This window comes from Muntiacus reevesi, chromosome 17 (genome assembly GCF_963930625.1).
Source record: "Muntiacus reevesi chromosome 17, mMunRee1.1, whole genome shotgun sequence".
Taxonomy (NCBI): domain Eukaryota; kingdom Metazoa; phylum Chordata; class Mammalia; order Artiodactyla; family Cervidae; genus Muntiacus; species Muntiacus reevesi.
Window position 1 is genome coordinate 47,800,462 of NC_089265.1, and position 144,179 is coordinate 47,944,640.

The following is a 144,179-nucleotide window of genomic DNA, read 5'->3' on the forward strand; positions in this document are numbered from 1 at the left end:
CGTTTTAAACCACCTTCTTTATCAAACTCTCACACACTAAGTCCATATTCCCCTGTCCTAATCAACCCAGTTCCACGTACCAGATGACTGAGGACAGTCCCTACACAGCAGAGCCTGCCAAAATTATTCAAACTAGCTAGTCCTAAGGCTGCTTACGCTGCCTTGCCTTTCCTGTGAAAACCACAATAAAGCCTTGTGCCCCTGCTGCCCCCACCCCTCCATCTCATGATTGGTCCTGGTGCTTCCCATTGTGGTCCTATGTGGTGAAATGTGCCCTTTCTCTTGAAGACTGTAAGGAAAAAGCCATCCTGTCAATGGTGGCTGTCTCCTGAAGTCTTGGTCTCACCGTACCTGAAAAATAATAAAGCCTACATTTTATTTTTATTTTTTTTCCATTTATTTTTACTAGTTGGAGGCTAATTATTTTACAATATTGTATGGTAAAGCCTACATTTTAAAACAGGGAACTGTCATCAGGCCCTTCCAGAGACCCCAAAATATATCTTCAGGAGGTGGTGCAAAATGTGACTCCATAACACAGTCACTGATATCATTTCCCCTTCTTTCTTACCATATTTGTTTTAAAATCAGTAAGGTGAGAACAGAATTATCAAAAGAGCTAGGCCCTGATTAGCAACAATTTGCCCAGTTTTCATTTATTCTTGAGATTCTAACCATTGGCATCCTAAAGAAAAATAGCATATCCGAACATTGATCAGTTTTGCATCTTAAGCATAAAAAATTCTTAAGTGTTGTGAACACAAGAGAAATGTAATTTATGCTCCAAGCGCTCAAGGTTATGGTCCAGTGAGGAAGTAAAACTAGAAAATATTAAACAGTTGAGATGATTGAGTGTTAAACAAATAGATGTGTTGCTGTTCATTAAGTTGCTAAGTCATGTCTGACTCTTTGCAACCCCACGGACTGCAACCCTCTAGGCTTCTCTGTCCATGGGGTTTCCTAGGCAAGAATACTGGAGTGGGTTGCCATTTCCTAGATTAAGTAAGGTACAGTGGGAGTTAAGGAAAGGGAAGAACAGCTTGCAAGTGACAGGAGAGCTAGATCTTAAAGTGTAAGTGTAACTTGAAGAGGCAAAGAGGTGGGAGTATTCTTTACATGCCAATTCAAACTGGTTTCAGTCAGGACAGAAAAAAAGGATTTATTGTTTCTTGTTACCAAGGAGATCAGGCATAGGTAGATCTAGAAGCTCAGTTATGTCATCAGTAGCAATATGTTAGTTGCTACTTCCTGGCTTTGTTAAGCACTATTTTTTTCTAAAATTTCCTAGTGAAAGTTCAGGTAAGGCTCAAGTTGGACCAGCTTGGGTCATGTGTTCTTTATTGAATTGATTGCTGTGACCAAAGGATCATGGTCTTCTGACTGGCCACGCTTGGGTCACATGTCCACCCACATGCAAACCTATGGACCAAAGGTAAGAGCTTGATGATTCCCAAAGGAAATTCTGAGTGATGTTCGAAAAGGTAAAAACACTTCTGGACATGAAAGTATAACAATCTTTGGCATAGTTGGGGAATAACAACATGAGCAAGGCGGAAAGAATAGCAAAGACCAGTCTGATATATATATAATCCATATTAAGAAACAGAGGAAAACAAATTTCGTTAATTCAGGTGCTATAAAATTATTAGAAACTTTCAAAGTCAGAGAGAAGAGATTGAATGAATCACTAGGCAGTGGTGATTCATTTTAGATTCTGAGGCAGCAGAGTGATATGGTAAAAGTGGTATTATAGAACAATTAATCAGATAAGGGCTGGCAGCTAAACTGTTGTGAGAAAGACCAGAAATTGTTCAAATAATCCTAAAATGGCACGATAAAGATTTATGCTACACGGTAATCGTGAAGGGAAGAGACTAAGGTAAATCTAAATATTATTTTCAAAGGAAGAAAAGACGAAATCAAATATCAGTTCAGTTCAGTTCAATTCAGTTCAGTCGCTCAGTCATGTCCAACTCTTTGCGACCCCATGAATCGCAGCACGCCAGGCCTCCCTATCCATCACCAACTCCTGGAGTTTACTCAAACCCATGCCCATCGAGTCAGTGATGCCATCCAGCCATCTCATCCTCTGTCATCCCCTTCTCCTCCTGCCCCCAATCCCTCCCAATATCAGGGTCTTTTCCAATGAGTCAGCTCTTCGCATCAGGTGGCCAAAGTATTGGAGTTTCAGCTTCAGCATTAGTCCTTTCAATGAACACCCAGGGCTGATCTCCTTTAGGATGGACTGGTTGGATCTCCTTGCAGTCCAAGGGACTCTCAAGAGTCTTCTCCAACACTATAGTTCAAAAGTATCATTTTTTTGGCACTCAGCTTTCCTCACAGTCCAACTCTCCCATCCATACATGACCACTGGAAAAACCATAGCCTTGACCAGACGGACCTTTGTTGGCAAAGTAATGTCTCTGCTTTTTAATATGATGTCTAGTAAAGTAATACTCAAAATTCTCCAAGCCAGGCTTCAGCAATACGTGAACCGTGAACATCCAGATGTTCAAGCCGGTTTTAGAAAAGGCAGAGGAACCAGAGATCAAAATGCCAACATTCGCTGGATCATCAAAAAAGCAAAAGAGTTCCAGAAAAACATCTATTTCTGCTTTATTGACTACGCCAAAGCCTTCAACTGTGTGGATCACAATAAACTGTGGAAAATTCTGAAAGAGATGGGAATACCAGACCACCTGACCTGCCTCCTGAGAAACCTGTATGCTGGTCAGGAAGCAAGAGTTAGAACTGGACATGGAACAACAGACTGGTTCCAAATAGGAAAAGGAGTACGTCAAGGCTGTATATTGTCACCCTGCTTATTTAACTTATATGCAGAGTACATCATGAGGAATGCTGGGCTGGAAGAAGCACAAGCTGGAATCAGGATTGCCGGGAGAAATATCAATAACCTCAGATATGCAGGTGACACCACCCTTATGGCAGAAAGTGAAGAGGAACTAAAAAGCCCCTTGATGAAGGTAAAAGAGGAGAGTGAAAAAGTTGGCTTAAAGCTCAACATTCAGAAAACTAAGATCATGGCATCTGGTCCCATCACTTCATGGGAAATAGATGGGGAGACAGTGGAAACAGTGTCAGACTTTATTTCTTGGGCTCCAAAATCACTGCAGATGGTGATCACAGCCAATAGGGGATGAATAAAAGAAGAATCAAAGTGGAAAGCAAAGGTTGTAGCTAGGGTTACAATGATATTACTAATAGAAATTTATATTTTTAAAAAATGGATTTCTCTTTCTCCCAATACTGCTGTCTCACAGCCTGCTTTCTTAGCCTACAGTTTCTTTCAGTAGCCTGGATAAAGACTGCTAGAGACTCTAAGATTATGGTACCCACATCCACCATTACATGTGTTTCCATATGAAAATATTAAATGATAAAATAAGCATAAGAAGTTTAATGGTCATGATTTGTTAAATGATATTTTTTTACAATCACAAAATCTTCTCATTAGAAATTTATTTATTGATATCCTAATTCACATAATATGGTTGAAATGCTTCCCCACACCCCACCAAAGGTACTGAAAACAGTATTGAAGAGATACCTGCACTTCCATGTTCATAGCAGCATTATTCACAATAGCCAAGATATAGAAGTCACCTAGGTATTCTTCAGTGGATGAATGGATAAAGGAGATGTGATATATATATATATATATATATATATATATATATATACAGATAAATAAAAATTCTGAAGTTCTTATTTATAACTTTCAGCTGTTTAAAAATAAAAGCTTATTTATACAATCTTAGTAATTGGGAGTATTCAATTGGGAGTATTAATTATATGTAGATGAAAAGAAGGAAAAGGAAAGATGAAAAAAAGTACATGAGGTGAAGCGATCTTTTGATGGCGGATGATACTCACATTAGCATTCAGGCGAAGAGATTCACCTTCCCTTCCAGCTCCACTTCTCTGGTCACTAGAGCAGAGGATGGATTCCTTGTTTTAGGAACCTGGAGAGATCCAGTGATTTGGTGGGTAGAATATAGACATTGTCCTGAAGGAGTACAGTCTCGGAAACACTACTGGACTAATGGTGCATGCAACTAGAGATATACATGAATGTCTTTTTACTAACTTTTCACCACAATAAATTTTAGATATTTTCTCTAAATAACTGAGATATAAACAATCAAAAATTTAAATAATAACTAATAATATTTAATGAATACACATCTTGTGCCAGATTACTATACTAAATCTAAAGCATTTGCATGGCCTAAAAATTTAATCTTCACAGCAAATTTATAAAGTAGGATTATCATTATATTTATTTTATAGACAAGGTGACTAAGCCTCAACATAGACAAGAACTTGCTTGAGGTCATACAGCTATATTTGATTTTGCTCCTTGTGATGGACACCAAGCCCTGGTTTTCACTGCCACATTATATTCTTTTTCCAACTAAATAATCTCCTAAATTTCTTTTAGCTGGGTGACAATGCTCCAGCCTGAAAGCCAGGATTTTTCTTTCTAAAGAAGGAGGGGCAGATGGAAACTGGGAGAGTCTCTGCCACATTCAAGAACACAGTCAGTTTTTCCTCTACTGTTCAAACAGATCACTGTTTTCTTCAGCTGAGGACCAGATGAAGCAACTGGCTTGCATATAGGGGTTGTATTTTCTAAAGAGTGAGCCACATCCAGCATTGTGGGGGTGTTCATACTCTATGTGTACGTGAGGAACTAGTAGGAGATCTTATTAACTCACATCTCATTCCAGGGACCTCCTTGCCAAACACAACATTCATTTTCTGTGTCTCTCTCTTTTTCCCTTTCTTCTTTCCATCTATCCCTCTCACCTTCTCTAGTAAGCTTATATAGTGGACTGGAATTTGTTGTAATAGCATATAATTTTTCTTTCTGGTCTCTTTTCCATCTACTTTCTGAAATAAGTTTTTATTTTGTAAAAGTTACTGGAGTGGTACAGAGAGTTATCACATTCTCTCTATCCAACTTCCTCTCATGTGAACATCTTGCTTAACTATATTACAATGATCAAAACTAAGAAATTGGTATAGCATCATTCACTACAGAATTTAGATGCCTATCACCAGTTTTTCCACTCGTGTCCTTCCACTGGTCCAGAATCCAACCCAGGATGTGGCATTACGTTTACTCATCACGTCACCTTTGTCTTCTCCAGTCTGTCACAGCGCCTCAATCTTTCTTTTCTTCTCATGATCTTGACACTTTGGAAAAGTACTGATTATTTGTTTTATGAAATGCCCCTCAATTGGGCTTATCCCATGGTTACACTGAGGCTTTGCCTTTTCGGCAGGAATACCACAGAAGTGACGAGCCCTCCCCAGTGTAGTGTATTGGGGAGTACATGATGTCAATGGCATGTTTTTAATCAAGGGAATGGCATGATACAATCTACAGTTTTGAAAGATAACTCTGGCAGTGAGGTGCAGAGTAAACAAAAGAGAAGGAAGGTTGTTGTCAAGGTCCCCCTTAAAGGGCTGTTGTAACAGCCTAGGCAGGCTGTGAAGGTTGTCTGAACAAAGGTTGCAACTGTCAGGATGGGGGTGAAGGTCTGAATATGAGATTTCCAAAATAAAATGAATAGGAGCTGGGGAGTTGTTTCCACGAGTGAAGTGAGGTGAGGGAGGAAGTGAGGATAATTAGTAGGATATTAGGATATCAGGTAGATGGGTGACTCCATTATCAATTGGGCCAAGATCTTTGTAATTCAGATTCCCTGATGAGCTTTTTTTTTTAAAAGTAATTTGCTGGTGTGTATGGCTGCTATTAAGAGGTTGTTTGCAAGTTTGTGATGCAAAGATACGGAGAGAGAGGGCGAAAGAGACCTCCAACTACTTTTTTACTCCTGTTTTTAAGTTTCAGGTTTGGAAACGGTAGCATCTTTGGTCTGCATCTATGAGAGAGAAGTCAACATCTCATCACAGCCCTCATGTTCTCTGGTTTAAATGGAATTTTCATACATCCTTGACAAATGTTTATGAAATATTACAGGAAAGAGTTAATATGTCTGAGTCCCGGGCAAAGGTGACCCCAGGATGTCATGGAAGCCACTGTCCTATGGCCAGGAGGAGTATTTCAAAGAAGCTCCCTCTGGTCTTAGCCTGGAATGGTGACGCCAAAATGAAAATTCAAGTAGAAAGCAGTGAAGGTGAATCTTTTTTGCTCATTTCTTTCTTTTTTTTTTTTTTTTCTGCTCATTTCTACATTAGATATAGAGGAGAGGAAAAAAGCCTCAGATTTTCTTAATGTTGGAGAAATTTACCTGAGCTTCCACTGACCTAAAAACTGGTCCTAACCCTCACAATGCATCACGGAGGGAAGAAAGGAGTTTAGCTAATTTGAATCCAGTGGGGTATGATTACATGTTAAATATGTCTACATCCCAATGAAACAGACATTTTAAACTGGACTGCACATAAGGTTATCTGTAGAGGTTTAAAAAACTATAGATATTTGTGACCTGTCCCAAGTGATTCTGGTACAGAAGGTGTTTTACACAGAATTTCTTTGATCAGAAGCAGCAGAAATGTAACTCGATCAGTCTCAGCCAAGAGTTGGAGTGAGTTGTGAATTATTATCTAATGCTGCACATCAAATTAACCAACTCAAATCTTAGCAGTTTAAAAGACACCTTGTACAGTTTCCTGTGGATCGGGGTTTGGTGGAGGTGGCCAGTTAGGGTTAGTAACTGGTGGTTCTGCCTCAGCATCTCTCGTGAAATTGAAATCAAGGTATCAGCTGGGCTTCAGTCATCTAGAGGCCTGACTGGGATTGGAGGACCCACTTCCGAGGTGGCTCAGTTACATGGCTGGCAATCTGTCTCTGGTTACTGGTGGGTGGTCCTGTTATTTTGCCACACAGGTTTTTTGCACAGGACTACTTGAGCCTTCTCACAATGTGTTTGCTGGTCTTCCCCAGATCAAGCAACCCAAGAGAACAAAGCTGATGCAGTATTATACAATTTTACAGCTGGGATGAAGCTGTCTTTGAGTGGGAAGAGGGGGACCATTATAGGTGGGATATCTATTGTTCCAAAGGCTGAGGACCATCCTTACACAGGGCTTTGGGTCCTAGAGCAAATATACCATATGTTCCAACATACCTGTTCATTTTTGTATAGGGTAAAAATGATTAAAATGAGTATCAAGGGAAGGCTTGAAGATGAAAAATAAGAATTTTAAAAGCCTCAAAGGGTATATGTGACTTACCTCTAACTGTGATAATAGACTTAGATCTGTCTTACTAAGTCCTTAGTATCTTTAACATTTGCAGCTTCCTTTAGAGTTTCTTGGATGATTTCATAACATCTAATTTGATCTTAAGAACAACCTTAGGTTTGTAGGATGGAATCTGAAAGACAGAGCTAATAATAGTGAACACCCACCAGGTGCCAGGCATTTGACTAAGTACTTTATATTCATAACCTTTTTAACCAAATACCATGAGGTCAGTATTAGTCATTTCAGTTTTGAGGGAGGTTTAGCTTCCTTGGGCTCAGAGGTGTTAAATGATGTGCCCACAGTCAAGCATTAGAGCCAGAAGGAGAACCCAGGTTTTCCTCTGCCAGTCCCATGTGCTTTCCACCTGGCTGCTTCCTTTTCCAGTATCACCAACCACTGATGTTTTCTCCACAGGCTATGCCCTTGACTTAAGCTTCATCATGGACAGAGGAGCCTGGTGGACTGCAGTCCATGGGTTCGCTAGGAGTCGGACACAATTGAGTGACTTCACTTTCACTTTTCACTTTCATGCACTGGAGAAGGAAATGGCAACTCACTCCAGTGTTCTTGCCTTGAGAGTCCCAGGGACAGGGAGCCTGGTGGGCTGCCGTCTATGGGGTCGCACAGAGTCGGACACAACTGAAGTGACTTAGCAGCAGCAGCAGCAGCATGGTAGATTGGGACTCCCAAAATACAGAGGACCCAATAATTGCAGACCCAGACTTATAGTACCCTAAGTATTGTTTATTTGTTTTCTTTCTTTTTTTTTTTTTTTTGCAACCACTTTATTACAAGCATATTGGAAAGAAAAAAGAAAGGCAAAGGAAAATATATTGAAATAGAAAAGATAACTAATTCACAGTTTGTACTGAAATAAATTCCATTTTCTAGGAAGGTGTACCTTTGTTTTATTTTTATTAAAAATCTGTCTCCAAACTAGACAACTTGAGTGGCCACAAATAGCATCTTGGCATCTCATTTTCCCTTGTTGTCTAGTTGGGTAATATTTCTTAAGTTTGGCCTAACTTTCATGGGTGTGGAAGGACAGGTGGCATGAAAGATAAGATGTACTTTGTGTGTGTGCCTACATGTGTTTGAGTTAAATAAATAATTTTCAAGAGGTAAACATCATCTCTATTACTAATGGCCTCAAACCTCTAACTCCTCTTATACAAGCACGCAATGACATTTCCATGTTGTTTATGGCTTATTAAAAGCAATACATAATAAAAATACCTGAGATTAACAAAACTAGATATCGTCTCTCATCAAATAAATCTGTTATTTTTAGCAGCTGTATAGCTAAGCGAAATGTCCTCCATTCAGTATTGTCAAGGTGATTGTAGCTCCTTTTCTAAGCTCTGTACAACCTTTGCTTCAGTAAGGACCACAGTAAAACTGAAATCTGGAGGTTCTCTCCTCTTACATACCCTACATATCCTGGCTTACAGGACACTCAGCCAGTCATTGTTGTTGTTCAGTCACTAAGTCATGTCTGACTCTTTGTGACCCCATGGACTGCAGCACGCCAGGTTCCTCTGTCCTTCACTATCTTCTGGAGTTTGGTTGAATTCATGTCCATTGAGTCAGTGATGCTATCTAACCATCTCATCCTCTGTCATCCCCCTTTTCTCCTGCCTTCAATCATTCCCAGCATCAGGGTCTTTTCCAAAGAGTCAGTTCTTCGAATCAGATGGCCAAAGTATTGGAGCTTCAGCATCAGACCCTCCAACGAATATTCAGGATTGATTTCCTTTAGGATTGACTGGTTTGATCTTGCAGTTCAAGGGACTCTCAAGAGTCTTCTCCAGCACCACAGTTTGAAAGCATCAATTCGTAGGTGCTCACTCTTCTTTATGGTCTAACTCTCACATCCATACATGGTTACTGGAAAAACCATAGCTTTGATTATATGGTCCTTCGTTGGCAAAGTGATGCCTCTGCTTTTTTATATGCTGTCTAGGTTTGTCATAGCTCTCTTTCCAAGGAACAAGCATCTTTTAATTTCAAGGCTGCAGTCACTATCTGCAGTGATTTTGGAGCCCAAGAAAATAAAATCCGTGACTGTTTCCACTTTCCCCCCTTCTATTTGCCATGAAGTGATGGGACAACATGCCATGATCTTAGTTTTCTGCATGTCGAGTTTTAAGCCAGCTTTTTCACTCTCCTCTCTCACCGTCATCAAGAGGCTCTTTAGTTTCTCTTTACTCTTTGCCATTAGAGTGATATCTTCAGTGAAGTCTTATTCTTTAACCCCCTTATTCCAGTCCCACCAATTGCATAGTCAAGCATTCCTGTTATTATGGTAGAGTGTAGAGGTTAAGAGCATGAAATTGCAAATGAAATTGGATTTAGCTCTGCCACAACTTGTATGGCCTTCAGCAAGTTATTTTACCTCCTTGTGCCTCAGTTTCTTCATCTGGAAAACAACAGAATCTTCCATTGGGTTTAAATGAGATGATACATGCAGGAAGTTTAGAATGATGCTTGGTACATGGTAAGCACTCTACAAGTGATAGCTACTTTTATTATCACATGTGTTTTTCATACATGATTACTGTCTGTCATCATATGGAGCCCTTTCATAGTGTATAGATTAGGTGGCCAAGAGCTGTGGAGGTCTAGCTGCAAGCTAAGGGCAGTGGTAACAGCAAGCTGGGTCACAGAGTTTCAGGACTAGCCTTGTAATACACAGCAGCACAGTGGTTCACCATTTAGGGTCATGAAGTCTTGGGTTCCAAATCTGGTTCCAAAAAATGTTAGCACGGCGACTGGGGAGTTATGCTATCTTTCAAAGCCTCAGCTTTACATAGTTGCTGTGAGGATCAAATAAAGTAATATATGTAAGGTAAACTGTCAAGATATACTTTCCAAAAGTTAAAAACATGACTCTCATACAAATATAAAGTGAGCATGTGTAGAAGATTAACTTCACAGATGACTGAGAGAGAATAGGCAAAATGGTTTAAAGAACAGTGGAGACAGCGAAGTATTTATGGTGGCTAAAGGAAAAAGGTTGAATAAGGTGGCTCATTTAGATACCAAACTGGTTAATGTACATAGCAATAAAACTATAACATGTGGGGCTGTCTTCTTTATCAGATAAATGATTCACATCACTAGTGAACAAATTTGATTTTCATCACAATCAGCAGTTGTTCTCAATTGGGGGTAATTTCTCCTTCTAGGGGATGTTTGGCAATGTCTGAAAGAAGCCTGGTGGGCTATAGTCCATGGGGTCGCAAAGAGTTGGACAAGACCAAGCAACTGAGCATGCACGCATGTGAAGACATTTTTGGTTGTTATAGCTGGGTGTGTGTGTGTGTGTGTGTGTGTGTGTGTGTGTGTGTGTGTGTGTGTGTGTGTGTGTGTGTGTGTGCGCGCGCGCGCGCGCGTTACTGGCATCCAGTGGGGAGCGAGCAGGGATAGTCTTAAACATCCTTCAATGCACAGACAGCCCCCGACAAAAAAGAAATATCCGGTCCCCAGTGCCAAAGGTGCTGAGGCTGAGAAACATGGTCTATCAGTTTCTACAAGTTAACATCTACTCTTGTCAAGTTTATCAATAAAATACCCTAATCAAGAGAAAATAGCGAGTCAAACAAAGATACACACTCCGGGAAACGAGCTAACCCTTGGTGGCTGGGTGGGTTGGCTAGAAAATGCTGAGATAACTCTGCAAGGATATGCAGGAGCCCTTTGGCCTATTTCTCAGTTTTGGAAAATTTTAACAATAATTGACATCATACCTAAAACATGGTAGGTACTTAGTGAAGGTTAATTATTTCTATAAATTTATAGGCCACTAGCTAGAAGTCCAAATACCCATACAGTAAAATAAATACCATACTTTTACATAAGAATCGTCACTGTTAAATATTTTTTCCTGTTTAGATTGTTTCATCATGGTCACTTTGAAGAAAGTCCTCCAATACAACCTTTGGACTTACAGATGATAAATCTGTTAAAAAAGACAAGTTATATTTAAAAATTTTTCCTGAAAGCCTGATTCAAAAAACTGAGCCTCTCCTTCTGCATGAAAAACTTTACTGTCACATTGAGAATATCCAAGATTTCCTTAGGGAATCCATTTAAAGTCTGTTACAGAAAGGATGGTAAGGTACAGATCATAGGATTGCAGGCTGTGGCCCTTTTTACTGGTCAAAGTGTGGGGGCTTTTGACATCTAAAATTGAAGTATAGTTGACATACAATTTGGTATTAGGTTTAGGTGTACAACATAGTGATTCAATATTTATATACATTGCAAAAATGATAACCATAATAAACCTAGTTACTGTCACCATACGAATTTATTATTATATTACTGACTATATTCCCTATGCTTTACATTACAAAGGCAAAAAAAGGAAAAAAAGCAGCCCCACAGTTGCCCAAATTCATCTTGTATAAATCAGTTCAATAGTATTAATATATTGACTGGTTGTATCTATCCACTAGGTCCAATAAGGAAAGAAAAACCAGACTAATATGAACAAGAAAAGTTTGATATAAAGAATTTTATAAATTCTTTACATAAAGATCAATATAATTATTTTTAAAATAATGATATTTATACAAATTTAATAAAGAATAAATAGAAAATGTGCCAAAGTGGCTGTAAATAAGTATATAACATATATTTAAATATATATTTATATAAAGCATATGCTTTAAGTATGCAAAATAAAAATGTATAAGATAAATATATAACATAAACAAATAATTAATTACACAATTAATGATAATATTTTATAAATAAAACACCAGCAAGGGATAACATTTTATAAATAAAACACAAGGAAGGCTGCTAAGGAGTAAAGAGAACTTTAAAGAAGATAGAGGTAAGGAATAGCCACAACCTCTAGGGCTGAGAAGAAACACCAAAGGAAGAGACTTTACCATATGCACCCCCACCCCCGCCGCACCCCCACCCCACCCCCGCCCCCGCCCCGCCCCGCCCCGCCCCACCCCCGCCTCCGCCCCGCCTCCGCCCCGCCCCACCCCCGCCTCCGCCCCGCCTCCACCCCGCCCCGCCCCCGCCTCGCCCCGCCTCCACCCCGCCCCGCCCCCGCCTCGCCCCGCCCCCACCGCACCCCGCCCCGCCCCCACCGCATCCCACCTCCATTACTAATGAGACCAGACCTCGCTGGAGAAGGTACTGCCAAGGCTCAGAGTGTCAGGGAAGTAGCCGTGGTGCAATGTTGGCTATATGCTGGCAATCCATTCAGTGGAATTTGGGGGAAATCTGCCTCTAGGATGCCATGGAAAGACTGTTCCCCAGGAGATGTCTCAGCAGAGGCACTCTGCTACAACTACCAACACACGAGAGTCACTCCTTAGTGGCTCAGTCGGGTCCAACTCTTCGCGAGTCCATGGACTGTAGCCCAGCAGGCTCCTCTGTCCATGGGAATTCTCCAGGCAAGAATACTGGAGTGGGTTGCCACGCCCGCCTCTAGGGGAATCTTCCCTACCCAGGGATCGAACCAACGTCCCCGCTTTGCGGGCGGATTCTAAACCGTCTAAGCCACCAGGGAAGCCCAATTCAGTGTCACCTAAAAGCAAAATCTTTCTCCTGCAACGGCTCTCCAGCGCCCCCTATTGACAAAGCTTAACATTGCTCCACTTGACAAGAGAAAATTATTTAGAGGGCCCAGATTCATTTTCACAGAAGAAGCAAAAAGGGATAATCTGGAGCTAAGAGTGAGTAAAATCAGTAACTGACACAAGAGTCATTCTGTAATACTTTTAGGGGCTGACAGTAGTGATAGTTTCAGGTTGATGGTCTCTGAATAACAAGCCAGTGTGGGTCCTCCTGGGCCTGCATGCTGCTATTTGTCAGCTATAGAGCAGTAACTCCGCATGATCCCTGGGTCAGCAATATCAACATCATCTGGGAACTTGTTAGAAATGCAGATTCTAGTACCCTACCCCCAACCAATGGAACCAGAAACTCTGGGGTTGGGGACCAGCAATCTGTTTTCATAAGCCCTCCAAAGAATTCTGGTACACACTAAGGTTTAAGAACCATTGTTACAACAGTAAGTTCTAGAAACTTGCTGTTCAGGCACAAAGAGTCAATAAGGATTTATTTGTATGAGTTTAAATATCAATCTTTATTTATTTACTTATCTGGCTGTACTGCCCCTCATATGAGATCTTAGTTCCCCGACCAGGGATCAAACTCATCAACCCTTGCAGTAGAAGTATGCAGTCTTAATCATTGGACCACCAAGGAAGCCCTAGCCTCATTTTTTAATTTTGAAGAAGACAACCTAACTTCTCTAGGATCTGGAAGCTACCAGGGAGCATAAGATTTTTACCTCTGCTTTAACATTGATGATGTGTTTCTGGACATGTGGGCATGAATGCATCGACTATGCTCACTTTGGTAAGAAATTCTGTTTTTGATGTGCTCTTTATGTACAGGTTTGATGAAGTCCCCAAAGCTGCTATTGCAATTTTCATCTGCTCCTATGGGTGCACAGATGTGGAGTGTGATGCCTATTCTGCCTTTTCCATATCTGTGCTTTTTCCTAGGTCTCCACCATGGCTTCAGTTGTTGAAAGAACAGTTCGAGCCACAAACCTAAGGTCAGCACAGCAGACAGCACCATGGCGTTCACATAAGCTCTCCACTGCACCTTGCCCCTCAGATAACCTCAAGAGTTGGCTTGCCTCCTTGACAAGGCTTCAGCTGCCCAGAACAGAAAGTTTCCCTTTCCCCTGACACAGCCTTTGCCTTTCCAAGCTCCTTAATTTGTTCCTTTCAAAGGAAAGGTGGAGAGATGATGTACTCTCACGAGATTTTTCTGCCATTTTGCTTTAAAATGGAAAATGTGTGTGTGGGTGTGCACATATTTGTATGCTGGAGGAATTATGGCCTGGCTCTGGTCCTGCTAGTAACTAGCTGCATGGGGTTGGGCAGGGTCACCAGCTCTGGTTCTAATTTCTACACTCAGATACAGAGCATCAGATCAGCTGACACTACTCCAACATTTTAAGATTCTATGTACCACCACAAGTGTATCCTTAAAAGATAACTTGTTGGGCTTCAATGTCACCCTGTAGTGAACAGTCTATGCACGAGGCCCTCTTCTAAACACCTTCCTCTGGCCTTAACATTTAGCACAACAAAACCGTCTTACAGCAAATTCAACCTAAAGGGATTGAGGTTATTTATGCACAGAAAAGTGAAGTCTTCAGCAGATTTGCTCCTTTTAGTCTTTCTAAATAGATATTGGCTTGGCCAAAAAGTTTATTCAGATTTTTTTCCCATAAGATCTAATGGAAAAACCTGGGGGAGCTTTTTGGCCAATCCAATACCTCATTAAGTGCTTTGATAAGAGTAACTAAATGTGAAAGCACATAGTGGAAATGAAATGCTAGTATTCTTCATTTCAAATTCATGACTTGTTTCTGTAAATAAAAACATTTCATTCTTCCCAAAATGATTTGAATGTTTCCATTTTTAATGTGTGTTAGTGTCACACATTTCCCCCCCCCTCACCCGCATACACCAAGATAAACAGCCTCTCTCTGATCTATTTTCACATACTGAAATGGGGAAAGTCAAGTGTGATTCTTCTCAATCAACAGTGACACGTATTCTCTATGGGGAAGAGTATTTCAGAAATTTGGGGAAATAAAGTTTGAAAAGTCATATCTAGATGTCTATACAAAAAAAAAAAAAAAATCTTGGCACTTCCCTGGTGGTCCAGCGGGTAAGACTCTGCACTCGTAACACAGGGGCCCAGGTTCGAGCCCTGGTTCTGGGAACTAGATCCCACATGCTGCAACTAGAGACCCTGTGTGCTGCAGTGACAACTAAGACCCCACATGCTGCAGCTAAGACGTGGCACAGTCAAATACATACATATTAAAAAAATTTTTAACTGTTTGGATAAAACAAAATTACATCCATCTAAGCTGGAGAAAATTATAGCCAGGGAGGATAAGCAGAACAGGTGGTAATACTTGCAGAATACTTGCAGCTGCTTACCTGTTTCCTCCTCCTTCTTAAGTAAAAGTGTCCCCCCCGCCCCCGCCTTTCCTCAGCTTGGCAGCATCCCCAGGCAGTGATTCGTAACTGGTTCGAATCTATCCTGACAACTTCTTCCCAGCTTCTTTTGCAGGGAGAGTGGCCAAGGGAGCCACGGCCGCTGGGGTCACCGCTGGGTGATTTGGGGAGCCCTGTGGCTGTCTGCCTCCTGTACCCAGTTCCTTCCTTGAGAGTTGACACTGTGCTGGGCGCTTCTGTGACCTCCTGATGACAGCTCCACAGGCCAAGGACGAAAGACTGTGGCTTTTCTATGACACTTTCAAGTTGTTGAATTTCCGAAAAACAAGTCTTAAGTATGTAATAGTTAGGACTTGAAAGTTGTTTAGAGTCTTATCTGAAATTCAAATTTAACCGTGTGCCCTCTAATTGTGTTCTATTTTCCCCCCTTAAATCTGACAACTCTATGTAAAAACCCTAGACTACATGTCTTGAACTTTTGTTATGTAAAAAGGATTACCTCAGTAAGTTATATTAGTCAAGTTAACATACTGCTTGCATGTGAACTCATTCCTAATATCGTAATAATTTATAAAAAGTACCCAGCATTTATGATGTCCACTCTGTGCTAGACACTGTGCTAGTTAACAGCGGGTATTTGTAATTGAGTCACAGAGGTGGGTCCTGCCTTCAAGGAGCTTGCAGTCTAGCTGGAGAGACAGCTATGGAATGAGTGATTCTCTAAGTGGCAGAGTAATTACAACTGTTCTCAGCGCTTTGAAGGAAAAGTAGAGGAACCGTGAGAGCACCTCTGAGGGTGGGGTATGGAGAAGGGAAATCCTTGAGAAGTGGCATTGCAAGAGTGAACTGAAGGAGGAGGAGTTAGCAGACTAGTTGGAGGGAGGGTTGCAGAAGTTTGCGCTAAGCCTCAGGAGCAGTACGTGAGGCTGCTGTGACATGGGAAGAGTCCTGGTGAGTTTGAGGAGAGGAGGTTCCAGCGGCTGAGCAGCAGAGAGTTGAGTGATGGGAAATGCAGGCAGAGAGGCACTTAGAAGGTGGATCATGGGTGCCTTGGGGGCCATATTAGGGATTTCAAAACTTATCTATACTCTCTACTATACCTACACTAAGTACTGTTGGTACCCTCACCTTACAAAGAGGAAATAAAGACTTTAATGTGTTTGATCAAAAGCATAAAGAGTTATTAAGTGAATGAACTGTAATTTTAGCCCAGATTTCTTTTTTTTTTAAATAGTGTAAAAAAACCCCCCTAATCATTACTGAGTGCAAGCTAGTTACAAACTTCTAAGTAATGAGAGCTGATCAGATGAGTCTGTAGAGATTGTTTAAAGTTAATTTAAGAATTTATTTTATATATTTATAAATATATTTATACAAAATATATTTATATTTTGTGAATGTGAGAAATCTATTATTAATAAATAACAAGTTGATCAGTAATTTAAATTCCAGCATTGAATGGGGCATCAATAAATTATACAATTATACAGATCACCTGTTTGTGCTTTCCAATGCAAGTTCCCCTGTACTGCATACCACTCAAGTCACTGTGGCTTACTTATGGAATTTTAGACCATTGGTTTGGCAAAAACAAAATAAAACATGCACACAAAAATCCTTATTTGTAATGAAGTCTCAATATAAGTGACACAAATGATTCAGCAGTTTCAGATACATATGAGAAACAATTACAGCAGTAACAAGGACAAAACACATACAAAAAGATACTGTTGCAAATTGTTGGTTTATTCAATATGATTGCTACTCCTGGTAAACCCATTATTTGCAGGAGGTGGGCATGGTATGGGATGGTCACAAATATTTTTTAAAAATTAAAAATAGAAAAATATAAAGAACATACTGTATGTGAGGTAAATGTTATATGATACTTGATATGATACATGCAACAAATATAGACACATTTGCATACATATATAGACTCATCCACACAAACACACACATCAATAGATTACATATATACTGGATTGTGATCTACATCTTATTTTTTACTTTGGGTCCCATTCATAAAAGTTTGAAAATCATTGGTCTAGTGAAAATGACTCAGTCTTTGTGAGCTATGCTGTATCTGTGCACTTCTTGGTGTGAGAAAAGCATTAGGGTAAATTTTGGTCCATTATCATGGATAGCCACTTACTATTCCATGTGTTAAGGAAATCATGTGTGACAGAACAAACAAACAAAACAACAGACTGTCATTGTACCAAAGTGCACAACGTATCTTGGTTATGGTACTTGAATAGATTCCTTTGAATTTTCCAATTCACTCCAGGAAAGTTTCAGCCCATTCCTACTTTATGCTGTCACTCGCACACCTTGGGAATAATTATAAAAAGAAAAGAAATTAATGAAGAATTCCAATTGTCATTTTATTAAATCTTCACACTAACATCAAGGTGTGTTAAGATTACAGATTCTGGGACCAGAAATGCTGGTTTTCTGTAAAGAACTAAATTGAGTCCAAATCTCATTCTTTTAATCCTTGTGCTAAATTTAAGCCTATTTTCAGATATCCAGTATTATTTGCAAATTGGTATAATGCTCCTTGACTTCAAAGAATGAAATAATTTGAGAACTAGAAGAATATCACAAAAGGTGGCTGATACAGTAATATTCTTGTTTTGGAATGGTATCCTTGGTTTGAGGAAAGAAGTATTCTTATCTTTTTTAAAAAGTAAGGATGCCCCGCTGAATATTTAGTAACTTTGGCTTAGAAAGTCAATGATCAGCCTGCCACATTCTTATCACACATCTCATGCTAGGAAAGCACACATTTTTTTGTAATCTTTGAAGTGTGCAAAATATAAAAATGATTATACTCTTTGACCCAGCAAGTGCTACTTCCAAAAATTTTAAATATCATTCAAGAAGAAGAAAACCAGCAACACACACACATACTTTACAGTATGTTATTTGCCAATGTAAAAATCTTTTTAACAACACTAAATATCTAACAGTAGGAAATGGTTCAATAATTTTATGGCAATTATACTACTGTTACTTTATAATTGGAAATTATATTTTAAATTCAACATAGAAAAATATCCCCCTAAATTCATTTTATTAAATTTTTATTTTGCAATTTTTAACCCTCTGATTTGACATCTTTCTTCTGCAGGAAGATGTCAATGTCAGGTCTTATAATTTACTTTTAATAAACAAAACAGAACTCAACCTCGAATCCTTTAACTGGGAGAGCTATTTAGTTTTATTGTTTCATCATATAATGGACTCTACAAAGCTTATTCAACATTAAATACTAATTTAAAAACAAAAGTAAACATGCCAATTAACCATGTAAGCCATGTAACCATGTAAGACAGAGATTTAAATTCAATCTTTGTTTCTGTTTCATTATTATTGCTTTATTACAATTATGATTCTATATGTTTAGAATAGAAAATTAGTTTATGAGATACAATAAGAAGCCTGAGGAAACATTTGAAGCCCTCCAGAACAGCCTGGTTTAACCTCACTGAGGGTTAAACCAGGCTATGCTAAGGATCCCTCCAGGCTAGCTTTGCCAGGGAACTGTGATTGGAAGAACTGGGAAAGGTGATGGTTACTATAAATAACACAGTAACTTATTTATACAACTGGGAAAAAAAAAAAAAAACAAATATAAATCTTGGAGGCAGGAAAAGCTGATATTCCTTGGATTTTATGTCTCTTACAACATTTTTATTCTTTTTTTCTTTTTAAACTTTATCCAATATCTCAAATGCAGGCAAGATAGTCTTAGGAAGGAATACTTCCTTACAAACCTCTAGGATGTAGGTAAGGAAAGAGGAGAGTGTCATAGACATAGAAATGTACTTTCCTGTGGGTTTTCAGCCCCCGTCAAAACACGCCAGCTTTTCTTGGGTCTTGGACCAGATGGCAAAAGCTGGCATTCAGTATGCTCTCTGCCTGAGCTACGTGATCAAGGCTCGTTCATTTTTCTCAGCAGATACAGCACAAGGCCAAACGTCAGCACGAGACTTGGTCATTAAAGGACAACTGGACCCGAGCCTAGCCATTATTGAGAGAATGGAAAGGCATAGGTGTTCAACCCCTGTAAGTATCAACATCCTGTAAGTACCCTATCAAGATCAGCAAGGGAGCCAACAGCTCTCAGGGAGTGGCCCTGGCTCAGGTGCTATCATTTACAAAGGCTGAGCCGCTCCCTTCACTCTGCATTCTCTGTATCCACCGATGCTGGGGCCTGAGCTTCGTGATGGGGGGGCATGCCTTTCATCAGAGTAACAGATGGCAGGGGTGAGCAGGCATACCTGGCAAGGATTTTAAGTTCCACTTACAGGAGGAAATTTTAGTATGGTCCTGACATTTCTTTAAATAGGATCATGCCTACAGGAAGGGCTGATTCTGAAACTGGGAGTGTGTTAGGATCAATGAGCTGCCTGGCTGGGCTCAAGCGCCTAGTCAGTTAGGAATTTACTGAGGACACAGGAAATCTAATTCTTTCTGAGAGATGATGACATTTGCACCAGGGGAATTGCTTCTCACCAAAAGAGCATGTAATATTCTTCACTGCCAAAGTGACTCATACTGTCTTCTCCTGAGCCAGCAGATGACTGCATTTTTATGTTAGCCATGAAAAGTGTTAGCTCAAACACTGCCAGTGAAAGATTTAGATCTATAGTTTTGTTTTCCCAGCACACTTTGTCATCCTTCTTCTGGTTTCTACCCCCTACTCTGCCTTCCCTTTGGGGGATTTCTCCCCTTAAATCAGGATGCCTTTCCTGAGCTACTCAATTACAATATCAGTACATGATCCACTTCTAGCCCACCAAAGTAAGCCATATCCCAGGCATAGTGATTGGTTTAGCAAAAGTCATGTGACCCAAGCAGGACCAATCAAAATGTTTCCTGGGACTTTTCAGCTGGGATAATATAGAAAATTGATTTTAAAATGTTTAAAATAAAGAATTTTAAACATATGCAAAACTAGTGAGAATAACATACAGATCCTTCTGTACCCAATACACGGCTTTGTTTATCAACTCATAGACAATACTGAAAAAGCATAAAACTGTCTTTTTACTGGGGCTATTGGATTTAGGAGGATGGTGTTGCCAAAATACTTCATGTCTGTTAGTGGAGAGAGACGGACCTCAAAATACGCTCAAACAGAAAATGAGAAATTGAGGCAGAACCATGAGGACTCCATTGGCACTCCTTAACTCAGTTGAGCCTGAAGCCACGGCCACTCCTGTACTTTCTTTCTGCTTAAGCCAGATTTAGGAGGATTTCTGTCACTTGCAAAATGTATTGTCTTATTGTCTGATATGAAAACCTTAAAGAAATACTCAGTAAGTTTTTTTAAAATCTTGTTTTTGTTTTGGGAAATAAGTATTTACGAAAAATCTTTGAGGAATAAAGGAGAAAGAGAACTCTTTGCCTATTAAAACAAGATCATCAGCATTTAATTTCACTCAATTCAAAGAGTAATTTCAGTTCTATTGAAATAATAGCCAGCCATTAAAAATTTTGAACTAAATAACAGAAATATCATTAAAAGAGATAACAAAGGGTGAATATTTTCACCCTCAAAAGAACTCAAAAAGTAATCAAGTCCCTAGACCCATTCAGAGCCTCTGATTCCGAACTGTCTTCAAAGCAAAGAGTGAATGGATACGATCACTCTTACATTAGCATTCTGCTATACCATTCTTGGGGCTTCCTTGGTGGCTCAGTGGTGAAGAACCCGCCTGCCTATGCAGGAGACCTAGGTTCAGTCCCTGGGTCAGGAAGATCCCCAGGAGAAGGAAATGGCAACCCACTCCAATATTCTTGCTTGGGAAATCCCATGGACAAAGGAGTCTGGTGGGCTGCAGTCCATGGGGTCACGAAAGAGTCAGACATGACTTGGTGACTAAAACAACAACAACACCACCATTCATGGGTGTGTAATGAAATATTTTACCTGGCTGCTCCTTCACAATCCACTTTGATTAGACAATACTAACCCTTTTGCTTTGCTAGTTCTTGTGTTAGATCTTCATATACTTGTGAAAACAGGTCTTCCTCAGATTTTGTTCCATCTAGATAAACTGAGAAGGGGAAAAAAGAATAGTTCAAATGCTAACAGGCTTATTAATATGGGATGCTTATTCTGGCATTTGGCATCTCTTGAGGGCACCATAAGTTTAAAGAACCCAAGAACGTAATTTTAAAAGAAATTAATAGCCATTAAAAAGAAAAATATAAAGCTGGATACAATAGGCAAGAGATTTGGGTTATTACAGGGAAATTCAAACTAGCTGATGTGAAAATTATAAAGACAAAAAAGACACAGACTTAAGTGGCATTGTGCATACATCACTTTAGGAGCACCAAATAGGTGCTTTCTCAAAACAATCATTTAAGGGACTAGTTCTCGAACTTCTTTATCAGGATAACCTGTGAAGCTTCTTAAACCATGCCGTGTGTGTGTGTGTGTGTGTGTGTGTGTCTGTCTGTCTGTCTGTCTGTTTTTTGTGTGTGTGATTTCCATCACGTGTGTGCTGAATCTGCATTCTCCAGGCCATGAGATATATATATATATATTTTTAAATTGCCATAGTCAGTTTAGTATAAGAAATACGTTATAAGAAAATTCTGTAGGTTAAAGGAAGGAAAGGGTCTTTTAGTCAGAATATTGCAGAGGAAGGGGGAGGTAGGAGAGAACTTTGACTGTTAAGAAAAGATGCTCTGGAAAGTGTGGAAAGGCTAGAATGTGGGGAGGCACGAACAGTACAGGAATGAGACTTTAGATAAAGCAAGGCTCTGCCTTAGCCTTTGGAGACCTTGAGATCCTTCCTGGCTGTTTAGATTTTATCCCAAAGGGCTGAAGACTCTTTGGAAGCATTTAAGCAAGGTAGGAGCATGAAATGGTAGAGGTGGGGGGACAGGCAGTAGTAAGAAGACATCCCTGCAACCAATGGTCCAGGTCGGAAAGAGTGTGACCAAAAATGTCATGAGAGGCCCTGGGGATGCGGAAGAGGGGTTGGACTGGACTGAAGACGGGATCATAAGAGCCTCCAGACCATGGGGCGGTCCCGTGTGCTGTCTGTATTTACCAAAGAGGCCATGAAGTCTCTCACAGTAGGGGCAACTCTCTTTATTCTGAAAAGATGTGTCTGCTCTGGTTGCTCTGCCCCATCCAAAAGCCTTCTGTCTCCAGCCTCCTGCATCTTCTCCATGTTGTACTCTGTATCCCAGGGATCTGTTCTCAGTCCAGCCCCATAGATCCAGGTATTTATATCTAAATCACTGCTTTAAGTCCCGTAGGGATCTCAACTTCATTACTGGCATGCAGAACAGATGTGCATTCCTCCTTGCAAATCTGTTGAGTCCTTCATTTTTTCCTGTTCTCTGAAGTAGTTCAGTTGCTCAGTCGTGTCCGACTCTTTGGGACCACATGAACCGCAGCACGCCAGGCCTCCCTGTCCATCACCAACTCCCGGAGTTTACTCAAACTCATGCCCATAGACTTGGTGATGCCATCCAACCATCTCACCCTCTGTCGTCCTCTTTTCCTGCCCCCAATCCCTCCCAGCATCAGGGTCTTTTCCAATGAGTCAACTCTTTGCATCAGGTGGCCAAAGTATTGGAGTTTCAGCTTCAGCATCAGTCCTTCCAATGAACAGCCAAGACTGATCTCCTCTAGGATGGACTGGTTGGATCTCCTTGCTGTCCAAGGGACTCTCAAGAGTCTTCTCCAACACCACAGTTCAAATACATCAATTTTTCGGTGCTCAGCTTTCTTCACAGTCCAACTCTCACATCCATACATGACCACTGGAAAAACCATAGCCTTGACCAGACGGACTTTTGTTGGCAAAGTAACGTCTCTGCTTTTTAACATGCTATCTAGGTTGGTCATCACTTTCCTTCCAAGGAGTAAGCGTCTTTTAATTTCATGGCTGCAGTCACCATCTGCAGTGATTTTGGAGCCCCAGAAAAATAAAGTGTGACACTGTTTCCACTGTCTCCCCATCTATTTCCCATGAGGTGATGGGACCAGGTGCCATGATCTTAGTTTTCTGAATGTTAAGCTTTAAGCCAACTTTTTCACTCTCCTCTTTCACTTTCTCCGAAATAACACCTGGCAATTCCTGAGTTGTTGTCTTTGACACCTCAACGACCTGCACCCTCCGTATCTGTTCTATCATTCAGCTCCTCTGAATACATATGTCCCATATCACACCCTACACATCTACCCTTCACAAAGCCACAAGGATCTGACCAAACAAAAATTTTATATCTATCATATCCTTGGAATAAACCTCTCTGCAGAGGGCTTCCCACTTTCCTTAGGACAGTGACCTTTGGCCTTGTGAGGCCTGTACCCTTCCCGTACCACCAACGATCCGCTGCTTTGTCTTTTTCTACCACAGCCTTCTTGCCAGTGCCCCCGGCCTTTCCACGCACCAGACCCACTGTCTGGGTGGTGTCCCACCCCCACCTTTGTCCAGCTAAATCTCTCACAGAGTGGTTCAAACGTGGCTTCCTCGAGGACGCCTTCCCTGGCTGCGGAGGCCAGACAGCGGCCCTGAAGCTCCGTGTCACAGTGCGCGGCAGTTAGACAGGAGAGCTGGTGTGCTTCACGTCTGCTTCCCTGGGAGAATGCTGGTCCAGAAGACTGGAGACCAAGCCTGTCTTATTTCCCTTGAAAACGCCAGGGCAGTGCCTTGTTCGGGGAATGCATTCAATCGGTATTTGTTGAATGAATTGACGATTGAGAGGTTGCTACACTTTGACAAGAGTCATAGAGAGAGAAACAGAAGCCAGGAGAGCCAATGTGGAAAAGGAGGGTTCTGGCTTACAATGCCCTTTTACAATCTAATGCATGAGAAAAATGCCTTCTGAAATCTTGTGTACTCTTGTGTACTTTGAGGCAATGACAGTTAAAAGTCTTCCTTGAAGGGAAAAAGGCACTCACCAATTTCCCACGAGACATTCTCCATTTCCTTTTTGTGCTTTAGGTACATGGGCCACACGTGGCTATCAAAGTACCCTGGGGCGTCTGGAGGCGTGTAGACCCTTGTACTGTCAAAACATGTAGGAGACTTTATGCTGACAGAAACACAAAACTGATAAAGTAAAATAGCGGTCAGGACAATGGGGAAATCACTCAGAGATTGAGAAGGATTAAGACCAGACTTTTTAGGCTCAATAGATAGACTTAGTCCTCTGATCTAAAAATGAACTTTGCAACTCACTGACTACCCTTCCTAATTATCTTTCCCCCCTCAAGTGATTTATAAAAGAATTGACAATATAAATAATGATAGCAATACTGTTATGTTGTAGTAAGCTTTAAACTAATCAGTGTCCTCAATGGCTGTAGCAGAATACAGGCCAATTAATTTAAAATCATAATCAAAATGAAATTGCTCCATATGAAGATTTAGGAAAGATGAGCCAAACAGCTTGTATTAATACAAGAACCTTTTCTTAGAAAAGTAATTTGCATTACTCCATGTGGGAGGCCATTTATGGAAAAAGGTCTTGTTCTTTGTGAAGAGTTGAGGCTTCCCTTGCTTGAAAAATAACTTATACACATTGTTCAATAATGCTGTTTCCTTGTTTTTCTTTAAGTTTGTCTTTTGAATGACAATCCACAAAGGCATTTTCAAAACTTACCTCCTCCTCCGCTTACATTCTTCATATGGAATTGTCAGAAAATAGCTTCTATTCCATATAGTGTCAAGGGGCCTAAAATAACAGCATATTTAGTGCATATTTAGTTTTTTCCCGATTCATGCAGAGTCATTAATAGAGCGGGGAATGCTTACTTATAATGGAAGAGAAGGAAACCTTCAATAATTAAGATGGGAATTTCCTCAATGCTTTCCTCATGTGTTGATACCAGAGAGTGTGCTGGGTTTTCCATCCAGCAGGAAATGGTGGACATCATTTCCTCCATGTTAAGCGCTTCGAGCACTTCAAACAAGAAGACACAAATATGAAATAAATACAACAAAGGTTTTACGCTGTGGCTTTTTATGATGAGGATATCCAGTGACCTATAAACATATAAATAACACTATTCTATTTTTCCTTCAAAACACCTAATTAACAAACATTTTAGACAAAAAAATATAAACTCTAACATTGATAAGATGGCATGTTTGATATATTTTCATTCTAGAAAAATTTAAACACATACAAAAGTAGAGCATAGAGTGCAATGAACTCCCATGTCCCCACTTACCAACTTTGAAAATTATAAACTCATTGCTTTATTAACTTCTATTCCCCCTTGACTATATAATGTGTAACATTTTTGGATGACAAAATATTTGTAAAATAGTTAGAAAGACAGTGACACACTGGGGAAATTACCCGCAGTATACTTGGCAAAGAATGGGTATCTTTAATATATAAAGAGCTCTTACAGATAAATAAGAGGAGGTAAATCATTAAAATAATTTACAAAGGATACAAATACATAATACTCAAAACTTTAACATGTGCATACTTTCAGAGCTTACAGTTGTTAATTCTAGAAAAGCACCCTGTAACAGAGATTCTCAAAGTGTGGTACTTCCAGCGGCAGCAGCATCTGAGAACTTATCAGAAATGCAAATTCTCACTCCTACTTCAGAACAACTGAATTGAGCCATCTGTGTGTAGAGATATTTTAGTGGAAGGTTTTAAAATTATGAATTAATCCCTTTAATAGATATAGAGCTATTAAGGCTTTCTCTTTGTTCTGATATTTGTTTTGATTAAATTGCATTTGGTAAGATGGCTAATTTAAGTTTTCAATTTGCATAAATTGTTCATAATATCCTCATCTTTTTTATATTTGTGGAATTTGTAGTGATATTGACTTTTTTTGTTTTTCTCTATTTTTTTCTTGATTAGTTTTGATTAACTTTGAGGATCACTCAGATTCATCAATCTGTAAGTTTACATCTTAGGCCAAATTTGAGATGTCTTAGACCATTCCCTTCTCCAGTGGACCACATTCTGTCAGACCTCTCCACCATGACCCGGCCATCTTGGGTGGCCCCACACGGCATGGCTTAGTTTCATTGAGTTAGACAAGGCTGTGGTCGGTGTGATCAGATTGGCTAGCTGTCTCTGATTGTAGTTTCAGTCTGTCTGCCCTCTGATCCCCTCTCTCAGTGCCTACCATCTTACTACTGGATATCAGTGGAGAAATAACTCCAGAAAGAATGAAGGGATGGAGCCAAAGCAAAAACAACTCCCATTTGTGAATGGGACTGGTGATGGAAGCAGGGTTCGATGCTGTAAAGAGCAATACTGCATAGGAGCCTGCAATGTTAGGTCCATGAATCAAGGCAAATTGGAAGTGGTCAAACAAAAGATGACAAGAGTGAACATCGACATTCTAGGAATCAGTGAACTAAGATGGACTGGAATGGGTGAATTTAACTCAGATGACCATTATATCCACTACTGTGGGTAGGAATCCTGTTGGGGAACGTTTAACAGGAGGATTCCTGCATGCTGTTTCTCATAAATCCTCTGTTCCTTATCAGTTCCTGGCAACAGGAACGAGTGGAACGGCATGCTGCTCCCAGGACTGAGGTCACAGGATGAGACACATGCATGAATCTCCTTCAGTAAACATTCTCCTTATGACAAAACTGCTTAGGCTTGATCCTCTTTCTTGAGATATGGATTGTCTCCTGACCTTATGACCATTGTTAATCCATTGTTCCCTTGACAATGGTTGCTGTACATTTGGTTTTCTGATCTTTATCATTGTCAAAAGAAATTCCTTGTACAACAGCCTATATATACTCACAGAAAGATCATTAAAGCACCCTTGCTCCACCAGAGGCTTGGGTCCCCATGTCTTTCTTTCTTTCTGTCTCTCTCTCTCCCTCTCTCTCTCCCTCCCTCCCTCCGGCTGATTCTCTGGAGTGTGGAAACCCACCGAGCTCACTCTCCTGCCTGGGCTTTCAAGACCTCCTCGAGAGGGCGCCCGGTGCCTTCGTGAGCGGCACAATCCCTGTTCAAGGGTTTTATTGGTTCTCTGCATAAATCAGGGAATATTAGCTTCTTTCTCTCACTTTCTTATCGTCAACTTTGGACCACCAGGTCCATTTAAAGGTCCATTGGTCCATCAAAGGACTGCAACAAGTGGCGCCCGAAACAGGGACCAGGTATACATGGCATCTTGGTCGGAGTGACTCAGGACCAATTGAGGTCGGGACCTTTTTTTTTTTTTTGAGGTCGGGATCTTTTGAGGTTGCTAAGTACTAAGACATGGGTCAAACAGCTGGAAAGCCCCATCATTTCTCTACTTTACTTCACCATTTGTTTAAAGTTCAGGGACTTTTGGTTTTGCACCAATGAATAGAGGCTTGCCTTCAAACAGTCGTTGAATGTAATCCTTGGTTCCCTGATAAAGGCAGTTTTGATTTAGAAATTTGGCACCAGGTCAAAGAAAATGTTGAATGAGCCACCAGACAGAGAAAAAATATTCCAATTGATTTCTGGCCCCTGTGGTCTCTCATTAAAGCTGTAATTCTGCCATTTCAAGGTAATTCTAGCCCTCCCGATATTCGACAACAGACAAAACACTTATTACATGAATATAAATTAGATGATGAAACTTTACAAAAGGCCCAATTAAAACAACATAAAATATTTCAAAATTTTCCTACTAATCCTACCCCAGCTACTCCAAATGCTCCTCCTCTGCCAACAGGCATGACTCTAAAAGTCTCTCCTTTGCTAGAACCTAATGATTCTGACAACGACTCTTCTGAGACATTTTCTGACACCAAAACTGGCAATACTTTTCTAAATAATAATGAGGAGTCCTTAACACAGACTCATACTTGCAAAAAATCAACATTTACTCGCTCTCCTCCGCAACAGAGGCTCTCTGGATTACTGGCTTTGCAATCATAAGTCTCTGAAGCTGATGGTTTCCTCGCCTTTCCAGTTTTAGGAAATCCTGATGCTCAAGGGCACATAATACCTCAATATGAAGCTATTAGTTTTTTTTACATGCAACAAATGCAAAAGGCTATAACTATGTATGGCCCACATTTGCCTTTTACTAAAGAGCTTCTAAATGCTGTGGCATCTTCTATTGGAAACTTTATTCCCTATGATTGGCGAATTTTAGTAAAAGCTCTCCTTAAACCAGGAAAATATCTTCAATGGACAATGCGGTTTCATGATATAGCCAAAGATCACACTAACAAAAATGCTCGAGCTGGCGCTCCCCAAAACCAAATTACTTTTAAAATGTTAACTGACACCAGACAATTTGATGCCATAAAAGCTCAAATACTGCCCTCCCTTGTTGCATAAACAATTGAAAACAGTGGCTCTTGAAGCTTGAGATCAAATTACTCCTCAAAGAGAGCCTACAGGTAGCTACATTAAAATATTACAAAGATCTAGTGAAAATTATGCTGATTTTTTAGCTAGATTAAGAACTGCTATTTCCTGTACTGTAATCAGAGAAGAAGCCAAAAAACAGCTTAAAAAATTACTTCCTTATGAAAATACAAATCAAGAATGTCAAAAAGCTATAGCTTCAATTCATGAAACTTAGACTATTATTGATTATTTAAAGGCTTGTTACAATCTAAGATCAAAAACTCGAAAGATACAAATGCTAGCTAAAACAATGGCTGCTTGCTTTAAAAGGAAAAATAAAAGATGCTTTACATGTGGAGATAAAAACCACTTAAAAAGAGAGTGCCCTAAAAAGGCTAATAAGAAACCTCCAAAAATCTGCCCTCACTGCCATAAAAAACAAACACACAAAAAATACACTGGGCCAAAGATTGTAAATCTAAATTTGATATTAAGAACAAAACAAAACAAAACAAAAACTATTCCAGAAAACTCCAAAGAGGGGACCCCCCCCAGGTCCCCTTCAACAAAAACTAGGGACAAATTCCATCTTTTCCCTCAAACCCTCAACATCCGACAGTGCTGCCATTGATATACCAGCCTTAAATGATTTTTTCCTTTACCTTCAAGCAGTCCTTTCTAGAATACCTACCAGATTTATTGGGCCCCTGCCCCTACAAATCTTCGGTCTTTTACTTGGCCAATCTAGTTTGACTTCTAAAGGAATTACTGTTCACCCTGGAGTAATTGATTCAGATTATAAAGGATAAATTCAAATTATGATGTCAACTCAGATTCTATGACAATTCAAAAAGGGGGACAAAAATTGCTCAATTACTTCTTCTGCCTTACATTTCTATTAAACTCCTCTAATGATGTACGGACAGGCAGATTTGGCAATACAGATAAAAAACAATCCTTATGGACATCATTGGTATCTGAATATGCCTGACCAAATATAAATATCAAAATTAATGGTAAAAGATTTTCTAGTCTCCTTGACACTGGATCTGATATTACTATTATTTCCAAACACTTATGGCCCAAATCCTGGCCTATACAAAAAATATCTTGCCAAATTACAGGAATTTCTCAAACCAAAGTACAAGAGGTTTATCAAAGTGTTCAAATCTACCCATGTGAGGGACCAGAAGGCCAACCTGCAACATTAAGACCTTATGCGATAGATGCACCCCTTAATCTAACAGGAAGGGAGTTACTTATGCAATGGCAAACTCAGATATTAATTCCACATTTTTCTTAGGGGCCACTGCTCATTTAACAAATAATGCAATTATTAAAATAACTTGGAAGAATAACAAGCCTATTTGGACAGAGCAGTGGCCCCTTACGAAAGAAAAATTACAGGCTGCTAAAGAACTTATAGACACACAATTAGAATTGAAACATATTAAGGAATCTTGCTCTTCTTGGAACTCTCCTATTTTTGTTATAAAAAATAAATCTTTATCAAGGGTGAAACAGATCACCAGCCCAGGTTGGATGCATGAGACATGTGCTCGGGGCTGGTGCACTGGGAAGACCCAGAGGGATCGGGTGGAGAGGGAGGTGGGAGGGGGGATCGGGATGGGGAATACGTGTAACTCTATGGCTGATTCATGTCAATGTATGGCAAAAACTACAATACTGTAAAGTAATTAGCCTCCAACTAATAAAAATAAATGGGGAAAAAAAAGAAATCTAACAAATGGCATCTCTTAACAGACCTTAGAAAAGTTAATGTATCTATGAAACCTATGGGTGCATTGCAACCAGGGATCCCATCGCCTACTACTATTCCTCAAAATTGGCACATTATTATTATTGATTTACAAGATTGCTTTTTAAATATACTTTTACACCCTTTAGACTGAGAGAGATTCACTTTCTCTCTCCCTTTTTCTAATCACATCGGGCCTCATAAACGATATCAATGGACTGTGCTGCCTCAAGGAATGATGAATTCTCCCACCATGTGTCAATACTACATAGCTAAAGCTCTTGAGCCTGTGAGGAAACAATTTCCTGACTTTCTTGTTATTCATTATACGGATGATATATTGTTTTCGGCTCCATCTGTTTTAGAAACTCAACACATGTTTGATATAGCTCAACAATGCTTAAAAAACTCTGGGTTAATCATTGCTCCTGAAAAAATTCAAACCTCTACACCTTACCATTATTTAGGATTTCTTGTTAATAGACAACGTATTACTCCCCAACTAACACAGATTTGTATTGACATATTATCAACTTTAAATGATTTTCAATAGCTCTTAGGCGATATAAATTGGACTAGACCCTCATTAGTGAAAGTTAAGTCAGTCAGTCGTGTCCGACTCTTTGCGACCCCATGGACTGTAGCCTACCAGGCTCCTCCATCCATGGGATTCTCCAGGCAAGAATACTGGAGTGGCTTGCCATTTCCTTCTTCAGGGGATCTTCCTGACCCAGGGATTGAACCCAGGTCTCCTGCATTAGGGGCAGATGCTTTAACCTCTGAGCCACCAGGGAAGCCCCCTAGACCCTCATTCAGTTCAGTTCAGTTCAGTTGTTCAGTCGTGTCCGACTCTTTGCGACCCCATGAATCGCAGCACGCCAGGCCTCCCTGTCCATCATTAACTCCCGAAGTTTACCCAAACTCATGCCCATTGAGTCGATGATGCCATCCAGCCATCTCATCCTCTGTTGTCCCCTTCTCCTCCTGCCCCCAATCCGTCCAAGCATCAGGGGCTTTTCCAATGAGTCAACTCTTTGCATGAGGTGGCCAAAGTACTGGAGTTTCAGCTTCAGCATCAGTCCTTCCAATGAACACCCAGGACTTATCTCCTTCAGGATGGACTGGTTGGATCTCCTTGCAGTCCAAGGGCATTGCTAATTACCAACTGACTAATCTATTTAATACTTTGAAAGGAGATCCTAATTTAAATAGCCCTCATTCACTTTCTCAAGAGGCATGAGAGGAACTCTATTTAGAGCAAAATAAATTACAAAAACAGTTTCTTACCTGGATCAGACTAGATTTACCTCTAGAATTATTTATACTCCCTTCTCTTCATTCTCCCACAGGACTTCCTGCCCAACAAGAACACCCAATAGAATGGATCTATACCCACTTTGGAGGAATGAAGTCACTTACACCCTACCTTGATTCAATTGCTCTAATCATTATCAATAGAAGAAATAGAACTAAAACTCTAATTGGCTCTGATCCTCATAAAATTGTAATACCTATCAATAAATCTCAATTCAAAAAAATATTACAAACTTCCACCAATTTCCAAATAGCTTTTCTGAAATATTTCAGAAAAGTTTCATTTCATTATCCCTCTAACAAGCTATGAAATTTCTTCAAAAATACTGAATTTATTATTTCCCACATCATCAGCTCATAGCCTATACCTCAAGCTGAAGTTTTCTATATAGATGAGACTAAAAATGCCAAAGCCTCACTCTGGTCTCTCAAAAAATGAAAAGTCTTTTATACTAAATTCCATTCTGCTCGACAAAACAAATTATGTGCTCTTATTCAAGTTATTTGCCTACATCCTTACCCCTTTAATATAGTCTCTGATTCCTTATATTCAGTTTTTGTATTAAAAAAGATAAAAACCTCCACCATAAACTCCAATCAACCTATTATTCAACAACTTTTTTTCAAACTGCAATCCATTATTAAAAACCACACTTCTCCCATTTATATTATACATATTCAAACACATTCCTGTCTTCCTGATCCTATGACTCATGATAATGAACAGGCTGATAAACTTGTTTCCTTTGCTACTCCAGAAAAAGAGCATGCTCTGTTACACAACAATGCTGGCTCTCTACACCAGCTATAAAAAATCCCATACCACCAGGCTAAATAAATATATATATATATATATATATATATATATATATATATATATATAAAATTGCTCTACTTGTAGACCCCTACATCTCCGACCCATTACACAAGATACTAATCCTCAGATATTACAACCTAATAAACTATGACAAATAGATGTAGAGTTGCCCTAAACTTTCTCCTTCTTCTTTCCTATATGTCTGTATTGACATGAATTCTTTTAGTTGGGCCATACCTCTTCACAGTAAAGCTACACAACATGTTATAACTCACCTATTAGCTTGTTTTGCTACAATAAAAACTCCTAGTTCTATAAAAACAGACAGTGGCCCTGCCTATACTTCAAGTTATTTCAAACAATTTTTATGACCATTTTCTATTAAACATATTACAAGTATTCCTTTTAATCCACAAACACAAGATATAATCAAACACATCACACACTGAAACTACAAATAAAAACAATTTTTTAAAAAGGGGAATACACAGGAACATTACTATCTTCCTTATCTAAAACAAACTTTACTAGATTCCAAAATAAGCTATTCTCTAAACCTATAACTATTGTTAATACAGCTTTATTTGTTGTAAATTTTTTAAACTTATTGCAGAGAGATATCTTGACAAGAGCAGAAAAACATTTCGAGAAACTGAAGGACACTTTTCTTCCTCTGCCCATTTGGTACCAAGATGGGTTAACTAATCAATGGAAATCTGGGAAACTAATCTTACAGGGAAAGGGGTATGCTTGTATTTCTCCAAATGGATCCAACGAACTCACATGGCTTCCTCTTCGGAAGATTCGACCTAATGGGCCCCCTGGCATTCAAAATAGAGAAGAAACAACAAAAACCCCAGGAGGAAGAAATTGCAATACGGGCCATGGCGGCTCTAAAGATCTCCAGAAAGCACCGTCCTCGGAGACATCAACCTTATAATCTCCCCTCTTGGGGACAAATAAAAACCCTTAATAATCAAGCTGAAAATCTGGTTTCTCAACAGGAAATACCTCGGAATCCTGAAAATATTTTTGTCGCTATGCTTGCTTTGCTTGCTTTTGCTTCCCCCGCTCAGGCTGACTTGATTGATTACACTTATTGGGCTTATAAACCTAACCCCCCTTTTATTGTAGGTTGTAGAATGGACAGATACAGGACCAATCGCATACACTAATGACTCAACACATAGGCCCCCTCCTTGGAGCTTGGAGGGGCCCTCTCATCCTGAGGAAGAAGGAAGACGAATTAACATTTCTCTAGGCTATGAGAGGAGCAACCCCACCTCCAAGGAGCGGCTGCTGCCGGGCGCAGGAGGGCTGAGAGGAGCTACTCCACGTTCAAGGTCAGGAGGGGCGGCTGTGAGAGGATACCCCTCCTCCAAGGTCAGGAGCAGCGGCTGGGCTTTGCTGGAGCAGCCGTGAAGAGATACCCCACGTCCGAGGTAAGAGAAACCCAAGAAAGACGGTAGGTGTTGCGAGAGGGCATCAGAGGGCAGACACACTAAAACCATCATCACAGAAAACTAGCCAATCTGATCACACGGACCACAGAAGTATCTTATTCAATGAAACTAAGCCATGCCACGTGAGGCCACCCAAGACGGTCGGGTCATGGTGGAGAGGTCTGACAGAATGTGGTCCACTGGAGAAGGGAATGGCAAACCACTTCAGTGTTCTTGCCTTGAGAACCCCATGAACAGTATGAGAAGGCAAAATGATAGGACACTGAAAGAGGAACTCCCCAGGTCGGTAGGTGTCCAATATGCTACTGGAGATCAGTGCAGAAATAACTTCAGAAAGAATGAAGGGATGGGGCCAAAGCAAAAACAATACCCAGTTGTGGATGGGACTGGTGATAGAAGCAAGGTCTGATGCTGTAAAGAGCAATATTGCATAGGAACCTGGAATATTAGGTCCATGAATCAAGGCAAATTGGAAGTGGTCAAACAGGAAATGGCAAGAGTGAATGTCAACATTCTAGGAATCAGCGAACTAAAATGGACTGGAATGGGTGAATTTAACTCAGATCACCATTATATCTACTACTGTGGGCAGGAATCCCTTAGAGGAAATGGAGTAGCCATCATAGTCAACAAAAGAGTCCAAAATGCAGTACTTGGATGCAATCTCAAAAACGACAGAATGATCTCAGTTTGATTCAAAGGCAAGCCATTCAATATCACAGTAATCCAAGCCTATGCCCCAACCAGTAACACTGAAGAAGCTGAAGTTGAATGGTTCTATGAAGACCTACAAGACTTTTTAGAGCTAAAACCAAAAAAAGATGTCCTTTTCATATAGGGGACTGGAATCCAAAAGTAGGAAGTCAAGAAACACCTGGAGTAACAGGAAAATTTGGCCTCGGAGTACGGAATGAAGCAGGGCAAAGGCTAATAGAGTTCTGCCAAGAGAATGCACTGGTCATAGCAAACACCCTCTTCCAACAACACCAGAGAAGACTCTATACATGGACATCACCAGATGGTCAACACCGAAATCAGACTGATTATATTCTTTGCAGCCAAAGTTGGAGAAGCTCTATACAGTCAGCAAAAACAAGACCGGGAGCTGACTGTGGCTCAGATCATGAACTCCTTACTGCCAAATTCAGACTTAAACTGAAGAAAGCAGGGAAAACCACTAGACCATTCAGGTATGACCTAAATCAAATCCATTATGACTATACAGTGGAAGTGAGAAACGGATTTAAGGGACTAGATCTGATAGACAGAGAGCCTGATGAACTATGGATGGAGGTTCGTGACACTGTACAGGAGACAGGAATCAAGACCATCCCCATGGAAAAGAAATGCAAAAAGGCAAAATGGTTGTCTGAGGAGGCCTTACAAATAGCTGTGAAAAGAAGAGAAGTGAAAAGCAAAGGAGAGAAGGAAAGATATTCCCATTTGAATGCAGAGTTCCAAAAAATAGCCAGGAGAGATAAGAAAGCCTTCCTTAGTGATCAAAGCAAAGAAATAGAGGAAAACAATAGAATGTGAAAGACTAGAGATCTCTTCAAGAAAATCAGAGATATCAAGGGAACATTTCAGGCAAAGATGGGCACAACAAAGGACAGAAATGGTATGGACCTAATAGAAGCAGAAGATATTAAGAAGAGGTGGCAAGAATACACAGAAGAACTGTACAAAAAAGATCGTCATGACCCAGATAATCACAATGGTGGGATCACTCACCTAGAGCCAGACATCCTGGAATGTGAAGTCAAGTGGGCCTTAGAAAGCATCACTATGAACAAAGCTAGTGGAGGTGATGAAATTCCAGTTGAGCTATTTCAAATCCTGAAAGATGATGCTATGAAAGGGCTGCACTCAATATGCCAGCAAATTTGGAAAACTCAGCAGTGGCCACAGGACTGGAAAAGGTCAGTTTTCATTCCAATCCCTAAGAAAGGCAATCCCAAAGAATGCTCAAACTACTGCACAATTGCACTCATCTCACGCTCTAGTGAAGTGATGCTCAAAATTCTCCAAGGCAGGCTTCAGCAATACGTGAACCGAGAACTTCCAGATGTTCAAGCTGGTTTTAGAAAAGGCAGAGGAACCTGAGATCAAATTGCCAACATCCGCTTGATCATTGGAAAAGCAAGAGAGTTCCAGAAAAACATCTATTTCTGCTTTATTGACTACGCCAAAGCCTTTGACTGTGTGGATTACAATAAACTGTGGAAAATTCTGAAAGAGATGGGAATACCAGACCACCTGACCTGCCTCTTGAGAAACCTGTATGTAAGTCAGGAAGCAACAGTTAGAACTGAACATGGAACAACAGACTGGTTCCAAATCGGAAAAGGAGTACGTCAAGGCTGTATATTGTCACCCTGCTTATTTAACTTACATGCAGAATACATCATGAGAAACACTGGGCTGGAAGAAGCACAAACTGGAATCAAGATTGCTGGGAGAAATATCAATAACTTCAAATATGCAGATGACACCACCTTTATGGTAGAGAGTCAAAGAGGAACTGAAAAGCCTCTTCATGAAAGTGAAAGAGGAGAGTGAAAAAGTTGGCTTAAAGCTTAACATTCAGAAAACTAAGATCATGGCATCTTGTCCCATCACCTCATGGGAAATAGATGGGGAGACAGTGTAAACAGTGTCAGACATTATTTTTTGGGGCTCCAATATCACTGCAGATGGTGACTGCAGCCATGAAATTAAAAGACGCTTACTCCTTGGAAGGAAAGTGATGACCAACCTAGATAGCATATTAAAAAGCAGAGACATTACTTTTCCAACAAAGGTCCGTCTGGTCAAGGCTATGGTTTTTCCAGTGGTCATGTATGAATGTGAGAGTTGGACTGTGAAGAAAGCTGAGTGCCAAAAAATTGATGCTTTTGAACTGTGGTGTTGGAGAAGACTCTTCAGAGTCCCTTGGACTGCAAGGAGATCCAACCAGTCCATCCTCTTTAGGTGTTCATTCCTGGGTGTTCACTGGACGGACTGATGCTGAAGCTGAAACTCCAATACTTTGGCCACCTGATGCGAAGAGTTGACTCATTGGAAAAGACCCTGATGCTGGGTGGGATTGGGGGCAGGAGGAGAAGGGGACGACAGAGGATGAGATGGTTGAATGGCATCACTGACTCGATGGGCATGAGTTTGAGTAAACTCCGGGAGTTGGTGATGGACAGGGAGGCCTGGCGTGGTGCGATTCATGTGGTCGCAAAGAGTCAGACACGACTGAGCGACTGAACTGAACTGAGGCTGTGAAACCCTTCCTTTCTGCATGGGCCCAACAAAATTATGTATTAATGTTAGTCGACAAACGTGGGCTTTCTCCCTGCCTCCAAAAGAGGACTTTCGGACCTTGCTTGGATTATTTACTGCCCTTTCTTTGTCTATGAACCATGTTTATACTACTGAAGCTTTAGGGAAAGAGTCAGGGAAAGAACAAAGAGCACTATGCAAAGGGTTTACTAGTAAGAACGTTAAATATACTCCTGTTCATTGGGAGAAATGTCAGGCCAAATCAAGAAAAATTAGTGTTTGTGGCTAATCATACAACTGTCGATTAGGGACCCCATGGTATGTGGTTATCTAACTGCCCAGATGATATTAACAGCACTGTGTGTGACTATGCTACTCAAGTTTCACGGAAGGTTCCTAACACTACAATGGATCATTACTATGGTAAAGGACTTCGTGGGTGGCTTGACAGTGGAATGGCTCCCTGTCCTCGAATCACCCTCAATAAACAGATTGGGCCTGAACAACGGGACATCTGGAAACTTGCTGCGAACACTGAAGAACTTGGGACTTGGTCTGGACATTTCACAGGGACCAGTCGTAATCATAGTAACTATTTCTTTCATTGTAACCAATCATATTTCATACAATCTTGTGTTCCCCTTCCTTTTGTTATAGCTATAGGGAGTTTACAATTCAATAAGACTTTACGTTCTGTAACTTGTATAAACTGCAAATTATATACTTGTCTTAACTCTTCTGTTTCCTTAAGAAATGAATCCCTTTGGATTCTTCGATCTTGACGTAGTCTGTGGTTACCAATCAATCTCCTGCGACCCTGGGAAGAGGTCCCATGGCGGGACTTGCATCCCGGTTACTTACTAAACTGCTCTGGCAATCTAAACAATTAATTGGATGGGTGATTCTTGGCATTTTGGGATTAATAGCTATTTGCACCACAGCTGCCGTCGCTGGCACTGCTTTACAAACCTCAATTCAAACACATAATTTTATCCAAATTGGACTAAAGATGCTTATACTATGTGGGTCACTCAGGCTCAGATAGATGAGGATATTCAAGATGAAATACAGGAACTAAAAACAGCCATCAAATGGGATGGAGATCAATTAATAGATGTACAAAAAAAAGTGACACTAAAATGTGATTGGAATTCTACTCAATTTTGCATTCAGTTCAGTTCAGTTCGGTCACTCAGTCGTGTCCAACGCTTTGCGACCCCATGAATCTCAGCACACCAGGCCTCCCTGACCATCACTAACTCCCGGAGTTTACTCAAACTTATGTCCATTGAGTCTGTGATGCCATCCAGCCATCTCATTCTCTGTCATCCCCTTCTCCTCCTGCCCCCAACTCCAGCAATTCTGTGTTACTCCTGTTCAATTCAATCATAGCGCCTACAAGTGGGAACAAATCAAACTTCATTTACAAAACATACATGATAATGTCTCTCTTAATGTACAATTATTACAAAAAGAAATCTTTGAAACCTTTTTAAAAAATCTGCCCTCTTCCACTAATTTGGAAACTTTAGCTGAACAACTAGCTGATCCATTATCTGGGCTAGACCCACGTGGATGGTTTCAGAGCATTACTCACAGCATTGGGTCTGAAACTGTAACTCTGTTGATTGACTTGACAGGTATATTTGTTGTTTACCATTGCTTTTATGAAAAAATTGTTAAAAATTATGCTTTAAACAAATATAATAAATAAGTAAGGGGGAATTGTCAGGGAACGTTTAACAGGAAGATTCCTGCATGCTGTTTCTCATAAATCCTCTGTTCCTTATCAGTTCCTGGCAATAGGAATGAGTGGAAGGGCACGCTGCTCCCAGGACTGAGGTCATAGGATGAGATACATGCATGAATCTCCTTCAGTAAACATTCTCCTTACAACAAAACTTAATCTTGATCCTCTTTCTTGAGATATGGATTGTCTCCTGACCTTATGACCATTGTTAATCCCTTGTTCCCTTGATAATGGTTGCTGTAAGTTTGTTTTTCTGATCATTATCATTGTCGAAACAAATTCCTTGTACAACAGCCTTGTACAACACAGAAAGATCATTAAAGCACCCTTGCTCCACCAGAGGCTTGGGTCCCTGTGTCTTTCTTTCTTTCTGTCTCCCTCCCTCCGGCTGATTCTCTGGAGCGTGGAAACCTGCCAAGCTCACTCTCCTCTCCGGGCTTTCAAGATCTCCTCGAGAGGGCGTCCAGTGCCTTCGTGAGCAGTGCAAGCCCTGTTCTAGGGTTTTATTGGTTCTCTGCATACACCAGGGAATATTAGCTTCTTTCTCTCCTTCACTTTATTATTATCGACTCCGGACCACCAGGTTCCGGTCCATTAAAGGACCGCAACAGAATCCCTTAGAAGAAATGGAGTAGCCATCATAGTCAACAAAAGGGTCCGAAATGCAGTACTTGGATGCAATCTCATAAGTGACAGAATGATCTCTGTTCGATTCCAAGGCAAGCCATTCAATATCACAGTAATCCAAGCCTATGCCCTGACCAGTAACACTGAAGAAGCTGAAGTTGAATGGTTCTATGAAGACCTACAAGACCTTCTAGAACACCCAAAAAAGATGTCCTTTTCATTATAGGGGACTGGAATGCAAAAGTAGGAAGTCAAGAAGCACCGGGAGTAACAGGAAAATTTGGCCTCGGAGTACAGAATGAAGCGGGGCAAAGGCTAATAGAGTTCTGCCAAGAGAACGCACTGGTCGTAGCAAACACCCTCTTCCAACAACACAGAGAAGACTCTATACATGGACATCACCAGATGGTCAACACCGAAATCAGACTGATTATATTCTTTGCAGCCAAAGATGGAGAAGCTCTATACAGTCAGCAAAAACAAGACCAGAAGCTGACTATGGCTTAGATCATGAAATCCTTATTGTCAAATTCAGACTGAAATTGAAGAAAGTGGAGAAATCCACTAGACCATTCAGGTATGACCTAAATCAAATCCCTTATGACTATACAGTGTAAGTGAGAAACGGATTTAAGGGACTAGATCTGATAGACAGAGAGCCTGATGAACTATGGATTGAGGTTCGTGACATTGTACAGGAGACAGGAATCAAGACCATCCCCATGGAAAAGAAATGCAAAAAGGCAAAATGGTTGTCTGAGGAGGCCTTACAAATAGCTGTGAAAAGAAGAGAAGTGAAAAGCAAAGGAGAGAAGGAAAGATATTCCCATTTGAATGCAGAGTTCCAAAGAATAGCCAGGAGAGATAAGAAAGCCTTCCTCAGCGATCAATGCAAAGAAATAGAGGAAAACAATAGAATGTGAAAGACTAGAGATCTCTTCAAGAAAATTAGAGGTAACAAGGGAACATTTCATACAAAGATGGGCACAATAAAGGACAGAAATGGTATGGACCTAACAGAAGCAGAAGATATTAAGAAGAGGTGACAATACACAGAAGAACTGTACAAAGACGATCTTCAAGACCCAGATGATCATGATGGTGGGATCACTCACCTAGAGCCAGACATCCTGGAATGTGAAGTCAAGTAGGCCTTAGAAAACATCACTACGAACAAAGCTGGTGGAGGTGATGGAATACCAGTTGAGCTATTTCAAATCCTGAAAGATGATGCTCTGAAAGTGCTGCACTCAATATGCCAGCAAATTTGGAAAACTCAGCAGTGGCCACAGGACTGGTCAGGGTTTTTAATTATAAGAGGGAGGAATAGCAAGTAATGGGGTCAAGCCATCTTGGGTAGAACAAGAAGTACCATTAATTTTAATATATTTTCTTTACATTCAGTTAAAAATATTTACTAATTTTCATTGTGATTTGTTCTTTGACCCATGGGATATAATGAAGCGTCTTGCTTCAGATAAAATATGATGATGTCTGGGATCTGCTTCAAAATAATACAGAAGGAGAAAGTGGGTGAGGGTATAGACAAAAGATAATTGGCCAAGAGTTCATCATTTTAGAAGCAGAATGGTGAGTTCATGAGAGTTCATTATACTTTTTTGGCCTCCTTTTGTATCTGCTTAAAATTTTCCATAACAAAAAGTTTTTAAAAATCAGAAAAAAAAACACTGATTAATTTTCAAACACTTTGGAGTTTTCTACTTACTCTTCTGCTATTGACTTCTAATTCAATTCTCTGTAATTAGAATATATCTCTGTATTACTTCAATACATTGAAATGTATTAAGACTTAAAAAATCCAAAGTCTGACAACCTGTTAACATGTTTAGTTGATTTAACTTAATATAGCTACTGATATATTTTATTGAAAGCTATCATTTTATGCCATCTTCTATTTTTGCACCATCCTTTGATATTTTAGTTGTCTATTTTTTTACTTCTTTTATATTTATCAGCTATATTTTAATGATTCCATCTATTTATAAATGTGATAGCTATATACTTTAAAATTATTCTTTTGGTAGTTATAAAGATTTCAACATTACCTTGACTTACCTTAAACTTGTACATTTACCTAAAGAGCTCAGAATTCTGCTTAAGATAGATTCCTGGAGGTGGGACACTTGAACACACGGCATGAATATTTTTTAAGGTCTTTGGGACATATGCTCAACCTCCTTTTCAAAAAATATTGTATCAATTAACATCCACCTATAAGTTATTTTAATGGGCCCATGCCATTATTAATTATTATTGCTTCAAAAATCTATTCATTAGGTAAGTGGGAAAAAATAAGTTTAATTCTTTAACTACTTTTGAGGTTGACTTTTTATTGTACATTCATTAATCAAGTAACCTTATGCTTCTGTGAATAACTTATTCACATTACTGGACATTTTTCATTTGAGATATTAGTGTTTTTCTTTTCAGTTTGTAAGACTGCATTTAAATTAGGAATAAATCTTTGTCAACTATTGAAGATATTTTTTTCCTTGCTTAACTCTTACTTTGTAATAATCTTGCTCACTAACCAATAGAAGAGTGGAACAGAAGAAAATAAATATACTGTCTCAAGACACAAGAGCAGATAGTCAGTCAAGGACTTTGCCTCTCTTAAAGCTATCATGTTTCTCTAAGAACTGACTACACAACATTTTCCCTCCCAGGTTCTCGAAGTTAAAAATAAGGAACATATCTCATGGCTCTTTAAGAGAGCTAGTTTGCATAAGTACTCAATCATCTTATTAAAAGTTGACAAGACCATTAAATATGGTTTACTAGCATGATATTCCTTTAAAGGTGTAAGTAGATGCTTTTCTGATGGACTTTACCCTATTGGCTTCACAGAAGTGTTAGAGTGGGTGAGGGGTTGAAGTGAATCCATCTAAAAAATATTTACTAATCTTTTTTGAGCAGTGACAAGACCCAGTACTTAGGTCACTGAGAAAGTAAGGTCAGGAGACACATAGTCCTGAGTTTGACCTAGGCAAGATGGGACACAGATGATTGTCTAGGTGGCTGTTCGTGTCCTATGGAGGGATCAGAACAACAGAGACCTACCTTGCCCCACCTTCAAAAGAAAAATCTGTTGTTCCAATGTTTTAGGTTTTAACCATGAAACAGGGGAAAGGGTCTCATTTATTTAAACAGCTGAACATGTATCAGAAACCCTTACAAAAGCATGCTTAAAGTAAAGCAACATATTTAAACTTATTCTGAGACTCTTTTCAGAGATAGCAAAGTTATTTGGGTTTGAAAAAGGAATGAACATTAGCACAGGATGTTCTGTAAGCTCATCTACTTACCATCATACTGCAGAAATCCATTTTCATCTGTCTCTATCTCAGACTCTGGCTGGAAAAACAATAAGGCACCCATAAAAACTTCACTGCAGAAATAATACAGTCAAGAAGGAGGAGGTGACAAACCTTTATTTTAACAAATGCTTTGGTGATGAGGAGAAATAAAATCAAAGATTAGCTCCCACAAGTGTGCCCTCTGCTGGATCAGTAACACCACTGCGTTGAGCCTGTCTTCACTACAAAAGCTCAATCACTTAGCAAAGGATTTTGGATAACTGTTTCGATTTAAATAAATTACTTGAGAAGTTTCATAGATACCTTAAAAAAATCATCCTGAGATAGGACACTGCAGTTTGGAAGGTGTTTCTGCAAATTCTTAGCCAGTGTTGTCTTCCCACCATTTGTCACACTGAACCAAAAAAAGAAAAAAAGAAACAGAATACTGAGAAGGAAGGTGCATTAAAAGAACATAAAACATTTTAAATTGACCTTACAAAAAGGATATTTCACACAATATGTAATATCTAAGAAGAATGATTTCCTTTATAGATAATACTTCTTTGTTTGGCAAAACCATAGGCCCAAGTAGGTCTCAGGAAACAAACGACAGGATGGAGCAGAAAGGTAACTAACTGCTGGGCAAGTGAACTGGGTGATATTAAATACTAAGACTTAAATTACAGCTATTGTATTGGAAGTGAATTTTTTGTCTATGCTGAAACATTCACAGGGTTCATGTGGTACTAGAGAAGGTGAGCAGCACGTGTTAGCCCAAGTGTATGAAACTCTACATGCTCACTGTGATTCTGTCTCAATGTACAGTGAGGAAAAGTGGGGGAGCGGCTTATTAGAAGCCCATCTAACAAGGCTTATCATCTCCTGTGGGGTGCCTCCTTTTTCTCTAATCTGTCTCCACTGGTTGGGCTGGCCGGGAGGTCCATTTAGCTCACTGCATCCGGCGGTTACTTGCCTCTTCTGGCTGGACTGTGACATCAAGGAGAATGGGGACCCTGACCACCTCCTCCGCATATGCATCTAGTTTTCTGGTACTCAGAAATGTGCAGAGTGGGTGGAAGGCACTCCTCCACTCAGTAACTCAAACAGATTTTTATTTTAACCTGGGGCTGACGTAACTCTAGTCTACGGACAGATTCGAGGTCTTTGTGAACTTGAAAGAAATTTACATCTTTACTTTCACTCAATTCTAACAGATTTTTGGCATTTCCTTTCATTATAAATATAAATCATACACAACACTATTGTTAATAGTATCTGTGACTTTTTCACCAATAGAAATCACAAATAGATAGTTTCATAACATGTTGCACTTGGAGTAGACATCTTGTATTAATACCACTGATACTCATTATTACTTCAAATTTACTGTAGTTTTTAGACTGACCATTGGACAGTGCTATTTAGTGAGTTAACAAAGAAGCATGTATATCACAATGCTACAAATTTGCTTTTAAAAATATTTTTATAACTGTATTATTATCACAGTTGGTTTCCTTTGCATTCTTGTCTTTTATTTTGTGCACTTAAAACCACTACTGTAAGAAATCAAGACTTCACCATACCATCAAATGTCTATAGTACAAAAAACTCCTGACTGCACATGTATTTGCAAGAACCTGTGCTTATTCCCCAGTAAGATGAACTGTAATATGTTTATAATCTAGAAAGGGGAAAAGGATCTAATATTTTTTCATCAAAATTGTTTACTAGTTATAATTCAATTATTACCCAAATACCTTATACCTACAAAGTAAAAGGAACTTGATTCACAAGTTTTTGTTGTTGTTGTTTAACCTTAGTCCACACAATTGGGTTGGAAATAGGCAACCTCCTTAAAAATGGAAAAGTGGGGACTTCCTGTTAGACCAGTTTCCAAAGCAGGGGGCCTCAGTTTGATCCCTGGTTGGGGAACTAAAGATCCCACATGCCATGTGGCATGGCCAAAAACAAAGTAAAATGTGAAAAAAAGGAAGAGTGGGAGGGTGGGCTTACCCTATGTATTGAGTAAATGCTGTTGTGAGAAGTTTTTCCCCCTCTAACAAAAATGTCTGTAATCCATATTGAATGCCCATAGCTCAGTTTCTGAATTTTGGTTTAAAATACATAGTAAACAGGGGTAACTTTATTACAGTATGAGCAACCTGGCTTGAAAAGTATTATTTTCTAGACCTACCTCTTTAGTTAAGATCATGTAACTGAACTAACAGATTCCTTTTCACCGACTTAGCTGGAGCCAATGAAAAATAAGCACCCCATTTTTTTTTAGACTCAGAGGAGATGGACCAGCTAGAAGGCAGTCCAGGTCAGAGAGATGGTGGGGGGTGGGGAGAATTTAACCAGTCTGAGCCTCGAACCTATAATTAGTTTGCAACCATCTTGGTGAGCTGATACCTTAAGACTCAACTCTTCTCCTTCAGCATGCTCATAACCACCATGCACCAGCAGGCTCACAGCCTCCTGTATGTGCTCTCCAACCCCAGGACCAGACTGTCCAGATGGAGCAAATTCCATCCTGGGATATGGGGAAGGAAATGGGTGATTACTTTGGCCCACTTCCTCCTTTGTTCACAAAACCCAAATAAATGCACAATTTCTAGTCCAGTTTTCTAGTGTGACAAAAACTTCTAGTCTGTTTTTCGTGTGACAGGTAACAAGAGAGGTCACTGGATTTGGAACATGGTATCTGGCTAGGGAAATGGCAACCCTCTCCAGTATTCTTGCCTCAAAAATCCCATGGACAGAGGAGCCGCGTGGGCTACAGTCAATGGGGTCATAAGAGTTGGAAATGACTTAGCGACCACCATCACCACCATCTGGCTAGAGAGGAGTTAAAAAATGCTGTCTGTAATTACTCCAACAAGTGGAGAATCCCTCCTGCAAAAGGTAGATATTAAAATTCCCATTGTCCAGTTGAGGAACTAAGGGTTGAAAAGTTGTTCATAAAAACTTGCCCAAGGTAACAACTGGAGATGAGATACAAAGTCCAACTCTAATACCCAGGGGGTTTACATTTTTTAACATCAAGGAACTTCGTGAGAATCTGATGAAGGTTATAAAACCTTTCCCTAGAAAAATGAGTATCTTCACACAAGCATTAAGTTTCAGAAGGTTCATGGATGCCCCTTGAATCCTTCAGAAACTTTATTATTCCTTGCAGTCTCAAGTAAATAATTAGTTCAGTTGAGTTCAGTTCAGTTGCTCAGTCATGTCCGACTCTTTGCGACCCCATGATCTGCAGCACGCCAGGCCTCCCTGTCCATCACCAACTCCTGGAGTTTACCCAAACTCATGTCCATTGAGTTGGTGATGTCATCCAACCATCTCATCCTCTGTCATCCCCTTCTCCTCCTGCCTTTAATATTTCCCAACATCAGGGTCTTTTCAAATGAGTCAGTTCTTCACATCAGGTGGCCAAAGGATTGGAGCTACAGCTTCAGCATCAGTCCTTCCAAAGAATATTTAGGACTGATTTCCTTTAGGATGGACTGGTTGGATCTCCTTGCTGTCCAAGGGACTCTCAAGAGTCTTCTCCAACACCACAGTTCAAAATTCTTCTGCACTCAGCTTTCTTTATAGTCCAACTCTCACATCCATACACGACTATTGGAAAAACCATAGCCTTGACTAGACGGACCTTTGTTGGCAAAGTGATGTCTCTGCTTTTTAATATGCTGTGTAGGTTGGTCATAAGGAGTAAGTATCTTTTAATTTCATGGCTGCAATCACCATCTGCAGTGATTTTGGAGCCCACCCCCCCAAAAAAAATCAAGTCAGCCACTGTTTCCACTGTTCCCCCACCTATTTGCCATGAAGTGATGGGACCAGATGCCATGATCTTAGTTTTCTGAATGTTGGGCTTTAAGCCAACTTTTTCACTCTCCTCTCTCACTTTCATCAAGAGGCTCTTTAGTTCTTCACTTTCTGCCATAAGCGTGGTGTCATCTGCATATCTGAGGTTATTGATATTTCTCCCAGCAATCTTGATTCCAGCTTGTGCTTCATCCAGCCCAGCATTTCTCATTACGCACTCTGCATATAAGTTAAATAAGCAGGGTGACAATAATATAACCTTGACGTACTCCTTTTCCTATTTGGAACCAGTCTGTTGTTCCATGCCCAGTTCTAACTGTTGCTTCCTGACTGGCATACAAGTTTCTCAAGAGGCAGGTCAGGTGGTCCGGTAATTAGTTCACAGGGCAGCAAATTTTAAGTACAAGAGAAATATAGCACAGTGTGTTTGGAGGAAGGCAGGCAGGAGCTGCAGCTGAGTCTGGCAAGGGCTTTGCAGAAGCAGCAGCAGCAGTAAAACAAAATCCTGGCCCCTGCTGAGGAAGACATGGTGAAGAGAGGCTTTCTTAGGGAGTAATGCACATGACAAGAAAGCGTGACCCAGATGTCCATACGGAGGGCTGCAATCCTGAGATGACGGGAATTTATTCACACGTATGCAGAATGAAAGCTGGATTGGATCCTGTAGTGGGCCTGGTGGTGGCCTCCCCAGGTACCCCCTCCAGCCACCCCGTTTCCAAGGTCTGGTCTGGAGTGACCCACTCTCACCTTCAGAGCAGGGCCGCACTGGCCTAAACCAGTCAAGGCAGCCCCCTTGCTTTTGCCTGTGACTGTGGGTATGTGACACAGCTGGTCGGGTCTAAGAGACCCTTGACCCAGGGGAAGCAAAGTCCCTGCCCTAGTGCTAGGCTCAGAAGCAGCATGCGGTCCCAGGAACTGCTGGTGGTCTCTAGTGACCAAATAATGGAGCCAACTTTAGATGAACTCGAAAGGAGGAAGATACAGCGAAATGGAGTCTTTGGTGATACTCCTAAGCTCCTCCATCAGATCCTTCCTGTATCCTGCCTGCCCCTGATGCTAATACATTTTACTATTTTGGATGGTCCTCATACATCCGGAAATTCAGACTGCATTTTAAATAATTGGGAACCACTGGATATTGTTCATCAGGTGAGAAAAGAATTTAAAAATTTTGTATAAAGATTAAACTGGTAGAGGTATGTAGGAAAGATTAAGAGGAGGAGACAGGAATCAGGGACGATAAGGGCTTGCATTAGGATGGTGGCAGTGAGCATGGAAAGCAAGGGCTGGACAAGAGAAGCCAATGCAGAGAAAAACTGAACCTCGTTCTAATAGACTGGAGCAAGTCAAGGCAAAGTTCTGGCATTTAATTCCCTCAATTTTACTTCTAATTGATGACTCACTATAGGAATGTAATACAATAATATGATGATCTCGCCCACATTACAAACTTTTAATTTCAATAGTCTTAACTAGTTTATTAACTAGGCTACACACAATGTGAAAGTACTCAGAAGAAAGATGAATATAATGCACTAGCAAAACAAATAATATCCTCTTAAGTTGCTGTAGTCTTATTTGAATGTCCACTTCTAGTTACATGGGTAGGGTGACCATATAATTTAGGACACTTCTAAGAAGGAGAGGGGTAAATGATTAATAATCACACCACAGCAATAAGGACTACTTCAAGATAAAAAAGTTCGGAGAAAAAGGAGTAGAGGTGAGGTGGTTCCTCATTCCCCATGTTCAAAACTGAGCATAACTGGAAAGAAACAATAGATTTTCTAGGTCACACTGGAGGAGCAGCCATGTGGAGAATATTTCACCCCAAACCAAAGTAGCATCTGATGAGGCCTTGCCGCTGGTGTCAGCTTCAGAAAATAAAGTCAAGCAGGTAAACTTTGTGTACTGACTCTCCTGTTTCTGTTTACAGGAAACTCTCCCATTTCTTGGCATCTACATAGCCAATACTTAACTGTTTTAAATTCAACAGTGGCTTGCTTTCTTTTCTCTTTCTTTCTCACTGCTTCTCCTTCTCCCACCATATCCACATGGAAACACCCTTTGGACATCCTGAGTATCTTGACCAGCTATTGGTAGCAAAATTACTCACCCACTGATTCCAATGACAAATGTTTTCATAATTAGCTTTGAAAATCACGTCTTCCTAAAATAAAAATAAAAAAACAAAAACAAAAAAACGAAGGCATATCATTTAGGTGTCCAAAGAGATAAAAAGAGACAGTCCTAACTTAGGAGGGCCGGCTGAAGGAGAAGATGCTACTGAACTCTGGGTTACCCACATTCCATGGGAGAGCTTCAAACAGTACTAGCTTCTCTCTGCCATACCCTCGTGCTAAGTGCCAACAGCGGGTAGTACTCAAGGCCCGAGAGCCAAGTCAAGTGAACTAAAAGGGCCCCCATCCCTGAGGGTCTGTTTTCAAGGGAAGGGAAGAGCTGCAGAGCCAGGGGGCATATTACAGAGTTTCATGCTCCCCTCAGGCAGATGACTTGTCACCTGCATGACTCAGTCACCCAAGAATGACCCATTAACCCCCAGGCAAGAAGTTGGCTGAGATGGCCTCCTCTTCCTTCTGAAATGGGGAAAAAGTCACTGCTGGCCAGAGGCTGGAGGGTGCTCCAGGCATTTAAAGGGTGCTCCCTTTAAGGGTGCTATTTCCTCATTCTAGGGCCAGGGTAGAAAGACTTTCAGTAATGGGCCAGCAAGTAAATATTTGAGGCTTTGTGGGCCAGGAGGCAAAGTCAGGGTTATTATGTAAGAACTTATAAGAGAGAAACCATTTCCACAAACTCTTTGACAGAAGCCAAAACATCATAATAATTGAGTACTTTTTTTTTTTTTTTTGTAATGCATGTCTACAAATGAGAAGAATGGGATTCCTTTTCTATTGGGATAACATTTCCCTTACTGGATTTCAGAATGAGTGTTTCCTATTACAAAATGATACAAGTGTTCAGGCAGTGGGCTGGGTTTTAGCTGCAGGCTACTGCTGGCTGACCCCTGGTCTGGGGGGGGGAGGGTGGTTTCACGCATGGCCCCCTAAGATTTATCAAAGCACTCTTGTGGATATTCCAAGGACCACTGTCATCTCTTTAAGTGAGAAGATGAAACCCAGCAGCAGGGAACCTTAGCACAATGGTTCTAGAAGGCTGTCTCTGCCTGAGGCTGCTCTTTACCCCTGACTGTTCTAGTGGAATGATTAGGAACCTAAGCTGTACCACCCCGTACATGGTGGCTAGTCTTGGCTGCCCCCACTTCCTACCCCGACCTGTGTCCCGACTCCCTCTGTGGGGGTGGTAGGGAGAGAAATCTGGTAGAGAGAGGGCTGGTGTTCCTTGGCTTTTCTTCAGCTTTTCCAGAACATAGTTGGCCCTTGGTGTCTGAGGGCTCCACATTCGCAGATTCAACCAACACTGGTTTGAAAGTATTTAGGGGAAAAAAAATTAGGAAGTTCCAAAGAGCAAAACTTGAATTTGCTGCAGCAGCAACTATTTACATATCATTTGCATTGAATTTACAATTATTTCCATAGCAAGTCCATTGTATTAGGGATTACGGGTCTAGAAACAATTCAAAGCATGTGAGAGGATGTGCACAAGTTAAATGCAAATACTTTGCCATTTTATATAAGGGACTTGGGCATTTGCAGATTTTGGCATTCCTGGGTTAGTGGGAATTGTTCTGGAACCAATCCCTGCCACCCTTGATATTGAGGAACAACGGTATTCCAAATTGAGTGCAATTGGGTAAGGTGAGGTTCCAATTTCATTTACTAGCCTATGTGAGACAAGAATGTGACTGTGACAGAAATAAAATAATACATCAGGTTGGACATCTGAGTTTTACCGGGAGTTGCATAATATTGAATATATTTATCCCCATCCAAATTGCCAAAGTGTATCAAGGGAACAATTACATATAATGAGTATTGTAAAATAAATTTTTGCATTGTAATTTTTCTGCTTTTGAATTATATTTTACCCTATTCTTAATTTCAATATGTCATTGCAAGCCTGCCAATGATCCTTTTTTAGGATGGGAAAGGCTGCCCTTTATCCTGAGATGGTAGCTTTCTTAAATCTTAACATCTTACATTTTTAAAACATGTCCTTTTTTCTATGAAATTATGTTGGCAGTAGGTAATGGTAGATTCATGTCCTTAATTAGCAAAATAAGAACAAAAAAATTCATAGATTTTGTTGTTCCTTGCTTCCAGCTCACCTATTTTTGGATCAAAATATTTATTTATTATTATCAAAATCAAAAATATTTATCAAAGTCTAAATTCTCAAGCCTGGAGAGATGCAATCTTAAGAGATCACATGGTCCACACTCCTTCATTCTGCAGAAGTTGAAACTGGCCCAGGCAATGGAGTGACTTGCTCAAGGTCACACATACAGTCCATGGAAAATGAGAGGGAATTCCCTGGTGCTCCATGGTTTAGAACTAAGCACTTTCACTGCTGGGGCCAGGGGTTGGATCCTGGTCAGAGAACTAAGATCCTGCAAGCCACACGGTGCAGTCAAAGAAAAAAAACAAAACTAGAAACAAAACTAAACCAAATGAGTTAACTTATAATCATCTTTCAAAGCTGCTAAAAAGCACTTTACTACTAGGAGCAGAGAAAGGATGTTGTACATGTGCTGCCTTAATTGTGAGGCTCTCCTGTATAACAGATGTTATTTTGATTGATTTATTATTGGTGGTGTATTTTTGTGCCCCATCTGGAAAAATCATAGCTTTGATTAGACAGACCTTTATTGGCAAAGTAATGTCTCTGTTTTTTAATATGCTGTCTAGATTTGTCATAGCTTTTCTTCCAAGCAGCAAGTGTCTTTTAATTTCATGGCTGCAGTAATTGTCTGTAGTGATTTTAGAGACCAAGAAAATAAAAAAAATAAAGTCTGTCACTGTTTCCATTTTTTCCATTTTTTTGCCATGAAGTGATAGGACCGGATGCCTGGATCTTAGCTTTTTAAATACTGAGTTTTAACTCAACTTTTTCAGTCTCCTCTTCCACCTCCATCAAGAGGCTCTTTAGTTCCTGTTCATTTTCTGTCATTAAAGGCTGTAGATATTTCTTCTGGCAATCTTGATTCCAGCTTGTGAGTCATCTAGCCCAGCATTTCTTATGATGTACTCTGCATATAAGTTACATAAGCAGGGTGACAATCAATATTCAGCCTTGATGGACTCCTTTCCCAATTTTGAACCAGTCTGTTGTTCCATGTCTGGTTCTAACTGTTGCTTCTTGACCTGCATACAGGTTTCTCAGAAGGCATGTAATGTGGTCTGGTATTTCCATCTCTATATTTAAATTATTTCACTACTAAGCAGTGTACATTTTGGATACTAAACTGCAAAATGGTCACCGGTGGCATGTGCAGAATCAGCAGATTATAAAAAAGCTAGCAGCTCCCTAGTAGGAATGGAGGACGACAGAACTAAAAAGGATTTTCAATCAGTTTCAACAGCAGCCTGGTTTCTCTAGAAGAGTGAAATGTTTCAGGACTTCTCACTCAATTCATTTTCTTCAACATTTTGATTATTTTCTATGTGATAGGGAAGTCTTTTTCTACTATTTTTTTTTTCTTAAACTTTGCTCCCTTCGGTAAACACCAAGGCTTGCCTGTCCGAATACACAACCCTTGCCCCTCTGTCTTGGAATCACTGTTTCACTTAATTCCTAGTAGACTTCGAAGCTTCATTTTACATAGACTCTCGTGTAAACTTTTTTCTTCTCAATTTTTATCACCCCCCAAATAGAAGTGATTTATCATATTGCCTATGCTATCCTAAATTTTCGCCCACTGCGTTTCTTGTCTCTTCCAGCCCCTGCCTCCCAGTGGAGATTCAACCTGCTAGGTCTGGGGTGGGCAAACTTGCTCTGCTAAGTTCTAGATCGTAAATGTTTTGGGTTTCGTGGGCAGCGGCTCAACTCCGCTGTTAGGAAGTGAAAGCGGCCGCAGACAATACAGAGGCAAATGAGTGTGGCTGTGTTCTAATTAACTTTATGGACATTGAAATTTGAATTTCATATAATTTCCATGTACCACAAACTCTACTTCGATTTCTTTTAATCCATCTTAAAAAAAAAAAAAAAAAAGTGAAAACCATTCTTAGGCTGTACAGTAACACGCAACAACGAGGGCCTCCGTTAGTCACTCTCAACGCTAGAGGAGGAAGACTGCCTCCTCCGGTAGGGATCAAGACCTCACCCCTACCCCAGTGATTTTTCCCCAAAACCTGTATGGTCTCCAGAAGACGGAATCCCATTTTAAGGGTTATTAGGGGGCGTGAGAATAGCCCAGGACACTTTCTCCTGGGCAGGCCACTTATCAGTCCATTTAGGGTGGTAGATAAACAGAGCTTGCAAGACACGGGCAGGCTCAGGCTGCAGCGCAGGAACACTCTGGAAACACCTCCAGGCCCCAGCAAGTCTGCGAGGCGGGGAGCGGCGGAGTCTGGCAGGTACTCACCGGACTGCTCCCGAGCAACGCGGCACAGGCGATCGCCAAGCGCGCGCCTGTCACTAACCCGCCGCAACCCCCGAAGCTCGTTAACCAAGAGGCGCACAGCCTCTTTCCCCGCGCCCCTTCCGGGTCAGAGGCTGCCCAGAGTAGAGATGGCCAACCTGGGTTCCGTGCCACCTGGAGCGGACGCGGCAGCAGGCTCTGGCCGGCGTTGGGCGGGGCGGGCCTCCGGCGTGCGCGGCCTCGCGCCTGCGCGCGCGCGCTCGTGCCCGGTCCGGCCCTCTCCCGTCCAGGGCGCGCGCGGCCAGGCCGGCCCCGGCGCGAGCCTGCGGCTTCCCCGTCCGGCTCCGCCTGGTTCTGCCTCCGGGCGCGCCGCCGTGCGCGCCGCCCGCGCTCCTGCCGCGGCGGAGCGGGCAGCCGGGGAGCCAATTAGCGCTCGGCTAGGCGGCGGCCACTTCCTCGTCTGCGGGGCCGCGCGCTCCGGACAGCTGGGTCGGCCGCGGGGCGGGGCACTTCGCTGAGCCGCTTTGCCTGCCTCGGCTTGTCGGGCTGCCGAGAGTAGACACAGGTTCCTGGAGGCGCACCGCTGCAAAGCAGACAAAAAGAAACTGAGGCGCTCAGAGTGTCGGCTGGAGGCGCGTGGGGTTGACTTTTCGTGCGTGGTCTTCAGAATCAGCCGCTCCAGGAAGAGAGATGTCGAAGCCGCCACCCAAACCAGTCAAACCAGGTAAGGGAGGTGCTCGGGGGATCCCGGGCCGGCCGCGGTGCCCCGCGCCCCGTCTGCTCCTTGGCAGGGCAGGGCAGGCACGTACCCGGCCCCGAGCCTCGCTTTCGCGATCCACCCGCCAGGGTGGGAGTTGCTGCGTTCGCTCCAGGAGTCAGATCGCAAGAAGATTTGCGAGGAATTTAACAATTCTCATTTTTAAAGAGGAGTCACCCTCGGTTTTTCAGCGTTGTCATTCGCTGCAGCTTTCCCATCGATGTGGTGGCTACGTCCCATTGACGCTTTCCTGGAAGACAAGGCCATTGATCTCCCTTAGAGGGGAGAAAAAAAAGTCTTGAAATGGTTTTTTCTTCAGCCACTTCCTCATTTTTTTTTTTTTTTTTTTGTCCTTCACTGGGTGTCACTGTCAAGTTTGAGTTCTTGACCGGCCAAAGCGAACGGGAAGTGCGCTGGTTATAGGGTGGGGTGGGTGAGCGAGGCTCTTTTGGGACTTTAGAGGGGAGCAGCAAATTGAACTTAAGATCTTGGGAAAAGCGTTTAGGAAACTTGTAGTTGAGCTCCTGACTAGAATAGTCTAGGCTGCGGCAGGGTAATCTGTTATTACTATTCGGAAGTGTCACTTTATAGGGCTCTACAAGCCCTTTGCTTTCCTCCCTCTGTGTTTGTCGCGTTAAACTGGAAAGGGTGAGATTTCCTCAAAGCAGCTCTTGGCGGATGTTCCTTGTTCATTTCTTCTTCGATCCCTAGAATATTTTCTGGGACAGGCAGAAAGAAGAATTTAAAATGGAATGACGCATTTCAGTTCGGTACTGTAACAAACTCATGCCTTCATTGGGTAGGTGATTACAGAAACGTAGGGAATGGATGAGAAATGACTCTGACATACTCTCAGCTTTTTTCTTCCTGATCTCAGGTAACTTCAGTATATTACAGGCTGAAATGTATCTATTTACATCCAGTTTCAAAGTAACCTTGATTAAGAGAGAGTCGTTTCAGTGATTTATTTTTTTCTTGATTTTTCTAAACTTTAGTCAAGCTATTCAACTTTCATCTCATCCAGTTTTCTTTCTTCACCATCATGCAGTGGTAGTTTCAAGGCATTTTATTTGAAAATTCTGTACACACACATATATGACATAGTCAGTCACCCGAGACTTGAATTTTGGTGGACCGGGTGTGACTTTGCTGGGACTTTGGCTCTGGTTTGAGCAAAGGTGGGGCGTGACTAGGATTGGGGTCTGTGTTTCTTTAGAAATGGAGTCTGATGAGGAATTTGCCTTCTATGTGCATTTGTGGAAAATGGCAGCTTTCTAAACTCATGCATAAATCAGGACCTCAAGTCATCAACACAGCAGAGTTATTCTTTGATAACTGAGCAGAGTACTTTATTTCAAAGAAGGTCCTGAGATGCCATTCATGAGCTTTTTATCTCTGGACATTCAGTGACGTCTGGGCCACAGCTGGCCGGGCACGGACGTGGTGTGTTTTTGTGTATTTGTGTGTTTTTGTGTATTTGCCTGGGTGTGGTTTAGGGATCACACTGTGACCAGTTGGAAATACACTCAGGAACGTTTTTGTTGTCTGACCCTACTGCTTTCTCCTTCTGTTCAGTAAATCAGAAAGCAAATGGTTAAAAATGACTACTATTCAGGCTCCACATTGATTTGTAAATGAGATCCAAGCTAAAATAAGGTCACCCTAGAAATAATCTGTCAGTGCACTAATTTACAGTGAGAAATATTACTTTTTATCTAACTTGAGACTGTGTGTGGCCTGGCTTAGTTGAAAACAGAAGGGGCCTATTATAGCCCTGGCTCTCGTTTACAGCGCTCCAGACCCTGATCTAAGCACTTCCTGTGTATTATCTCATTTACCTCTCACAATAACCCTATGAGGTCAGTACCTGTATTGTTCCCATTTCACAGATGTGGAAATGAATCTGAGTCAAGAAAGATCAAGTTAACGTGCCCAAGATTAGCCACTGAGTGGAGAGGAGTGGGCAGAATTAGAACCCAGGTAGTTCAGCCCCAGAGTCTGAGCTCTTAACCATGATGTTACTATGCTTTACATCAAAGCATACCGTGAACTCGTGTGTACTGTAACTTTTTTTTAACCTTCCTGATAGGCAGGAAGTGGAAAGGAAAGTGTCTCTGGCCCTCAGTCAGGCTTTCTTGTCACAAACGCACCCCTCGGCTGTAGCAACAAAAAGGATGGTGCTGACATTTACTTTCTTGTCCTGCAGGCAAGATAGATGGGTGAAAATATTAGAAAGCAAACTTGGAATTGGAGGGCGGGGTGTATTTAATTCTTAGCTTCTTGGTTTGTTTACACCCCTGCCTCATCCTGACTTAGACTTGGGAAAAAAAAAAAAGATGCAGGAAGTGCGGTCCTATAGAGGGAGGGAAGAATAATAAGAGGAAACTAGAGAGAAAGTTATCTTACAGACAGGCATGTTGTAAGGTCCTGCGAAGTTTCTAAAGAAGGCCTGTAGATTTGGCTGTCTGCTTCAAGCAGAGAGAGAGAACAGATCAATTACTAAGATTCACCGTGTTCATAAAATTAAAATGTATTACTTGCTCTGAGAAGAGTTATTACAGTGGTAGTGAGATCTGAAATGAACTTCTCATGGGTGGGTTCTCTTTAAGGATTGCAGTGGACTGGACATCTCTACAAGAAACACAAGTGGGACATCATTTTGCTGGTCTTTAGAGCTTCCTGCAGTGCAAGATACAGGCGAAGCAGCATGGTTCAATTTCAGAGGCAGTGTGGAAATGAGGGGAGCTAGGTGAAGGAGGACAGAGGACTTACGGGAAGATTTTAGTAGCAGTGGACGTTTAGCTATAATGTGGGCTGATGTATCTGTCAGGGTGATTGGCGTATACTCTGTAGGGGTACCATTTTCCAAAGGAATGTTCTTTCAGCATCCTGGTCAGTGGCTGTCAGGAGAGTCCTGCTACTTCATTTCCTTTTTTACCTTCCTGAGGTTATCCCAGAGTTTGGGTTAGTGGCCATATCCAAATTTCGTTTGCTAAACACTTCTTTAATACATGCAGCTTATATTTTAGGCCCTGTGCTAGACCCTGGGGCTCCAAGGAACAATAAAATAAGATCTTGTCCCTGAAGCTCTTGAAACTAACGGGGAAGATTTAGGTATCTTCAGATAATGTCTTAGATTGTTGCCTATCTGCAATTGGATGGCTGACCTTATCCATTTTGCTTAAAAAAATCTTACAGCTAAAAAAGGAAGTAATATGTTTTTGTTATAGAAAATTTAGAAACTGTAGTACAGAGAACAATAAATCTGTAAATGAAAGTATAAAAGTCATCCCTAGCTGTCATCTAGTGATAGCTTTAACTGATTCATTTATTCAGAGAGGAAAAAATTATACAAAACTTCAGATCATTTTAGATGAAAACCTTTTCCCTCTCGAAGGTGTTATATAAGCAGCATATGTGTGACATCTTTGAAGTTTTATGATGTTTCTACTGTAAATATGAAAGAACCCAAAACATTGACATTTGCTTCTTCAGAGCCCCTTGAATTTATTTTCCCAGTGGAATATTTAGGTTGCTTTACTTCCATCACTGAAATCAATAAGCCATTTAAATGAATTGGTCAAGGTTAGACAGACATCAGGCTTCCGGCCACACGGGAAGGTTATCAGACCTGCTTAGAATGAGAGGATTCTAGTCCAAATCTCATTCAACATCCTTTGGCCCATCTTTACATCTTGGGGTGACATTTTCTGATCCCCTTCATCTCATACCTCAAGTCCAGTGAAAACCGTTGCCAAATTTGTCTTCACTTGCATAATGGCTGTGGGAAACAAAATACATGGGCTTGGGAAGAGGGAGAGCGAGGGGGGACAGACACACTCTTTTGGTGGGCTGATTTGAACTATTAAGTCAAAATTCTTTATTTGTTTGTCATTTCATTCGTACTTCAATAAAGCTGGGGAAAAACATTATCAAACAAATTAAATGAGCTTGGGAAAATAGTTTCAGATACCAGTATAGAGAGAGATTTTTGATTCTTTTGAACAGCTTTCTAGTACTCTATTGTATTTATTTAACCAAACGCATGAACCACGCTTCAGTCATTTCTTCTGTTAGAGCAAATAGTGTTACAACAGCCTTGTTGCTTAATGTGTGAGTATATCCACAGGACCGAGTCCCGGCAGTGGGATTATTGTGCCAGAGGGTATGTATTAATACATTGCCACATTCACAGACACGTCCAAAATGCTCTCCCAAAGAGAGAGTTCTAATTTACTTTCCTCCCCAAAATGTTTGAGCATGCCTTACACAGAAAAATTGCTACACATGTGATAGGAGATATTATCAAAGTGTGGTTAGAGGGCTAGAAGTACAAGGCGAGGAGCTTGAAGACGCTGAGATGGTGTTGCTAAAGAGGGAAAATTTAAGCAGGGTTTCCAATGCTGCTGAGTAAGAATTTAGTAGGCAGAAAAGAGGGAAGTCGTCTGACATGTGGAGAAATGAAATGTCTTGACACGATGGCCTGTCCACGCTTGCTTGACTGCACAGGGCCTGAACCTCTCTCAGAGAAGCCAGGGACATTTGGTGCGGAACTGTGAACTGGAGAAATCTGTCCCAAATTAAAGAGAAAGCCTTTTGCCTAGTGTCGCAGTTTGTGAAAAACATTATTGCTCCACAGAGAAAATGAGCATTTGAATGTCCACATGTGAACCATCTACTTCTGTGCGTATCAGTTTGTCAGTGTTAACAAGAGCTGTGGGTGGTTAGTTTGCAGATGAGAGTTACAGAGGGTCACAACTTCAGCTCACTCACACAAGTCATTGGTGGGGCTGCTGGGGCCACCTCCTTTTTCATTCATTCTTGCCAGTTGTTTCCCACTCAGCGTTTGAGTGTCTGTAGAATTTTTAGAAAGTTACAAGGCAAATCCCTCAACTTACTCTTAGGGTAACAGTTAGGGGAGAGTTCTGTATTTGTGCATTTTGATGAGCATTTTTAAACTTGTTAGCTTCCTTAGAATTGATAAATTGCTTTGGTTTTATATTCTTGGAACCAAAGAATGTACTCATTCTCACCCCCATCTCTGCCTCCTGCCGCCCCCATGTGAAGTTGAATTTATTAGGGGAGCCAGGTCAGCGGGGGTACGAGTCGCAGATTGGGAGGAAGGGGTAGTGGGCCTGGGCAGCCGGGTCAGCCAGAGCCAAGAAGACGGGAGGCCCGCGGGGCCGCGCCGGTAGAGCACTCCATCAACAGGCGAGCAGACAGTCTGTTCTTCGCGCGGGTGTTGGGCCGAGGGCGTGCCAGTAGCTTCGAGAGGAAGTGGAAGAGGTGGGTGCCTGGCTTCGTTGGGTGGACAGAACAGGGAAAGCCCCCACTCAGGCGCTTGTGTAAGACACCCCGGGGCGGGAAGTGATGGCAAGCCACAGAGGGGTCCATGGAGTGAGAGAGGTTGGGGTCCCCGGCGGGGAGGGATCTGGTGGTTCTTTCCTAGTCTAATGCTCCTGTTTCCCAGGGAGCCTGAAAGCAGTTTAGATTCAAATTAAGGGAGACCCTGGAAACTGATTCTAGGGTGTCTAGACCAGGTTTTTTCTCTTGCTGGCCTCCAGCCTCTTACAGTGATCTGACAACAGCCCTGAGAGCCTTTCTGACATCCCCGACTCAGGGATTTTGCTGGGTTCTGGGAAATTCAGGGCTTCTATGTCAGGATTCTCTCGTCTGTGAGGACAGACTTGATTCCACCCACTGGTATGATACTTGTGTTGACTTCCACCTGGAGAGTGTTCTGGGGTGGCTGTATCTTCTAGAAATGTCTTGACCCAATCCATGCTTATGGAGAGGATCCCTCCAAATTCCAATTCTCTGAGCACCGATGAAAAATGCTAGGCTGAGAGAAGACCCTCCAGGTTTTTTGGCATAGTTGGCAGATATCTCCAGACTCCAGATTTGGAAGATTCCACAGAGTCTCACATTTCCTTTCTTGGAAATCAGACTCTTAGGACTCTCTCTAGATTGTTGTCTCTACAGGTTTACAGGGTTTGGGGGCTGCTTTTGGCACCTACTGTTTTGATGAGTCTGTGCAAGTTTGTTGACAGTAGTCCTGTTGTTCATTCGTTCAGTTGTGTCCGACTCTTTGTGACCCGACGGACTGCATCACACCAGGCTCTTCTGTCCTCCACTATCTCCCGGAATTTGTTCAGATTCATGTCCATTGAGTCGGTGATGCCATCCAACCATCCCATCTTCAGTGGCACCCTCCTCCTGCTGCCCTCAATCTTTCCCAGCATCAGGGTCTTTTCCAAAGAGTCGGTTCTTCATATCAGGTGTCCAGAGTATTGGAGCTTCAGCTTCAGCATCAGTCCTTCCAATGAACATTCAGGGTTGATTTCCTTTAGAATTGACTGGTTGTATCTTCTTGCAGTCCAAAGGACTCTCAAGAGTCTTCCCCAGCTCCACAATTCAAAAGCATCAGTTCCTCTGCCGTCAGTCTTCTTTATGGTCCAGCTCTCACATCCATACATGACTACTAGAAAAACCATAGCTTTGACTATATGGGCCTTTGTCAGCAAAGTGATGTCTCTGTTTTTTAATACACTGTTTAGGTTTATCATAGCTTTTCTTCCAAGGAGTAAGTGTCTTTTAATTTCATGGCTGCAGTGATTTTGGAGCCCAAGAATATAAAATCTGTCCCTGTTTCCACTTTTCCCCCATCTATTTGCCATGAAGTGATGGGACTGGATGCCATGATCTTAGTTTTTTGAACGTTGAGTTTTAAGCCAGCTTTTTCACTCCTTTCACCCTCATCAAGAGGCTGTTTTGTTTCTCTTCATTTTCTGCCATTAGAGTGGTATCATCTGCGTATCTGAAGTTGTTAATATTTCCTCTGGCAGTCTTGATTCTAGCTTGTGCTTCATCCAGCCCGGCATTTTCCATGATGCACTCTGCATATAAGTTAAATAAGTAGGGTGACCGTATACAGCCTTGACATCCTCCTTTCCCAATTTTTAATCAATCCGTTGTTCCATATCTGGTTCTAATGGTTGCTTCTTGACCTGAATACAGGTCAGGTAGCCCTGAGAGGACCTAAACTGAAGGTATTCTTACTGGTGTTTGAGACAAGAAAACGGTTTGAGAAACATAACAACAAACACCATTCTCTCCAAAGTTAGTTTCTGAATCGTATATCACACTCGAGATTGTTCTCAGCCTAGTTTTTCTGTTGAGGAATAAATCATTCTCCTTTATTCCTCAGAGTTCAGTTTCTAAATTGAAGTCACCCAAGGAACTGCTAATCACAACTTGGGTGTGCATTAAGAAGGGCTGTTGGGTGGGAGTCCGTGCTGATGGTGACCGCCCACTTCCTCTTTCAGGGAGCCTGTCCCATCAATAGAGCTGCTTCTAATTCTTGCCTAATGTCTTCCTACTCAGGAGGGTCCAAGGTTATACCTAAATATTGAGTCCCTAAATGGTCCCTAGGACTTGACACTGACTTGGTAGGAGCTCTGTTCTCCACAATGGGTTCCTGCTCATTTCCTGATTCTCGGTTGGCACTGGATCTCTTTGGTGTTTTGACATCTAACCAGGCACTCTCTTGTTGACTGGCACTGGGATGTATGCTGCCTGGTCTGCCTTGAACCCTTGTCTTTAGCTTGCTTGGACACATGTTCCCTGTTATATGGCCACACACTGAGCCTTTCCAACATGCTGTGACCTTAAGATTGGCATGGGTCTATGTCTGAACTTAGGCAGATTTCCCATTGGGTGTCCATCCTTCTTCAGACCTAACCTTTGGTAGACCTGAGTACCATAGTCAGTTGTTGTTGGAACTCTGATCTGGGGACCAGCGCCACGTGCCTGGAGAGCCTTACAGCAGTATCCTGCCCTGGAGCATCCAGGTTTTCGTCACTGACATCACCTGGCACTTGGCTTCCTCTTTTCTGAGTTCCATGGGCCTCTGAGAATAAACTCACTGCTTCACATCTGATGAGCAGATTTACCTGCGGTGTTAAACAAATCGTTGATTTATCAGAATCATCTTCCCCGATGTGCTTACATTAAAAAATAAGCTAAAAACAAGATTCCTGAGAAAGAAATCCCTTTTTCAGATGAACTAGTTGTTACTGATAGAAACTTAGGCATAAAGATGGGCTAATTAGGGTATTCTAAGCCCAAACTCTGATTTGGAGGGGAGAGAGGCAGAAAATAGTAATGGGAAATGAACATTAGCTTTGGAGTGAATTTCTGATCTCAGTTTTTCTTTTAATTAACTTATTAGGTCACTTTGAAAGTCAGTCCATAGACTACTCTGGACCTCAGTTTTTTCTTTTGATTCTAAATCTGATTCTGGATCAATATTGCCTTAGACTGACTTTTCAAATAATTCCTCAAATTTCTACATAATTTCATCCTCTTCTTTTTATAGAGCCCTGGGACATTTTTGATAGTCCCTTACCTATCTCCCTGCTACTCCCAGTGATCAGTACTATGGTAATGAAAACATGGAGGAATTAAATACTTTTTAAAGGCAGTTCATAAATTCAGATTTCTATGAGAGAGAAAGGATGGCAAGTGGGCTAGAATGGGGACATAATATATTCTTAATTAGGTCTGGTGAGATTTCACTTAGGTCTCTGGCTACACAGGACGGTGGAGGTTTTTTTTCCTTGCGCCTACCTAGAAGGCAATATTGGGGTGGCTCTGCAGAAATGTGTCTGGGGTCTGCATGCATGGGTGCCAATAAGACCCTCGCAAATGTGGCCATTATTGTTGCAGGAAGGGAGACTACTTCCAGGAACCAAGAGTGGGCTCTTGTCTACACTCAGAAATTAATTGTCCAAGGAGATGCATGTGCTGACAAAGCAAGAAACTTTGTGGGGAAGCGGTGCCAGGGCAGAGAGCAGCAGGATGAGGGAACCCAGGAGAACTGCTCTGCCACGCGGCTTGCAGTCTCTGGTTTTATGGTAATGAGGTTAGTTTTCTGTTTGTCTCTGGCCGGTCATTCTAACTCAGGGTCCTTCCTAGTGGCACGTGCATCTCTCAGCCGAGATGGCTTCCAGCGAGAAGGATTCTAGGAGTTTGGTAGGACGTATGGACTGGTGTCTTCTCTCTCCTTTTAACCTTTCCTAAATTATTCTAGTCGGTGGTATCTTGTTACTTCTGCATTCCTTAACTAGGACCTCCTGTTGTAAGATAACTCATGCAAGTGGTTACTAGGTGCCTGGTTGGAGGGTGGTTTCAGTTGGTGGTTCCCCTAACAATTCACTCCTGAGAGACTTTATATTCAATATATTTCCTGGGAGTTGAGGTAGAGATCTCTTCTGTAAATACTTCCTGTTGAGAGTGGGACTAGTCCTGCCTAGTAGAGTAGAAGTCTCTCACCACCTGGCTTAAATCGAGGTAGTCTTCACCCAAAATCGGCATTCTCCTTCATAGTAACATGAGTTTAGCCTGAAACTGTTGGACCCTGTCAGAGATAAACCTTGTAAGCAGTTGACAAAAACAAGAGCCAAACAGGAGGCCTAACAGGATGGTCATCGTTGGGCCCTGAAAAGGAAGGCAAAATTTGGGGTGGGGGCTGCAGGATGTGTGGCTTTTTTAAGACTGGTTGGTAGTGAGGTAACAGGGCGGTGCTCCAGGAATCTAGCACTCAGCCTGAAGTTACCATTCCCCACCTGCATGGGGGTCTTAGTTCCTGCAGAAGAGCTCAAAAAGTATTGTTATGCATTGTCCTTGAGGAGGAACTAGGACCCTGCTCCGAGGCTTCACCACTACATAACTGCTCCTCCCCTGTTTCTGTATCCCTTCCCTTCCCTGGTTAGCAACTGTTTGAATCTTCCCTTTAAAACTCAGGGAAGATCATAGAATGAAGCCTGTATCCTGCAAACAAGAATCAGGGGACACAAAAAGGATTTGTACTCTGGAGCCCCACAGAGCCCCCTGCTCAATTTCAATTCAAGGAACTGGATGACATTGGCTATGGCCACTCCCTGCTAAAATTGGGCATAGTCCCTCAATTTGGAGAACAGGCACTGAACTGGATGTATTTCTGAGTTCCAGGTCTTGGATCTGAACCTTGTATGAGTAAAATCTCAATCCCTTGGCACTCCATTTTGATGTAAAAGACCCAGCTAGAAGTAGTTGTAGGAGTGACAACTCGAATTTTAATAGAGAAAATACATCTAATTCCGTGAGGAATTTGGGAGTGTGAGCCTGAAAGCCCGTCTGTGTACCTTGGGGAGATTTATATGTAGTCAGGTAGCCAGTTGTTTGCTGTTATCTAAGTAGATTTTAACTTCAGATGTGTTATTAGCATCTATATAATAGGAGCTATTGGTCACTACCTGTCTCATTTTTCTGCTAATATCTGATCTAATGGAATTTCATTTTCTAAAAATTTAATAGTTACAAGAGAATACCTTGAAACCATAATGCTGCACGTACCAGCTATTAGCAGACATAACAGTGTCTGGGAGACATTGTCATTTGAGAATGGCTGGTAGCATCTCAAATTTGGCACAGCTCAGAAGACTCAAATTCTTAGCAATACAAGGACTTGTCTGAAGTCATATCCACAATGTCACCTAGTATTACCTTCAATATTTGAACCACTGCTATTCCGTTTTGACCTTCAGTTACATGTCTCTCAATGGCCAAAGCAGATGTCACTGTTAATGATTTTAGTGCTTTTCTAGATATGAGAAGATGCAAGAATTGGGGCACATAAAGTCTTCTCCTGAAAGTATCTCTCTGCAGACCTGTTCTGCCGGTTTTTCCCAGTGCACGGTGTGTCTCAATTCTGATCTCAACCCTGAACTCCTTTCAGGGTGTGTCGAAGGTCAGTGGCTGCAGTGGCCGTTGACCTAGTCCTCGCCAAGGCATATGGCAAGTGCCAATTTAGCCCATTCAAAGTCATAAATTTAACTATGGTTTGGGGGCATTTCTTGACCATTTTGTCCCTTGGTGCTGGGAATGCTCATTCCTGGGTCTGGCAGAGATGTCACTGACAGGCCACTCTATCTGCTGTTACTAGTCTAGACCTTGCTCAACAGTAGCCAAAAGTGTCTGGACCACCTGTCTTTATAGTCTTTTCTGGTCCCGGAAAATATTCCCTGTTGTTGCTTCTTCCCACATTTAGAGTTACACTATTACCATTGTTGATCTTGGTATGGTATGGAACTTCATTTTGTCAGAGCCAGAGTCACACATTTGGTAATGCAGAGAACAACAATTTAGCCAGCAGTATTAGTAAATTCCTAAGTAAGAATTTAAGTCAAGAATTTCCATTAGGTGTGACCCATTATCTCACAGATTGTCTTAATCTGTTCCGTACCAGTCCTTTTCTTTAAGGGAAATTATATATTGGCACTGTCCATGAGGCACCTGGCCCAGTTTCTTAGGGTTACTCTGCTGGTTATCTCTAGTATGGTTTAATTTTCCCCAGCATGAGGGGAGTCTTCATGTTTAAATGACCATACCCTGGTGTTAACCTCCTGGTTGCAGGTCATGGAGCACCTGATCTTCATCCAAAGATAGGTTACTCAGTTAAGCTTCAGAAACAAACTTAAGAGTTCCATTCTCATAATTCAATGAAACTTTACAACAGTATAACATAGGAGCAAGGAACTAAGAAGTGATTCTCAGGGAATACAGACCTCAGTAAACAGAGTTAGATTTTGATATCCACTGAAACATCTCTTTTTCTCTAAAATTACCCTCATTTTTCCAAATGTAGTCTACTGCTTAGTCGCTCAGTCACATCTGACTCTGCAATCCCATGGACTGTAGCCCACCCAACCTCTTCTGTTCATGGGATTTTTCAGGCAAGCATACTGGAGTGGGCTGCCATTTCCTTCTCCAATATGGTCAAATCAAGGTTAATTTTTTTCACACATTAAGTCTGATCAATTGATAAAAGGCACCTCTGAGCCAGGAAAGCCAAGCCAATGACTTGTCACAGATTTCGGCTTAGGTAAATTCTTGGTTTTTGAGGTCTACAAAGTACCTTCAGACTCCTGCACCTGTTAGGAGGTGGCTTTTCTATTTTATCTGATAAAGCTGCTGGCAGCCTAAGAGTTTCCAGTCCATGGAGGGGTCAGGTAGAGATAAAAGAAAAATATTTCAGTTCTGCTTACAGAGGTGTAATTATCAAATTGCTGGTAAGTCATAAATTAGTTTGAGGGAAAGGGTTTCTTTATATCTGGAAAACACAGATTAAAAGTTAGTAATGTTTTGGATAGAAAAATAAGCATTATAACTGTATTCACCAGTTCACTCAGTAGCTAATCCTCTTGTTAAACTTTTGATGAAGTCATCAAGTTTCCTTAAGATTCTTTCTTACCCAGTTCATCGGTATGATTTGAGATTTAGCAGAGTATAACTGTCTATAAATAACAGAAAGACTTAAAGAGTCATGATTAAATATCCGATCATAATGTAGTTCATAAGAAATTTGCTGTGACATGCAACACTTTAAAATAACTAGAATAGCGCATACTAAATTTTTAGAAATTCCTTGTAATTTCTAGAATAACCCCAGTTTTAGTCACTCAGTCATGTCCAACTCTTTGTGACCCCTTGGACTATAGTCTGCCAGGCTCTTCTGTCCATGGGATTTTCCAGTCAAGAATACTGGAGTGGGTTGCCATATCCTTCTCCAGGAGATCTTCCTGACCCAGAGGTTGAACCTGGATTTGATTGCAGGCGTATTCTTTACCATCTGAGCCACCAGGAAAGCCTAGAATAGACTGTACTGTATTAATAATGCACTAATAGTGTACATTATTAATAATAATAATGTACCAATCCATACTGCATTAATAATATCCATCCATTATGGATATATATATTTTAAAAGGTTATCACTCATGTAATAATAATGCTCTCCAAATAATTTAATGTACTAATTAAATATTTCTCTCTGGGATGCATTATGGCCTTCTAAAACATCTCAAAGTTAACTGGAGGTCCAAAGAACCACAATTAAAAATTGATATTTGGGAAGTTTGTCAGAAAAGTATCAAAAGCTTTTGAAGTTTGTCAGAAAAATATCCTATCTACTCAGCCAGACAGGATCATGGGTCGCTGTGAAACTGTAGCTATTCACTTAGCCGAAGTAAGGATACAGTCCCTGGGATCGCCAAGAGTCAGCCATGACTGAGCAGCTTCATCCACACACACAAATAACCCCAAAAAAGTAGCAATAAAATATTTCAAAGACAAACACAGATCACTTAAAAGGTAAAGAAACTTAAAATCTGTTATCAAAGGCAATCCAGTATTTTAAGAAAACTTGTCCTCTTATCAGAGAGAGAAGCCTAAGCTTTAGACCAGCTTAGTTTTAAAATATACTTACTCAATTACATTTATTCTAAACTTAGCCAGTCCTGACTCTGTACAAAACTCTTTTCTCAGGGTCCACTTCCCACAAACCTCCCCTCACTTTCTGTATCCATTACTTTTTCTTTTTCATCCAGAAAGAACATCTCAGGGTGGCTCCAAGCATATTCATTAATAGTCCTAAAAATCTTTAGTTTCTCTGTTTAGGAATTGATGTCTCAGTATCTTATTTTATTTGGGAATGACCAAGCTGTTCAACAGATTTCCATCATTTAAAGCTTAATTTAACACAGCTGTAAAATTTCACATTACCAAATATCTGAAGAGATCATGCTCAAGTAGACATTCCTAAAACATAATTATTCTTTAAAAGTTCATCCAAAAGCATTTAATACACTTATAAAAATTTCATCATACCAAATTATTTTTCTTGCTGACAAATTTGCAACAGATCTAATAAGGCCTTATTTGACTTCTATTAAACTGAGGCACAATAAAGATATGTTTAATGTTGTCTTTAGACATGTCTGTGTTAATTAGATCAACAAGCTTAAACCAAGTAGTAATGTAATATTGAATATTTCCCAGTTCATGTGAACTGAAATTAATTCTGGCCAGTTACCTTGTGGTTTTTTGTTTTTTTTTGAGAATTTATGTAAGCACTTAATTTCCTTTAATGTAATAAAGTAGTGCTCACTTATAAATTAATTTTGATAATACCATCCAAAGGTAAAAACAAGGATAATGCATGTATAAACGTATAGACAGGCACAACCAGAGACCTCATAGCCTCGTTTTCTAAACTTAGTTACGAATCAGGTATTACAATATAAAACTCATTAGCTAATAAATAACAGTTGGAATAAGTAAAGTTTGAAAGGCTTCTTACCCATTCCCCCCCTGCCCCACCCCAGTCTCGGTAATTAGATATGGTCTAGATACGTGAGCCTGAGAGCTCTGAGCAGGCACACGGAGAAAATCAAGTTCTCCTGTGCTTAGTCATGTTCAACTCTTTGTGACCCCATGGACTGTAACCGCCAGGCTCCTCTGCCCATGGCATTTTTCAGGCAGGAAATCCTACTCTAGGGGATCTTCTTGCCCCAGGGGTCAAACCCTTGTCTCTTGTGTCTTCTGCCTTGGCAAGTGGATTCTTTATCAGAAAGGAGGGTTTTCAATGCTTTTCTCTAAAAGTTGATTGGTAGTCCTCCTCTAAGAGAGTGATTCTCAGCCCACCCTTTACTCTGTCAGTTATGTGGATCTGACACAAGGAACCAATTTTTTCAAGAAAATAACATTTACATACTGTAAACAGGGCTTCTGATACAATGGCACTGTTAAGAACGTAGACTTGTACTAATGGGGATAAGTTTTATTGCTGTAACTTTAGGCTCAAATACAAAAAATTTGGTTCACAGTTGAAAATTATTATAGTGCTCTTGAGTGTTAATTTTTCACTAAATGTCTTTATAGATAAGGGACTGCAATTTGTTAGGACAGATGACAAGAAGGCAGGGCACTTCTGCGTCTAGATGGTGGGTACTGAAGGAGGACACATTCCTAGTAATTATTATGGAAGCCTGCAGTTTGGGTGACCACTGAATGTTGGTGGAAAGCCAAGCCCTAGAGAGTGCAGAGTTTCCCCTCTTCCGTCCCTGTGGGCAGAGCAGTTATTTTCACTGTCTACCCTTCCACATTATAAACAGCAGATAGTTCTGCAAGCTCAAGGGAGGGGACCAGAGGTTTTCCTAGAATTTTTAAGAACAAATTCCAAATTCCCTTTGACCCCAGGTTTCTGAAAAAGAGAACTGATCTTCTGGACATCCATTAATGAAAAAGAGTTAAGAAAAAAAATCCATAAGCAGCTTGCCTTGGGTCTTAGAGTGCTGAGGTTAGTCCCTGAAAGTAAGTATGTAACCCTCAGGAATTTTATCATAGCTCCACCCAAGGCCTCAAGTAGAAGGAAGAGTTTCCTAAGAATGGTCCTGTAATTATCCTGTTTTAATTATAACTCCAGAAAACTACAGCTCTTTGTGTTTGTCTCTGTCTAGCCTTTGGGGAAATCCTCAGGACTTAATTCTCACTCCCTTGTCCTCCCAACAGCTAATCTGGTTTGGAAAAATACCTGAACATTTGTTTGGGTTAAGATTCTCCCCTGACCTTTTCCAGGAGTCATTTGGACTCTTTGGGTCTTTCCAGACCTTCCAGTTGTAGCCCCTCCTTTCCATAAACAGTGTTGACTTTCAGAACCGGGTTGAGTTGGGTGGAGGAACTCATAACCGAGCACATCCCCTTTCTGGGGCTGAGTCTTCAGCAATGCCAGGTCTGACCCTGGGATGGCCAGTGGGTGTGGCTTCCAACGGAGGTGTCATGTCCAGCTTTTCTGGGGCCACCAGGCAAGGTTCACCACTTTCACGCCAGGAATGTGACCCTTGGGAGCACTTCACAAACCTTTTGAAGGAGCACTGGTGTGTGACTTGAGAAGGAATGCAATTAGGGAAACAGTTTCCAGTTTAAAGGCTGTTGTCTTAGTGACTCCATGATCTTGGACTAGCTTAGACATCTTGTTGGTTTCATGTAGGTGACCTCTCTGAACTCACTTTCCTGTTTTTGGTTCTGTTACAATTTTGGATAGAAACTTGTTTAGAGTCTCTCTTATGTGCTCTAAAAGAAAATTTGAATTATTTTTTTCTGAACTGAGCGAGACTCAGTTTCAAAGTTTTTGCTTACTCTTTGCTGCCACTTATTACGTTTTCCTGTTGTGTTTGATAATGTTTTTCACTCATCCAGAGTGTATTATACAAGAGTTTTAGGATTAACTAGAATTAGTAAAATGCTTTCACTACAGTTTTGACCCCTGTGTGTCTGTTGGGTAAGTAGGAAGTGAGTCCTTTAACTCTGTTCTATGTCTCTAGAGATTCTCTAATCATTTTCTTAAATACAGTATATATCTTTGTCCCTATATCAGGTTTTAAAGGGTTTCTGCTTTAAATAAAGGAAACATTTTTATCATCATGTTATCTTGCTAGCTTCTGTCTTTATAGAGGACTAAGATTGTTTGTTTTGTTATTGTTGCAGAGTTTTATTTACTATGTACAATTGTAATTTCCAAAGGAATTAGTCATTCATGAAGTCTGTAAGCTTGTCCATATATTATTTGCTCAAATTTTTAACAAATTTCTTGAAAAATAGGATACTTTCCAGGCCATTTTTCATATATTCTGAGAGTATTTAATTTTTGCAAGGAGTACCAGATATCTGAATCTGAGAAGTTCCCATTTGATGTCTAAATGCAGGTTATATACATTCATATATAAATGTAATGATAAGTATTTCTGAAATATTTTTTGTTTTTTGAGTGTGTGTTTCCCGGGTCCTGATATGCAAAATGTTTCTTGTTATGTGTCTCAGAAACTTTTGAGAACGCTCTAGCCCGTCTGCACTCATGTCCCCAGCCTAATCTCTCACCATTTCTCCTGCAGGCTTCAGGCCTGTTGATCTTCAGGGCATTCCTAGGCCACCCTTCACCCTTTCTGGACTCCAGCCCCTCTCTCTACGTTCTGCTCTGTATTCTCCTCTGCCCTACCCTGCCACCTGCCCTTCTTTGCAACGCCTATTATTTTTCCACAAACAGAGTAGGTGCCATCTCTCATGTGACCAGCACTGACCTAAGAATCTACTCACTGTCTGTGTTACTTACATGATCCCTGTATTCTCACTTTTGTGAGCATACTTGGCGTTAGAGTTGCTTGTCTTGCCACCCATAATTTTTTTTTTTTTTTGGTAGTGAGATCAGAGAGTCCAAGAGGACAAAAGAGAACTCATATTAATAAATACTCTGCTGATAAATAAAATGCACATAAATTTTTGGTTGTCCTTCAATAGGACATTAAGCTAGACCACCTTTTCCTGGTTATATATGGGATTTGTTTTCTTTTAGACAAGAAAATAGAGAAGAAAATAAACATGACTTAGAATTCCATCACCCAGATATGAGTGTTGACATTGTGGTGTTATTTCCTTCCAGTTTTTCTCCTATGCATATCTTTATTTTACATAGCTGATTGTGTGTATAATATTACCACCCATGACATTATGTATCTGTAAAGTGTAAGCATATCTTCCAAAAGCTTATTTATAAAGGTCATAGTAGATCCTTTTTTTATTAATTACTGTGATAACCTGTATTCCAATGTATGTATACATTTATATGTTCATGTGTTTCTGTTTTTCTATAATTCTGTATTCATTGCCATCACAGACTGTGTTTATGTTCCCCCAAAATTCATGTCCTGAAGTCCTAAACCCAATGTGATAGGGATGGGGCCTAGGGGGAAGTAATTAGGGTTAGATTAGGTCATGAGGTTGGGACCCACTTGGTGGGATTTGTGGTTTTTTAAAAGGAGTGAGAGAGAGATCTATGTGTGTGCGTACCAAGGTAGGGCCATGTGAGCAGGCGGTGAGAAAGTAGCTATCTGTAAGTCAGGAAGAGCCCTCTCACCAGAAACCAAATTTGCCAGCACCTTGATCCTGGACTTCCCAGCCTCTGTCTAGAACTGTGAGAAGTAAATATCTGTTGTTCAGGTGCCCAGTTCATGGTATTTCGTTGAGGCAGCCTGAGCTGACTAAGGACACTGGCTATGGGTTTCAAAATGACAGTGAGGTTTAAAACTCTCACTGAATTCTTTAATAGCCACCAAAGAATATAATATTCTTCCCTGGTGGCTCAGATGGTAAAGAATCCGCCTGCAGTGCAGAGACCTGGGTTTGATCCCTGGGTCGGGAAGATCCTCTGGAGGAGGGCATGGCAACCCACTCCATTATTCGTGCCTGGAGAATCCCATAGACAGAGGAGCCTGGCGGTCTACAGTCCATGGGGTTGCAGAGTCAGACACGACTGAGCAACTAAACATAGCACACACAAGGTATGTAATGTTAGATGTTATGCTTTGTTTGCTTAACAAAAGCATTTCGGCTTCTCTGGGGGGGTATTATAAATGATAAACTAATATACAGGATATATAGGGTATATATGTAATATAAAGAATGTATATATAATATATAGGGTTTTGATAAGGCTGTCTTGCCAGTGAAGATAAAAACACAAGGGATAAAGTAAAAATTTACAGTAATTAATAAAAGCTAACATGAGTACATACAATGTCTCAGGAACTGCATTTAGTACTTTACATTTATAAATTTGTTTAAATCCATTTAATCCCAGTGTGCCAGCAATAAAAGCTCAGATCTTTCTGAGTCACGTCCATAGTGTTCAGAGCATGAACCCTGAGCCAGACAGCCTGGGTGTAAACCTCATTTCTGGCGCTTCCTAGCTGTGTGGACCTGGACTCCTTACCCACTCTAACCTGTTTCCTTAGCTGTAAAATAGTGTGAATAAGGTATTTATGTTTCAGGATTGTTTTGATGATTAAAAGTTGCTATAAGTCAGTCAGCCCTTTGCATGGTATCTGGTCTGTGTTAAGTGTCCCATAAATGTGAGCTTTGATGGGTCATCATTCCCTTTTGGATTAGAGATATCAGTGTTGGGAAATTTTGTGTCAGTCTTGGATGTATGAATTCATTTGCCCAACCAGTCATTACCCACAGGACAAGGCTGAGCCCCAGGCTGCTTGCAGGGCAGTGAGGCAGACCTACTGCCTCCGCAGGCTGAGACCCGTGCTCCTTTGGTCTGACTTGTCCTTCACTGGATAAGTGGGCAGCAGACTTTTTCTGTAAAGGTACAGATTGTAAATATTTTAGGTGTTGTGAGCCGCAGGTGGTCTCTGTTATAACCACTTGACTCTGCCATTTAGTGGGAAAGCAGCCATGGATGACATATATATGCTGACTTCGTGCCAAAGGAGCTTTATTAATGAACACTGTAGTGTGAATTTCAGGTAACTTTCATATGCCATGAAATGACATTCCTCCCAGCCAATTTAAAATATAAAGCCATTCTTGGGACTTCCCCGGTGGCTCAAATTGTAAAATGTAAAGCCATTCTTAATTCTTAGCTCACAGGTTGTACAAAAACAGGCACTGCTATCACGAGTTGGTCCCCAGACTCACCTTGTCCCTCCTTAGAAGATGCTGTGGTCAGTGGAACCTTTTTACTTTAAATTCCAAGAACTGAAATCAAGAATTTTTCTCCATTCTTTCCCGAGATCTCCCCACGCTGACTTTGGAAGCAAGGTGTCTTGAGATGAAGAGTTTTATGGACCATTGCTTTTTTTCCTCTTATTTTTAACCCATCAAAACATATTGGCAGTGAACTTGTCATTTGAAAAGTCCTGCTCTTAGAAACTTTTATATTATACTGAGGAGAAGGAATAAAAATAACCAGCAGATGTGAAAATAGCGAAATTTGCTGAAAGGCATTGAAAAGTATAGGCAAAGGAAAAAATGGGTAAGAAACGCACACTGTTAATAAACAGAACCCTCTTGTCAGAAAACACACTGGCTACTGTTTTTAATGAGTCTGCCATTCCTGCAGCTGAAATCAGGACATTTCAAATTCTTTAGTTTTTTTTTTTTTTTTTTGATTACGTAAGAGGGCGGCAGGAAAGAGATGGTGCTGGAGTGAGGAGAGATGAAAGCATTACATTCACAGTCTTTTCTGCTAGTCATAACCTTTAAAGGTGCACGTAAATAGAGTTCGTTGGATTTGATTTAACTCATCCAAGAATATAAGTATGAAGGGAGCAGCTTATTGCTGTACTCACATAGTGATTTTCTTTGCAAGAAAAACATTTTATTTTCAAGAGCAGTGGACTTTTATGGGCTGACAAGAATAGAGATCTTCACCCAGAAGCCTGTTCTGAGCTGACCATCCTATTGATGGGCGTTGGAGCCCACAAAACCCATGGGAGCTCCGTGTTGACCTAACAGAACACAGCTGTTTCCTTTCACCCCAGCAATGGAAGTGATGGCCTTGACTCTTGGATACTATCACATAGGCTCCTTCTGTTTTGTTTTCGAACAGAAAACATCCTGTTTCATCATGCTTGTTGAATAGAATAATTTAAACATGCCTCATGGAAATAACAGTAATATTTTTACTTACCCTGAGACATTTTTTTTTCATACCCACATGAGATAAGGTAAGAAGAGTAATACTCCCTGCTTGTGCTTAGCTACTTGTTTATGCCCGACTCTTTGCAGCCCTTTGGACTATAGCCCACCAGGCTCCTCTGTCCATAGGACTTTTCAGGGAAGAATACTTGAGTGGGTTGCCATTTCCTTCTCCAGGAGATCTTCCCGATCTAGGGACAGACCCAGATCTCCTGTGTCTCCCCCATTGCAAGCAGATTCTTTACCTGCCAAGCTGTTGGGGAAGCCTAGTACTCCCTGTATTCACTTAAATAAATATGAGGAATATATTTATAAAATAAGTTCTTTTTTTCTGTAATTTTTACTTTTTAAAGTAATTTTCTTCCTACTTCTTTTCAATTGGTTATAATTATTTTAAATGGTTAGAATATCTGGTTTGGGGGTGATGAGAGAATACTATATTTTATATGTTAGCTGAATTTTGAGATTCATAAAATAAAAGAATATTACCCATTCCTTAGAGTCCTGTAGCAAATCTTTAACTTGATCAGATAGTCTGGAGTAGTGGCTCTCATACTTTTTTTTTGACCTTGACATCCAGTAAAAGATATATCTTTTACTTAGTGACCTGGTACATTAAAAAATGCACGTGTATAGGCACACATAGCTACACATGAGCATAGGGGTACACAGAAATTTACCTTCACCTCACATTTCTTCCAAAACCTGCCTTTCAGCTTTGGGTGACGGACCAAATGGTGAAATGCATACTTCAGTGTCATTTTTGGCACACCTTGTATTTTATCAAGGATTGTAGATTGCTTAGGTATTCCTCATGCCATGCTAGTGATGCAAATAAGGCACGTCATTTGGATTTATTGTTTTCTTAATGTTTACTTTGAAAGACAAGTATATACTCTCACTTTAATTTAGTTCTGATATCCTCTTTGTGCTTTATATTTGAAAATTCTCTCAGTCAACTAAAAGTATAAGTGTACGTTTTTATTGGAGAATAAAATATTGTGGTAATTAACGATGATTGTGAGGCTATGGATTTTAAATGTCCAAATGTTGACATTGTTGAGAGAATATGATCCCTAATAATTTGGGGGAAACCATTGTCTCTTTATGGAATTTTCAGTGAAATTGCATCACCAGCTTTAAGCAAATCTTTAAGCCCGGGATATGCAGAGGAGGTAAGTCTTGACCCCAGTCAGTTTCTGTTAGGGAGGAAGGACCTTACAAACTTTGTAGCTGAATCATCACAGACAAAAACTGTGCTGGCAGAACTAGCACCATAATATCTTGATTTTAACACAGACCTCATTTTATAGAGAATGGTTATTTAGTTTTGCAGAAGCTTCATTCAGGCTACAGTTAGCAATGCTGAGGAATTATAGTTCCTGCCCTTTTATATCAAGCTTTAAAAATGGGTCTACTAGAATTTTTAATAATAAAACTGTAATCATAATTAATTTTTGAATAAAATTTCAGATTTATCTTTGTTTCCCAGCAGTTCATTCTATAAAGGCAAGGTTTAGCTTTGGTAAATGTTGATTTTAATACTTGACCATTTGGCATTATGTCAAAATGTGTTATTTGGTAAATTTCTAAAATAAACACTCATGTCTCTACTCATCTGTCCCATCCCAGTGAAACAGAAGTTTCACAAAATCATAATTGGTTCCATTATGTGCAGTGTTCTCTGGTCTTTTCTGTTTTATTTAGTATTTTTAAAAATCACTAAGTTAGTTTTACCATCTACTAATATGTCATGATCTACAGTTTAAAAATGTTGACAGAGGAGTCGGGTGGAGAGGGAGGTGGGAGGGGGGATCGGGATGGGGAATAGGTGTAACTCTATGGCTGATTCATGTCAATGTATGACAAAACCCACTGAAATGTTGTGAAGTAATTAGCCTTCAACTAATAAAATAAAATTAAAAAAAAAAAATGTTGAGACTCAATGTACCCTGGGGATAGCAATACCATCTGGGAGGGATCATTTTTGTATGCAATATTAGGATGGTTTTCTTCCTCAGAATGCTTTTAGGATCTCAAAGACATGTTAAGACTTATAAAAAAAAAAAGAGTTAATGCTACCGCCAAGTAATTTTCTGTAGTGGTTGTACCAGTTTACACGCCCACTAGTAGTGTCTAAGAATTCCAGTTGTCCCATATCCTTCTTAACACTTGGCGTTGTCAGTGTTTTTAGATTTAACTATCATAGTCAGTGTGTGGTAATTATCATAGCCATTTTAAATGAAGTCCATCTAAAATGTCTCATGCCTCCCAACATTTTTCAGCTGAATATAACTGAAATAGTTGATCTGTTAGTTCTGATATTTTGAATAGTCATTCTCTTGCTGTTTATGGTATGTTTATCCATTGTAGTGAGCTGTCACCTTTTATTGCTCTCAAAGTGGCTCAGACTAGCAGCTTCTCGGCTCTTTCATCAACAGAGAATAAAGTAGATTAGAAATTTTGTGTTTGGGTTTGTAAGCTCCAAGTCCTTCTAGTGCAACAATACGTATTCTTTTTGCAGACCTCAGAAACAGTGCATTCTCTTATCTGTTGCCCGTTCAGGCCCCTGCCCCAGATCCCCTTCTACTCCATCAGCCTCAATTACTCTGGACAAGGATTAGTTTAGTGAAGTCAGAGAGTGTGGATGAGGGGAGCAGGGACAGTCAGCCTAACTCTAGAAGAAAACAGTGTTTGGCTTATGACTAGAAGACTCAGCTCTTCACTACGTGTCTGGGTGGGGTTTCAGAGAAAAGAGAAGGGAGTGCCTGGCAAGGCAAGGCGCCGGCCACTGTTGGTGTCATGGGAATTTGCTTATCTTGCTTATGTTACTGCTGAAATCCTTAGTACCATTCACACGCTAGTTCATGTTTATGAGAGTCACATAAAGCCTCAGGCAAAAGATCGGGCCGTTTCCAGTCTTGATTCAGGGTGAATTCAATTCATGCCATCTTCTTGGCTCCACTTTCTCCCTTGTGGCGTGTAACCAGACTAACGTGAGAAAATGATCAAGAGGGAGGGCACCTGAAGAAAGCATCTAATTTAGCCTCTCGGCAATATACAAGAACACAACTATTTTGCATTGTGAATCCGCCTTCATTAAATATGTTTGGAAGTGATCAGTGCTATGATTTATTAAGGTTTTTTTTTCTTCAATGTCTGCAAAGACCATACCGAGCTTCCCAGGTGGCACTAGTAAAGAATCCACCTGCCAATCCAGGAGATGCAGGAGACGCGGTTTTGATCCCTGGGTCAGGAAGATAACCATGGAGGAGGAAATGGCAACCCACTCCAGTATTCTTGCCTGGAAAGTTCCATGGACAGGGGAGCCTGGCAGACTACAGTCCATGGTACTGCAAAGAATCGGACGTGGCTAAGCAACTGAACACACACACGCACAAGGACAATACTATAGAAGTACAGAGTACCATGATTTTTTTCCTTTCACTGCTCTGTGTAAACCTGTACACCTATAGAACATTGCACACAGTTGAGTTAACTCATGATGTGAGAATGATCAGTGAGTTAAGTCTTATTAATTGGTATTTTCTTGAAAGGCTCTACCCATGGTTGGTAAACTGTAATCCTGAAAGTCACCTGCTTTTCCTCTGTATGGTTTTCTTTCATAACCTCTGCCTGTTCTTTGTATTCTTTTGTTTCAACTTGACTCAGCTCTGAGGATGGAATAAATTAAGGTCTTGGACTTTTATGATATATGGGTTCAAAGGTATCTTCAAGGGGCTAATTCTCAACATTAATTGATTAAAAGATTTGTATGCGAAAGTGTTTTCTGCAGCATTACATGAAGAGAACATTCCCTCATGTGATGGCCTGAAGAGTTGCCTGATACTCTCTGCTTAGTATAGAGATGAATAAATCTCCAACTTTCTTTTTAGTTGTGTACATTTTATAGTAAGATAGTCACAAAAGATACAAAGAATCGGCAGCTTAGTCACACTCCATTTTATTTTTCTCCAGGTTTTAAAATTTAAGCTCGTTAAGTTGACATTGGATATTGTTCCCAAAGTCAGCCATCACTTGTCTCATCACTGCCTTGCCCTCAAAGGAGCAAAAAAGTTCTGTCATTATTGATTTTGGTCATCAGCGTATGCTTCTTTGTAAACTTCTTTTTGGAAAGTTTGATGTAATCAAGATAGTTAATCTCTCCTTAGACAGTTAGGTCAGCAGAAAATATTTCTCCTTCCTTTTAATGTTTCCTTTCTTAGACGTAAGGATAGGGGGTGAAAAACAAACTCCAAATGAAAAAGAGTTTTCACTTTTGCTTCTGGAAGTGGCACTAGAATTCAGATTGCAAAAATAATGCCTTTTTGCAGCCACAGTAAGTAACAGGGGATTTGAGCAGCTCTTCTATATTAGGGTGTTTAAAAGAAAGAGTGATTTCCGTACCTCTGTGCCTCCAGTGAAAGTATCTTTTTTGTTTTCATTGATAAGAAAAGTAGTACATGCTACTTTTATTAGTAGTAATGAATTTAAACCATGTATGTAAAGTAGAATGTGAAGATTCCCATAATCGGTGTTTCCAATCAAGATGTGTGTGTGTTGTCAACATAAATGGATGGTGCTTGGCATACTGTTCTATAACTTGTTTTTTCCCACTGAATATTTTACAGGCATTTTGCCACATCAGTGTCTGTGAGTCTGTCTGCAACATTCTTTGTAAATGACTCTATCATGTGGATGAATCGGAGTTGATTTATGTCATCCCCTCTTGATGGACATTACATCACTTCTCATTTTCTCATGTTCTAAACTTGTGTTATTCAGGGTGCTAGCCACCAGCCACTTGTGGCAGTTTAACTCAATTCAAATTAAATGATGTGTAAAAACGAGTTCCTCAGCCACATTAGCCATATTCATGTGCTCAGTAGCTTGGTGTGAGTAGCACAGATAGAGAGCTTTCCCATCATTATGTGAAGATGTATTAGACAGTGCTACTCTAATCTGCTGGTTTTCAGACTTCTTTCTGAGTGCATGTTCCTTTCTTTTATTCATCCATTCTTTATCCCTTCAATAAATAATTATTAAGTGCCTCCTATGTGCTCGGCATTGTGCTAGGTACTTCGATATATCATTCATAAAACACTTGCCCTCATAATGCTTAATATTCTATCAGTGAAAGGTTTTAACTGCTTCTAATAATGTATTTTTGCCTTAGTTGCAAAGTCATGTCCAACTCTTGCGACCCCATGGACTGTAGCCTGCCAGGTTCCTCTGCCCATGGGATTCTCCAGGCAAGAATACTGCAGTGGGTTGCCATTCCTTTCTCCAGGGGATCTTTCTGACCCAGGGGTTGAACCGGGTCTCCTGCATTGCAGGTAGATTCTTTACTGTCTGAGCCAGCAGGGAAGCCCTATATGTATTCTATATCATGCCGTTATATTTTAAAGCATGTCAAAATAGGAATGGAAACAAATAAGATAAAAATGTACAAAATTCCATTGTAAAATTTTTTTATTAGGATATAGTTGATTTATGGGCTTCCCAGGTGGCTTAGTAGTAAAGAATCTGCCTATCAAGCAGGAGGCAAAGGTTTGATCCCTGGGTGGAGAAGATCCCTGGAGAAGGAAACAGTAACCCACTCCAGTGTTCTTGCCGGGGAAATCCCATGGACAGAGGAGCCTGGCAGGGTACAGTCCATGAGGTCGCAAAGAACTGGATATGACTGAACGGCTAAACAGCAGCGGCGGTTGACTTAAACGTTGTGTTGCTTTGAACTGTACAGAAAGTGAATCTGTTCTAAATATACGTATATCCACTTGTTTTTAGATTCTTTTCCCACATAGGCCTATACAGAGTACTGAGCAGAGTCCCCTCTGCCACACCGTGGTCCTTACCAGTTATCTCTTTTTGAAATGTACGTAATTTCTGAAGTAGTCTGTGTCCCATGGTGCCACTGTCCCTAATGGTGCTCTTGGACCTGGCGGTTATCTCTAAAGCTTCTTCCAGTACTGAAACTGAACTCTTGTCACATTTTAAGTAGGTCTTTGATTTTGATATTCGTAGGCTTTTTCCTATACTATTTGCATTTGTTCTTATTTATTTATTTAGCAAGAATTTATTAAGTTAATACTGTATGCCAGGTAGGTGCCAGGAGATTGAACAGGTCAGGGTTCCTGCCCTCACATGAGACAGGCTTGCACATCAGTTATTTCTGATACCAGGTATTATGGAAATGCAGCGAAGGGACATATAAAAAGGGAGATGGCTTGGCAGAACAGAGGATGTTTGCTGTTCTGTCACATACTCAGTCGCTCCGTTGTGTCCAACTCTTTGCGGCCCCCTGGACTGTGGCCCGCCAGGCTCCTCTGCCCATGGAATACCGGCGTGGGTTGCCATGCCCTCCTCCAGGGGATCTTTCCCATCCAGGGACCAAACATGTGTCTCTTGCATCTCCTGCATTGGCAGGTGAGTTCATGGTTTGGCAGAACAGAGGATCGTTCTCATGAACATGACTCATTTGTGGATTGCACTCGTTGTGGGACTTCATGGAATCATAGATTTGTCCAACAAGTAGTTTTTTTCTTCCTGGTATTTTCCTTTCTCTTGGAAAATATAAAATCATAAGCCATTGACTTAAGAATATGTAATTACTGTTAATTTTCCCATTAAGTATCTTTATGTTTAACTGTTATCTTTCAGTTTTTAAACTGAGACCTTCGGGTTGGAGAGGCTTTACATAGGACAGAAGCTAAGTAGAAATAATTAGGTAGCTCCTGTTGTTTGAGAGAGGGAAGCAAAATCACCCCCCAGAGGTGTGTGTTTATTCATACTTTCATTTAACAGATATTTAAGAAAATACTCTTCTATGTAGAAAAAACATTTAATTCCAAAATAATTTCTCAAGAGGGTTTTAGTTAGGGAATTCTGAAGATTATAAAGGATAATAAATACTATTCACTGAAAATTTAGAAATGAAAAAACTGATCATGTGTTTTTTGTTTCCTTTCTTTCAGGGCAAGTTAAAGTGTTTAGAGCTCTTTATACGTTTGAACCCAGAACTGTAAGTATATCGGTCCCAATACTGACATAAAGGGATTTCCCTGGCGGTCCAGTGGTTAAGACTCTGTACTTTCACTGTAGGGAACACAAGTTTGATCCCTGGTCAGAGAATCCTGCATGCCACAGGTGTGACTGGAAAAAAAAAAGGTACAAAAACTGAAGGTGATTTCATTTAGATACTTCCTTTTGTCCTAAATGGCCATGACCTGCTTCAACCCTTCAGTTGACTATGGACGGAGTCTCATGTGGTTCAGCCCCCTTCCCAGCCCTCCTGTCCTCTGCTCCTTCCTCTTGGTGGATTATTCCAGTCGAAATTTGGTGCACAGTAGAACTCACCTCTGACCTCTTTATGAACCTATGGCTCTGCATCCCTCTAAACTCTGATTACACCCTTCCTCTTCCATAAAGACTTTCTGATCATCCCCAGTGGAGTGGGATGTCTCTCCCTGCTCTGAATTCTATGCTTGGCCTGAAATCCTGCTCACCAGGACAGTGTCTAGGGTGGAGAACACAGGGGTTTCAAGCTGCCAGTAGCTTTAGGACCCAGTATGCCTCTTTTAACAGCTGTGTGACTTGTTAAATTCAGAAATTACCTAACCTCTGTGCCTCCGTATACTCTTCTGTAAAGTGAAAGTAAGAATAATAATTTCATAGGATTTTAGTGAGAATTAAGTAAGATTATTGTGTAAAGCTGCTATTACTATTAAGCATTGTTACTATTAGAAGAAGTAGTGATTTCTGTATTCATAGACTCTGGTTGTTCAGTCACTAAGTCGTGTCCAACTCTTTGTGACCCTATGGACTGCAGCACGCCAGGCTTCTCTGTCCTTCAGTATTCCTCGAGTTTACTCAACCTCATATCCATTGAATTGGTGATGCCATCCAACCATCTCATTCTCTGTCTCCCCCTTCTTCTCTTGCCCTCAATCTTTCCCAGCATCAGGGTCTTTTCCAGTGAGTCAGCTCTTCACATCAGGTGGCCAAAGTATTGGAGCTTCAGCTTCAGCATCAGTCCTTCTAATGAATATTCAGAGTTGATTTCCTTTAGGATAGACTGGTTTGATTTCCTTTCTGTCCAAGGGACACTCAAGAGTCTTCTTCAGCACCGCAGTTTGAAAAAAGCATCAATTCTTTGGCACTCAGCCTTCTTAATGGTCCAGCTCTCCAACTCTCTTAACACATATTTTTGGTTGGTTGATACATTGATTACTTTAATTCAACTCTAGTTCTACTCCAAGATGGAATCTCTACTGCTTTTTAAAAGTCTTAGTTATTATCAAACGCACAGGAGAAAATAGACATTTAATTCATTGCATGCTAAGTCGTGTCCAACTCTGTGCGACCTTATGGACCCGTAACCTGCCAGGTTCCTCTGTCCATGGGGATTTTCCAGGCAAGAATACTAGAATGGGTTGCCATGCCCTCCTCCAGGGAATCCTCCCAACCCAGGGATCGAACTTGGATCTCTTACATCTTTTGCATTGGCAAGTGGGCCCTTTACCACTAGTGCCACATGGGAAGCCCATTATAATTCATTACGGTCTTTGTTTTTGGCCACACCACACACCCTGCTGAACTTCCCCAACCAGGGATTGAACATGTGCCCCCTACATTGAAAGTGTGGAGTCTTAGCCACTGGACCACCAAGGAAGTCCCTAACTCATTAGGTTCTTTGAATATTCCCCATTTAACATGCTGTTTTTAATATCTATGGTTTCGAGGATCCTGGGCTATAGAGCAGTGCTGCTAATTCATTCTGTATGTACTAGATGGTCATTAATGACTACCCCATGCCCTGCTGGCCCCACACTCTGCTCCTCTCCATCTCCCCGCAATCCAGATGTTAGTGGGGAGGCATCTGGCTGAGCAGATAGCCCCTAGGTCTTAGGGGGTCTTCCTGACTGGTTAAGTGCCTGTGCTTTACCAGTTGTTCAGTATTTTGAACATCATTCCAGAACTAGGTTAGTCTTACATTCATTTTCTGAATGAGAATTTCTGTTGGACAAACTCAGTTTGGTCTCTCTCCCCTGAGGCCAAGTAGCTGTTTTCTCTAGTGGGATCAGTATACCCCCAGTGCATCCTAAACTCACCAAGCAAGTTGGAAGGGCTGAGCTGCGAGACCATTGCTGCCGTGTGCAGCACCCCAGGAAGACCTGGGTCCAGTTTTTTGCTATTGTACTACTCTCAGGAGTAGGCACAGAAATGTCCAACTTTTTTGGTGAGCTACTGAACAAGTAGGACACTGGAAGCTTGTCGCTCCTGGTTCTTCTGGCCAAGCTGTTTCTTCTCTGTCTTGCTCGAAGGTAAGGTAGTCCTGGCACTACCAGCCTTGTTTGGCTCTCATTTCTTGCCCAACCCTCAGTCTAATAAACCGCCATATAGAGGTCCTGCAAGACTGGATAGACCAGTGTAAAGTTGCACTGATGCAGAGAGAGCAGAATTTCCTGTGTGCTGGATTTACGTTGATTTCTGCAACCCACCTCTATCATACAGTGCTTGCTGGGCCCCTCTAGGTTTACAGCACCATCTGTAGCGGAAGGAGCCCTAGAATGGGATTCCGAAAGCTAAAGTAGGAGTCCAGCCCTACCGCTCACACACTGTGTGATTTGTGGCAAGTTCTTGAACCTCTCCGAGCCTGGTTGTGAGATGGAGATTATACCCATGACCCAGCCCTGCCTTAATGGATTGTTGTAAGGATCAGATGAGATTAAGTATGCTTTGCAAGTATATGGTACTGCTGTTGGCTTTGCTGTATTGCATTATGTTGGGGTAGGGTAGGGAGAAACAAGAGATAATTTCCACAGCCATTGGCTTTTATCCTGGTCATGACACCATGGCAACCAGTAATGGCTATGCAAGACGCTCCGGTATGACGGAAAGCAGAGGTGGCAATGAAGGACAGGGACTCCAGGGTCTGCCTGTCATGGTTCAAGTTCAGTGTCTGCTATGTGTCTGCTGTATGGCCTTGGACAAGCTTCTCAGTTCTGATGTGATGATAAGAATAGCACCCACTTCACAGTGTTACTGGTGAGATTATAAGTGTCCAGATGCGTGCCTGGCACATGGTAGTACTATTAAAGTGCTAATTGAAAGCATCTGTAGTGAATTTGATTTTTTTTTCTTTTATTAATTCCCTTGGCTCCAGATTGACAAAAGTGAAAAATTTCAAAAGGATGTCGCAGTCTTTCCAAAAATTTTCATAAAATATATATTTGCATAAACCAAGAAAATTAATGCCTTGAGAATTATATGTTACCAAGAATATATGGAAGAGGAACAAGGATATACATTACCAAGTTTGTACTCATCCCCATAACATCCCAGTGGCCAAGGAGTAACTTGTTCTAATACCTTGTGGTTTTTCAAGGAGAGAGGAAAAAAAGAATATGGTTAAAAAGCAAAGAACAAACTAGAAATAGAGAAGTGCCTACTTGATTGTGTCACTCTTTTCCCATCATGTTCCGTGAATATGATGCCAGGAATTTAAAAGTAGATCCTCATTGAACAGTTTACATTAAGTGTCCCACAAGTGGTTTCTTAATGGAAAATATGAATATTGGAGATAAAAATCTAACTTTTAAAACCATGAAATTGCCTTGTTGTCTATACTGCCAGCAGTCTGAAGAATTTGATGGAACACCTCCTCAGCTCAGTTAGGAAAAACCGCTCCTAGTTTCTATGCAAGAAGATATTTTACTCTTACTAAAGAGTAGCATTTGTGTGTCTGGAAGCTATTGATTAAAAAGAAAATAAACCATCCATTCTCTCTTATCTGGATGAAAAATAGCAAGACTTTTTTTTACCTGACTGAAATCAACTGCCTGTTGTTGCTGCCTTAGTTGGAAAACAAGTCTGATCTAATACATGGCTGAGGCAGACACCGCTCCCGAACGGCATTCACTAATTTACAATCTGAAATGGCGCTGAGAAGTTTTGAAATGAGTGTACTTGGTGACATTTTTCAAATCATGCATTTTACCAAACCATGAATGACAATAATTATTTGAGACCATACAATTTAAAATATTGAGGTAAAATTCACATACAATTAACCACTTTCAAATAAACAATCCAGTGACATATAGGCACAGCGTTGGGGAGCTGTCACCTCTGTCTAGTTCCGAAATATTTTCGTTACCCCCAAGGAAAACCCTGTACCCATTAAATGCCTACCTCCCACTCTTCACGCTTTATTCCTTTCTATGATGAAGACTAGTTACAGGGACGTGTGTGTGTGTGTGTGTCTGTGTGTGTGACTGTGTATTCTTTGTTTCTTTTTAAATCATTTGGTTCTTTCTTAAAACTTGTCTTTTGTTTCAAGGGTGAATGATCTTATTAAGTGTGAAAATTTAGGCAAACTTGACCTTTGTGATTTTAGAAGGTCAGAACTGTCGGTAGAGATGACTCTGTCACTTAAACGTAAACACTGATTGAGGAGGATTCATTATTGGACATAAGTGGGCAAGGTTAACTTCTATTCAAGACATTGAAGTCTTTCAAAACTTTTAGAAACTCAGAGTTACTCCAAAAAAAATTCAGTTTTCACATATACCCTGTTTCTTTACTTCCTTATAATCTGCTTTTTTCTCTCCTCCCAGAAAGATAAAGACCATTACAGTATACTAACACATATATATGGAATGTAGAAAGATGGTAATGATAACTCTATATGCAAAACAGAAAAAGAGACACAGAAGTACAGAACAGACTTTTGAACTCTGTGGGAGAAGGTGAGGGTGGGATGTTTCGAAAGAACAGCATGTATATTATCTATGGTGAAACAGACCACCAGCCCAGGTGGGATGCATGAGTCAAGTGCTCGGGCCTGGTGCACTGGGAGGACCCTGAGGAGTCGGGTGGAGAGGGAGGTGGGAGGGGGGATCGTGTAACTCCATGGCTGATTCATGTCAATGTATGACAAAACCCACTGAAATGTTGTGAAGTGATTGGCCTCCAACTAATAAAAATAAATGAAAAAAAAAAAAGAATCATCTAAAGGAGAGAGAGTCTATGCAGATTGCCAGCGAAGGCCAACCTTACTGTCGTAGCGGTGGCTGCTGTGTCCTGCATGGGATGCTGCGGTGGAAAGTGAGTTCCCTTTCTGGCCTCTGACAAGTAAGTCAGTTTGCAGCAGGGAACTCCTAAAGTAATAGTTTGTTTCTCTGATTACTTATTATTTCCATCCCACGTTGGTTGTAATATTGATCATAGATCATCAGAGCATTTTAGAGAAAAGATTAGAGAAAGTCTTAGAAGGCTTTACTCTTTTTCTTCTAAATGCCTATTTGCAGTAATATTAAACTGTATGTCATTGATCTACATAGATTCAACCGATTTTGCATAGATATACTGTGTGTAAGTCTAGTCTCTGCAGATCGAAGTGTAAATTGAACAGATGTTTCAGGAAGTGCTTTCTAGAGGAATTCAGACATTTTTTGGTTACCTCAATTGTTTGCTGTGTTTTATATATGAATGCATATTGCATCTAAATATTTATGAATTGTGGTTGCTTAAAGCATGATACACTATCCATTTATATTCAGGGAAAATAATAATAAAGATTATCTCTGAAACTAAATAAACTACTGGTGCAGAGTCACATTTACTGCCCAGATCTGCAACTAACAGAGGAGATAAACAAAAGGAAAATGAAAGAGTGAAATAAAATTCATTTCACTAGCATAATTGTTATTTGTATGGAATAGTAACCATAATCAGAAATATCAAAGCCTTTTAAAAATATTTTTCACACCAAAATTATGAAAGTAGTGCTTGCTCATGATAGAATTTTATGCATAATTTTGATCTTATCCTGTGTGAAATTTTGTGCCCTACATTTTTCACTCAATATGGTAATGTAAACATTTCTCAATATTTGAAACTTGCTCCCAATAGGTATTATATTGTGTGTGTGTATAATTTTTTTGGGAGGATTGTGTGGCTTGTAGGATCTTAGTTCCCTGACCAGGGATTGAACCTGGGCCATGGCAATGAAAGCTCTGAGTCCTAACCACTGGACGAGCAGGGAGCTCCCTCAGTTCAGTTCAGTTCAGTCGCTCAGTCGTGTCCGACTCTTCGCGACCCCATGAATCGCAGCACGCCAGGCCTCCCTGTCCATCACCAGCTCCTGGAGTCTACCCAAACCCATGCCCATTGAGTTGGTGATGCCATCCAGCCATCTCATCCTCTGTCGTCCCCTTCTCCTCCTGCCCCCAATCCCTCCCAGCATCAGGGTCTTTTCCAATGAGTCAACTCTTCGCATGAGGTGGCCAAAGTACTGGAGTTTCAGCTTCAGCATCAGTCCTTCCAGTGAACACCCAGGACTGATCTCCTTTACGATGGACTGGTTGGATCTCCCTGCAGTCCAAGGGACTCTCAAGAGGCTTCTCCAACACCATAGTTCAAAAGCATTAAGTTTTCGGTGCTCAGCTTTCTTCACAGTCCAACTCTCCCTAGGCATCATTTAATTTAATAAAGTTATGCTGATAAATTGGATCTACTGATGGGAAGAACACAATGTTTAGTCAAAGTGCCTGGCTTCATTCAAAGAGTTTGGTTGGTCCAAAAGCACATTTTGTCCATGTAATCAGTTAACCCCTTAGAACTGCTTATGGTTCAGACTAGGTTACTGCTTCATATCTTTCAGCTTTTTAGCCTTTAATTTAATTATGTATTAATTGTTCTCATATATGAGATGTTCATTCTTTCTGAGCATGAAGAGATAAGGTAATGGTTTTCTCAAAATAAATAGATAGTGATGTTGATATGAAATGTTTAGATTTGAAGCCTAATCATTTAGGAGAGAGCCAAACTTCTGGCTGTTTTTCATGGTTTTGATTCTAGACATTGATCCTTTTATAAAAATATATATATCACCTTTGAAATTTTTACAATGAGGAACTTTTATTAATAATCCTGTTTTGGCATAAAAGCAACTTTCTTTTATTGTGGAGGAAAATAAGATGGTGTATGTGGAGCTTGGAATTCTTGTTATATTAATTCTTTGAAGTTTCTCATGGGAGGATTCACCTTCTTATACCTAGGCTAGTTTGTCAATAATGTTTTGTTATATGGTTTATGTGCAGATTTAAGTATGTAAAATCTATGCTGTCTATAAGGATATTTTAGGATTTGGGATTTGTGTAATTATTTTCATGATTGTGTTCTAATTCATGAAAAAAATCGCATGGAGTAAAACTTAAAATTTTTTTTTCTTTAGCCAGATGAATTGTATTTTGAAGAAGGTGATATTATCTACATTACTGACATGGTAAGCCCAGTTAATATTTTTTCATACTATGCATGAACTAAAGATATATGACTATTTTTCAGTACTTTATTTACATGTATAGCTATATAGAAATACATACACCCAAGTCAATTCACTTAACACAATTTGTAATAGCATAAGATTGGAAGTAACCCTTATGTCCATCAGTAGGAAAATAGTTGAATGAACTTTGCTGTATATACAAAGAAAGTATTATTCAGCTATAAAAAGGAGTGAGGAACATCTCTATATAATATTATGGGGTAATTTAAGTGAAAAACAGCAAGGTGAAAAAATTGTGGATAGTGTGCCTTTTCTTACCTAAGAAAGGATGAGAGGATATACGTATACTTATTTCCCTCAATTTAAAATAAAAAGTCAAAGGAAGAGTTATACATTTTTAAAAAGTAGTTTCCTCTCTGAAAGGAAAAGGAAATAGAATAGAGGAAATATATAGACGGAACAGAGACTTTTTAAAAAATTATACCTTGTTTTGGAGAGCACACTTTGGAATCATGTAAAACTTTTGTGTAGTTATAAAATTAAATGATAAAAAGCAGTACCTGGAAATGAAAAGCAGAATGAATCAAATGAACTTAGTTGTATCCCAGAGAGGTACAACACACGGAAAGGAACTATTCCAAGTAACTTTAAAACTCGGCATTTTGACTGAATATCTCTAGTCAAATAATATAAGGAACAGAAAGAACTGCCACCCCCACATTATAAACTGTTTTTAATCATGATGTTGTTGGAGAAGCGTTGGTATTGTTATTCTGAGATTGCTGCATGTGTGTTGCAGTTTAGAGCAAATGGAGTCAGTAGGTCAATGATGTAGAAAACTGGGAATTTCAGCCTGCAAGAAAGAGTAAACAGATAGATATAAGATCAATGATGTTAAGTAGCTCTACATTTGAATTGAAAGTGTGTTGTTTTTTACCTAAAATAAACAAAAATATTTCTTAATCTGTTCTTTGAGTAGGCAAAAAAAAAAAAAAAAAAAGACCATCCCAGTAATAATATATTTCCCATCAAAAGGATAAACGTTCTTTTGAAAAATGTCTGGTACTAGGTTGAGAGCAGCAGAGGTACAAGATAAGCCCAGGACATCTTCCTCTTAGAAAGCAAGGAAGCCACCAAAGACTATGAGGTCACACCGCAAAAGCACTGGGGCTAAATAGAAGAGGCTGCCACTAGTCAAAGATAGGACAATTTAAGCAGTCAATTAGGGCAACAATCCCAAGGATTGAAATACATCTACTCTGTTTAAATTCATGAGCTCCTCATGGTACTTAAAAACAAAACTAAACATCATTGGTCAACCTGAGAGAATGCTAGGGAACCAACTTTTTATTCTGGCAACTGTTAAGGAAAAGAATCAGTATTTCTTCTGCCTTTTCTTTATGAACTTTATCTCTGGGTCACGTGAGAGTTGATGAGGAAAAGTTTGTCTTTAAAGTAATATTCTAGTTATTTAAGGACTTCCCTGGTGGCCCAGCAGTAAAGAATCCACCTGCAAGGCAGGAGACACGGGTTCAATCCCTGGGTCGGGAAGATCCCCTGGAGGAGGAAATAGCAACCCACTCCAGTGTTCATGCCTGGAGAATCTCATGAACAGGAAAGCCTCCTGGGCTATAGTCCACGGGTTTGTGAAGAGTCAGACACAACTTAGCCACTGAGCATGCAAGCGCCTACTAGTTATTTAAATGAAGAAGGAACGATAGAATTAGAATGTCACCATTTGCAACCCTTATGAAATAGTGGATCCAGATGCTCATCAGTGGTTACTAATGCTACAGATAGAGACCACCAGACATGGTCTCCTGATGGAAGAATCAGTGCTACAGATGAAATAATCTAGCTGAAGTTGCTGCTGCTAAGTCGCTTCAATTGTGTCCGACTCTGTGCGACCCCATAGACAGCAGCCCACCAGGCTCCCCCGTCTCTGGGATTCTCCAGGCAAGAACACTGGAGTGGGGTGCCGTTTCCTTCTCCAATGCATGAAGGTGAAAAGTGAAAGTGAAGTCACTCAGTTGTGTCTGACTCTTCGCGACCCCATGGACTGCAGCCCACCAGGCTCCTCCGTCCATGGGCTTTTCCAGGCTAGAGTACTGAAGTGGGGTACCATTGCTTTCTCTATGCTGAAGTTGAATCTGACTCTAATTAAGCCTTTAGAACTAATGAGCAATTTATAAACAATACATGGAACAAAGGAACACATTTTTTTTAATAACAAGGGACACAACATGCAAAATCCAGACTATTTGAAACTCTTTAGAACAAACTATTCAACAAGTCTATTGTGAAGGAGTGAAAAAAAAAATAAGTGAAGGGGGAAAATATAGACTAAAAGAGACTTAAGAGGCAAATCATCCAGTCATATTGTGTGGCCTTTATTATGAGACATATCAGAAATTTTGAATATTGTACATATATGGTGATATTAAAGAATTGTTGAAAAAAACTCTAAGGTGTGATAATGGTATTATCATTATGTCTTCGAGAAAGTCCTTATCTTTCAGAGATTCATATTGAAATATTTACAGATAAAGAATATGATGTCTAGAATTTATTTCAGAATAATCTGAAGGGGAGGGAAGTTGTAAGTGAGGTAATACATGAAACAGTATTGGCTATGAGTAGATAATTCATGCAGTTAAGAAATGGGCATGTGTAGGTTCCTTATATGATTCGTTCTATTTTGGTACAGATTTGTGGGTTTTTTTTTAATGATTAAAAAGTCACCAAAAAAAAAAAAAGTGAAATAAAAAGATCTTTAGAAAATCAAATATATGTATATCTTGAGACTAAGAAATTAGACTTTGGGCAAAAAAAATCCTATAGCTAGTCTAAACTAAGCATAATTGTTTCACTTCTCTTTCATGTTATCTCTTTGTGATTTGTTGGAACATTGGAACTCTTTGATGAAGTGTATTTGATTTGTTGCAGGCGGATGTGTGTATATTAGTAATTTAATGATAAGGGGAATGGATAACCATAAATAGGGAAACAGGAAGCTTGATCAATGTGGCCAGGGCTGATGGACATTTGGTAAAGCAATAACTCCACATTTGAATTGGAAGCATGCATTTTATCTAAAATAAGGCAAAAACATCTCTTGCTCTAGCCTTTGAAAAGGCTAGAATGACGCCAGCACGAGCCGCATGGTTTTAATTGACTGTGAACTGGATTTGGTGCCACTTAATCTAACTCTTCTTTCACCAGAGTGACAGCAACTGGTGGAAGGGCACGTGCAAAGGCAGGACTGGGCTGATCCCAAGCAACTACGGTAAGGCGGCTGCGGCGGCCCCACTTGGGCTGTGTTTGTGCGCTCTCAGTTATCTGGTTCCTGAGGCCTTCTTCCTCCCGTGGCTGAGAAATTGATGGAGTCCTTGCTAGTCTGGGACATTTTCTACTCTGAGCCTTCCCTTAATAGAGTGATCATGGACCCTGGAGGTACTTGAACTTGACTCTGGCTTAAGAAAATACCCATTGTAACATTCTTGAAAGAACTTAAGGTTTCCAGGGCAATGCTTCTGGCTTTCCTTTATTCAAGGTTAGAACATTTTTCTTTTTCTTTGCTTTCTCTTTTGTTTTTTAGACTAGCCCTTTCTTTAGTGAGTAACCTTGCCTTGTTATGTTAATTAATGTCTGGGGCAGTGATCTTCATTAAATGAATAATAGCGCAGTGAAACGTGGGTCCTGCAATGAAGCCACTTCAGTTGCAAGGGGGACAAAGCAGACTTCCATAGAAATCTGCCAAGTAGCCAGTGCACACAAATTGGTAAACCAGGGGTCCCGGTTTTTAATTCTTCTTCTTCTGACAATGAGGGACCTTACTTAAGGGACTTAACTGGAGCCCCTGGGAGCATCTCTCCATCTGTATCATGAGAAGTCTGATTCAAATCACTTCTAAGGTTCCTTTGGACATTGTAATTAGATACATCCTCACTAGTTCCAAACACTGTAAGGTGACTTACAAAATTTCTAGGAAGCACTTCACAGTTCCTAGGGGAGGGGAGGGGAGGGGAGGGGAGAGGAGGAGAGGGGACGGTTGCAAAGGAGAGGAGGGGAGGGGAGGAGATGGGAGGGGGAAGGGAAACGAGTAGGCTAAGGCCCTTCACACAGGGGCCTCACTTACCTGGTCTAAGGGCCATACATACCATTCTGGATTTTAAAAGGCTTTAAACATTTCTACACTCCTCTTTGAAATCCCAAATAAACAACTTCTGCGCACTCCCTTCCCAGCTGCTCAGAGACACGGAGGGTGCAGTATGTTCCTCAGTTGCTAGATCCCTGGTAGCCAAGGGAGTGTCCAGTTACAGCCCTCGGTGGTGGGAGGGGTGAGTCTGAAGTCTCATTTGAGCGACAGTCTGCATGTGGTCACTCCTGCTGATTCTGGGACACAGTGAACACACCTTTCTTAGAGGCAGGTAGGCGTGCTGATTGCGCTTTCTGAATACAGAAAGCAAAATATTTCTCCTTTACCCCACCCGTCTTATGCATGCATACAAGGGAAACAATTATTTTCAGCCATCTTCAAAGCAGGGTGTTTTTAAAGACTGTACAAATGAACCTTGAGTGCTTCCTTTTGCAGTTTCCTGACTGAATTTCTTGTTGAAATATTTGAGCAAGCTAGTATGCAGGCCTCGGATCTGTGTGTTTTCATTTATTGTTGTTGTTCAGTTGTTCAGTGGTGTCCAACTCTGTGACCCCGTGGACTGCAGCCCACCCGGCCTGCCTGTCCCTCACCATCTCCTGGAGTTTGCCTGAGTTCATGTCCGTTGTTTTTATCTATACTTCCAATTAATTGCTGCACTTATTTCTGTTTACACTCCCAGTTGATTGTTGTGTTATTGTCTTAACTTGGTTTCTTTTGAAAGCACAAAACATCACTTTGATTTTCTGCCATTTTTAAAATCCACAGTAAGTCAGGGTTGCTGTATGGTGGAAGGTCCTGGCATTTCTGAAGCTTGGGTACTAAGCTGGTTTCATGGAACCCTTTGGGTGGCCTTCTCAGCATCGATTTGCACTTTTTCTTTTCAATCTAGTGGCCGAGCAGGCAGAATCCATTGACAACCCATTGCATGAAGCTGCAAAAAGAGGTAGGTATGATTCTTTTCGATTGAGATAAACAGTACAGTAAAACACACAGATAATAATTATACAGTTTGATGACTTTTGGCAAATGTATACACCCGTGTAACCAACACCCAGGTCAAGATCTGGAACATTTGCATTATCCCAGAAAGTTCCTTTCCCAGTTAAATCCTTGCCTCCCACAAAGGCAGGCTCCATTCTGCTTTCTTTCACTCTACAGAAATGTGGGGTTTTAATTTTTAACATGTCAACAGATACTTTGGAGCCCCTTACCTGCTCTCTGCTTAGTGGCAAGTGAAAGTCATGGTCTGTGACTTTCAGAGCTTCAGATCTGGCGGGGAGAGGTGTGTGTAGCACATCTTTACAAGACATTGTGATAAGGACACTGGGTGAAGTGTGGGTCAGTTAAACAGGCTACAGAGGCCAGAGTGAGTAACTGGCCTCACTCTGGGCAGAGGGTTGGGACTTCTCAGGGGTCCAGGCTCTGGGAGAGTGTTGGTGAAGGGCTGGTATGTATGGGAGGATGGACTTGGGGAGGAAGGGAGCACCAGAGTTGGGATTTGTATTGGGCTGGCCAAAAAGTGTTTGGATTTTTTTCTGTAAGATGTTATAGAGTACATGGGACTTGATCCTGTTGGTCAGCGGTTCTCCACTGAAGAGTCATTCCTCTCTCCAGACTTTGGGACATTTGGCAATATCTGGAGGGATGCTGGCACCTTTTGGGTACAGTCTGGGGCTGTCACTCAACACCCTGCAATGCACAGTACTGTTCCCATAACAGAGAATCCTCCAGTGCCAAGTTGGGTCACTGTTGAGAACCCTGCCCTAGATAATGGGGAGTTTTTGTCAGGCTACAGTAAGCTCCCATTTAATTTAGGTTTTCTTGAAATCTGAATATATAAAAGGAAATTATTGGTTTAGGATTATGCATAAATAGAACCACTAAATTGACATTTAAAATTTTCTAGATATTAAAAAAAATTTTTTTAGAGTAGATATTTAGGGCATTTAGCCAGAGGATTTTAAATTAATAGTTATACTTTAGCATAAAGAACAGCACTTTGAGTAGTTATTTAGTTTTTATGTCCTTGTAGGAACTGAAAGTGTGTTTTAAATATGAATATGAGTAGCATCTGCTTGTTCTTAGGTTTGATTGTTTTTTTTCCCCCCTCAAAGTTTTAGGATTTCACAAAGGAAAAACACTTTTCTCCACAGTGTAAAAATACCTTAGGTAGACCCATTTTAGCAGCTGTTCCCATTAACCTACCATTAAAAATTGATGTTAATGCTTTCCATTAATAAACTGTAAGTCAAGATGTACCATAGAGAATGCATTTCAAGGGGAGGTTTTAATTTCAGACTTGCTGACTAATCCTTTGCAAATACAAATTTATGCAGGATGAAATTGATTTAAAAACAAAACAAAACAATACAATGAAAATATTTTTCATGTGTTTTTCTAATTATAAAACATTTCCAGGCAACTTGAGCTGGTTGAGAGAGTGTTTGGACAACCGAGTGGGTGTTAACGGTTTGGACAAAGCTGGAAGCACTGCCCTCTACTGGGCTTGTCACGGGGGTCACAAAGGTATTATTACATTTTGTTTGTTACTCTAAATGTCTTTGCCACTGAAAATGTGCTTCATCTAGGGGAGCCAGAGTTACAGAAATGAAAGAGAAAAAATGGTTATTCTTCTTAAATTCTTCAGAGCATCAGCCTTTTAAAGGCCCAGTTCCTGAAAGTTCTGTAAAACTGTAGCTGGAATGTTACTGGTCAGCCTCACTGTGGACACCTTTTCACTTAAAAGAGTGGAAGCTTCCTTTCCTCTCTCAGGCTTGGAAGAGCAATAGGAAAACAACAGTGATATAAAAACAAAGCCCACGGTCTAACCTCACAGAAGCAAGGGCCACAATTGACTCCTCTAGCTTAGTTTATCCCCCACAGCTTTTATGATTTACATTCTAAGTTTAAGATTTAAGAGAAAGACAGCATTTGCTTGAGTTGGTGATTCAGTTGATAACTTTCTCTCTTATAATCAATAATAATGACAGATGGAATTTCTAGATGTATTTCAGCCTGGCCGAGAATCTACCACAACCCACTCTGTTGCTCCCTGTCTCTACAACACACAGAAAATAATCCCAATAGTAATGGGAAACAAAGAATCCAAAAAGTTAAATAGCACGGCCAAAGGAAAATTTAAGCACAAATTAGTGATGTGAGTGTTAAGTACCCCAGCAAATGTAAAAATTTTCCTATCATAGGTATCATGTGAAAATGCAAAAGCCAAAATATTTGAAAAAAAAATTTCCCTAAATAATTCTATTTTTTAGAGTCTTAAGTCTTCTATTCTACATAGATGTTGAAAAATTTGTTATAAGGAGTTTTTTGAAGATTCTTCTAAAAAGAATCCTTTTAAAATTGTTATGCAGAGTCTTATCAGGCTTTTATTCCCATTCTTTAAAAAAGATTATTTCTATTTGAATTTCAGATATAGTGGAAATGCTGTTTACTCAACCAAACATTGAACTGAACCAACAGGTGAGTTTGCTTACGCAGAAATCATTTAACCCGTCTGCCTTGCTCTCAAAGTACAGCTTATAGGTGTGTAAAATCCTGTCTTGAGGTCTGGGAACTCAACTTTTCCCATTTATTATCTTCCATAAAACTTTTAATCTAAATACTTGAAGCATAGGTTACAAGTTATTTTTGCATCGAAGTGCAAACTGTGTAAAGCTCAGAACGCCTGCCACGTTCCTCCTCGTGTTTCACTTTAAGCTTTTAGTTGCTTTCCTCTTATCTTCACATTACAGAGAAATATGTTTGTGGAGCTGTCTCATAATTCACCATCTTCATAAGTGTTTTGGCATCCTATCTGCTAGGTAGTGATTCATGCTTGTCAGCAGCCTGTCATCTTCCACCACCCAACTTCCAATCTTTCCTCCTTTGGTTCTCCTAATATATCATATCATAATTTTTGGTTATATTACTATATAATGCTCATGGTATTATGGCTGTTTCAATATTGTCGCTGTTTATATAATATAATTTCTTTTGTTTCTGTATTTATAGCCTTTTATTTAGGACTTTATTTTTTGTATCTGACAAAGACCTCTACACTGTTTTATACTCTCTTGATATACTTTTCTGAAAGGTATTTGATAGCTGCTTTCTTGTTTTCCTTCCTGGAATCATACTGAAGGCCTCCATCTTCATTCTCTGGTTTGAGCAGCTTGATCTCTACTGCTCTTTGATGTCTTCCTGGGAAACCCTTCACCGCCCTCCTGTGTTGCATCCTCACTTTTCTGAATCCTGTGTCTTCCATTAGTTGAACACATTCAATAGATTCCTGAGAAAGGGGAGCTTGGGCTTGATTGTTTGGCTGATAGAATCTGGGTTGAATTGCTCTGTATTTTTGAGCATGTACAGTAATAATTCAGCAGTCTTTTTCAGCCACCGACTGCCCCACTGTTTGGCCTGAGCACACCTGCCAACTCCACCGTGGTGACGGCAGAGTGACCCAGGTTGCTCCTGTAAAGCAACATTCTTCCCCTGCTTGGTGGCTTTTTGGATATGCATGCCCTTCATGGCCTGGGCAGTTTCACGAGTGTTCTTAAAGTGAACATGAAGATTGGAACCTCTTGATTTGCATGATTTCCGGGTTTTCCCAGTTTTTCCAGCTCAGGTGAATAGCGAACCATTTTTAGAGGTCACTGCAGGCCGCTTACCAGTAAAGCAATTTTATACATATTTTAAAACATTTCCTGCTATTCACTACACTGTATCTTTTCCCTCTGAGATCTGTTAGTTTTGTTTTGATCTTTCTTCAAATATAGGACACAAATACATAGCGTTCAGATACACAGGGCCTTTGTCCATTCATGTTTGGGTGTGACTAGAAGCTCTGTGTCCTTGTGGGGCTTACTGACCGGTGGGTTTCTCTGTAGGGTGAAGGGTGAGGTCCTCACTGTTTTTCTGGCTTATGCCCAGATGCCAGCTAAAACAGTCACTTCCTCCTCTCTGTCGGGGATGTTCAGCTCTATCAGAGCAGCATTCTCCAGCCTCCTTCCTGGGGGTAGATGCTAGACTGTACACACTGGGGCTGTGTGTGTGTGTGTGTGTGTGTGTGTGTGTGCGCGCGCGCACACACCAGGGCAGTGGGGTGTGTGTGTGTGTGTGTGAACACACTGGGGCAGTGGGGTGTGTGTATGTCTGTATGTACAAACTGGGGCAGTGGGGTGAGGGTCTGTGGGGTAGGCAAAGGCAGCTGGGAGTGGGGTCTTACTGCTCAGTGTGTCGGTTCTTCAGCTAGCCCCCTGCTTTTAATTCCTGGCCTCATTATCACCTTCTCTTATGCCTGCAAGTTCCATAAGCTTGGAAACTGTCTGGTTAATTTCAAACTATGGTAATTCTACCATCTGTGCTGGGTCATCTGTCAGCAAGGAGAGAGAAAGGTGATCTGGGGTTTGGGGGTTCTAATTACTCCATAGAAACACTTTCACCCATTACTCTTGGTTTCACTCCCATGCCTCCTTCCTGCTCCCGAGTCTCCAATTTCTCATTCATGCTGGTTTCTACGGGGACAGGTCTGCTTGCTTCCTCCTGGTATCTCCCTCTGCGAGCATCTGCATTTCCACATGTGCTCTGCCAAGTCAGTTGCTCCTCCGCCATCGCATTCCCTCTCCCCATATGACTCATGGCTCATCTCTTAAGTCTCTTTTCCCTCTTTGGAATTTTATATGGTTTTGTCACTTTGTTCTCACTTTAGATTTACTTAGACTAGAGTAAACCTCAGTTTGTGTATATTTGCAACCCTCACTCTCTTTTTTAAAAATGCTGCTCTCTCTTGTTGTCACCATAGAACAAGCTGGGAGACACAGCTTTGCATGCCGCTGCCTGGAAGGGTTACGCAGATATTGTCCAGTTGCTTCTGGCAAAAGGTAAAGTGCTTAGTTTGTCTGATCTTGGATCACTGAAAATCAAGCTCCATCGAACTACACCATTTAAAAATAGTGGGGAAAATAATGGGCTTCTTATTTTACACCCGGGATTTTGATCTCCGTCTGCGTCATGGAGTTTTTCTGATAAGATAAAATTATTGAGGTGGTTTCTGTTTTTCATTTTAAAGTTTGGTAAGCTTTAACATTATATATGTTACTTTTAGTAAGAATTTATTTTTCTGCAGAATTTAATCCTACATTTCTGCAGGATTAAAGGGACCTAGAAGGAAGGTGTGTGTGTGTGTGTTTGCATACATGTGTGTGCACACATAGAGAGGAGATCTCTCGAGAAAGCTGTGTGGGTAAAGTTGCTGAGGCCCCAGGTTCTCACAGGCAAGTCTTGATTAGATAAGAAAGGATGCTGTGGCGTAGCGTCCTACTTTGAGCTGAGCAGGTGCTCAGTGTACAGCAAATGAGAAGATGCCTTGATTCCATGTTTTTACACAAGTCAGAAGGAGCAGTGAAATAATGGACTCAACCATCTATTCATCTGTTTGTCCCACAAGCTTTAGTTAACCCTTATAGGGGGCCAGGGATATCACCACACACTGCACCCTGGTCTAGAAGGCTATAACATAGGATACTTGAGTTCCCAGCTTGCATGTCATGTGGATGTACTATCATTAGGGATCCTCAGAACAATGTTGTGAGTTTTTTTTTTTTTTCTTTCCCAGGTGTGTTTAAGTTCTTGCTCCACTTTATTTTTTTATTTTATTTTATTTTTTTTATTTTATTTTATTAGTTGGAGGCCAATTACTTCACAACATTTCAGTGGGTTTTGTCATACATTAACACGAATCAGCCATAGAGTTATACGTATTCCCCATCCCGATCACCCCTCCCACCCCCCCTCCACCCGACTCCTCTGGGTCTTCCCAGTGCACCAGGCCCGAGCACTCGTCTCATGCATCTCACCCGGGCTAGTGATCTGTTTCACCATAGATAATATACATGCTGTTCTTTTGAAACATCCCCCCCTCACCTTCTCCCACAGAGTTCAAAAGTCTGTTCTGTACTTCTGTGTCTCTTTTTCTGTTTTGCATATTGGGTTATAATTACCATCTTTCTAAATCCCATATATATGTGTTAGTATGCTGTAATGTTCTTTATCTTTCTGGCTTACTTCACTCTGTATAATGGGCTCCAGTTTCATCCATCTCATTAGAACTGATTCAAATGAATTCTTTTTAACAGCTGAGTAATATTCCATGGTGTATATGTACCACAGCTTCCTCATCCATTCATCTGCTGATGGGCATCTAGGTTGCTTCCATGTCCTGGCTATTATAAACAGTGCTGCGATGAACATTGGGGTGCACGTGTCTCTTTCAGATCTGGTTTCCTCGGTGTGTATGCCCAGAAGTGGTATTGCTGGGTCATATGGCAGTTCTATTTCCAGTTTTTTAAGAAATCTCCACACTGTTTTCCATAGTGGCTGTACTAGTTTGCATTCCCACCAACAGTGTAAGAGGGTTCCCTTTTCTCCACACCCTCTCCAGCATTTATTGCTTGTAGACTTTTGGATAGCAGTCATCCTGACTGGTGTAATGGTACCTCATTGTGGTTTTGATTTGCATTTCTCTAATAATGAGTGATGTTGAGCATCTTTTCATGTGTTTGTTAGCCATCTGTATGTCTTCTTTGGAGAAATGTCTGTTCAGTTCTTTGGCCCATTTTTTGATTGGGTCATTTATTTTTCTGGAATTGAGCTTCAGGAGTTGCTTGTATATTTTTGAGATTAATCCTTTGTCTGTTTCTTCATTTGCTATTATTTTCTCCCAATCTGAGGGCTGCCTTTTCACCTTACTTATAGTTTCCTTTGTAGTGCAGAAGCTTTTAATTTTCATTAGGTCCCATTTGTTTAGTTTTGCTTTTATTTCCAATATTCTGGGAGGTGGGTCATAGAGGACCCCACTGAGATTTATGTCGGAGAGTGTTTTGCCTATGTTCTCCTCTAGGAGTTTTATAGTTTCTGGTCTTACATTTAGATCTTTAATCCATTTTGAGTTTATTTTTGTGTATGGTGTTAGAAAGTGTTCTAGTTTCATTCTTTTACAAGTGGTTGACCAGTTTTCCCAGCACCACTTGTTAAAGAGGTTGTCTTTTTTCCATTGTATATCCTTGCCTCCTTGTGAGTTTTTGATTTGAAGTTACTCTAGGAATAAGAGATCAGACACCTTGATGACCTCTGTAGTACCGCTCAAAAGTATGCCAAGAGATGTGTTGTCTGCTATGGCAGTCACTAACCACACAGGCTACTGAGCTCTTTTTTTTTTTTTTCTTTTATTAGTTGGAGGCCAATTACTTCACATACTGAGCTCTTGAGATGAGGCTAGTCTGAATTGAGATGTGCTAGAAGTGAAAAATGAACATCAGGTTTTGAAAACCTAGTGAGGAAAAAAAAGTGATGTATCAATAACTTTTATATTGGTTACATGATGAAGTGATAACATTTTGGATATACTGGCTTAAGTAAAATATGTTATTTAAATGAGTTTTATGTGTTGAAAATGCTGTCACTAGAAAAATTTAAATTACATCTGTGGGTCACATAATTTTCTGCTGGGCAGCACTGGTTGAAATGGTTTTCTTCTCTGGCATCCTGTCTCTGCACATTTCCCATCCTGACAGAAATCACGTATGTGAGTTCTCAAGTGGAAAGGAAGATAGGATTAATCACAGAACTGTGAACCTGCGGGGTGTTTGACCTGTGGCACAGCGAGAGAATGAGGTTTTCCATATAACCCCAGCTGTGGATGGATCTCAGGCTCTTCACGAGAGACCTTTGACACACAATCACCATATTCCTAATAAATGCACTTTCTCTCTCTTTTTCTTTTGTCTTTTTTTCCTGTTTTTTTTTTTTTTCCCTTTCTTGGCAATATTTTTGTGCATGTGAGTTTTAGCATATTTATTTTTTGTTTACCAAAGAGGATGTGGTTGTAGAGAAAATGACACTCTCAAACACTGTGGCAGAAAGTGTAAATTGGTAAGCCTTCTTGGAAGGCAACCTGACAATAGCTAACAGAATGAAAACATACATATCCTTATATTTCAACACTACTTCTAGAAAAACATCCTTCAGAAATACATAAAAGCTGTGTTTCAAGGAAGTTCATGGCAGTATTGTGATAATGAATATTAGACTCTAAGTGCCTCTCAGAGAGGAGTGGTTAAATAAATGTTGGAACATCCACAAAATGGATTAATTATCAGTGTTTAAATAGATTGAGTTATAAGTATGTGTACTACTAAGGAACAAATAGCATGATATATTGTTAAGTTAAAAAAAACAAAACTAGTATGGCAGAGGCCAACACAATATTGTGAAGCAATATTCTCAAATCAAAAAACATCAAAGATATTGGTTATGAGTGAGGAGAGGGAAGGGGGAAGGATAAAATAGAGCTAGGGGATTAAAAGGCACAAAGTACTGTGTATAATAATAACTATAAATGGAATATAACCTTTAACATTTGTGAATCACTGTTGTACGACTGAAGCATATAGTATTATACATCAACAATACATCAGTTTTTTAAAACGGAAAATACCACTGGCAAAAAAAAAAAGCACATCAAATTACAGACCAATACCTATAGTATGATTTTGTGTATGTGTCCACGAGTGTCTGTGAATGCAGTCTTGCATATAAGGGAGATGGGAACTGATGCCCACTTGTTGGGAATGGTCACCTGTTGTGGAAGGTAGAAGATGGGGAAGGAAGGGGTTAGTTGAGAGCTGAAATGAGACATAAGCTTTTGTTTAGCATATGTCTGTATTTCCAAATCTTTGACAATGAGAATATATTTATGAATTCTGTTGTAATTTATAATAAAGATGGGGAAAAAGTGAGTGGAAGATGGGCTATGCAAACAATGGATTGCCTCCAGATTTCAAGGTTTACTAATTCTGCTAATAATGTTTGAAAGTATACTTAAGATAAATATTTATCTCCTCAAGCTCAACTCACATCATCTTTTCTAAAGACCTTCTTGAACAAAAGAGGCAAAGGGTGTATTGCAAGGCACGTTGAGTCTAACTGATCTAGTGGTGTACATGGAGACTGTAAACTTCTCAGGGAAAATTTCATGTGCAGTTCTACAGGGACTTGAAAGGAAAGGCTGTATTTCAATTGTATATAATTATTACAGGTGCAGCAGTAAGCTCCCTGATTAAAGATGCCAAATATGCTATTGCTGTTTCGTGAAAGTTTTACTGAAAGCGCTTACTTCAGGGCCAGATGATTCTGTTGTTAGCTTTGCCAAAAGCAATGTTTTGATGGAAAGAGGATTGGCTGCTCTATAACTAACATCATTACTGTTTGTCATATAAGAAAGTTAAGAGAGTAAATGCTAAGAGTTCTCATCACAAGGAAGACATTTAAAAATATTTTTAAAATTTTCAATCTATATGGGATGACGGGTGTCCACCCAGCTTGTGATAATCATCTCATGACGTTCGAAAGTCAAATCATTATGCTGTGTGCCATAGGCTTATAGTTGTTGTGTGTCAATTATATCTCAGTATATCTGGAAGAAAAGAAAAAGGGGGAAAAGAAACTTAAAAAAGAAAAAAAAAGATTGACTGCTACTATAGAGTCTTCGAAACACCTAATTTCCTTTCTTGTGTTGGGGAAGGTGCTAGGACAGACCTAAGAAACAACGAGAAGAAGCTGGCCCTGGACATGGCTACCAACGCTGCCTGTGCCTCTCTGCTGAAAAAGAAACAGGGAACAGGTACTTGGTTTTAATCCTTTGCCCTCATAATGCCGTCACGACTTAAGATTTTATCGATTCAATATTGGGGGAAGTTTTTTCTTGCTGGATTCTACAGGTGATCCTAGAGTTAGACTTTATATCCTTGGTCTGAATCAGAACCTCCAACATGGACAAATATATCCGCACAGACAAATTTGTAGAGACATTGATCTTTTGCTGTGATCAGTATGTTTCTTTTATTCCTTGCAATCAAGTTCTAATTACCTTGCTTTCTATTGTATTATATATATAAAGAAATATTTCTATTTCTTTTTATCAAAGAACCATTGTTTCCATACTCTTGTTTTAGATTATGTATTTTTTTTTAGATTTAGATTTTAGACTTTTTAATTGAAGGATAATTGCTTTACAGAATTTGTGGTTTTCTGTCATACATCAACAAGAATCAGCCATAGGTATACCCATGTCCCCTCCCTCCCAGACCTCCCTCCCATCTTTCTCCCCACCCCACCCTTCAGCCTATCGCAGAGCACATCTCCCTTTCCCCTCCTCTCCTCCCACCTTGTCCATAGGTCTGTTCTCTCTGTCTGTTTCTCCATTGCTGCCCTGAAACTAAATCCATCAGTGCCATCTCTTCAGACTCCATATGTATGTGTCAGTATATGATATTTATATTTCTCTTTCTGACTTATTTCACTCTGTATAATGGGCTCTAGTTTCGTCCACCTCATTAGAACAGATTCAAATGCGTTCCTTCTTTACGACTGAGTAGTATTCCATTGTGTATATGTACCACACCTTCTTTATCCATTCATCTGGTCCATGTTCTAGCTATTGTAAATAGTGCTGCAGTGAACATTGGGGTACTTGTGTCTTTTTCAGTTTTGATTTCCTCAGGGTGTATGTCTAGGAGTGGGATTATTGTGTCATATGGTGGTTTTATTCTTCACTTTTTAAGGAGTCTCCATACCGTCTTCCATAGTGGCTGTATTAGTTTACATTCCCACCGGAAATGCAAGAGTGTTCCCTTTTTTCCACATCCTCTCCAGCATTTATTGTTTGTAGACTTTTTGATGATGGCCATTCTGACTGGTGTGAGGTGGTATCTCATTGTAGTTTTGATTTGCATTTCTCTAATAATGGGTGATGTTGAGCATCTTTTCATGTGCATAGCCATCTGTATGTCTTCTTTGGAGAAATGTCTCTTCATGTCCCTTTCCCTCTTTTTGATTGGGTTGTTTGCTTTTTTGGTATTGAGTTGTATAAGCTGCCTATATATTTTGGAAATTAATTCTTTATCAGTTGTTTCCCTTGCTATTATTTTCTCCCATTCTGAGGGTTATCTTTTCACCTTGTTTGTAGTTTCCTTTGCTGTGCAAAAGCATTTAAGCTTAATTAGATCCCACTTGTTTATTTTTGTTTTTAATTTCCATTACTCTAGGAGCTGGGTCATAGAAGATCTTGCTTTGAATTATGTCACTGAGTGTTCTGCCTATGTTCTCCTCTAAGAGTTTAATAGTTTCTGGTCTTACATTTAGGTCTTTAATCCATTTTGAATTTATGTTTGTGTATAACATTAGGTAGTGATCTAATTTCACTCTTTTGCACGTAGTTGTCCAGTTTTCCCAGCACCACTTATTGAAGAGGCTGTCTTTGCCCCATTGTATATTCTTGCCTCTTTTGTCAAAAATAAGGTACCCATAGGTGCATGGGTTAATTTCTGGGTTCTTTCTCTTGTTCCATTGGTGGCCAAAGTTTTGGAGTTTCAGCTTCAGCATCAGTCCTTCCAATGAACACCCAGGACTGATCTTCTTTAGGATGGACTGGTTGGATCTCCTTGCAGTCCAAGGGACTCTCAAGAGTCTTCTCCAACACCACAGTTCAAAAGCATTAATTCTTCTGCACTCAGCTTTCTATAAAGAAAGTCCAACTCTCACATCCATACATGACTACTGGAAAAACCTTGACTAGATGGACCTTTGTTGACAAAGTAATGTCTCTCCTTTTTAACATGCTAGGTTGGTCTAGGTTGATCATAACTTTCCTTTCAAGGAGTAAGGTTTTATGAGTGGTTATTGCTGAATATTTTTTATTTATGTATTCAAGAGTTTTATGATTATAATTTGTTTCTGTTGTAAATGATGTTATCAATAGGCTGTGATCAAAATTATTCTCGACTTTGGAAACTTATCTGTTCACAGTTCTGTGGGTGGTTTTTAAAGATAGAGTGTATGATCTCAAAGATAATATCTATTGATGTGGGAGAAGAGGTTTGAAAAGTTTACATGCACTTCTATAAAAGTGAACGGTTTGGTGGTTTCGAAAAGGTGTTAAAAGAAAGAAAAGGTGTTAAACACATTTGTGCTATTCATGATTCTAATCAGAAACTGACTGTTTGTTTGACTTCTCAGTATGTAGCCTATTGAATGTGCTCCTCCAGATTCATTCTGATATGGTGATTTTCTGAAAAGGAGTAGAAGGATGTGCCTTGAATCCATCTTCCCATCCATCTCTCCTTTGTCCCTCTTTCATTCTTCTTTAGCCTCCTGGCCCATGAGAAACCCAGAGGGGTATAAAAAAAGATGCTTGGTTGGAGAGAACATTTGAACTCAGTCCCCCTGCATTGGGAGCATTGAGTCTTAGCCACTGGACTGCCAGGGGAGTCCCATGGACACATTTTTACTACTGTTTTCTAGAAAGGAACTGTGCTTAGTCGCTCCGTTGTGTCTGACTCTTTCTGACCCCATGGACTGCAGCCCACCAGGCTCCTCTGTCCATGGGGATTCTCCAGGCAAGAATACTAGAGTGGGTTGCCATGCCCTTCTCCAGGGAATCTTCCCAACCCAGAATTCAAACTGGGGTCTCCTGCACTGCAGGCAGTTTCTTTACCAGCTGAGCTTCCGTGGGGGGGCGGGGGGGGGGCGGGGGAGGTGGGCGGTGGTGGGCAAAAATGGAAGACTTACCTTTTGCATGTGTTCATGTTGCTACTCATCATTCTGGACTTTTTTTTTAGTATTGCTTTAGAGTCCAAAGTTTAGTCTGATCCATGTTGGTGGAGAATCACCAAAACAACTTTTTAAGAAATTTAAGAAATTATAGAGGGCAAGTGCATGTGTTTTCATTTTATCCTTAGGATATTATCATTTTCAGAGTTCTCAAACTTGGGTCAATGAGATATTCATTTCTGTTTTAATCATTTGAATCAAATTCCCATTCATGTTTGAATTCTTGGAAAACTTATCTCTCCCTCAGGTATCCCTTGATATATGAGAAGAGTCAATATTATGCTGTCCCATAGTCCATTTCTAGCAGAAGCAACAAAGTACAGTCAGTTGCCTGGTCTCCTGGCTTCATCAGTCAAAAAAAGCAAACAGCCTGCTTCTCTTCTTGGCTTCCCAAAGGTGCTTCCCGGAATCATCCTTCTTGCGTACATGTGTGCTGAGTTGCGGTAGTCATGTCTGAGTTTGTGCAGCCCTTTGGACTATAGCCTGCCAGGCTCCTCTGTCCTTGGGATTCTCCAGGCAAGAATACTGGAGCGGGTTGCATGTCCTCCTCCGGGGCATCTTCCCGACCCAATGACTGAACCCCTATCTCCAATGTCTCCTGCTTTGGCAGGCCGTTCTTTAGCACTGGTGTCACCTGGGAAGCCCCATCATCTTCCTTACCTGCCATCAAATTCTCATCATAGTTCTCCTCACAAAGCCATTGCTGTTTCAGATAAGTGTTTGTTCCAGATTTTTATTTAACCTCAGTTCAGGTATAGTATACACTATTAAGCAGTTAGGGATTTCTTAATTATTTAAGCCATGAATGTTCACTGGCAGAGCAAGTCCTTCTTTAAAGAAATTACTCCTGCATAGATATATGCAGCTTCTACTAACCAAGTGAGAAAGTTTGTACCAGCTGAGTGGTGCTCCCCAGCAGAGTTTTGACCAAGAAGCCGTATTTGAAGCCATGTGGCAGAGACCCTTTTGTTTGAGGTGGACCTCCCACTCCCTGCTGCCTTGGTTGAGTCAGGAAGAAAGACTGTGACCTAATTTCCCTTCTCTGCCGCTGACTTCCTATTGCTACATTAGCACCTCCAAAGCATCCTGACTGACGGGTACCAATTTCTTATGAGTTAAAGGTGATCAGTCTCATGCACACTGAGTGTGATTGTGATAGACAAGGAGAAAATCACCCCTGCTCAGACCCCAGAGAGCTACACCTAGAAGGCTCCACATGAGCGGCTGGAGCAGGAAGAAGCAGGTGACAAAACTTTTCGCTTTTTTCCCTTCAGTTTTTTTGTAGTCTTTGTAGAAGGGGGCCTGGAGGTGGATGCCCTTTTCCCCTATCTACTCCAAGTATCTTCAGTCTACCTCCCCAAATCTGTGCAATACTGAATTCAGTATTGAGGTATAATCTTGGGACCTGGCACACAGAACCAAGAAATGAATTTTCATATTTCAGTTTTCATATTACCTTTTTCTCTGCTTTTTTTTTCCCTTGCTTCATTCCCCTAGTCATCCAGTTAAATTTTTTTTTTAATTTGTATTTTGATCCTAGTTGGAATAAGGGCTTGAAATCTGGGTCATACAGGTAATTGCCAATATGAACTCTAAACTAGAAAAGGTATATTTTCGTATTGTTGGCCACTTTTGAAAGTACCTCTTGAATTTCTTAAAGGGACAAGATAATTTACATGCTCCACTGACATGAAGAGTAACTTTAGGACATAGGGGTAGGGTCAGGCCATGATTGTGGACTGAACTTTGAACCTTTAAGTTGTTCTTCCAGTTTTTAAAAGCTCGGGTATAATTTACACCAACTAAAATACATAAATCCTAACTGAACATCTTGATGATTTTTTTTTTCACTGTGCTTTGCTTTTTTTTTTAAAATTCATTAACCTGGTTTAATTCACACTGAAATTTTGTTGTTGTTGTTGTTTTTGGCTGCATCATGAGGCTTGTGGGGATCTTAGTTCCCCCATCAGGAACTGAACCTGGGCCCCAGAAGTCGAAGTGCAGAGTCCTAACCACTGGATGGTCAGGGAATTCCCACTGTGCTTACACTTATTAACCACAACCCCGATCAAGGCGGAGGACACTTCCCACGTCCCAGAAGCATCCCTCAGCATCCCCTGCTTCTCTCACCATAGATTAGTTTTGCCTGTTTTTGGACTTGATATAAATGGAATCAAACAGTATGTGCTTTTTGGTGTCTAACTTCTTTCATGTAACACGTCTATGAGATTTATCCACGTTGTGTTTTTCCCTCCATCATTTATTTATTCATTTGTATGTCTGTCTTAAGTTCTGGTGCTTGACTTGGAACGTGTGATCCAGGGCAGTGAGATTGAGGAAAAAATGGAAGTGAGGTAGGGGAGGCTGAGAAAGACTGTTGGGAGGTACATTACTGTGATGGGGACGCCCCAGGATGGGCTGTGAAGATGCAGCTCATCATCAGCGCTTGGCCGTATTGGAAGCTTCCAGAGAAACTGTGTCTTAGAGAGTCTGTAGAAGTAAGGAAGGAAGGAGTTTATTAGCCTGCCTGTCTCACTTTCTGTTCGGTCAGCATTTGTGCCGTGGCAAGTTATCTTTCTCTTGCTTAAAGCAAAGTGCCAAAGTAACGATTGAAGGATGGAGAATATTTCCAATATAGCAAAACACAGGATTGTGGTAGCAAAGTACAAAAGAAAGGGGAAGAGCTTTGCTATGTTTGTCTTTTTGTATTTAACTTAAAAAGCTACCAGTTCACAGCCAGTCATGAAGTGTGGGGGATAGAAGAAGATACCTTACTCCCAGGTCTCCAGAACTCCTCTGAAGGAGAATGGAGACAAATACAATCAACCTGGAGACTTCTAGTAGTTTGGAAGCTGGTGTGAAATCACTGAAGCACACTTCTCTTCTGCTTCTACCCACTTGTTCTTTTCCCTTTCTTTTTGTTCCTTGTATAAGATATAAGTTGGTTTCTATACCCTCATACTGACTCTCCTCTGCCCCTCTGTTTTTTTAAATAATTATTTTCCTAGACATATTCTTTAAAAAACTACAGTATCATCAAATATCTTGTTATAGTCTAGATTTATCATTTTCTTTTATATATTTGTTTATTCTTTCCTTATCTATTTACAGTTTAAGTAGGGTCCAAATTGATAGCTATGTCTTTTATTTCTCTGCTTTTGTTTTTCAATTAATGTTTCCTTCTCACTTTCCTTGTGGTTTGGTCTTGCTTTTTATTTGTTAAAGAAATTGGAACAATTTCCCTGAATTTCCCAGACTAGACATGGCAAGCATGCATTTCCATTGTGTCGTTTGTCATGCTCTTCTGTCCTCATCTTTTTGTCAGTTGCTGTTATGTCTAGAAGCTTGGTTAGACTTAGATTTTATCTGTCTTGGGGTAGAGGGAAGAATACTTAATAAAGAAAATTGTGTTCTTCTATCAGAGGCACATAATGTTAATATCTGTTTGTCACTTGTCCTGTGATGTTGGCATCTGTGGATGATTATTGTCTAGATCCATTGTTTCACTGATGGTTACAAAATGGTGATATTTTAATTTCATTCCCTTCTCGGTTATTAGTTAGAACATCCTATAAAGAAAAATTTCCCCTTATCAACTGTTTGCTAACTTAGAGCGATAGTTTGTATAGCAGGGCAGAATAAGAGTTCTGCCCCTGAAAGCCCTTTAAGAGTTTTCAAAGTAACCTGCTGGTTCTCTATTATTTTTTGAAGGGAGCCAATGAATTCTCTTTGGTGTGTGTGGAAATATTTGCTGTGTTTTGATCCAGTATTGTTAATTACTGGTAGCCTACCTTTGGCTAGAGGAGACCCCTTCTGGTTGGATCCTGAACCCTTTTAAAATGATGCTGCGTTTGCTAGGATCCTTGTTTTATAGCTTAAGAAGGGGTTTCAGGTCCATCTTTTATAGTTTCTGTCCCAAACTTGGAATCAGTCATATCTCCAATGAGCAGGGACTTATAGTATTCAGAGACAAATGTTCTGGGTGCTATAATACACATTTATTGAGCTCTAACAATGTGTCTGAGTAGACTCCGGGGGCTGGTGATGGACAGGGAGGCCTGGCGTGCTGCGATGCATGGGGTCGCAGAGTCGGACACGACTGAGCGACTGAACTGAACTGAACAATGTGTTTATACTTGCATTTTTCCCTTAAAACTATACCTTGTGTAACCTGTTGCTGTAGGAATTTGACTAGATTATTTGAATTTGAATGGACAGGTGAACAGGTAAAGGTCAGATACCTTCCTTTTGAACTCTGTTTAGGGTTGACAACATTTGAATGGGGTTCAGCTCTTTCTGTTTTTTTTTTAAGTAATTAATTTATTTTTTTATTTCAGTTTCCTTTGCTTCTGCATATTCTTTATCGATGTTTGCTGAAATGAAACTGAAGCCTCTGTGTTTTCACTCTCTTTCTTTTCCTTCCCCCCTGATTAGTTATCTTTCTCCCCCGTGACCTTGCCTTCAGGTAAGGCTGCAGGTCGTGGCCTGGCTGAGGCCACCCGTGCCCTCGGCGCTGGGAGGGGAGCTGGGAAGCACAGTCGTCAGGGTGGCCGGGCTTCTGGTGTGTCCCACGCTGGTCCTGGTGCATGTGGCTGCTTGTGTTCTGTGCTGGGAGACAGGCCAACGCACTCAGCCCCACGTCGGTTGCTCTTCTGCGTGTCTGGGTAACATGCAGACAAGCGTAGCTGTCAGCCTCTGCGGCAGCAGAAACTGGCCAATTAGACTGGCAGGCAAAGGAGGGAAAGATCGTTGGGGGACGCACAACCCCGGGGAGCTTTGGAAGTGAAAACAAAATCCAAGCCGTTTCTAATTTTTCTGTTCTGCTTTTCCCCCTGTTCCTTTTAGATGCAGTCCGATCATTAAGCAATGCCGAGGACTATCTTGATGATGAAGACTCAGATTAATTCCCTTCCGGAGCTTTGAGATCTGAAACTTCTGTTGCTTTTGCCATTTCAAAACCTTGTCTTTGTCAGAAGAGTGTTGGTAACTGTAAAAAAAAAAAAGTCTACATGAATGTGGCAGTATTGCACTCTTTGAGTAAAACTTGTGACTAGTTCTCACCTTCAGTTTGCCGATAAGTGACCAGATATTTTGCTGTATAAACTAGATGTTTGCTCACCGGAGTAGAACAAGAAGAGGTTATTTCTATTTATCAAGCTTAAAGGAATTTTAAGAATTTTTTTCTTTAAAAAAGTCAGGTTTTTTTTTTTTTTTTAAAGTTCTTTACCTCAAGGATCATGATGTTTTGAATGGATTTTTCAAGGGAGGAATGCTTATTATAATAATAAACCAAAAGATTTAACAAAATTGTCAGCTATTCTGACAAAAATAAACATTTTAAGAGACTTTATTTCTTTTGTCTGTTTTATGGTATTACTCTTTGCTGATAAATAAATAAAGCTTTTTATATTTAGGTAAAGCCTGACTTGATTTTTCAAAATACATTTTGTATTATTAGCATAGAAGAATCATAGCAGCGAAATTTCTTTCTTTTTTCTGGGTACAGTGTACTTTATTGTTGGTACAAGAGGAGGTGGGGCCCCCTAAGCCCCTCCCGTTCTTCAGGGGCTGTGGGATGGAAACTGTGTGGACGTGGGAGATTCTCAGTGTGTTAGGGGATCAAGTTGGCATAGTAGTGGAATTTCTGTTCAGCCTTCTCTTGATATATTACTGGCTTTGATTAAAGTCAAGGCAGCAATCATTGAGGAGATACATTTCTAATAAAATACGTAAACTTAAGAAAAAAACTTTTTATATTGTATTGGGGTATAGCCAGTTAACAATGTTGTGATAATTTAAGGTGAACAGGGAAGGGACTCAGCCATACATATACATGTATCCATTCTTCCCCGAACTCCCCTCCCATCCAGGCTGCCACATAACATTTAGTAGAGTTCCACCTTGTTGGTTATCCATTTTAAATACAGCACTGTGTACGTGTCCATCCCAAACTTAAACATTATGAGACTTTCAATTTTCTCTCCAACGTTATACTTAATGTGAAAAAATCTAGCAACTTGTTACAGTTTGCTTAAGGTTTGAAAGATGAACAAAAAATTATTTCCTTATTATAAAAGATACTATAATTTTCCATAATGGAGGAGCCATGAGCCGTGAGATTTTTTTCCCTGTTCAGTTTTTCACTTTGCTAAGTTATTTTCTCTAAACATGGCTCTAGTTCATAATGATCTGGCTTCTTTTGATAAAACATCAGTAACATGTACTACCGAAGTGACATTAGAATTTGAGATTCTAATTTTGATCACAGTAGTGATGATACAAAAGAATGACCTGGCCATTGGCATTTGCCTAGATTTTAGGCCCCAGATCCAGAAGTATGTTTTGCAAGAGGACTTTAATGCTAATTTCAGAAAACACATTGGTGAAGAGAAGGAAATGTTTGAAGAAGGAAGTGGGCTAGCTCAGGAAATGAATAATTGCCTGTAGAGGAGTTTCCTCTGTGACTTTGGTTTTTCTCTCCATGGGTGCTTTGAGAAAGGATACCCTGAGAAGCCTGTTCAAGGTCTGTCAAATATCCCAAATAAATTTTAGTAGAAAGAGATCTGTGCAAGTATTAACAGTGAGAGATGAGCACAGAATCTGAAATTAGTAAAAAAAAAAAAAAAAAGTATTTTATTCTTAAACACCTAAATTTAAACATTTTTATTGCTTTATAAGCGTAGTATTGAAAATATGAAATCCTTGCTGAAATTCTTTTCCCACAGAACCGTTTAAGTATTTGTTTTTTAAAATGGGAAATCTCTCAACTTTTTATTCTTGTGTACTTTGGGCCTGGGACCAGTCAGGATAGATGCCAACTAAGCACTCAATTATTATTTTTTTTAACATTGGTAGAGATAATAAAGTTTATAGAAATATAGATAATTTTAATGAAAATACTATGTACTTGATGTAGATTTATAATGCATTTGAGGTAAAGAGGCCTTCCTGTCATTGCTTTAACATTAAGAGAATTCTAGAAAGTTGGCTAACTGTATACAATTTTGTTGGCAGTGGAGGGCAGGCTTAGGTATATACTCGGTTTTTTCTGTTGAGACAGCCACAATACACAATTTGGCTGTGGTTGAAACTCCATGAGAAAACTTACTTTGCTTCTTGTTTATTCAGTCTAGCTTATCTGAGCTTTCTCAGAGATTGTTTAATGCTGAACTCAGCAACAAAATTCAGTTCCAGGAAATTGCCACCACTCAGACTCTGTGCAGAGGAGAGCTTTGATTATATTCTAGAAATGACATTGGCGGTTTTACCGCAACCCGAGCTTTCTGATAGTCACTGTGGCCTGAACTCCTTCCCAGCCTTTGCATCCTTAACAAAGAAGATGCCGTCCAGCCCCCCGGGCAGTAAGAGACTGGTCCAGCTATTGGCCCAGTGTATGTGCTCAGTCGCTCACTCATATCTGACCCTTTCTGACCCCATGGACTGTAGCCCGCCAGGCTCTTCTGTTCCTGGGGATTCTCCAGGCAAGAATACCGGAGTGGGTTGCCTTGCCCTCCTCCAGGGGATCTTCCTAACCGAGGGATCGAACACAGATCTCCTGCATTGCAGGCAGATTCTTTACCATCTGAACCACCAGGGAAGCCCATAACCTCATGCAAAAAAGCCCAGTTTTTATTGTAGATTCCCATTTTAGTTTCTTTCCAGGACCGCTGTGTTGCAAATTATTTGTTGTTGAAGTGCCATGCATTACAGTTGTCAGTTTCTGTGTTTCTTCCCTGATCCCCCCTCACCCCTATTGGATACTTTTAAAAATAGGATTGGCTATGTTGTTACCCAAAGGGGAATGTTGAGCAAAACAATGGTGACCTTATTTTTTTTTTCCATCTTAAAAACCAAACTGGACACGCTGTAAATGAAATCTAAGATAATTTTAGGCAGAAGAAAGCAATGTTTCCATATAAGCTTTCTTCATAAATGTTTTTTACTGTGTAGAATTTCTGATTCATTGGTATTTCTTCTTTTCTTATAAATAATGCTTTCTGATAGGCTACAAGAGTCTGACATTGACACTCATCACCCACATTTCCCTGTTAACTTTGACTTTGTCCTGAATTTTGTGTTGTAAATACATATGCAGCAGTAATACACGGACAACCCATACACTGTGGAGTCAAACTTCAAAGTGTCTGATAACTAAAAGTGGAGGTTTTGATGGGAGAAGTATTGCAAAAGACCCTGCTCTTGCTGTTTTAACTGAAAATATAGCTTTGGTGAACAGTTTCTTTAAGTGAAGGAAAAATTACAGACCACAAATTTATGGTTTCTGTCTCTTTATTTCTTAATAACAAGTCTGTACATCTTCTCCTCCCTTAAAATGACATAAAATTAAATAAAACAACCATTTATTAAATGTCTATGCTGCCAGTTCTGTGCTAGGCACTTTCATAGACATGATGTCACTTGATCTTTACAGCAACCCCAGGCAGCAAACATGAATGCTCTTACCTTTTTACAGAGAAGCCAAGGTTTGAAGAAGTTAAGCAACTGTCTCAAGGTTGCACTGCTTGAAGGTGGAAAAGCAGGTCTGGTTGACTCCTGCGCTCACGCACCTTCTGCCTACTGCAACTGGCAGGCGATACCATTGGCAGCCCGCCAGAAAAATAGACACAGACCTGCTCCTTTTCTGACTCAGGCTCTGGATGTAGCATCAAATAAAGTGAGCCAATTTAATTAAATGTGTTATTTAACTAACCCTCAAAAAGAAAGAAAAAAAAAGGTCTTCTTTTTTTACCCCAGAAAAATTTTGGCAACATTTTTGGATTCTTCCCTGCTGGCTCAGACAGTAAAGAATCTGCCTGTAATGTGGGAGACCCAAGTTCAATCCCTGGGTTGGGAGAGCCTCTGGAGAAGGGAATGGTAACCCACTCCAGTATTCTTGCCTGAAGAATCCCATGAACAGAGGAGCCTGGAAGGCCACAGTCCATGGGGTTGCAAAGAGTCAGACATGACTGAGCGACTAACACACAGACAACCCTGGAGAAATATGATCTAATGAAGCAGGTCGTACTCTCAAGTTTCAGAATTTCCAAGTGAATGCACAGTGGACTGAGTAAGTGTTAAAGAAGGAAAGTCAAGATTAGCAGCTATTCACCTTGCTCTGAGTTTGCACTGTTAACTTCAGCATTTCCCTCAGATAGTCTGAGAGCTCCTCACGAATTTCCACCTCACCATGAAAATAAGTGCATCCCTTCGGAAGGGTCAGGGAATGTTTCTTACACAAGGGTGTGAGCTCATCGTGGACACAGTTGTAACCTCAGCTTCCCAGGCAGTTCAGCTGTTCTTCTGCCGACGCCCTTCTGCTTATGGCTTCCATCTAAACCTGTGCTGTTGCCAACTAGGAGCTGAGTGAGGCCAGGTTCCTGGCTGTGGCTGGAAAAGAAAACGGAGGAATCTGAAGGTGTGAGTTAGACTGAGAGGATGCAGGAAGGAAAATGGAAGAAGAGACAAAAAGGAAAAGAGGCTAAGCAGCAAAGGAGATAATGGTGACCTTCTCTAAATCACCCACAGTTCTGATATAAAAGAAGAATGCTTCAAGAAGTGACTAAGAATATGGGCTTTGGAGTGGCATTCTCTGATTCAAGTCTGGTTCTATTGCCTGTTTCTGAGTCACGTGGACAGGTTACCTAAACACTCAGATTCCTTAACTGTAAAATGGGAGAACAGTAGCCATTGCCTAATGTTAAAAGGATTAAATCAAATGATCTATGTTGATGACTTTGGATAGTACCTGGCAAAGTTACTGCTAAATAAATGTTTGCAGTACTCATAAGCTTGAATGAGGAAGTTTTCATTAAAAACAAATTGATGTGTGCAAATGAAGAATGTGTTAACAAACATGTGTTTCAAAAGCACTGTTATTTGTGAGGAGTGGATTCCCTCAAATGCTTTTAAAATGGGGGGAGGACAGTGACATTTCCTTACGGTCATTTAGGTGTGTTTACATGTGGTAGTAGTGGTTTTCAAGATAAATATACTTTCTGTGAAGTTTAGGGAAGAGGTGCGTAACTTGACCAGGTTGTTACTATTATTATTAAAATAATTCAAAGATGAAGTGAGGAGATTATCCCTGCCACTGCTTCAGTTTTATATTGTTGCTTCGGAGTGGTTTGATGGGCTTGGAAGACCATAGGTCCTCTATTTGGTATGTGATGATTTCGAATTGAAAGGGTATTTGGTGTTACCATTTTGCTCTTATTTTGTTGTTGTTCAGTTGCTCAGTTGTTTTCAACTCTTTGCGAGACCATGAACTATAGTACATCTCTTTCACCATCTCCTGGAGCTTGCTCAAACTCATGTCCATTGAGTCAGTGATGCCATCCAACCGTCTCATCCTCTGTCATCCCCTTTGACTCCTGCCTTCAGTCTTCCCCAGCATCAGGGTCTTTTCCAATGAGTGGGCTCTTCCCATCAGGTGGCCAAAATTTTGGAGCTTCAGCTTCAGCATCAGTCCTTCCAATGGGTATTCAGGATTGATCTCTTTTAGGATGGACAGGTTTGATCTCCTTGCAGTCCAAGGGACTCTCAAGTATCTTCTCCAACACCACAGTTCAAAAGCATCGATTCTTTAGTGCTCAGCCTTCTTTATGGTCCAACTCTCACATCCATACATGACTATTGGAAAAACCATAGCTTTGACTATACAGACCTTTGTTGGCAAAGTAATGTTTCTGCTTTTTAATAATATGCTGTCTAGGTTTGTCATAGATTTTCTTCCAAGGAGCAAGCATCTTTTAATTTCATAGCTGCAGTCACCATCTGCAGTGATTTTGGAGTTTGAGAAAAGAAAGCCTGTAACTGTTTCCATTGTTTCCCCATCTATTTGCCATGTAGTGATGGAACTGGATGCCATGATCTTAGTTTTCTGAATGTTCAGTTTTGAGCCAGCTTTTTCACTCTCCTCTTTCACCTTCATCAAGAGGCTATTTAGTTCCTCTTGACTTTCAGCCGGAAGGGTGGTATCATTTGCATATCTGAGGTTATTGCTATTTCTCCCAGCAATCTTGATTCCAGCTTATGTTTCATCCAGCCCAGCATTTCTCCTGATATACTCTGCAGTTAAGTAAGCACGGTGACAGTGTATAGACTTGATGTACTCCTTTCTCAATTTTGAACCAGTCTATTGTTCCATGTCTAGTTCTGTTTTGCTCTTATATATGCCTTCAAAATGGAAACAGCCTATTTAAATGGGTAGGTTTTGCAACATTGTATGTTTCTGCCATAAGGTAAAAGCTTAATGATATATGGTATCATATATTGTTATATGATATATGATATATATATGGTATATATATGATATCATATATATATGATATATATATGATATATCATATATATATGGTATATCATATATACCAGTGTCAACGATATATGGTAAAGCAGTGGTCCTCAACTTTTTTTGCACCAGGAACTAATTTTATGGAAGATAGCTTTTCCGCAGATGGACAGGGTAGGGGGCAGATAGGATTCAAGCAGTATACCAGAGATGGGGAGTGATGAGGAGCCGCAGGTGAAGCTTTGCTACCTTGCCCACCACCCACCTCCTGTTGCCTCACTGGTTCCTAACCAGCAGAGGACCAGAGGACCAATAGTTAGTACTTGTCCAACAGCATTTTTATTACAGCCACCGAGGAATCCTAAGAATGAAACTATGGTATGTTATGTTTCCTTTGAACCAAGAGCCCAGTAAACTTGCAATGACTGCAAGTGAGTGAGAATAAAAGGTCAGTTTCACTTCTTCATTTTTTATTGATGCACCTTGCTTATTTTAATGGCTTGTATATATTTTTATTGCTGTGTTAGTAATGATTTCACATAAATTTGCACCATTAGGAAAAATCTCATTGTGTTCAAATTAGCTTGTGGGTCTCTTCTGCTGCATATAATTGTGGTTTAATACTAACAGTACACATCCAGTACTATCAAATTTTCCTTTTTCTGCAAGTTGTGTAGCAAGTTTTATTCTCTATATGTCATTTTTATTTCTCTTTCAACATAATTTCTTTATTGTGAGAAAAGCCACCAGTACTCGTTTTTGAAGATTGTTTCAATTTGTACTATTTTCTTGTTCTGTATTTCATAAAATCCATGAAAATTCTTTCCTCATCTCAATACCAGTAAGGAGTTTTAAACTGTGATCTGCGTGTGCTGAGTTGTGTCTGACTCTTTGTGATCCCATGGACTGTAGCCTGCCAGGCTCCTCTGTCCGTGGGATTTTCCTGGAAAGGATACTAGAGAGGGTTGCCCTTTCCTGCTCCAGGACATCTTCCGAACCCAAGGATTGAACCTTGTGTCTCCTGCATTGGCAGATGGATTCTTAACCACTGGGCCATCCGAGAAGCCCAATTGTGACCTGAGGGATCCGCTATTATTTTGATCTTTTGGGTTACCTCATGCTGTTGCTTAAAATACTCTTTAGTTTTTAATTTGAAGTTGTGATGGCCTGTTCCCAAACATTTTTTATTGCCCTACATGTATTCTTTTAAGTGAAGAAAAATTGGTTTCACTTAAAAATATTGATTAAAGCAAACTAATATTTAAATGCAATTGTTGGATAATAATAAAATCATCTCTATGTGTATTTCCTCCTTTTAGAACTTTGAAACCTGTATTTGTCCTTTCTTCCCTATTCCTTTATCCCTTACATCTAATTTACAACCCTTGTGAATCCTAACTCTAAAATGATGTCTCTCAAATCTGTGCTTTCCTTTCCATTCCCACTACTACTGCCTGGATTTTCAAGGAGGAGTTTCAGTCTCTGTTTTGGGGGTAGCATCTAAGTAGAGGTTGGTGGTAAAAAGGGATGTCCTTGAGGATTTGAGGACAAACTGCAGGCAAAAGACACCATAATTATAATTAAGAAGAGCTTAAGTTGAGTGCCGAAAAATTGATGCTTTTGAACTGTGGTGGTGAAGACTCTTGAGAGTCCTTTGGACTGCAAGGAGATCCAACCAGTCCATCCTAAAGGAGATCAGTCTTGGGTGTTCATTGGAAGGACTGATGCTGAAGCTGAAACTCCAATACTTTGGCCACCTCATGCAAAGAGTTGACTCATTGGAAAAGACCCCGATGCTGGGAGGGATTGGGGGCAGGAGAAGGGGATGACAGAGGATGAGATGGCTGGATGGCATCACCGACTCGATGGACATGGGTTTGAGTAAACTCCAGGAGTTTGTGATGGACAGGGAGGCCTGGCATGCTGCGATTCATGTGGTCGCAAAGAGTCGGACACGACTGAGCGACTGAACTGGACTGAACTGAACTGGCAGCACCCCACTCCAGTGTTCTTGCCTGGAGAACCCCTAGACAGAGGAGCCCGGCAGGTCTGTGGGGTCGCAAAGAGTCAGACACAACTGAGTGACTAAGCATGCAGGCAAGTTGCAGCAAGTAAGATGAAGATGTGTGCCACATTTGTAAATGAGGCAAAAAACTCACTAGTGAGAATAAAATGAAGATTTGGACCAGGTGAACCTTCTACACGGTCTCCAAGGTATCTTGCAGGGGTGGGTCCAGCTGCTTGGAAAGGCTTACTGTGCTAGGTGGCCAGCATGCCAGCTCGGGCTTTTCCCAAACTCCTTCCCATCTAACCAGGCACACTTTCTGCCCTCAGGCACTTTCTTTTCTGTTCCTTCCTGCACACCAGTGATAAGATGATCTAACTGACCATTTTCCACAGGGAATGATCATCTGTCTTCTCTTGCTTTTGATACTGAAATTCAAGGCAATCTCTAGCCCTGAAGCATTTTCTGTTTAGTTAAACTGGAAATGACCTCTTTCTCCTTTTATTTCTTATAACATTTGCTGTTTTTACTTTTCAGTTATCACGTGTCAAATATTTTTGTGCCAGTTACTTTGTGTTTATCTTTACTCCTTATCTCATTGAGCACATTGCTTTTACCTCAGATAACATAGTGCCTGGCATAGAGTAAGTGCTTTAAAAAAGTTATGCAGTCAAGTTGACTCTTCTCCCTTCTCTGTGTAAAGTTCTATGAATTTTAACAATGTGTATGTTTGCATAACCACTACAATCAGGTTATAGAATAGCTCCCTGCCCCAAATAACTTCAGGGGCTACCCTTTTATAGTCATACCCTCTGGCTACTCCACCTGCTGTCAATTACTCCAGCGACTGTCAATCACTGATCTGTTCCCCATCCCTGCTGCCTTTTCCAGCAAGGCATATAAATGGAATCATTCAGCATATCATCTTTTGAGACAAACTTCTTTCATTCAGCATACTATCTCTGAGGTTATTCAAATTTGTTGCATGTATCCTTTTTTTAAACTTTTATTTTATGAACGTAACACAGTTTGTTGCTGAACATTTGGGTTGTTTCTAGTTTTGGGCAATTATGAAAAGCCATAAACATTTAGGTACGTGTTTAGTACTTTTTGTAAGAATGGAAAGCAAATCAGATTTCCCTCTGTTTCCATCTTTAGCAGCGGGTGAAGCTGCAGGAATGGAACAGGGGCTTGAATTCTAACCTCCCACGGGTGCTCGGACCTTTTCTTGCGCCCATAATTTCCTTCCCCGTCCTTCAAGTGTTTCTCTGTTGACTTTGAAAATCTACATTTCTTTGGCCGCACACTCAAGGCTAGGTGCTCGGATGTCTGCTACCTTAACCAGGCTATCCTTGTAAATCAGATTTTCCCGATGCATTCAGCAGCCGGTCCAGGGGGGTCTCCACAGGGTTCTCCCCTCCAGACTAGCACGGGGTCCGCGCGGGCCACTGCTGACACCTGTCGTTGACGGGGACCGCGGGCAGAAGCGCAGCTAAGGCGGCCGGAGGCAGGCAGCGCGGGGCGGGCCTCTGGGGGCCCCTCGCCTTGGCCTTCACCTTGCTGGCCCGCTCCATCTCCCGAGGTCTGCGCGAGGCTGTCTCTCCCCACGACCTGCAGCACCAGGCTGGCGTTTGGGGGAAGCTGTGGCTTTGGTATCTGGAACAGAAGGCCTCTCGCCACTGTGTCTTGTGCTCTGCCGCGCCCTCTGCCTCTGGGGCAGCGAGCATCCTGCTGTTGCCACATTTCCGAGGGCGAGTTCCACGAAGGCTGGCCGCCGGCTTCCTTGCCTACATATCCCCTGCCCTGGGGTACCGGAGCCCAGGCCTCCACTTCTGGCTCGGGCAGGGCGCCACCCACCTCGTGAGCACCTTTTCGGTGAGTAGAGACGCATGGTCAGCATTCAACCGCTGGCTCTTATGGACTGCTTTATGTTAGCAAAGCTGGGAATAGGCCTCAGTGGAGGCCAAAAAAGAGAATCTGTTTGCTGTTCACACTCTGACACCAATGTGTGTATCTCCCCCACACCAGCAATTCCCCAGCTTCCTGGAGGCCAACCAGTGTCCTGTGATTCGGTCAATTCTGACACTCTCTACCTGGGGTTAGCACTAAGCTCGCACAAGTGAAGGGCTCAGTCCTACCAGACCGCCCGTGGCGCTCTTCAGAGGCCAGGCACAGGCCCAGAGTGCTTCTGACCTGCCAGTTATGATTCAGGTATACTGGTGACCTCCTGCCCCATCTTGAGTGTGATAATTTGCTAGAGTGGCTCACAGACCTCGGGAAAATAGTTTCCAGTCAAGTGGAAGAGCTGCACAAGGCCAAGTGTGGGGGAAAGAATGAGGTGGGGTGGGGGGCGGTGTCCCTGCCTCTCTGAGTGTGGTGCTCTCTGCATGTTCACTAACCCAGAAGTTCTCCAAACCCCTCCCCTTAGGGTTTCTTAATGGAGGCTTCATCACACACCCCTGGTGGATTAAATCATTGGTCACAGGTGATTAACTCTACCTCCAGTCCCTCCTGCCTCCCAGGTGGCACTGAAAGTTCCAACCCTCAAATCACAGGCTTGTTTCCCTGGATAAGCAGCCTTCATCCTGAGGCCTTCCAAGATCCCCAGCTGTTAGTCATATTGGTAGTATACAAAAAAGACACCACTTCAGAGGTTACAAGGTTTTTAAGGAACTATGTGCCAAAGGGGGAGGGAGATCAAATACACATTTCTTAATGCATATTTTCTCTCTATATATAATTAATGTATATCTTATACATACATAAAAATTATACATACAAGTTGCATTGTATGTGCATATATAATGTGTAGTTCTGAAATAGTCATACAATGATCTTTCAGATTTCAGGCAAAGAGAATTACTTCTGGCTAATTATGGGTGTCACTAAGGTATGATCAATATTATTTGGATTCTGAAGTCAAATAATTGCTTCCCAAACAGAGGCTTGACCTTGCAAATCAAGGAAATATAAGCACTTATATAAAGATTTATTTTGTGATTTATGTAGAACTGGCCATTTCTGAAATGCTTGTTTATATCATTTATATCGAGCGGCCTGAAATGTCAGTTTATATATCATTGATAGAATCATTCCCTATGATTCAGAAATACAGACTATTTTAAATCTAGTTATTTTTTTTATAAGACATTGTCACTGTAGACATTTTTAGAAATTTCAAATAGAGCAAGACATTCTCAGAAAAAGTCAAAAGAGTACAAAACATTCTGACTTCTCCTTTTACTAAAACAGGGCCATATGTTTTACAAAATATGGCATAGAGAAAAAGGCATTCATTTTCAGGGAGAGTGTTTAAGTCTTGGATTAGCTGCAAATTCAGTGAATGACTTCAGGGAAGTCACTTAACCTCTCTGAGCCTGTTTCCTCATCTCTAAAATGAGAGTACTGTTGGCTACCAAGCAAAATGGGTTTGCAGATGTCAAGATAATATACAGAAATAGTTGTATTATTCATTTAATAAGTACTAAGTTCTTGTCTTCTCTGAAATGTAACTTCTTTATCTTTAAAATTTCATTTTAAATTGTCTACTATGAGTCAAACCTAGAGAATAAAAGAGAATGTAAAACATAATGGCCTTCCCTGCTGGCTCAATGGTAAAGAAATCCCCCCCACCAGTGCAGAAGACATGGGCTCCATCCCTGGAAGATCCCCTGGAGAAGGAAAGGGCAGCCCACTCCAGTATTCTTGCCTAGGAGATCCCTTGGACAGAGGATCCTGGCAGGCTGCCGTCCATGAGGTCACAAGAGAGTCAGACACAACCTAACTGATCACCAACAATAAAGGCCATAATAGTTGACTTGCTGATCTTGAAATATTGTCTCTGGAAGATACATCTGTTCATAATTCAGGCAATCACAAAAAGTAAAAGTAAATCCAGAGCTGGAAAAATTTTTATAAATCATTTGGTCTTAGTCCTACACTTAAGGAGGGCTTCCCTGGTAGTTCAGCTGTTAAAGAATTCTCCTGCAATGCAGGTTTGATCCCTGGAAAGTTGTTTTCTATTTAAAATTTCTTCAGAGGGTATGATGCAGGAGGTTATGCATTGTGATTCTGTCTTTCAAATTAAGGACTGTATAAATGAGGAATAATGACATTAAATGTCTAACCTTGAACTCAAGATTCCCAAATGCTGTCAGTTCAGTTCAGTTGCTCAGTCCTGTCCAACTCTTTGTGACCCCATGGACCACAGCACGCCAGGCCTCCCTGTCCATCACCAACTCCTGGACTTTACCCAAACTCATGTCCATTGAGTCAGTGATGCCATCCAACCATCTCATCCTCTGTTGTCCCCTGCTCCTCCTGCCTTCAATCTTTCCCAGCATCAGGGTCTTTTCAGATGAGTCAGCGGTTCACATCAGGTGGCCAAAGTATTGGAGTTTCAGCTTCAGCATCAGTCCTTCCCATGAACACCCAGGACTGATGTCCTTTAGGATGGACTGGTTGGATCTCCTTGCAGTCCAAGGGACTCTCAAGAGTTGTCTCCAACACCACAGTTGAAAAGCATCAATTATTCGGTGCTCAGCTTTCTTTATAGTCCAATTCTCACATCCGTACGTGATTACTGGAAAAACCATAGTCTTGACTAGATGGACATTTGTTGGCAAAATAATGTTTCTGCTTTTTAATATACTGTCTATGTTGGTCATAACTTTCCTTCCAAGGAGTAAGCGTCTTTTAATTTCATGGCTACAGTCACCACCTGCAGTGATTTTGGAGCCCCCAAAAATAAAGTTTGCCACTGTTTCCCCATCTGTTTGCCATGAAGTGATGGGACCAGATACCATGTGTTAAAATTCTAATTCTTCTTCTTATAAAGATAAGACAGTTTTCTTATAAGAATGCTCTTTATGGAGATGGGTACTTCAGCCTTACACATGGTCACTTAAAATCCTTTCCCAGCCTAATGGTACAAGTACTCCCATCAGTGTGCCAAGATTGGCTCTTACCTAAGACTGCATGCCCAAGGCAGGGTTTTGTAGATATTGCATGAGCTTGCATGCTCAGTTCTGTCTGACATGTTGCGACCCCATGGACTATAACCCTCCAGGCTCCTCTGTCCTTGGCATATTCCAGGAAGAATACTGGAGTGGGTTGCCATTTCCTCCTCTAGGGCATCTTCCTGACCCAGGTATAGAACCTGCGTCTCCTGCATCTCCTGCATCAGTAGGCAGATTTTTACCATTGAGCCCTCTAGGAAGCCAGATATTGCATAAATGCCCCTAAGTTCAAGTTCCCTTCCAGACTCATCTACTTTTCTTCTGCTTTAAGATACTGTGGCTTGGGACTTACCTGATTCACTGGTTAAGAATCAACACAGGGGACTTGGGTTCAACTTTGGTAAAGGAACTAAGATCCCACATGCCACAGGGCAATTAAACCTGCATGCCCAAACTAGAGAAGCCTGAGCCACAATGAAGAACCAGCAAGCCAAAGCAAAACTAAAATGCTGTGACTTGTACATCAACTTTCCTGTGCCCCTTAGCCAATAGATGTCATGTCTACTCACGATCAGTTTCTGTTTATCTGTATTTGCATTTATTTGTATGACACCTTTAGACTTTTCACCTTGACACCAACATGGAGTTTCTGTAGGATGATTCTTCCAGTAACTGCTCAGTGCTGCATACTGAAGTCACTGGCAAGAGTTGCTTCTCTTCTAAATTCTGCTGGATGAGTCTGATGATCCTCTAACCTGCTTCCCATCTGGGTATTTGCCTAAGATCCTAAAACAAGCCATGGAGATGGGAATTGAATCAAGATCTACCTGACTCCAGAGCCCTTATTTTTTTTTTCAACTTTTAATCTAAATTGCTAATGCAGTCCCACTATTTGGGTCTCAGTTAACATGTAAAGGGCTTCCCTTGTGGCTCCGCTGGTAAAGAATCTGCCTGACATGTGGGAGACCTGGGTTTGATCCCTGGGTTGGGAAGATCCCCTGGAGAAGGGAAAGACGACCCACTCCAGTATCCTGGCCTGGAGAATTCCATGGACTGTATAGTCCATGGGGTCGCAAAGAGTCGGACATGACTGAGTGACTTTCACTTTAACATGAGAAAGTAAATTTGTGTTAATTGCATTGAACGTTTTAGTTTTTCAGATTTTAGTCTCCTCTTTTTTAATCTAAGGATTATGATGGTTCATAAATAGATAAGGAATTTTGGAATCACCCAGAAAGTAGGCATACTCACTCTTCACTGATACTGTGCTCACTTATCCATATCAGCTCTCTGGATTGATCTGAGATCACCGAGGGAAGCACAAAGAGGTTCTGAGTAGTGAGAAATGACACAGAAACCACAGCTTGCAAAACTGTACCATAACTTGCAAAACAGAGAAACTTGTGCCAAACCATGACTGCAAGGCAAACCATCTAAGCTTTGATCCCTTTAAACCAGTTCATTCAGACCCCTACATTCAAGAGAAGTCACAAACTTGATTTAATGGTAACTGTTTAAGAACTTGTATCTTTTAAAGATAAAAACCACTGATTGTACCAATAACTCACCTAGTTGGCAAATTTTTACTGATCCCCACCAAAGACCTTGCTGGTTATCTTCTGTCCTAAAACCACTGAATGACAAATTCCAGGCTCCCCAACCCTGTAAATACCTTTCTCTAACTATTCTAGTTTGAGATGTGTGTGCTCCCTCTTGCTACAGGAAACTAATAAACTTAACATTTTTTAAAAGAAACTTTTTATTTTACATTACATGAACTGAGGAGCCTGGTGGGCTACAGTTCATGGGGTCACAGAGAGTCAGACATGACTGAGCAACTAACACTTTGATTTCATAGCCAATTAACAATGTGATAGTTTCAGGTGCATAGCAGAGCAACTTAGTCATACATATACATGTATCCATTGTCCCCCAGAAGCCTTTCCCACCAGGCTGCCACATAACATTGAGTGGAGTTCCCTGCGCTATATACACTGTGTCCTTGTAAAACGAACCTTCTTTTGATCAAGACTGTGTTTTGGTGATTTTTGGTGAATGGACTTTAATAGAAGAAGAAAGAGACTAGTGATACAGGAAAGGAAAAGTCAGACATTACATCTCAAGAAATATATTACTGTGCAGGGCCGCTCCAACAAAAGATCGCAGACTGGGTGGCTAAAGAATAAAAATTTATTTCCTCAGTTCTGGAGGCTGGTTGATTAAGATCAGGATGTTGGCAGGTTTGGCTCCTCCTGAGGCCTCTTTCCTCTCTCCTGAAGATGGCTGTCTCTTGCTGTGTCTTTCTTTTGTGTGTGTATATCCCTGGTGTCTCTGTGTGTGACCAAATTTCCTCTTCTTAAAAGACATCAGTCAGATTGGATAAGGTCTAACCTCAGTGGCTGCATTTTAACTTTGTCATCTCTTTAAAGAGATGTAACCACAAGCATACACAGTGAGTAAAATCTTTCCCCCCCCAGAATGGACACTTTTTTTAAAAAAAATTATTTTTTAATTGAAGGATAATTGATTTACAGAATTTTGTTGTCTTCTGCCAAATATCAACATGAATCAGCCATAGGTACACATATGTCTCCTCCCTCTTGAACCACCCTCTCTTTTCCCTCCCCATTTCACCCCTCCAGGCTGATACAGAACCTCTGTTTGAGTTCCCTGAGTCATAGAGCAAATTCCCATTGGCTGTGTATGTTACATGTAAGTTTCCATGTTATTCTCTCCAAACACCTCACCCTCTCCTTCCTCCATATGCACTCCCCCTGCCCCACTGTATCAGTATGTCTGTTCTCTAGGTCTCTCTCTACATTGCTTCCCTGCAAATAAATTCACCAGCACCATCTTTCTTGACTCCATATATATGCGTCAGTATACAATATTTACCTTTCTCTTTCTGACTTACTTCGCTAATAGCTCTAGGTTCATCCACCTCATTAGAACTGACTCAAATGTATTCCTTTTTATAGCTGAGTCATACTCCATCATGTATGTACCACAGCTTCTTTATCCATTCATCTTTTGATGGACATCTAGGTTACTTCCAAGTAAGTAAGTAGTGCTGCAATGAACAATGTGATACATGTGTCTTTTTCAATTTTTGTTTCCTCCGGGTATATGCCTAGGAGTGGGATTGCTGGGTCATATGGTTGTTTTATTACTAGATTTTTAGAAACCTCCACATCACCTTCCATAGTAGTTCTATCGATTTACATTCCCACCAACACTGCAAGAGGATCCCTTTTCTCCACACTCTCTCCTGCAGTTATTGTTTGTAGAGTTTTTGATGATGGCCATTAAGTCTGGTGTGAGATGATACCTCATTGTAGTTTGATTTGCGTTTCTCTGATAATGAGTGATGTTGAGCATGTTTTCATGTGTTTGTTAGCCATCTGTATGTCTTCTTTGGAGAAATGTCTATTTAGGTCTTTTCCCCACTTTTTGATTGGGTTGTTTTTCTGGTATTGACTTGAATGGCTGCTTGTATGTTTTGGAAATTAATCCTTTGTCAGTTGCTTCATTTGCTATTGTTTTCTCCCAGCCTTTCTCTGAAGGCTGTCTTTTCATCTTGTTTATAGTTTTCTTTGCTGTGCAAAAGCTTTTAAGTTTAATTAGGTCCCACTTTTGTTTTTTGTTTTTATTTCCATTACTCTAGAAGGTGGGTCATAGAGCATCTTGCTTTGATTTATGTCATCGAGTATTCTGCCTATGTTTTCCTTTAAGAGTTTTATAGTTTCTGGACTTACATTTAGGTCTTTAATCCATTTTGAGTTTATCTTTGCTTAGGTGTTTGGAAGTGTTCTATTTCCTTCTTTTACATGTAGCCATCCAGTTTTACCAGCACACTTATTGAAGAGGCTATCTGTGTCTCATTGTATATTCTTGCCTCCTTTGTCAAAAATAAGGTACCCATAGATGTGTGAGTTTATCCCTGGGCTCTCTGTCTTGTCCTATTGGTCTATATTTCTGTTTTTGTGCCAGTACCACACTCAGAATGGACGCTTTGTATCTTGTGTTTTTCATGTCAGTCAGTCATGTCCAACTCTTTGCGACTCCATGGACTGCAGCACTCCAGGCTTCCCTGTCCATCACCAACTCCCAGAGCTTGCTCAAACTCACGTCCATCGAGTCGGTGATGCCATCCAATCATCTCATAGTCTGTTTTCCTCTTCTTCTCCTGCCTTCAACCTTTTCCAGCATCAGGGTCTTTTCTAATGAGTCATTTCTTCATATCATCAACTGAGCTTCAGCATCAGTTCTTCCAATGAATGTTCAGGATTGATCTCCTTTAGGATGGACTGGTTTGAACTCCTTGCAGTCCAAGGGACCCTCAAGAGTATTTTCCAATACCACAGTTCAAAAGCATAAATTCTTCAGCACTCAGTTTTCTTTATGGTCCAACTCTCAGATCCTTACATGACTACTGGAAAAACCATAGCTTTGAATAGATGGACCTTTGTTGGCAAAATAATGTCTCTGTTTTTTAATATGCTGTCTAGGTATATGTCTTTCATGTACCTAGTAAGAAATCTTTACATTAACATGATATTGGATCAATTCTTTATCTGCAGAGCCATGAAGAGATACCTAGTTATCTGATTAAAGCATGGAGCTTCCCAAGTTCAGTGCAGCTTTAAAAACACTTGTTGCTGATCTTATATTTACTTTTTCAACAAGATCTCTTTGTACAGAATTCTCTCATTCTCCACTTTCCACCCTTGGCGATAAGAATGTCACTCTTGTTCTGGCATAAAGGCGTCTTCAGATACAGTCACATTCAGAAGTATTGGGTGTTAGGCCTTGAACACCCAGTGTGAATTTGAGGGGTATACAACACAGCCTATAACAAGGTACGTAGATGTTTGGGGCTGTTTTGGATAAGCATACTGGTTTGGGTGTGAGGATACTGAAGGAGCAATCTTTCTTCCTTGATTCTCTACTCTCATCATTTAGGGAAGTATGGGCCAACCCTTGGCTGAGCCTTCCTCACCTGGGTAGTTACAAACAACATATCAGATGAATCATCAGGACAGGCTCCCTCAGTGAATTCCATGAAATAAATCATCTCAGATTTTTATCCTGCATTGAAACGTGATGGATAATATTCCCTAGTACAACATAACCATGGTCACGTCCTTTCTGCCCTCAAGCGAATGCTTACTTTGCCTTTTTCAATCAGTTAAGTATGTTAAGTGCAAGTAAATAAGGGTGATACTATACAGAGAACAAGACCATTCTACTTTATTTTTCTTTAGGAAAACACATGAATAATTTGCAAACTTTAGCTCTTTGATACTCATCAATTTGTTGTCTGGTTGTCTTCATATCCTTGGAGATTGTTGGGGTCCTCTAATGGACCGGAACCTAGTGGTACAGAGTCAACAATAAAAAAGTAAAAGAGAGAAAGAGGCTGATATTCCCTGGTTTACACAGAGGACCAATAAAGCCCTTGACACAGGACTTACATCGCTCACGAATGCACCAGGCGCCCTCTCGAGAGGGTGAAGGCACAAAGTGCCTTCTTGAGAGGATCTTAGAATCCCAGGCAGGAAAGTGAGCACGACGGGTCTCCATGCTCCAGAGAATCAGCCAGAAAAAGAGAGAGAGACAAAAAAAAAGACCCAGGGACCTAAGTTCTGATGGAGTAAAGGTGCTTTAATGATTTTTCTATGAGTATATATAGGCTGTGGTACAAGAAACTTCTTTCGGGAATGATAGAGATCAGAAAACCAAACGTACAGCAACCGTTACCAAGGGAACAAGGGGTGATGTTAGTCACAAGGTCAGAAGACAATCCATATCTCAAGAAAGGGGAAGGAGATTAAGCAGTTTTGTCCTAAAGAGAATGTTTACTAAAGGAGACCCAAGCCTGCCTCACACAGTGACCTCAGCCCCTGGGAGCAGCGTGCTGTTCTGCTTGAAGAGGGACAGAGGACTCATGAGAGATAGCACGTAGGAATCCTCCCATCAAACATTCCCTGACAGGAGATTATGTGATCCTCATAGAATTATTTCAACAGTAGTCCCACATGCTGTTGGAAATCTGTGTTTTCCCCAGTATCTCTGGAGTTCTCCAGAAATTTGTTTCTTCAGGTCACACCTGCTCTGATTGCTTGTTTCTTCTGAATCCTCTTAGTTTTTTCCCTGCTATGATCTCATCTTCCCTGTTAATTTCTTTTTCTTGTGAATACCAGCACAGCCCTTGGAAAGCCCTATAGTAACCACAGATCACATGCCTTATATGGATCTTCTATATACCTACCATGTAGGCATTTTGTCAAAATTGCATTTTCTTTTGGTCTGATGTCACCTTTCTCATCTTTCAATTTTCTACAGAGTTATTCTTATGTTTATATTTTTAAAATTATTTATATTTGAGTGTGATTGGGAAGGAGAGAGAAGGAAATGTGTATGTTTGGCTAGTTATCTTGAAAACTAGCCATCACTGCTAGTTTTTAAAGAGAAAAAAGGTAAGTGATTATATCATAGGTAAAAGAATATCAAAGAGTTAAAAATTTCCATATCAACATTCATGATTCATTAAATCACAGCCAGGATTTCTGGTTTGTGTTGCAATTACTTACTGAAATAAATTTCTACACCCAAGATGGAGCTGCAACTGCCTGGGGTGTCGAATCAGCAAACTGAAACATAGATTTTTTGTGTCCCTGTAAATGCTTTGCTTGATCAGAAGCGCAGTATGTCCAGACAGCTAACCCTAAATACCAAGACAACTTTGGGGAAAAAAGCTGAACTGCTGAAGGTCAGGATATGTAGTTTATTTGTCTAGGTATCTCACATAGATATCTACAGTATCTGATACATTGCTGCTGCTAAGTCACTTCAGTCGTGTCCGACTCTGTGTGACCCCATGGACTGCAGCCTACCAGGCTCCCCATCCCTGGGATTCTCCAGGCAAGAACACTGGAGTGGGTTGCCATTTCCTTCTCCAATGCATGAAAGTGAAAAGTGAAAGTGAAGTCGCTCAGTTGTGTCCGACTCTTTGCGGCCCCATGGACTGCAGCCCACCAGGCTCCTCGGTCCACGGGATTTTCCAGGCAAGAGTACTGGAGTGGGGTGCCATTGCCTTCTCCCTGATAGACATTAGATGCTCAATATACGTTTAATCAGTGAGCAAGAAAAGGGCTTTAGTTTTTATTATCAGTTCTCATAGTGGCCACTAGAGGGCACTAGTTGCAATGACTAAAAATTAGTATTCCTAAAAAGTTATATTCAGAATTTGGTGCCTGTAGTATTAATTCTGAAATAAACTTCGATCACACTTTATGTGCGATGTGATTTCTCATGTTTCATCTGAAAAAGGCAGCTTTATTTGACGGCTACCCTGCATTTTCTGCTAAATTTTGTGAAGTTTGCAGTATGAATAAGATTGTAATGAAAAGAATTCAGGAATAATGGAAAGATCTTTTTTCTCAGGGAATGTGAGGAAATAGAAATCAGTTAAATAATGGAAAATAAATAGAAAAACTTAACAAATAGATAAATGAAGAGATGAGATTGAACAAGACTATACAGAGGAGAAAAGGAGAGTGGAGGGTTCTTGTGAAATTCAAGGGAGTATCTTTTGATGTGGTATTTCTTCATTCATTTCCCCTTTACCAGTGCTTCTCAAACTTGAGTGTTGAAGTGGACTGAATGGTGATCCCCTTGAAGGGTTTGTCTCCAGAACCGGTGAATGTGATGGGAATGGATGTCTTTGCAGGTGTCGTTAAGTTAAAGATCTCCAGGCAAACCCTAAATCCAATGATGGGTGTCCTCATAAGAGATAGAGAAGAGAAGGCTGTGTGGAGATGGCAGCAGGAGTGGAGTGAGGCAGCCACAAGCAATGTCAACAGCCATCAGATACTGGAAGAGGCCAGGAAGAGAAGGCGCCTTCGGAGGGAGGGCAGCCCTGCTGACGCCTCCAGAACTGTGGGAAAATACATTTCTGTGGCTTTAAGCTACCAGTTTCTGGTGATTTGCCATGGCAGCCCTAGGAATGAACACGGGTGTGCCCCAGGCTCATCTGGAGGGATTGTTGAAACACAGACTGCTGGGTCCCCGTCCCATAGCGTCTGGGTCAGTAGGTGTGAGTCAGGGGCGAGAAGTCTCGTTTCTGACAAGTGTCCAGGAGATGGTGCTGCTAATCTGGGAACACTTTGAGAATCACAGGTCTAGGCTTACCAGATTCTCAGTACTGGCCTTACATTACAGATTTTCCGGGGATGCTCTTAGAACACTCGGAGATTCTGATTTTTAATCAGTCTCTAGTGGGACTTAGGGATCAGTAGTTTAAAAAACTCAGCAGATGATTCTGATTATAGCTGGTAAAGAACTACTTTAGACTTGCCATTTACTTTAAAATTCCTCCAAAGTAGCCTGGTGATATGGAAAGTGATGTATTTATGAGACTTTAAAAGCAATTGATTGAATCATTTGTATAAAATTAACAGTGATTATTTTTTTCTTGCTCCCACCCCCCACCCTGACAGTGATTATTTTTAAGAAGTCAGGAATGAGAATATATTTAAACATTTTTTTATTTTATATTGGAGCATAGTTGATTAATGGTGTTGTGTTAGTTTCAGGTATGCAGTAAAGTGATTCAGTTATATATATAAATATTTCTATTGTTTTTCAAATTCTTTTCCCATTTAGGTTATTACCCTGTTTTTTTTTGTTTTTTTTTTTTTTTTTTATTACCCTGTTTTGAACAGTGTTCCTTGTGCTACACAATAGGTCTTTGCTGGTTATCTGTTTTAAATATAACAGTGTGAACGTGTCAAACCCAAACTCCCAATCTATCCTTCCCTTCTATCCTTTTTCTCTTGTAACTGTAAGTTTACTTTTTAAGTCTTGAGGCTGTTTTTGTTTTGTAAATAAGTTCATTTGTATCATTTTTTTTTTAGATTCCTCATATAAGTGGTATCATATATTTATCTTTCTCTGTTTTTAAAAAGTGTTTGTATTAATTAAATGATTTATTTTTGGCTGGGCTGGGTCCCTGTTGCTCTATGCAGCCTTCCTCTACTTGGAGTGGGGGGCCACACTCCAGTTGCAGTGCATGGGCGTCTCATTGTGGTGGCCTCTCTTGCTGAGGGGCATGGGCTGTAGGGTGCTCCGGCTTCATCCCAGGCTCAGGAGTTGTGGCTCGCAGGCTTAACTGATCTGCAGCATGTGGAACTTTTTAGACCGGGAACTCATGTTCCTTGCATGGGCAGGCAGATTCTTAACCACTGGACCACCAGGGAAGTCCTTTCTCTGTTGACCAAATGTGATAATCTCCAAGTCCACCTATGCTACTGCAAATGGCTTTATTTCATTCTTTTTAACAGCCTAATAATATTCCATTGTATATATGTATCACATCTTTATCATTCATCTGATGATGGACATTTAGGTTGCTTCTATGTCTTGGCTATTGTAAATAGTGCTGCAGTGAACACTGGGGTGCGATATCCTTCTGAATCATGTTTTTCTTCAGATATGTGCCCAGTAATGGGATTGTTGGATCATATGGTAGCTCTTTTTAGTTTCTTAAGGAACCTCCATACTGTCCAATGAGAATCTGTTTTAAAATGATTTCCTAAAATTATAAGGTCTTATAATATTACAGTTAATTCTCAGAGAATGGGGTCCAAAGGAAGTGCTACATTTTTGTTAGCATATTACGCTGACAAATGGTTTGTTACAGTTCTTCTCTGCAATTAATTTCTGAGTAATGTCCTTAATATGGTATTTGGGACTTTGTGGTGTTAGAAATGCACATCTTGTAGAGTAAGATTTAGACTCAAACATTAGAGATTTAAAAGATGACATTGCCCAAGAGCCAGAATCAGCACATAGAGACATTAAAAGCACAGATCTTGCATAACAGACTTAGACTGGAATTCTTCCACTGTTATTACTATGAGTATAACCTGTGACAAGTTACAACTTAAGAAGATTCATTTTATTATTGTTAAAATGAATCTTCATGGTTAACTGATATTCCGTAGTTTTTCAGTTTTATATATATTCTATTGATTTTCTACTGCAGAAGTTGAAGTTTTATCTCTCTTGTACACCCTCAACCCATGTTCCCATCAACCCCATCTAAGCTTTTGCTCCCATCTTCCTAATAGAGTCATATCATTCATTTTTGGTGAAATCATTATTCGCTGTTTACATTATTTTGATCATGTAAATATTCAGTTCAGTTCAGTCGCTCAGTCATGTCCGACTCTTTGCAACCCCATGGACTGCAGCACACCAGGCCTCCCTGTCCATCACCAACTCCTGGAGTTTACCCAAACTCATGCCCATTGAGTCGGTGATGCCATCCAAACATCTCATCCTCTGTCGTCCCTTTCTCCTCCTGCCCTCAGTCTTTCCCAGCATCAGGATCTTTTCAAATGAGTCAGCTCTTTGCATCAGGTGGCCCAAGTATTGGAGTTTCAGCTTCAACATCAGTCCTTCCAATGAACACTCAGGACTGATCTCCTTTAGCATGGACTGGTTGGATCTCCTTGCAGTCCAAGGGACTCTCAAGAATCTTCTCCAACACCACAGTTTAAAAGCATCAATTCTTCGGTGCTCAGCTTTCTTTATAGTCCAGCTCTCACATCCATACATGAATACTGGAAAAACCATAACCTTGACTAGACAGACCGTTGGCAAAGTAATGTCTCTGCTTTTTGATATGCTGTCCATGTTGGTCATAACTTTCCTTCCAAGGAGTAAGTGTCTTTTAATTTCACGGCTACAGTCACCATCTGTGGTGATTTTGGAGCCCCAAAAAAGTCAGCCACTGTTTCCCCATCTATTTGCCATGAAGTGATGGTACTGGATGCCATGATCTTAGTTTTCTGAATGTTGAACTTTAAGCCAACTTTTTGACTCTCCTGTTTCACTTTCATCAAGAGGCTCATTAGTTCTTCACTTTCTGCCATAAGGGTGGTATCAGCTGCATATCTGAGGTTATTGGTATTTCTCCCAGCAATCTTGATTCCAGCTTGTGCTTCACCCAGCCCAGCGTTTCTCATGATGTACTCTGCATATAAGTTAAATAAGCACAGTGACAATATATATCCTTGTACTCCTTTCCCAGTTTGGAACCAGTCTGTTGTTCCATGTCCAGTTCTAACTCAAGCTTCCTGACCTGCATACAGGTTTCTCAAGAGGCAGGTCAGGTGGTCTGGTATTCCCATCTCTTTCAGAATTTTCCACATTTTATTGTGATCCACACAGTCAAAGGCTTTGGCATAGTCAATAAGGCAGAAATATATGTTTTTCTGGAACTCTCTTGCTTTTTTGATGATCCAGCGGATGTTGGCAATTTGATCTCTGGTTCCTCTGCCTTTTCTAAAACCAGTTTGAACATCTGGAAGTTCATGGTTCATGTATTGCTGAAGCCTGGCTTGGAGAATTTTGAGCATTACCTTACTAGCGTGTGAGATGATTTTTCATACATAAGTTATCATAAAATATAATATGATTTTAGTTCCTTACAGTTTCTTCCCCTGAAGTTTATGATGGCTATGTTTTTTCATATGTGCTTATTATTACTTCTTCCCCAAACATTTTTTCAGAATGTACATGTCTTTCTTGCAGAGCCACACTCATCAGATAGTCTATTAGCTTTACCCCTACCATGAAAGGGCTTCCCTGATTGCTCAGCTGATAAAGAATCCAGCTGCAATGCAGGAGACCTTGGTTTGATTCCTGCTTTGGGAAGATTCCCTGGAGAAGGGATAGGCTACCCACCCCAGTATTCATGGGTTTCCCTGGTGACTCAGAGGGTAAAGAATCTGCCTGCAATGCGGGAGACCTGGTTTCAATCCCTGGGTTGGGAAGATCCCCTGGAGGAGGGCATGGCAACCCACTCCAGTCTTCTTGCCTGGAGAATCCCCATGAGCAGAAGAGCCTGGCAGCCTGCAGTCCATGGGGTCGCAGAGAGTCGGACACCACTGAGCGACTATGCACAGCGCTTCACCACCACGCAGACAGCTCTTTTGGAACCTTTACCCACTCCTCCAGTCTGGGCTGGCTGACTCTAGGCTGTTGAAGAACTGTGCACCAAGAAACCACTCCTTCCAAATTCCCTCACCTCTCTCATTGTTTAGCTTCTTCTTCAATAGTTCTGGTCCGTAAGCTTCGTTGCTCCGCACATGTCGGACCTTCCTGGATCAGGGCTTGAACCTGGATCTCCTCAGTGGATTCTTCACTGCTGAGCCCCCGGAGAAGCCCTCTTGTGGTTTTGTGGTTTGCTCCTTTCTTTGACTGGAATTTACACTCTAACAGCCTTCTGGGAAACAATTCTTGAGAGAGATGTTACCTGAGGAGTACCTTGTATTCTTTATGCTTTGTTTGATAATGTATATGGGAAAGAATTCTAAGTTGGAAAGTATTTCTTCCGCAGAATTTTGCTGACATTTTCTATGCCTCTCCCCCTTATTTTTGCTTTTTAGATGTCTGATGGCATTCTTATTCCTCAATCTTTGTTGTGTCCTCTTATTTTTTTTTTTCCTATTTAAACTTTTATGATCTTTTTGTTTCTGGTATGCTAAATTTTATGAGGAAATGCTTGGTATTTTGGGGTGCTTCATGGGCCTTTTCAAATTATAGGTTTATTTTCTTCAATTCTGAGAAAATTTCTTCTACTATATCTTTTATAACTTCCCCTCCACTATTTTTTGTTGATATTCTCTTTTTTTTGAAATTCCTATTTCAGATGACAAACTCCTCAAAAATATACTCTGATTTTCCTGTCTTTCCTCTACTTCCTATCAGTATTTAAAAAGTGTCGGGGTGGGGGTGGGGTTTGACTTAACCTTCCCACCCTTCTTTTGAATTTTTAAAAACATTTTGGTTATCACAATTTTAATTTTTCAAGAACTCTCCCATTTTCTTTTTGAAATTCCCCTTATTTTAAGAGTGTCTTGTTGTATTATATGAAGGTTATGCTTTCTCTTCTTTATTTAAAGTTGTTAATTATTACGTTAGTAATTGCTGTTTGGTTCCTGTTCCCAGTATTGTGTTTCTTCTGAACTCCTTAATTCTACTTTGTTTTTCTGCTTTGGTTTTTTTTTGTTGTTGTTGTTAAGAAATATGATACTTATTTATCTGAGCTGAATGCTTCATCATTCACACTTGGTCCTCTGCTGCTGCATCTGGAAGTCTACAAACTACATTTCCCAGGCTCCTTTGCCGGCTGGTCCCCTCTTAGGTTCTGTCATTAAGAGGCATTTGTGAGAGTTCAGAAGTGAGAGGAAATGACACATTTCCTGCTTTTGGCTTTCATAGTAGCAGACATTATAGTTTCTGAAATTTACTAGTGATGTGTGGGTTGTGGTATTATGGCAACTATATACTCTAGTGGGTCCTTAATCAGCAGTAGCTCCTCTGGCATTCCCACTTCTCCATGGCTGGGGAGCCTGTCTATGCTTCAAGCTGCCTGCTTATGAAGAGAATGAAGGAAAGTGAAATGGTCATTGATTTGCTATTCATGAAGGTTAAATCCAAACACATCTCATTTTCAAGGAAATCAACTCCAGACACAGTAAATGGGAAATCAATTCACCTTACCAATTCTGTACTCTCTTGACAGAACTGATGTAAACCTTGCTCTATCCTTCTTGAACAAGATGGATAAATTACATTAATATGCTGTATATTTTATGTGAACTACTAGAGAGAGAATCTAAGGGAATGTGCTGGATTTGAAATAGATTGGTAGCATCTATAGAAAACTTGTTTATGACACAGCATTCTGCTTGGCAGCCTATGCTTCTCAGGAAAATGTTACATTTGAATTGGAAATAGGATTTGAAGCCATTTATTTCTCCGTATATGAAAACACATTCAGTGTTTTCTATCCATAGTAGATTGTAGGGCTTTCAAAGGCCATGAAATCTTGCTTCAGTTACATTTGTCACCAGGTTCATTTGTACTTCTGTGTGCAGTTACCCAGGTAACGTATGCATATGCGTGTGTATGTAGCATCATTAGTGCTGAACACTGTTGGCATACGGTTCACCAGAGTTTTTCCACATTAATTACCTTTATGAGTCAATAAAGAGCCAAAGATAAAGGCAGAAGAATTAGAGCTATGAATTTTTTTGGTGCGTGAGCATAACACAGTTCCCCCCACCCATTGCTTAAGTTATGAAAGTTGGATAATTTTTTTTAAAATATGATATACATTTTGATTTTGTTTATTTGAAAAATATTTATTTGGCTGCACCAAGTCTTAGTTGCGACACACAGGATCTTTGATCTTTCTTGTAATATACAGGCTGTTTAGTTGCAATGTGTGGGATCTAATTCCCTGATCAGGGATCAAACCTGGGTCCCCTGCATTGGGAGCACAGAGTCTTAGCCACTGGCCCACCAGGGAAGTTACCTGGAAAACTTTTAAAGATATTCTGGCCCACAGATTTTGAGTCAGAAGAGATTCCTGATCCAAGTCATTAGGACCATGTAAGTTAGACAAGAACTGCATTTTTTCTTGACTCTATGTCTCAAAAAGCATATTGTTTAATAAACTGTCAGTCAGTTACTCTGGAGTGAGAATTGCATTCATTCGAACTGGGCAATCAGTGGCAATCAGTATAAACTTCTTTGTATGTGTTCGTAGGAATCTTTGATATTCTTTTCTGTATTTGTGCAGACCTATGTATGGAAAATCTAATGTGCTCTATAAATCTCCCCACTTTGGCATAGAGGAAAAAATATTAGCTCGGGATTCAGAAGAATTGGGATCTAGCTCCAGGTCAAAAATAATTCTTGTACATGAAAAACCTCCTAGGAGACTTAACCAGAAGAATGTTTAATGTTATATTATTTATAATAATGAAATTTGAAAAAAAAATACACCGAGTTTCCAATAGTTGGGAATTTTTAAATAGATTATATTAAATTTACCTAATAGAATATTTTCAGCCATTTAAAATACTGCTGTAGACTAATATTTACTGGGATAAAGTGATATTTTCACATATAGATTTCCTTTATAAAATGTTAATTCTTTTTGCCTATTTAACAGATTTTACATTTTTATTTAACAAATTTAACATATTTAGCATTTTTCAGACAACTCTTTAAAAAAAATATTGTTTTTCACCCAAGCAGTACTAAATAAATATGCTATATGTAAGAAGCCTTATGGTTTTAGGCTAATAAACACTTACCAACTTTCTCAACATAATGGTTTTTGATCAAATAATACAGTATGAAACAGTGAATTGGGCACCATATTTGGTGACTCCACAGTGATTGCTTTTGTATGTTCACTAGTCACGTGCAATTAAAATAGAGCACCTCTGTGTGCTCTTTCTATATGTTACCAAGGACCGACAGATTTAGCCTTTATTTTACCTGAAAAGTGATTTTCAGTGTTATATCCAGGCCCAATTTCAGTACAGAATAATAACCACGAGTATTCCAAAGTTTGAAAAGCTGGTAAAGAAAATGGTACGTGGAGAATCTGTCTTCTGAAAGAGTGACTCCCGCACAGCAGTCCCCAGTTAATACCTACTATCAAGACTCTTCTTCATTTTGTGAGAATAGTAAATCTTTATTATAGCTCAATCAATGTACAAACCATATTTATATCCTTTTCAAGTGTTATTGTCTATTGCTTTTGTAACTTATTTTTCAGTTAGCAGTGTGAAAATTATCTGGGTGTTATAGGTTGGGATGAAATGTATCATAACTTTTCCTATTAAAATTAATGGAAATTTAAAAATTACTGTTTGCCCATTTACCAAGGAATTACAGAATTAAATAATGTTGTTAGGTAAGAGAGAGAGGAATGATTAAATAAAGCAGGTTGCAAACTACAGGTAACAAAAGATAGGTAGGATAGAAATATATACATATACATATAAGATAATTAATTGACAAGGTATATACCAAAATTGTCCCCAGTGATTATGGTGTTCCTTGGTGGATGCTTTTATTCTTATTATATCCAACTACTCCCTGCCCATTCTTTCCTTCTTTCTTCTTTTACTTGCTCAAATAAAGAGATAATATTTGGAAAGATAAATTAATGCTCTTCCCCATGCTGCTGTTCCCCTGCCCCCATAGATTTTGTACCTCTGTGTCAGCTTGATGTGTTATGAAATTCACCTTCATGCCATGGGGATGGGTTGACACAGTGTTGATCTTAACTTTTATTTTTGAAATTAAGCCCCTGAAAAGATAGAAGTCTCATGCGTAAAGACTGGGTAGCATCTGCCTAGACTTGGACAGGGCAGAAGAGAATCAGAAGGAAAGCATGAAGGTCTGAGATGGACCACGTTCTACAATTTGGAGAGAGGAGGAGAGTGGCAGAATCTCCATTTCATCTGCGGATTTGTGAGCAGGAAAGGACTTCTTTCAGAGGAATTAAAATGTGCAGGTAGACAGAGTCACCTCAAAAGGACAGTAGCTATGATGTGGCTAGCTGCTGACTTAGGGCTCTTCCCATTTGGATGAGGAACAGAAGGAGGGAGAAGATGAAGGAGAGGGACAGGGTTGGTTTCCTCCTAGACTCAGAGATTTCTGTCTTAACAGATTGGTCAGGTTCTGGGTCAAGTACGATCCTTTGATTATGTGCAGAATATTATCATCTCCAAATAACAATAACGGTAACCAACATTACAATAACAGAGGTAGATTTTCTGGAATTTGCCTGGCTTCAGAATGCATTTATAGTTGCTTTCAAGCTACTTTACAAATAAATGGAAATCACCGTTTTGAAAGTTCAGAGATTCACGAGGCTTTGTTTCTATTAAAACCTAATCTGAACAAAATATATCAATCTGGTTCCACATGAGGTTGAAATGTGACTTCATTTCTAGCCTGCCAAGTTACGTAATTTAAAAAATAGCATTGCACAAATAAAGTATCTCTTTATGCGTGTAGTAATGAACTCTGTCCTACTATTTGCATCTATTAAAAAAAATTACAACTCAAGGGTGAAAAAAATCTGCAACTATGTATTGATCTCATTTCTCATGTTGTTTTACCTCCATTTTTCTTAGAGTTTATTCTGCATAAGTGAGTGGGTGAAAGTTGTTCAGTCATGTCAGACTCTTTGCGACCCCATGGACTGCAGCACGCCAGGCTTCCCTGTCCATCACCAACTCCTGGAGCCTGCTCAGATTTATGTCCATCGAGTTGGTGATGCCATCCAACCATCTCATCCTCTGTTGTCCCCTTCTCCTCTTGCCTTCAATCTTTCACAGCATCAGGGTCTTTCCCAAGGAGTCACTTTTTTGCATCAGGTGGCCAAAGTGTTGGAGTTTCAGCTTCTGCATCAGTCCTTACGATGAATATTTGGCTAATTTCCTTTAGGATTGACTGGTTTGATCTCCTTGCAGTCCAAAGGACTCTCAAGAGTCTTCTCCAACACCACAGTTCAAAAGCATCAGTTCTTCAGCACTCAGCTTTCTTTATACACCAACTCTCACATCCACACATGATTACTGGAAAAATCACAGTTTTGACTAGATGGACCTTTGTCGGCAAAGTATGTCTCTGCTTTTTAATATGCCATCTGGGTTTGTCATAGCTTTTCTGCCAAGGAGCAAGCACCTTTTAATTTCATGGCTGCGCTTACCATCTGCAGTGATTTTGGAGTCCCCCAAAATAAAAGTCTCTCACTGTTTCTATTATTTCCCCATCTATTTGCCATGAAATGATGTGACTGGATGCCATGATCTTAGTTTCTGAATGTTGAGTTTTAAGCCAACTTTTTCACTCTCCTCTTTCACTTTCATCAAGGGGCTCTTTAGTTCTTCTTCACTTTCTGCCATAAGGGTGGTGTCAGCTGCATTTCTGAGGTTATTGATATTTCTCCCAGAAGTCTTGATTCCAGCTTGTGCTTCATCCAGCCTGGCATTTCTTATGATGTACTCCGTGTATAAGTTAAACAAGCAGGGTGACAATATACAGCCTTGACATACTCCTTTCCTAGTTTGGAACCAGTCTGTTGTTCCATGTCCGGTTCTAACTGTTGCTTCTTGTCCTGCATACAGATTTCTCAGGAGGCAGGTCAGGTGGTCTGGTATTCTCATCTCTTTAAGAATTTTCCTTAGTTTGTTGTGATCTACACAGTCAAAGGCTTTGGTGTAATCAATAAAGCAGAATTTCTGCAGTTCTCTTGCTTTTTTGATGATCCAGCGGATGTTGGCAATTTGATCTCTTGTTCCTCTGCTTTTTCTCAATCCAGCTTGAACATCTGGAAGTTTATGGTTCACGTACTGTTGAAGCCTGGCTTGGAGAATTTTGAGCACTACTTTACTAGCGTGTGAGATGAGTGCAATTCTGTGGTAGTTTGAAAATTCTTTGGCATTGCTTTTGTTTGGGATTGGAATGAAACCGTCCTTTTCTAGTCCTGTGGCCACTGCTGAGTTTTCCAAATTTGCTGGCACATTTAGTGTAGCACTTTCACATCATCACCTTTTAGGATTTGAAATAGCTCCTCTGGAATTCCATCACCTCTACTAGCTTTGTTTGTAGTGATGCTTCCTAAGACCCACTTGATTTCACATTCCAGGATGTCTGGCTCTAGGTGAGTGATCACACCATCATGGTTATCTGGGCCATTAAGATCTTTTTTTTGTATAGTTCTTCTGTGTGTTCTTGCCACCTCTTCTTAATATCTTCTGCTTCTGTTAGGTCCATGCCTTTTCTGTCCTTTATTGTGCCCATCTTTGCATGAAATGTTCCCGTAGTATCTATAATTTTCTTGAAGACCTCTCTAGTCTTTCCCATTCTATTCTCCACCATGGTTTCTTGGATTTTTTTCCTCTCTCTTTTAATCTTTCTTAAGAGGTCTTTTTCCTTTTTCCACTCATTAAATAGTGGTGATCTTTTGTCTTATGTCATTAGTCTTTTTTTCTTGTCATTCATTCTCATATTCTTCCTGAGAGATCTCATTTATTTTCAAACCTTTGCTACTTCTGTGCTGATTATTCTTGAATCTGCATCTTTGGTATAACTTTTTCTTTTGAGCTCCACATCTGTGTCTGACTGCTCATTGGTCATCTCCACAAGCCCATCCTGTAACCTCTCAAAGTTGATCTGGGCAGAACTGAACCGCCTTTTCCATAAGCCTGTTTGTTTGCATCTCTGTCAGTGGCTGGTATCCAGACCCAGATAGAGCCCTGGATGTTCCCTTTAACTCCTTCCCTTCCCTTCATCCCCATCTGTGTTAGCCTTCTTAGGTTGTTGTTCTGGGCGGTGTACACAACAGAAATTTATTCTCTCAAAATTTTTTAGGCTGGGAAGTCCAAGATCAAGGTGCTGCCAAATTTTGTTTCTGGTGAGAACACCCCTCCTGGCTTGCAGATGGCTGCCTTTTCACTGTGTGCCCATATGGAAGGGAGAGGGAGACAGAGAGAGAGGCAGAGAAAGTTCTCTCTGGTATCTCTTCTTATAAAGACATTAATCTCATCAATCAGGTCATCCTTATGACCCCATTTAACCTTA

The 144,179-nt window shown here is 40.5% G+C and overlaps 2 protein-coding genes across 5 annotated transcripts; one reads left to right on the forward strand and one right to left on the reverse strand.

The window, feature by feature from the left end:
• Positions 1-16,979: 16,979 nt before the first annotated feature.
• Positions 16,980-53,466, reverse strand: NMRK1 (nicotinamide riboside kinase 1). 3 transcript variants are annotated; one of them, XM_065908443.1, is made up of 10 exons: positions 53,228-53,360; positions 51,748-51,889; positions 48,839-48,892; positions 43,213-43,303; positions 42,898-42,946; positions 25,055-25,202; positions 24,903-24,974; positions 24,199-24,305; positions 21,242-21,325; positions 16,980-17,587 (listed from the first exon to the last, which is right to left on the reverse strand). In XM_065908443.1, the coding sequence occupies exons 3-10, from the start codon at positions 48,865-48,867 to the stop codon at positions 17,568-17,570; spliced, it is 600 nt and encodes a 199-aa protein (XP_065764515.1). In that variant the 5' UTR covers positions 48,868-48,892; positions 51,748-51,889; positions 53,228-53,360; the 3' UTR covers positions 16,980-17,567. The 3 variants fall into 3 exon arrangements, with proteins under 3 accessions (XP_065764515.1, XP_065764514.1, XP_065764513.1); XM_065908442.1 differs by lacking the exons at positions 51,748-51,889; positions 53,228-53,360 and adding an exon at positions 53,383-53,466; XM_065908441.1 differs by lacking the exon at positions 51,748-51,889 and having other exon boundaries at positions 53,228-53,376.
• A 150-nt stretch (positions 53,467-53,616) lies between these two features.
• OSTF1 (osteoclast stimulating factor 1) lies at positions 53,617-111,875 on the forward strand. 2 transcript variants are annotated; one of them, XM_065908439.1, is made up of 11 exons: positions 53,617-53,948; positions 81,314-81,360; positions 88,579-88,629; positions 91,855-91,918; positions 93,681-93,734; positions 95,210-95,317; positions 96,222-96,271; positions 98,592-98,670; positions 103,371-103,469; positions 110,891-110,921; positions 111,302-111,875. In XM_065908439.1, the coding sequence occupies exons 1-11, from the start codon at positions 53,915-53,917 to the stop codon at positions 111,339-111,341; spliced, it is 657 nt and encodes a 218-aa protein (XP_065764511.1). In that variant the 5' UTR covers positions 53,617-53,914; the 3' UTR covers positions 111,342-111,875. The 2 variants fall into 2 exon arrangements, with proteins under 2 accessions (XP_065764511.1, XP_065764512.1); XM_065908440.1 differs by lacking the exon at positions 110,891-110,921 and having other exon boundaries at positions 53,628-53,948.
• The last annotated feature ends 32,304 nt before the right edge of the window (positions 111,876-144,179 follow it).

Bases quoted from the DNA above. Each gene is read 5' to 3' on its own strand.
- NMRK1 (XM_065908442.1), bottom strand. From the start codon at position 48,867: ATGAAAACATTTGTCATTGGAATCAGTGG. The intron at 43,304-48,838 runs GTGAGTAATTTT...TTTTTGGTTCAG, and splicing joins TTTGTCATTGGAATCAGTGG to TGTGACAAATGGTGGGAAGA. The intron at 42,947-43,212 runs GTATCTATGAAA...TTGTTTTTCCAG, and splicing joins CTCAGGATGATTTTTTTAAG to CCAGAGTCTGAGATAGAGAC.
- OSTF1 (XM_065908439.1), top strand. From the start codon at position 53,915: ATGTCGAAGCCGCCACCCAAACCAGTCAAACCAG. The intron at 98,671-103,370 runs GTAAAGTGCTTA...GTGTTGGGGAAG, and splicing joins CCAGTTGCTTCTGGCAAAAG to GTGCTAGGACAGACCTAAGA. The intron at 103,470-110,890 runs GTACTTGGTTTT...CCCCCTGATTAG, and splicing joins GAAAAAGAAACAGGGAACAG to TTATCTTTCTCCCCCGTGAC.